The 140434-nt window shown below is 49.1% G+C and overlaps 7 protein-coding genes, 1 non-coding gene and 5 pseudogenes across 14 annotated transcripts in view; 7 read left to right on the plus strand and 6 right to left on the minus strand.

The window, feature by feature from the left end:
- Nucleotides 1-13559: 13559 nt before the first annotated feature.
- LOC147341193 (heat shock transcription factor, X-linked member 3 pseudogene) lies at nt 13560-14386 on the minus strand (annotated as a pseudogene).
- Nucleotides 14387-19204: 4818 nt separating this feature from the next.
- Nucleotides 19205-36964, minus strand: LOC147341194 (melanoma-associated antigen 10-like; annotated as a pseudogene). Its single transcript, XR_015159026.1, has 3 exons — nt 36891-36964; nt 20455-20547; nt 19205-20104 (listed from the first exon to the last, which is right to left on the minus strand). The product of XR_015159026.1 is annotated as a melanoma-associated antigen 10-like (transcript).
- Nucleotides 20930-21500, plus strand: LOC147341195 (melanoma-associated antigen 10-like). The gene has a single exon (XM_086387962.1). The coding sequence runs from the start codon at nt 20952-20954 to the stop codon at nt 21498-21500; it is 549 nt and encodes a 182-aa protein (XP_086244088.1). The 5' UTR covers nt 20930-20951.
- Nucleotides 36397-78246, plus strand: TMEM185A (transmembrane protein 185A). 5 transcript variants are annotated; one of them, XM_086387957.1, is made up of 8 exons: nt 36397-36644; nt 64500-64676; nt 67262-67469; nt 71509-71592; nt 74737-74913; nt 75387-75510; nt 76677-76875; nt 77625-78246. In XM_086387957.1, the coding sequence occupies exons 1-8, from the start codon at nt 36412-36414 to the stop codon at nt 77638-77640; spliced, it is 1218 nt and encodes a 405-aa protein (XP_086244083.1). In that variant the 5' UTR covers nt 36397-36411; the 3' UTR covers nt 77641-78246. The 5 variants fall into 5 exon arrangements, with proteins under 5 accessions (XP_086244083.1, XP_086244081.1, XP_086244085.1 ...); XM_086387959.1 differs by having other exon boundaries at nt 36452-36644; nt 67267-67469; XM_086387955.1 differs by lacking the exon at nt 77625-78246 and having other exon boundaries at nt 76677-77009.
- TRNAY-AUA (transfer RNA tyrosine (anticodon AUA)) lies at nt 44373-44444 on the minus strand. The gene has a single exon. It is a non-coding gene; the product is annotated as a tRNA-Tyr (tRNA).
- A 1823-nt stretch (nt 78247-80069) lies between the features above and the next one.
- LOC147341198 (heat shock transcription factor, X-linked-like) lies at nt 80070-82231 on the plus strand. Its single transcript, XM_086387160.1, has 4 exons — nt 80070-80173; nt 80285-80525; nt 81619-81936; nt 82022-82231. Exons 1-4 carry the CDS (start codon nt 80070-80072, stop codon nt 82229-82231), a joined length of 873 nt encoding a protein of 290 aa, XP_086243286.1.
- Nucleotides 82232-87140: 4909 nt separating this feature from the next.
- On the plus strand, nt 87141-88584 carry LOC147341199 (melanoma-associated antigen 8-like; annotated as a pseudogene). The gene has a single exon (XR_015159449.1). The product of XR_015159449.1 is annotated as a melanoma-associated antigen 8-like (transcript).
- A 3240-nt stretch (nt 88585-91824) lies between these two features.
- On the plus strand, nt 91825-94281 carry LOC147341200 (melanoma-associated antigen 9-like). The gene is made up of 2 exons (XM_086388820.1): nt 91825-92719; nt 93037-94281. The coding sequence occupies exon 2, from the start codon at nt 93057-93059 to the stop codon at nt 93846-93848; it is 792 nt and encodes a 263-aa protein (XP_086244946.1). The 5' UTR covers nt 91825-92719; nt 93037-93056; the 3' UTR covers nt 93849-94281.
- A 9760-nt stretch (nt 94282-104041) lies between these two features.
- On the minus strand, nt 104042-105023 carry LOC147341201 (melanoma-associated antigen 11-like; annotated as a pseudogene).
- Nucleotides 105024-117568: 12545 nt separating this feature from the next.
- LOC147341202 (melanoma-associated antigen 10-like) lies at nt 117569-119837 on the minus strand. The gene has a single exon (XM_086387963.1). It carries the CDS (start codon nt 118837-118839, stop codon nt 118051-118053), a length of 789 nt encoding a protein of 262 aa, XP_086244089.1. The 5' UTR covers nt 118840-119837; the 3' UTR covers nt 117569-118050.
- A 9899-nt stretch (nt 119838-129736) lies between these two features.
- LOC147341203 (melanoma-associated antigen 1-like) lies at nt 129737-136732 on the plus strand (annotated as a pseudogene).
- Nucleotides 136733-137244: 512 nt separating this feature from the next.
- Nucleotides 137245-137706, plus strand: LOC147341204 (heat shock transcription factor, X-linked member 3-like). The gene has a single exon (XM_086387161.1). The coding sequence runs from the start codon at nt 137245-137247 to the stop codon at nt 137704-137706; it is 462 nt and encodes a 153-aa protein (XP_086243287.1).
- An 849-nt stretch (nt 137707-138555) lies between these two features.
- EOLA1 (endothelium and lymphocyte associated ASCH domain 1) overlaps nt 138556-140434 on the minus strand; it is a 1935-nt gene continuing 56 nt past the window's right edge. The window contains exons 1-2 of the mRNA XM_086389400.1: nt 139797-140434; nt 138556-139054 (exon numbers count right to left, since the gene is read on the minus strand). The exon at nt 139797-140434 is cut by the window's right edge and continues 56 nt beyond it. Of these exons, the coding sequence (XP_086245526.1) occupies nt 138789-139054; nt 139797-140073 (543 nt within the window). The 5' untranslated portion in view covers nt 140074-140434 and the 3' untranslated portion in view covers nt 138556-138788. The remainder of the gene's footprint in view (nt 139055-139796) is intronic.

A 140434-nucleotide genomic window follows, 5' to 3' on the forward strand; every position in this document is an offset into this window, starting at 1 on the left:
TCAGTGTCTCCTCTGGCAGAAGCATCTCTGGGGACAGTACCAAAGTAAACTGGGTGGGGTCTTTATCCTCAGAGGGATTGCCGTCTAGCTGGGGTAACAGTGCATGCGTGCACATGTGCACACGCACACACACAGAAACAGAAACAGAAACCACCCCAGGTAACCTTGCACAAAAGGAGTACTATACAGAGGGTTCTGGAAGGTTTCACACACATGCACACACACACACAAACACATACACACAGAAACCGCCCAAGGTATCCTTTCACAAAACGAGTACTATGGAGAGGGTTCTGGAAGTTGTGGGGAGGAAGGAACAGTCCTGAAGTCAGCCTCGGAGGCTTCAGAAGGACATGGGAAGTGAGGAGGGAGGAATCGCTGTGAGCAGCAGTGTGGAGGGCTGGGCACACTGGGAGCAGGCTGCGGGAGTGGAGGCGAGTCCATGACCATCGGGGAGACAGGGGGAAGTGCTGCTGCGAGGAAGGGAGGAAGGCCTGTGGTAGGGGTCAGAGCCCCAAGAAGCATGGAGAGCGACGGCTGATCCTGGGCCCAGAACTGTTTTCATTGACCTCATTTGACAGACGGGCAAGATGAGGCCAGAGAGCTGCAGGCACTCGAACACCAAGTTGTGGGAGTCAGGGGTTGCCTGGGGGAAAGCTGTGTTTTAGGATTCGTGGTTATGCTACCAGGGTGACCTGGGTGGGAGGGGCTGGAGAAGGATTAGTAAACTGCCTGTGTCGTGTCAGCACAGGCCCCAGGTTAAGAGAGCTCAGGAAGCACTGGACAGACAGGGTATTCTTCCAGAAACTTCTTCTTAAGGATTCTATCTGAGACTCCTCTACTCCTAACTGCTGATTTTATGCCAGGGGGAACTGAGTTGGAGAGAGGTGGCTGGAAAAAAAGACTCTCATGCTTCATCAAAGGTGTGCAAGGAAGGCTCAGGCACAGGCCCTCCACATGTACCTGCGGTGACCCAAACGCTCTGGGGATGTGACGGGAAGGCAATGCACTCTGGATCGGTACCCCAGACACACACTGAGCTCTATGAACCCCAGCAACCATCCCTGGCATCCCTCCTCAGAGATTCCAGATTCTAGGAGCTGCGCCTTTCTGTCCACCTGTCTGGGGCTTGTCAGCAAGTTCCCCATCTTCTCCACCCTTGTAGACCCAATGCCAGGCACCAAGGAGGTGCTCACACACCAGACAAGGAGGTGCTCACACACCCAGTCGCCATACTGTCAGCGTCTGGAGGAGGGGGCGGTTGGGCACACTCTGTCTGGGCTTCCCAGGTGCCTGATGCTAAAGAAGCCCATTGACAAGTCCTGGGAACACACATCCCCAGGACTGTTCTTTTCACTGACTGACCACCAAAGGAACACCTCTGTGTTTGGATCCAGCCCCCCTGGTGTTCAGTCTCAATTGCTTCCTCAGATGGTGCACATGCCACCTCCACCCCATGGGAAAGTGGTCATCCTTCTTAATGAAGGGCTCTGGCAATGCCACCGAGCACACACTGTTCTCCTGCCATATTCCACAAAGGATACCTGACATTTCAACACACTGGCTACTCTAGCAACTGCGCTTTTGTCTCCTTGCTAAAGTGGGTTCTTCACCTTAGCCATGATGTTACTGAATTGAAACAGACAAAGATTGACAAGCAAAGCCCTATGGTCTGTCAAAGCAGCCGGTCTTCTGGACACACACCAGAGGAGTCCCAACAGAGTGCCGAAGACAGAACACTCTACCAACTCTGAACCTGGAGCACTCAACTCAGCAATGGACAGAAAGGGTGGAGGCCACTTACATGAAGGTATCTTCCTAGATGCCATGTCATTAAGATTATCAAAAAAGCACATGGATGCCAGACACACCAACAGCTGTCCACAATTCTGAACCTTCATTTAGACATACAGTGTGGAGACAGGCCTCAGCCAGGGTCTGAAAGCAGGTCACTTGTTTCTGTCAGAAATTCCCTTAGAAAAGTGTCCATTAGCTTACCTTGTGGCTCAGATGGTAAAGAATCTGCCTGCAATGCAGAAGACCCAGGTGCAATCCCTAGGTCGGGAAGATCCCCTGGAGAAAGGAATGGCTACCCACTCCAGTATTCTTGCCTGGAAAATTCCATGGACAGAGAAGCCTGGCAGATTACACTCAGTGGGGTCGCACAGAGTTGGACACAAGTCATCGACTAACACTTTCTGTATGATCCAGACTACAACCAAACCAAAGTGCAACTCTTCTTAACAAAGTGCAACAGCTTCTTAACCCAAATTGTGTTCTTCAGAAAATATTTTACAGATGTTTCAGACACTCACAGTTGAGAAACAAATACTTTCTGTCTCCTTCATATCCCAGGTCAGTTTCCAGATTTGTATAGTTGAAGATGTTGCCCTTAATAGAAACATTCATTCAACAATTTTATGACACAATCAAAGTAACAGTAAGAAGTCTGAACCAAAGGATGTGAAAGGTCAAAGGCAGTCTATGATCATACCCTTGCTTTTCAAAATGCTATCCATGGACCAGACACTTAGGCATCAATTGGGATCTGTTCAGAAGCACAGAATCTCAGGTCCACCTCAGAACATGTGAATCAGAAGCCACATTTGACAAGATCACTGAGGGATCTGAATGTACACCGAAATCTCAGATCTAGTTTTCAAACTGTGTTCTCTGGCACCTTTTGGGGGCCTCTATGAGGAGTGGGCCAGGAAGAGATTAGGAAGAAGGGGGCTGGGGAGCAGGCCTCGCTTCAGCTGAGCAGCCTGCCTCTGATCTGTTTGGGAGGCTGAACCCCACACCACCTGCCAGCCAGATATCCCATGGACACAAAGGTTGGAGAATCCCTGTTCTGGACCAACCATCTCATTTTCTACATGCACAACTGACAACTTCCAGATAGCATAAGGGAATGTCACCAAGGTCACATTAGAGTCCCTTGAACACTGTTAGAGGATTCTGAAATTTACCAAGTCTGGGAATCAAGAAAAGTCTTCATAGGCAGTGTGGCTGGAATAACCTCCCAACTGCAGAAGTAGAAGCAAAGACAGACCCTCAGCCCCAGTGGGAGACATCATGACGTCCAAGGCTGTGCCCTGGAAAAGCCCTGTGTCACGAGCATCATCTTGTGCTACCTGGTTTTCAACAGAGGAGAGACACCCAGAGATAGCAAGTGCCAAGGCTATACAGCAGGAGAAGAGCTGATGTCCAAACCCAGGTCCCTGGATCCAAAAGCCCAGGCTCTGGATTATGTCATTCACATCATGAGCACAAATAGGCAGCCCTTCTGTGTGCCCTATGCACTGGCCCAGCCTATGAGCTACATGGACACACATCCACTCAAAAAAGGAGCCATCCACCCTCACGGACCCATGGGATACAAACAATGGGCTTCTGTGCCAATGCCTGGGCTCCTGCTATAGGCTCAAGGCACGGAACATGCAAATTCAGTTGCTATATCTTTGTGGTAATGAGAGTTAAGAATCCATTTTAATATCCATTGCTATGTATCTGACATCTCCATGCCTTGGGAAAGTTAAAAGGATTAAGAAGGCAGAAATGGTCAGAGGAGGAAAAGGAAATGAAATACTTTACTATGTATTACATATTAGGTTTAGCACCTCATTTTTACATTCACACCCTCCAAGCACTGCCTGGAGCTTTCTGCCATGGAAGCTCTTATTGCTAACCACTTTTAACTAAAACTGAAGCTGCAAAAAAAAAAAAAGACCATCCAATCAAAAAATGGTCAGTAGACCTGAATAGACATTTCTCCAAAGACACAAATGGCCAAAAGGCACATGAAAAGATGCTCAATGTTCTTAATTATCAGACAAATGCAAATAAAAACTCCAATGAAGTATCATCTTACACTGGAAAGAATGGCCTTCATCAAAAAACCTACAAAGACTAAATGCTGGAGAGGGTGCATAGAAAAGGGAACCCTTGTACACTGTTGGTGGAAAAGTAAATTGGTATACTCAATGTGAAGAACAGTATGGAGGTTCCTCAAACAACTACAAACAGAACTACCATATGATCCAGAAATCCCACTCCTGAATATATACGTGGAAAGTACAAAAACTCTAGTTTGAGAAGATACATGCATCCCAATGTTCATTGCAGCACTATTTATAATAGCCAAGATATGGCAGCAAGGTAAATGTCCATCAACAGATAAACGGACAAAGAAGACATGGTATACACACACACACACACACACACACACACACACACAGGAATACTACTCAGCCATGAAAAATATTGAAGTAATACCTTTTGCAGAAACATGAGTGGACCTAGAGATTATCATACCGAGTGGAGTATCAGAAAGAGAAAGACAAATGTCCTATGATATTAATTATATGTGGAATCCAAAAAGATGATACAAATGAAATTATTTGCGAAGCAGAAACAGACTCAGAGAATAAACTTTTGGTTACCAAAACAGAAAAATGAGGGAAGGGATTAATTAGGAGTTTGGGATTAACAGATACACTCTACTATGTATAAAACAGTAGTACTGTGGTGCTGGAGAAGAGTCTTGAGAGTCCCTTGGACAGCAAGGAGACCAAGTCAGTCAATTCTAAAGAAATCAACCCTGAATATCCATTGGAAGGACTGATGCTAAAGTTGAAGCTCCAATATTTTGGCCACCTGATGTGAAGAGCCAACTTACTGGAAAAGACCTTGATGCTGGAAAATACTGAAGACAGAAGGAGAAGAGGGTGCTAGAGGATGAGGTAATTGGATGGCATCACCGACTCAGTGAACATGAGTTTGAGCAAACTCTTGGGGAGAATGAAAGACAGGGAAGCCTGGTGTGCTGCAGTCCATGGGGTCACAAAGTCATATACAACTGAGAAACAGAACAACAATGTATAAAATACATGATTAAGGTCCTACTGTATAGAACAGGGAACTATATTCAATATCTGCAATAACTTATAATGGAAAAGAATCTGGAAGTGTTTTATATATATGTATGTATGTATATATATATATATATATATATATATATATATATATATATATATGTAAAGTGAATCACCTTGCTGTACACCAGAAATGGACACAACATTGTTAATCAACTATGTGAAAGTGAGGGAGAGTCACTCAGTGGTGTCCAACTCTTTGTGACGCCATGAACTCTACAGTATACAGTTCATGGAACTCTCCAGTCCAGAATATTGGAGTGGGTAGCTTTTCCCTTCTCCAGGGCGTCTTTCCAACCCAGGAATTGAACTGGGGTCTCCTGTGTTGAGGGTGGATTCTTTACTAACTGAGCTATGAGGAAAGCCCTATATATACTTCAGTTTAAAAAAAAAAAAAAAGTGAAGCTGGACGAGCTGGCCAGCAGATGGCACAACGAGCAAGCAGCACATTACTGTCAAACTCTAGTTTCATTTCAGACGCGAAGCTGGCCCCTTTCCTAAAGCCTCCTCCAAGTGCCATTTGGGAACACTAGGTGGGCAATACAACAGGCCAAGGCCAGCCTCCCATATCATCTTGTCTTCACTGCCTGCAATACTCCTTCAAAGGCAGTAAGCGAGGGGCCCACACTGCCAAACTCCTCCTGGCGCTTGAAGCTGCCACAGTTCAGGCCACTGGGGAGCTGGTCTGGGCAAACCTGCACCACGTCTTCCTTCTCTGCACAATGCATCAGCAGCAGCCACTCTGCTCAGCCTGGGGGACACTGGTGCCACAGGGGGCAAATCAACCTTCTGCCGGGAGCCAGGAGAACCTGGGCCCAACGCCCTCACCTCTGTGTGTGTTCGGTCGCTAAATCGTGTCCGACTTTTTGTGGCCCCATGGACGCCAGGCTTCCCTGTCCTTCACCATCTCCCAGAGTTTGGTAAAATTCACGTCCATTGAGTTGGTGATGCTATCTAACCATTTCATCCAGTATCCAGGCAATAACTCTCAAGACATCTCTCCAAACCTCTTTCTGGAGTCAGTAACAACCATTGGAAACCTGCACACAAGCCAGGAGAAGTCAGCCTGCAGAAGACAGTGCCCATGTCCAGTTCAGCGAAGACAGGCAGCAGCTGCCAGAGCCACTCATCCTGGAAAGAGCCATGCTGGTTATTGCCTGACTCACCTGTGTGCCCCTCTTGTCTACCTGCAGCCTGACCCTGTCTATGGGAGGCACACAAAGTTTTGTCCAATCATTGACTAACCAAATGACTGAATCAATGAATTCTTCTCAGGGAGAGAAGCAATGGCTTTCCTTTTAAACTGCAAGTGAGGGCACTGATCAGCTGTACGCAGGGTATAGGGCAGATGCCTTAGAGTCGCCTCTGAGTCGGACCCAGTCTAGTATCCTAGACCCTTTCCCATGACCTTGATCCAGCTACAGAGCTGAGCTCAGTTCCCTCCATGGGTCTGATCCTTCTGGGGGCCCTTCCCCCATTTCCCATCCAAGGAGACCCTCTCTCCTACAAGTCCCAGTCCAGACGGCCCTCCCAACTAAAAAGCCTTCCATGGTCTCTTGATGTGAGTCAGTATTTGGTTCCCCACTGTACACACTCCCAAACTTCTGCCTCGTTTCAGGCTCTGCACTTCACAGGTCTGCCTGGAAGATGCACTCCAGTCTCCGAACACCTCAGCCCTGAGTGATACAGGGGTAAGTGGAGACCTGATGCCCTGCACAGTGGAGAAGCCTCTTGCAGGACAGGTGTCCGTGGACTTGAATGCACTTTGCCTTGTGAGGTCTGGCACCCAGACCTGCCCTCTCCCATCAGGCTGGGCTTACACCGGGGCTAGCAGATGACCAGGTGGCCAGCACACTGGAAGCAGTTGTCCTGCCCAACCCAGCAGTTGTCTGATGCGAAAGACACCAAGAGCCCCTCCCACCAGCCTGCGTGCAGGGCAGAGCATGGAGCCACCCAGGCAAAGCACTTGGCGTCCTGTGTGTACACACGGCCACCGCTCAGGCACCAATTCCTTTCGTCAGTTCTCCTGCTCGGTCAGTAGTGATCGTGAGCCTCAGGCACTGTGAGGGCCCAGGCACTAGGGCCCACTGTGGACGTCTCCAATGACTGTCTGTGCTCTGCACCTCCTGACAGGCTGGCAGGAACTGTCAGGTCAACACTACAGGTGAGGGGATGCCCTGCCCACCCCTTCCTGCTCCCTGTCCCCTTGGTGGTGAGTCCCCAGCCAGACTCTGGCACCAACTACCTCCCCCACCACTCGTGGGAACAGCCTCAAGGACCCATCCCAAGAAGGCTGGCCCAGAAGTGGTCCAAGGAGAGGTGGAGAGATGGAGCCTTTGTACGGGGTTGACATCCCCTGTCCCACTGGTTATGAGGAGCCATCCTGTGCACTCAGCCCTGGGCTCAAGGCCACAGCCCAGCTGCTAGAACTTTTGCTGGTCTGGCAGGGGGAGAGGAATTTCCTGGCAGGTGAGAAGATCCAGGCATGTGGATCATGGGAGGAATAGAGGGAAGTGACTTCTTTCCTTTGCTGTCTGCTGGGGGATGACCAGCCTAGGGTGAAAAACAGTGAATACCAAGGCGGGGTTGGGCGGGATGCCAGGGTCTTCCTGGTAGCTGACAAAGCTTCAGGAAGTGGACAAACGTTGGCCCAGGATTCAACAGGAGTGGCTGAACCAAAAAGGCACTGAACATTCCACCAAGGCAGGCCTGACCCACTGGTATCGGAGGTCTTCTTGGGAAAACCTGCATCCCTGACACAAGGGCCAGGGAGACCAGGAGGCAGGCCCCTGACGACCAAGATTCCCCAGAGGTCTCTGAACTTCTAAGCCTGCGGCAGCAGCCCATCCCCTGCCCCCTCACCCTATAAAGAGTTGGTGCCCCCCCACCCACAAGGGAGCACATGGGACTGGATTCGTTCATCACAGGTACCTTCCATCCCAGGAAGCAGGGGAGCTGGCCGCCCCTGATCTGCTGCACAACCCAAATCACTACCAGCATGACCCTCCAGGAACCACGGGAAGAGGTGGTCACCTACTGCCTTGCCACCAAGGAGAGCAAAGTCATTGTGTAACACAGGCTGGGCTCGCCGGGGCTGGTGATGGAGGAGACGACACTCCCCTCCCTCCGTCTCCGCTGCCCAGGGACTGCAGCAGAGCTCGTGGTGTTGCACTGAGTGGCCAGGAGCCAGGGGCCAAGACAAGGGCTGCTGCCACCCAGGAGGCTGGACCTACAGAGAAGACAGGTGGTCAATACAACATGCCCTCCTGGGGGCTCGATGGATAGGCAACCAACCAAGGTACAGTCCAAAACGACACTGAAGCCAAGGGCAACTGCCCCAGTAAAAAGGTCAAGGTCCCTCATCCAGGTTTGGCACCAAAGCCAGTTCTAGATCTGGAACCAAGGAACGGGGATGGGCAGGTCCCCGGGGGAAGGACCACAGCAGACAGACACCAGAATGACCCAGGCCCCTCCCAAAGGGACCTTGGGCTCTGCGATGGTGAACCCACGCAGGGAGGTGGGACCACCAGAGGGATACAGGTTGCCAGACCTAGGGTCAACTTGACACCTACGTGAGAGACCCAGTTTACTCTGACTTTGTAGCCACTTCAGGAGGACCCCATGGGCTAGGGTTTCTGGGCACAGGGGGTCAAGGGGCAAGAGACATGGTGCCAGTCCCGAGGATTTGTCAGTCAGTCTTGAGCTGGGAGAGCCTAGAATGCACGAGAGTCCACTTGCTGAAGTCCTTCACCATGGGTATGGGATGGCAATGTGCACTCCAGACTGTCCTCCCTGCTCCTCAGTCTCACAAACTAAATAGCTGGACCCATTCAGTGGGCCTCAGCAGGGTGTCTGGACGCCCCCTCCAGTGGTGGGCTGCTGTGATACGCTCCAACCTGGGCCTCACCGTGCAGGCTCAGTTGCTTGTCCATGGTTCCCCTCCTGGTGGGGCCCAACCACGAGTCCATGGAGGGCAGCCCACTGACTGTGGTGGCCCCTGGATCCTTCCAGAGTGGCAGTGTGAGAGGAGGAGTCATTTTCTCTTGTTCCTTGTGGAGTCTCCTGGGCTGTAAATCTCCATCACTCCTGGGGGATGGGTTTCTATGCTTCGGGCTGAGGCATCGTGGGGTCCCTGTCCCAGCCATGTGAGGACAGGCCAGCTGCTGTGATGAGCAGAACCCACCCTGAGGGAACATGCACGTGTGTTTCTCATCAGTTGGGCCCTCCTGGGTCCCCGTGGTCTCAGGCGCCTGCCGAGGAGAAGACCATGGTGGCTTGTTGTCCAACACTGCTGTCTTGTCACAGGTGATTTTCTCCCTGTCCCTCTGGTCCTCGTGCAGGTGAAGATGCCCAGACAAGCAGGTGGAAGAGGGTTTTCTCCTCTGGCCACCAAGCAGGCACCCTATGCTTCAGGCCATAGGAGTGCTTGTAGCCATTTCTTGCTCAGGGATTCCACCCACAGGTGAGCTTCGGTGGTACCCAGGAGGAAGGGGGTTGGGTTGGCTGAAACACTGAGTGGTGGAAACTGGGCAAGCCTGGGATCCAGTCACATACCCCAGTAGAAGACAGCAATGGCCATGCCCCAGGGATCATCCAGGCTCTATGGTAATTAACACAGACCCAGTGAAGAGAGTGACCCTTTCTCACCCAGCAGGTGGGCAAAGGTTCAGTGGGATAATGATGTTCAGGGCAAGCCAGTGCGGAGGACATGGCACACTTGACTGTGGTTGGGGGAGTGGACACTGGGGAGCCTTTGCAGAAGGCCATTAGCTGGCATGTGTCAGCACCTCGGGTATATGCCCTGTGCCCCGGGCCTCTTCCTCTGTGGTTCTTCAGTCAGTGAATGTGTGGTCATGTCAAGTGGTTGTATTGGCACAATGAGTTTTCCCTTCCCTTCCATCAGGAAGGAAGAGTCAGTAACTTGTGGGACCCCCGACACTGGGAGGTGAAAACAGACACATGAAGATGTGCAGACATGGAGGAGTGTGCCTGAGATGCTGGGAGTGGAGAAGTCATCCCCCAACTCCCCGTCTGCCCCTGCGGAGAGATGTACAGACAGGGCTGACCTTCTGTCTTCATTTGCCAGCAGTCACGTCAGGATTGCATTGGGTGGCTCACACTACAACTGTATTGGTTCAGGAGGCCGGCAGCCGAGGTCGAGGTGTCGGCTGATGTTGGTGCTCATGAGGGCTGTGGAGAGAGTCTGTCCCATCTCTCCCCCATCACTTCCGGGGCATTGTTGGCTATGGTGATCGTGTCTGGGCTTGGAGATCTCGGCCTTCCTCTTCACCCCAATTCTCCTGTGTGCCTGTCTGTCTCTAAATGTGTCCTTTGTATGGGGACAGCTGTCCTGTTAGAGGAGGGTCCATCCTAATGAGCTCACTTGACCTCCATAAGCTCTGTGAAGACCTTTCCTTTGTCTGTAAGGTCACACCGAGGTACTCGGGATTGAGGCTCCAGCACCTGAACTTGAGGGGACACAATGTGACTCCTCATACCCTACAAAGGTTCTGAGGTAGGAACACACTGGAATGTTCCAATGATGGAAGGATGGCCTTAATGGCTACTAGGGGTGAATCCAAGGGCGAGGAGAGCAGGCCTCCAGGGCAGGAGCCAGATCACCTGGGGCCTCGTGGGCCTGTGAAAACTGTGGCTCTGCTGTGTGTGGGGAAGGAAAGGCCCAGGAGGCCCTAGGATGGGTTCCTCTGGGACCTTGTCCCCATCCTCACATAGATGTGGAAACAGAGGCTCCCTTGCAGGTGCTAAGACCGTGCTGAGGTTCAAGCCTGCTGCTCTGATCTTCTGCCTTCACCCTCCTCCAGTGAACAGGGATCACCCCCCCTCCAGGTACAAGGAAAGAAGTGAGAATGGAGGTGTGTGTGGTCAGCTCCTCTGCTTCATGGGTTATCTCTCTATCTCTTAGCACTTCCTCAGTTGCAGAACAGAGTGACAGTAACCTAGCAGGTTATTTGAGGTTTGAATTCTGTGATCCCTGTGTGGTGCTGTCCCAGGCCCTGGCAAGGACACAGAGAGTGCCCGTCCCAGTAGTTTCTGCTCTCCTCTGTTCTTTCTCTAGCTCTGGGCAGGGGCCAGGGCATCTGCTGACAGTGGAGGCCATGGTGCACGAAGAGCTGAGAGGAAGGTGGCTCCCAAAGGCAAGGGGAAGACTCCTGGCAGGGCCATCTGAGGTCCAGGGTGGCCCCAGGGCCAAGGCCAGACAGGTTAGCATGGGTCTGCCCTCAGCAGCCCTTGACTCAGATGTGGGATCTACAGAGCATGGGCAGAGATGGGACCCAGGAGCTGAGGAGTCTTTGTCAGCCGTGGCTTGGGACAGCGAGGGTCCCTGGGCTGGGAGATGGCAGCCAAGGTGCCTGACCACACTCTGGGCCTCAGTCCCGGTTATGCTCTGAGGCAAAGGTGGGTCCAGGTCTGCATGTGGCACTTGTCTGTGGATGTGTGTGTGTGTCCGTGTGTGTGTGTGTGTGTGTGTGCCCAGCAGAGAGCATGAAGGCCGCACAGCACCCAGCCTGGGTTGCACACCCCTGTTGCCTGCAGCCGGGCCTGAGCAAGTCCCCTGACTCCCCAGGGGTGAGGCCCCACAGCAGCATGTCTCTGCTGGTGAGTCACTTGGGGACCTGATGCCCACAGGCTCCCCACTGGGGCCCTCCTACTCTGTCCCTGCAGCCTGCAGTGGGCAGAGTGAGAGCTGCCCGTGGCCTGGTGGGTTCGTGGAGCACCAGGCCTCTCCCTTTCATTTCGCTCCCTCCCTCGGTTGGCCTCGTCCCAAATTCCCTTTGCTGAGGTGAGCCCATCTGAAAGGCTCAGACAGAGGACCCAGTTCGCCTCGGGTCCCCTCTGTGATACGGTCTTAGTCTCTAGCAGGAATGACTTTGAATCACCTTGCTCTCCTTCTGTGTCCTGTCTTTGCACACAGGTCTTATGGACGCTGGGGACACTTTGCTGTGCCCATAAAACCTAGGACCCATTGAGGTGGAGGAGCTGGAGAATCAAGCCCTGCTACCCAACCTGCAACAGAAGTACCTGACTGTGCTCGCCGACCCCCGCTGGCTGCTGCAGCCTGTCCCGGGGAGGGCCGGGAAAGACATCTTCCAGGTAGATACCCTCAAGCACTGATCCCCTTTGGGCGGGAGGCCTGCCAGAATGAGCACTCCAGAGTAAGGTGACGGAGAGATCAGCTCATGGTGACACTGCCCAGTCACCGCCACGCCCTAGGCATGTCCATCTGGTTGGGTCTGAATCGGTCCTGCCCTGGGGTGGGCTGGCCACTTGGTGTGAGGCCAGGGGCGGGGACTCCCCTCATGCAGTGCTGCTCTGGACTCAGTGAGAGTCTCTAGGACTTTGACCTTTATGAAAAGATGGCATCGCCACTCGTTTTGGCCCTGCTGGGTCTGGGTGCTTGAGAAAAATGTGTTGTTAGGAAACCGGTTAGTGTTTTTCCCTCTGTGTTCTGGTCCAAACTCCCTGTTTTGGAACAGTGTCCAGAGGGTGATGGGGGAGCCCGGGGGCTGGGCTGAGCATCGGCAGGCAGAGAGGCCCGCAGGCCCAGAAACAGGCAGCAGTCTGTCCTTGCAGGCGGCCCTTGTCCTGCTGTAAAGTGTCCCTTGGCTCACAAAGCATGTGTGTTGGACATGGTGCCTGGTGGCCGCACGTCCAAAGACAGGCTCCTAAATACAGTTGTGAGGGCAGAGCGACAAGGGCTGGTGTTCACCTTGTGGAAACTTTGTACCTGTCTTTGGGTTTGGGGTCATGTGTTTTCAAGGCCTTTGGCAGTGGCGTGACTGTGTTTTCCGGTGAACCTCTTGGGAAGGCCCCTGGATCAGGAGCTGGAGACACTCAGCTGCTGATCAGAAACTTGTGGCATCATTTGGGGACCCATAAGGAGCCCTTTTTGCTTTAGGGTGAATGATTCATGGGAGGTGACACCCTCAAGATCAGGAGCCCAGCTGAGCTGTCTGTTGAGTGGCAGGCAAGGCCCAGGGACCAGCCCATCCTGGGCTCGCCTTAATGCTTGGCTTATGAACCAGATCCTTGGCCGGGCGTGTGAAATGCTGCTTCAGGTGAAAAAGGACCACAGGGACCAGACCGAAGCCTGCCTGGGCTGTGGGCTTCCAGCTTCATCTGGCTCACCCAGTGCCGTGTGTGAGTAGCATGGACAGATAGAAAGAACACAGACTTGCAGTTCTTGTTCGATGCTTTATTTAGTCCGGTGGAGTTTTGCTTTACTTTATTAGAGCCAGAAATCAATTTTTGATTACAAGATAGTGCTCTTGAGTCTCCCTAGGAATCTGGGGGCTCAGGGATTGGGCTTGTCCTTGACCTGCTCACAGAGGACACACATAATCTGAGGACTCTCTCTGCTCCTCCTCCACCTCAGGGGCCTTGTTTGGGGCCATGACGGAAAGGGCTGCTGTCAGGATGGAGTAACAGGTGTTGTACAAAGCCATCACTGATTCATAACCTGGGTACTCTGGGGGGCTCTCAGGCAGTTCCCCTGGGCTGTCCCTTCCAGCTGTAGCTGGGTGTACAGACATGGCATTGCTGGATGTACCCTCTCCACTGGGGCGCCCTGCTCACTGGGGAGGTGGTTTCCCCCGGCCCACCGGGCTACGCTGCCGGTAGACCAAAGGTGAGAGCTGGGGTTCTGTGAGCGGCTGGGCTTCTCTTCTGGACTTTCTTGCCCGCCTCTTGGGCACACTGGTTGTGGTGGAGTTGAGGAGAGTGTCTGGTTGCCACTGCTCGCTTCTTTCTCTTTGGGGTCACTATTGAACCAGTGGTGGGCTGAGCAGTTGTTCTGGAGTCATCTTTCCTCTGGATGTTCTGCAGGAGGACAGGCTTGTCTCTCTGAAAATTGGAGTGCGATAGATCTGAAAGGAAATGAATCATTTTCGCCATGGTGGGGGAGAGGAGCCCTTGCTCCCCACTCTCCTCCCCACCACTGTCCTGGCCTTGCCTAAGTATAGAGATAAGGTCTCTTCATTCCTGGCATGTTATGAGGCCCTAGCATGTAGCTCCTCACTTGAGGTGTTACTGGACCTCCATGACATTAAGTGGCCCCTGAAGGTCCTGTCTAAGGGGGTTCATGGAACCCGACAGGCCCTGCTTTCTCCTCTTTCATTAGCCACCCTCTCACAAGAAAAATGTTCTCCTGGAAAATGAAACCCATCCAGCACTTGGCTTGCCTAGCCTACTCTCCCTGGAATGGCTTTCTACGTTACCATCATCCTCTTCTTCCCTGCAGAGCAACCCGGAGGGCAGATTTTACTGAACCCATAGAGGTTCAGTTCATGGATGAAACTCTTCACACTGTTTGTCTCGAAGATTCTGTCTGTGCCTCTGTGCTGGAGGACCTCCATCTGGAAGAGATCTGCCTTGATGACCACCATGTCTCCCTCGTTGTTCCAGTGCACAGAGGTGAAGGCCACATCCTCCATGATCCTCTAGAGCTTCCTGGGAAAGCCCTAGGACAGCGTTGTTCTCTTCCTCATTGGCCATTTCTGGGTTCTGGCCCTGTGGGGGCAGATTGTCATGGAGGCCTGGATTGGGGCTCTCGGGTTGGTCACCCTGCTTCTCCAGAGCCTCCTTTGAATCCACGTTTGGATCTGGGGAGGAATCACAGGGATCCCCTGCTGCAGGCTCCCCATCAGTTGATGGGGCCAGCAGGGCTGCACGTGCCTCATGGGAACTCTCACTAACCATGGAGCCAGTCTAGCTCAGGAGCATTCTCCACCCAAGCAGTGAATGCTCAGGGCAGAAGGGCCTCAGACCACGGTCGGGGTGCCCCATAAATAATCTCTGGAGATTCTAGAATCTGTGTCTTGGGCCAGGCAGCCAATTAAGTGGTCAGCTCCCTTAATTGTTTCATGATGTCACAGAGGTGATGTGGAGAGGCAGCCCTGGCCCAGTGTGGGGGAGTGGGGGATGGGGACAGAGATGTGATCCCCAGCTTGTCTCTTGTCTGAAAGTACAGAAAAGTACATTTCAGATTGCCTGCAAAGGCTCCCATCTGTGGCCAGGCCCCTTGTTTCAGGGAGCCAGGCCCTGGATGGGTTGACAAACGTGCCCCTGGCTCCACTCCCTCCCTACCAATGGGCAGGCTTCTGCTGAAGGGCCAGATCCTGGCGAGTCCTGGCTTGGCTGCCACGGAGAGAGACCCCAGGGGTCCGATGGGCCCCTGGCAAGTGCCCCTCCCAGAAAATGGGGTCTGTAACGGGCTGTTTTGGCCTAGCCTGAGTTGGTGGTCCCACGTCTCCACCCTCGGCCCCAGCCTTGCCCCTCTTCTGGCTTGGTCTCTTCTGGCTGGTGCTGCCGGTTGCTAGGTCCCTCTGAGATGGCCCAAAAGTCAGAGTCCTGTTGTCCTGCTCCGCTGCCCCCCAGGTTGAGCTCTCCCCAGAGTATGGCTGTGCTCGAGCACAGTGGGAGCAACCTCACATTCCACTTGACTGTTCCCCAAACACCTGAGACACAGACTACTCATGACACAGTATGGGAGGGCGCAGCCAGGTGCTCTGCTGAGCTTGCAGCCTCACCGAGCTCTGCCCACACCATACGTCATCCTGCTGGAGATCACAGGCTGCTGTCTTCAGTTTCCATTTCTTCCCATAAAGACCACTCTCGTGGCCCTAGAGTGCTCACTTGGGAACACCTGTGTGTGTGTGCTTTTCTCGTCCCCCTCCCAGAGCCTTGGATTCAGCCTCCCTGAGGCTACCTCAAAATTCCTGTTTCCTTTTGTCAATGGGTTGGATGGGCTTCTGCTACCCCTGTTCCTGGCCTGCCATGTCCAACTTGGGTCTCCGTGGGTACCTGCCCTTTGAAGGACTTGATTGGGGGCTCAAGGTACAGGTTGTTCTGTTGAAAACAAGCATTTCACTGGTCCTCTTCTCTGCCCCTGCCCCTGTCCCCACCACCACTGTGGACAAGCTCTCCCTTACTCAGATGGCAGGTACATAGAATGATTTAGTTGGCTCACAGGTTACGTGCTTTTCAGGGGGCCTCCTTTACACACACTCACTCCCAGGGACATGTCTAACTTGTTGAGCTAGATGTGACCAAAGGAAGTCCCCGTTTCCCTGTATTTGAAAATGGATGAGAGTTGGGGTGTGGGACTGGACGAAGCCCCAGTGAAAGTCACCTGTCTTCACCACACATGGGCAATAGGGCAGTGGGTTTGGAGATGCATGTTCTCTGACCTTGGGGGCCACTGTTCTTCAACATCACCATATAGGGGACAGACTGGCACCTTAGAAAGGCCCATGTGTGAGGACCCTAGAACACTGTACCCCTAGGGAGAGTGTCCCCCTAATTTTGCCACTCAGCAGGGTCTTTGCCCTGTGTGAGGGGCACAGCCTAGTGTCTGAAAGGGGAGAGCTAAGAGGGTGTGGAAAAGGCTCTCCCAGGGGCCTTTCAGTCTGAGGTCTGGCGGCTAGAATGGAGCTCGCAGGCCTTGACCTGTGCTTGCTCCCTTGCCTTTGTGCTCCTAAACAGGTTGACAGAGCATTCCTTCAGGTCAGTTCATCTGACTGGGACATGAACCTGGAGGCTATGATCGTTGATGGGGGCCCCTGGTGGCTCCTCCGAAGGGGACCAAAGACTGTGGTACCTGTGGTAGCCTGGCTAGGTGGCCTTTCCTGCTCCCATCCTCTCCCCATTCGGGGTCCCTCCTTGCCCCCTGGGTCCTGAGGGAGCTGCCTTTTCTGGCCCCCCTCCTCCAGGCACCACCCGGGCCCTGGCACTGGGTTTGCGTGGCACCAAGGAGTCTTTGTCAGCTCTGGCTCAGGACACTTGCACTGTGCACACACAAGCTCTCATGACGTTCAATACCTGCCTTTCTCAACCTCGCTCTCCTGCCCCTGCACTTGGCGTCCCCGCCCCAGTGTTCCCAGCCCAGAGGCCCTCCAGCTGCCCCCTACACTCAATGCAGCTGGGGAGACCTGGAGCCTCGGGGTTCTGCCTGTGTTACCTTCCCTCCCATATTGAAGGAGGCTCCTGTAGGGGCCTTATCCCAGTGGGCACTGGGACCATACAGTCAGGCCCTCCTCCCTCCCGCTCAGTGAGGAGCTGGTCAGCCTGGCAGGTTCAGTTGGGCAGGAGGCCCCATGGCAGCAGCAGGGACAGGGCACCACCCTCACGTGGGAGGCGCTGGGACTGGACAGAGACACAGGCCCCCAGCAGAGCCAGTTCTCAGCAAAACACAGAGCAGCCCCACAGTGCTTCTGATTCTCCTTGTCCACTTCCTTCCCTGGGCCAGCTTTTGTCACCTCAGAGGCACCGTATAGCACTGAGAAGAGGAAGGCAGGAGAAGTCAGAAGGTCGGGCCGTGAACTGGGGTGGGTGGGAAGGGCGGGGGCTCCAGAGGAATTGAGACCAGGGCTCAGAGCCCACCCCAGCCCTCACTAGCATGTGGTTCTGCAAAGATGCCCAAGGCCCATGGCCTCAGTTCTTCATCTGGGAGGCAAGTGGGTGTGAAGAGCCCCGTGTGTTGGGCTGCATGATGGGACAGAGCTCGCAGGGCCTGGCAGCTATTTGCACTGTGACGGCAGGGCAGGAATCTCTCACATTGTTGCCCCCAGACACTATTCCACTCTCCACTGAGGGATGGGGTTGGCTGCTTTGTGATCCAGACATGTCAGAGAATATGACCCTCAATAGGATGTGGAAAAGCTAATCAACCAAACAGGATATTTCATAAATAAAACTAAGAAACTTTTTTCCTTAGACCATGGTGGACCATAGTATTTGTTGCTCAGTTGTGTCCAACTCTTTGCAACTCCATGGACTGTGGCCTGCCAGTCTCCTCTGTCCTTGGAATTCTCCAGGCAGGAATACTGGAGTGGGTTGCCATGCCCTTCTCCAGGTGAACTTCCTGACCCAGGAATCGAACCCAGGACTCCCACAATGTAAGCAGAGTCTTCATTATTTGAGCTACCCAATAAGCCCCATTTCCAGTTAGAGGGCCTGTTAAATTTGGGAGTGGAGGACTGTTCCAGCAGGACCCAAGCTGCTGTAGGAAATAGAATTAAGAACCACTCTTTGCCTCTGCCTCAGCTGGTCTTCCATCCAAACCATTATTTTCCTTCATGGCAACCCCAGCGAAGGTCGAGTCCTTGATTATGATGGCCAGTTACAATCAAGATAATTTAAAGCTAATTAACACCTTGGGTTCCAGATCTCATGGACCAGGAAAAAGAGGGTACTTCCATGGATTTCTTGGGCACCACTTCAAGGGAGTGCGAAGGAATTCTGCAGGATTCCTAGCAGATATGGGGTATGAAAACACCTCCTTTGCCCCTGTGATCAACAGCAATGCAACAAGAGCCAGGACTCCTTCTTTCCTGTCCAAGAAAGAGATCTCTCTGGGCTTTGCTGCTGCTGCTGCTAAGTCACTTCAGTCGTGTCCGACTCTGTGCGACCCCATAGACGGCAGCCTGGTTGGATACCTCACAGCAATGATCCATTTCAGAATTTCCCATCACCCCCCAGACACACTGTCTGCAAGTCTGAGGGCTGCCACCACCCAGCCTCATCACAATCACCTCCCACAGAAGGAACCCAGCTTCTCAAAGCCCCAAACTGCCCTGGCTTAGGCACTGGCACTCCAGTGCTCCTCCTGAAGCCCCACCACCCTGCCCTGTGTTGCCTTGTTCAGTGTGACTTAGGGAACATGTCTCTCCACTTTCCTTGTGTGACTGTGGCTCCTAGACCATCACTCAAGGTGTGGGGTGTCCTGCTTCTCCTAGTGTCCCCACTGCTAACACAGGGTCTTCCACAGAGCAGAGGCTCCGTAAAGGTTTTCAGAATACATGAGCCAGTGAGCAGGGGGCTTAATTAATTATCTGCTACTTCCTTAAATAACCCAAGCAAACCCAAAAAAACAGAGACAATTTAGTTTTTGAAAATGACTCACAAGAAGGACAGAAGCAGGGATTCACTATGATTACTTTTATCATCTAATTCTTACCCATCAATATTACTGCTAAGTAAGCTCATGTTTCCAAAACAGTTCTAATTCCAATTCCATTGCATCGTGTTCAGGACCACAAAACACAATGGAAGAGTTTCCAATCTCTTTTACAAAACAGCAAAACTCTTGTTCTTGAACTGGGTAAGTACAAGCACACTGTGATCAACATCACTCACAAAGCTAAGACACTGAAGTTTATTTAGCCTTCTGTGACAACAATGAAAGCTTTAAAATTTTCTAAGGAAAACAGAGATGAATCTCCATGTCATCATAGAGAAGAGGAACCCAAAATTGCTATACACTGGTTTCCCCAATTGGCCTGGGTCCTCACTTCTGAGAAGGCTGACTGCTCCCTCTTCAATCACAGAGGAAAAGATCAGACTAGCTGCTGCTCTGGTTCAGGCTGCCAAGTCCTCCTCCCTCGCAGCCTCTACAGACAATGGTGGGAAGGCCCTCAAAACCCTTTGTTTGACTCTGAGCAGAAATGCCACTTGCTGGTCTCTGCATAGTCCTGGGGACCCCACAGGAACTTGTAGTGGGCAGGGTGGCTGTCAGGCACCTTCCGGTACTCCAGGTACCCCTCCTGCACCCACACTTGGGTCAGCAGCTCCCTGGGCTCCCCAAAGACGCAGTGCTCACTCCCAACACACAGCCCTATCTTGCTGAGTGCTCCCCAGAACACTTCCTCAGGGGCCCAGTCTCCATTCCACATGATCAGGATGAGGAGGCCAGCCTTAGGCAGGCCCTGCCCACCGCTCTGCATTGCATCGCAGGTGAGGCCCAGGGTGGGGACCATGATGTAGGTGTGCTCCCTGGGGTCTACCTCCTTCACCTCCACACCACAGACCAGCTGCAGGCTCTCGGAGGCTTGGCTGAAGACCTCCAAGAAGTGCTCCTGGTTATCCCTGAGGACCTTCTTCAGCATTTCCGCCTGGGAGGTCAGCTCCTTGGCTTGATACTTGAGGAACAGGAACTTCACCAGTTTCCTGCCACCATCTCATTAAGAGCTTCCTGGGGCAAGGCTTCCACAAGGGCAGAGAAGGAGACTGAGGGGACAAGGCTGAGGGGGATGCAGCCTCTCCTGCCTCAGCCCCCAAAAGCTGCACCCCTACTGGGCCCTGGGCCTCACCTGGATCCTGAAGGTCTTCCTCGGGCTTGCTCATCTCACTCATCTCGACCATGAGCACGATGCCTGGGATCAAACCACAGAAGTGAGGCAGGGGAACAGATGGGGACAACTGGCCTGGCTGAGGGAGAGAGGGACTGTGAATGGCCTTGACTGAGAACTGCACCCTGTGTGGTCTGACACAGGCCCCTTACAGGTCTCCTCTTGAGGGGTGCTCTCATACCTCATAGGAGTGTGCCTACAGGGCAGTTAGTCCCCTGGCTACCTAAAGGAGGGAGTGAGGTGGCTCTCCAGGGTGCAGTAAGCACAGCCTGAGATTTCCGGGGCTGACTTAATCGGGGGGATTAGGCCCTTGTGGGGTCCCTTCTGTTCTGGGTTGGGAAGTCCCTGGTGCACACTTAGGGCGCACTCCTCACCTTGACTCCTGGTACTGCCTGGACCTCCTCTGCTCTCTGACCTTAGGCCATGGACCTCAGACCTCTGCTTTCGCCTCCTGGTTCCTGGAGCTCCTGTGAGAGAAATGGAGGGGGTACCTTGGGGGTATCTCATGCATTTCTCAGCCGAGGCTGCTCACACCCCCTCTCACCCTGAGGTGGGTGGTCTCCATCTGTACCCCTGCCTCACTTCCGTGTCTTGTTCAACCCCAGGAATCATGCTCGTGGTCAAGATGAGTGAGCTGAGCAAGCCCAAGAAAGACCTTCAGGACCCAGGCAAGGCTCAGGGCTAGGTGGAGGCATAGCTCTTGGGGGCTGAGCGGGGGGAGGCCCAATCTGACTTGGCCTCCTACACCCCAGCATCCTCCTCCTCCCCTGGGGAGGCCTTGCCCCAGGAAGCTCTGAATGAGATGATGGCTAATCTGATGAAGTTCCTGCTCCTCAAGTATTGAGCCAAGAAGCTGACCTCCCAGGCAGAAATGTTGAATAAAGTCATCAGGGATAACCAGGAGCACTTCCCGGTGGTCTTCAGCCAAGTCTCAGAGTGCCTGCAGCTGGTCTTTGGTGTGGAGGTGAGAGAAGTAGACGCCAGGGAGTACATCTACTTCATGGTCTCCACCCTGGGCCTCACCTGTGATGAGATGCTGAGCAGTGGGCAGGGCCTGCCCAAGGCCAGCCTCCTGGTGCTGGTCCTCAGCCTGAATGTGCGGAATGGAGACTGGGCCCCTGAGGAAGCATTCTGGGGAGCACTCAGCAGGATAGGGCTGTGTGTTGGGAGTGAGCACTGCATCTTTGGCGAGTCCAGGGAGCTGCTGACCCAAGTGTGGGTGCAGGAGGGGATCCTGGAGTACCGGAAGGTGCCTGACAGCCACTCTGCCCACAATGAGTTCCTATGGGGTTCCCGGGCCTATGCGGAGACCAGCAAGTGGCAAGTCATGGTGTTTCTTCTCAGGGTCAACCAAAGGGCTTTTAGGTCCTTCCCACTCCCTTCTGCAGAGGCTGCGAGGGAGGAGGACTCGGCAGCCTGAGCCAGAGCAGCAGCCAGTCTGATCCTTCTCTCTGTTATTGAAGAGGGATCAGTCAGCTTCTCAGAAATGAGGACCTGGGCCAGTTGGGGGAACTGGTGTATAGCAATTTTGGGTTCCTGTTGTCTACAGTGACATGGAGATTCATCTCTGTTTTCTTTAGAAATTTTTCAGACTTTGATTTCATAGAAGGGTAAATACAGTTCAGTGTCTTAGCTTTGTGAATGATGTTGATCCCAGTGTGTTTATGGTTACCCAGTTCACGAACAAGAGTTTTGCTGTTTTTTAAAATTGGGATTTAAGATTGGGAACACTTTCATTGTGTTTTGCAGTCCTGAACAGGATACAATGGAATAGGAATTAGAATTGTTTTGAAAATGCGAACTTATTTAGAAATAATATTGAATGGAGAATTATATAATAAAAGTAATAGTAGTGAATTCATGCTTCTGTCCTTCTTGTCTGTCATTCACAGTAACTAAATTATCTCTGTTTATTGAATTTTACTGGGCTATTAAAGAAAGTATCAGACAATCTGAGTCCCCTGCTCACTAGCTCATTTATTCCGAAGACCTTTATGGAGCCTCTGCTCCATGAAAGGCTGTGTTAGCAGTGGGGACACGAGGAGAAACAGGACACCCCCACACTTTGAGCGATGATCTAGAAGCCACAGTCACATGAGGTTTGTGTTGGGGGTGAGGGGAATCTCTGAAATGGATCGTTGTTGTGAGGTGTCCTTTTGCTTCTTGGATAAACCCCAGGGAGATCTCTTTCTAGGGCAGGAAGTAAGGGGTCCTGGCTATTGTTGCATAGCTGTTGACCACAGGGATGAAATAGGTGTTTTCTACCCACCATCTGCTAGGTTTCCTAGAGAAATATAAATCTTGCTCTTTTATGTATGGCCCAGTATTCCCTCTTCTGTCTGCCCTGGGAAGCTGATTACCAAGTACATTGAAATGACAGTTTATTTGGTCATCTGGACTTTATTATTTTCACTTGTGAGCATGGTCTAGATTTCATTTGGATGAAATGAGTGAAGAGAAGCTGCAAAAGTGGACAGGACCTGCTGCGTGACTAGAATCCTGGGATCTTTGAGTGAGCTGTGCCCAGCTGGGAAAGATACTGCTCCCCATCCTCAAACCCTCACAAACACCCAAATTGAATAATATATCCCCGGGGAGGAAAACACACAGAACAGCAATTTTGAGTGGTTTTCTATTCCATTTCCTATTGAGCTGCCACTTCTCTGAGGTGTCTTAAAAAGAAAACAATTTTCAGAGGAGAGAGGGACAGAGTCTGAGATCCAAATAACACTAGAAATAAGTACTAGCCAGGAAAGATGCAACATCCGCCAGCGTTCCCGGGTTCAGGCAGGTTCAGAAGTGTGGGTTCTGAGACACAGGTTAAGGTTGTGCCTGGCATCAAAAGGCAGGAGCGACTTCCGGGCCTAAGGAGGTGGTAAGGTCACTGCAGTGGGGGCTGCGAATGGGTGCAGGGGGCTGAGGGGCAGCTCTCCGTGCTGAGTGCCAGAGAACAACAGGCACAGGAGATGTGATTCTGGCCACGTATATGGCAGCTGCCAGATAGTCAGTGGACACTTGGAAAAGGTGGAGAATTTTAAGACCCATGTGACCTGCTCAGACTCTCCTCCCCAAAACAAAGGAGATTTTTAACTGCTGCTCTTTGTTGAGCATCTGCTAGGCAGTGTGCAATTGGAGAGATGTCAGGTGCTCGGCCACCTCTTGTCTTCCTCTCTCCCTGCACACATGGGGACACGACCCTGCCAGGCCTCTTCACTTAGGAAGGGTCATGTGATGACCTGTGACCAGTGAATTTTGAGCAGAAGCAATTTTGTCACGACCATTTGTTTTTAAGGGACACAGGCGCCTGGGGTTGATCCTCAAGTCAGGACAACACACAGACACAGACCGCTCCGAGTGTGGTTCCTCTCCCAGAGACTAAAGTCCTGCACCTCTGACCCTTGACAGAGGCTGCCCCACAGGGAGCTGGCTTCAGGAATTCCTCTCACCCCTCACGCAGACACACACCCCTGCTGCCCACCCTGAACCACGCTGTCAGCCCCCTCGGGGCTGTGCTCAGTCTCCATCAGGAGGACAGCAGCTAGCTCCCAAAGTTCCCTGTTGGGGTTGGGGGCATCCTCCTTGTGGGGCCCAGCCCCGAGGCCATCCACCCCTGCTGCCCATAGCACCCCCTCTCCCCCAGAACCTGGGCTTGGGATTTGTCCTGCCTGCCCCCCTGAGAGCAGCTTAGGCCCTGGTCCTGATGACCTCATGTGTGTATCTTTATCTGGAAGTCCCAGGGCGGCATCCCCTTCCACAGTGCTTCAGGTGGAGCCGTCAGGACTTGATGCAGCCTGTGGGTGAGTGTCCTGGTGGTGGGTCAGTAGTATTCATTGCCATGGAAGTGTGGGGCACATCTCTAAGATCCTGAGGTATATCAGACCATTCCCTGTGGAATCCCACGTGTTGGAGTAAACTCAGGGTCTTGTGAATGTGACTGTGAGGTCCTGGCTTTTGAGCCTGAGTGTAAGATGCAGAGGGGTGCCTGGTCAGCCACCTGTGCATCCAGCTAGGACTTTGGTGTCCCCATTCCGGCTGTTTGAGCAGAGGATAGGCTCTAGCAGTTGGCAGGGTTGGTCCCCAGGACACTCTCCCAGGCACCAGAGGCCCCAGACTCCAATGAGGATTCAGAAAGGAGCCAGGCAGGAGACTGTGGGGTCCCGGGGGTACAGACTACAAAGAGGGTTGGCCGCCCCAGAGAGGTGGAAGCAGTAAGCCCCTGTAGATCCCATCAGACCTGCCCGGGGCTGGCCGGGAGATGGAGAGGGGCACAGATGCCCCTGCAGGTGAGCTGCCGCCCCGACCTCCATGAGGACATCTGTGCTCTGGGGCCAAGGCCGGGACCACAGCTCCAGGGGGCAGTCCAGGATGGATACATGACAGCTCTCAAAGCATGTACTTGTCATGCCCCTCACTGGATATGACTGCTAGGTGTGGTTGGGTTCTTGCTCTGGGTACATAAGAACCTCAGGCCTTTGGCTGCTAGGAGGTGCAAACTGCCCCCCGTCCCCACTGACTTATCTGGGGGTCATTTCCAGGATCCAGCATCTTCTGCAGCAGCCTCTGTGTGGACACAGACCACCCTGTTCCCAAGCTGATCTTGCCCAGGGCATCACAGATTGGGCAGGTGCTATCCCTGGGTTAAGGATTCTCAGTGAAAGTTTTACTCCTCTGAGAAGTCCCTGTGTTTCCTCATGGCTTCCCTGGAGGCTCAGTGTTAAATAATCTGCCTGCAATGTGGGAGATGCAAGTTCTATCCCTGAGTGGGGAGATACCCTGGAGGAAGAAATGGCAGCTCACTCCAGTATTCTTGCCTGGGAATTCCCATGGACAGAGGAGCCCCAGGGGGTTACATTCCCGGGGTCGAAAAGAGTTGGACATGACTGAGCGACTGAACACTCAAACGTATGCACACCTAAAGTTTTGCTCTGGACCCTTGATATCCTTTCCAACAATTTGAGTCCTGCCTGGATCTTGACAGACTTCTGTGGCAAATAACACTGGCAGATGTCTTAAAGCAGTTTTTGAGCAAATACAGGGTTCCAGGTCTATACCTGGCCTCAGTTGGGGGCTCTTGCTGTAGATCACAGCCCCAGGGGGCTCTCCCAGAAAAAACAGGTATTCTTTGTGTCTATTCATGAAATGAACTGACTGATGGGTGACAGTACTAGCCCAGGGGAAGTCCAGCAAGCATGACAATAGCAGCCACGACATATCAAGAGCAACCCAGGGCATTCCGGGGGAGGGGCATTTCCCAGGGGCACCATCCGCTCCAGTAGACACTGCATAAGCACAAACCACCCAGGCACCCAGGTCATTCTCACCAAGGTGGGGCCAAGCACAAGGAGCTCCCTGCCCATCAGAGAGAAGCTCTCGCATTCTCTAAGTGCCCTGAGCCTGCCCCTTTAGGTGCTGGTGGGAGTTGTCTCAGCCACCGTTCTTCTCCGGAGAAGCCCCCATTCCCCACCCACAGTTGATGTCTGCTCTGACCTCTAGCCTCCTTGGCAAAGGACTGACCTCCTGTCTGGCTCTCACCTACCCTCCTCTGTGGCAAATATCACTGGCTACTGCTTTAGGGACCTTTGTGAGCAAGGAAGGAATCCCAGGCCTTTGCTTGTCCTGGTTCCTTGAGCTAGGCCTGGGTACAGGGATAGGGCTGGGATGGTGTTGGGATGCAGGATTTGAAGCCAAGGGATACTCACAGGATTACATCTGGGTGGAAAGCCACATGTGCTCAAGCATCCAGAAGGAGGGGCATCCCAAAGACCCACAGTCTCAAGGGCTCACCCTGCCCTGCAATCACTGTCCTTTAAAGGACAGGCTTCCCCTTGCCTGACAATCAGTCTGCCCGGAGCAGTGAGCCTGCAGGAGAACATGGAACTCTGCAGCAGCTGGGAGAGAAGTGAGGAGAGTGGGCATGGAATGAGAGAGCAGGACTGTAGCCTGAACATAAGAGCAGCCTTCAGTGGGCTGTGCCTCCAACCCTCCATGTCCAGGAGCCTTCTCCATCCTCACACTCTCTATGCTAGATCTCACCCCTCATCCAGGATCTAATATTCATTCCAGGGGAGATGGTGTCTTGAGGGGTTTAGGAGAGTTGCTGTGGGCAGTGTCCAATGTCAGGCTCTCTGTAGAATGGAGACTGTAACAGTACAACTTCTGAGCCTTGATATGAGTTATATTATTATATTAGGTTCCTAGAGCTGCCCAACAAAGTACCACAAATTGGCGGGCGGGGGCGGGGCGTGGGGCGGGTTGTGACTTCTCTCTCTTTCCTCAAGGCTCAAGTGATTTTCTGAAAGTCACAGTGGTGGTAGGGCCATGCTCCCTCTGATGGCTCTGGAGGAGGCTTTTTCTTGTTTCTTCCATCTTGTGATGTCTCCAAGTGTTTCCTGGTTTTTGGCTGATTATTCCAGGCTCTGCTTTTATGCTCTCATGGCTGTCTCCCCTCTGGACATGCCTATGTTCAATTTGCCCTCTTCCTATACAGATAACAATCCTATGGGATAGAGTTCAGTTCAGTTGCTCAGTCATGTCCGACTCTGTGACCCCATGGATTGCAGCATGCCAGGCCTCCCTGTCCATCACCAACTTCCAGAGTTTACTCAAACTCATGTCCATTGAGTCGGTGATGGTATCAAGCCATCTCATCCTTTGTCGTCTCCTTCTCCTCCCGCCTTCAATCTTTCCCAGCATCAGGGTCTTTTTAAATGAGTCAGTTCTTTGCATCAGGTAGACAAATTATTGGAGTTTCAGCTTCAACATCAGTCCTTCCAATAAATATTCAGAACTGACTTCCTTTAGGATTGACTGGTTGGATCTCCTTGCAGTCCAAGTCTTCTCCAACACCACAGTTCAAAAGCATCCATTCTTTGGCGCTCAGCTTTCTTTATAGTCCAACTCTCACATCCGTACATGACCACTAGAAAAACCATAGCCTTGACTAGATGGACCTTTGTTGGCAAAGTAATGTCTGTGCTTTTTAATATGCTGTCTAGGTTGCTCATAACTTTTCTTCCAAGGAGTAAGCGTCTTTTAATTTCATGGCTGCAGTCACCATCTGCAGCAATTTTGGAGCCCCCCAAAATAAAGTCTGCCACCATTTCCATTGTTTCCCCATCTATTTGCCATGAAGTGATGGGACCAGATGCCATGATCTTAGTTTTCTGAATGTTGAGCTTTAAGCCAACTTTTTCACTTTCATCAAGAGGCTCTTTAGTTCTTCTTCACTTTCTGCCATAAGGGTGGTGTCATCTGCATATCTGAGGTTATTGATATTTCTCCCAGCAATCTTGATTCCAGCTTGTGCTTTATCTAGCCCAGCATTTCTCATGAAGTACTCTGCATATAAGTTAAATAAACAGGGTGACAGTATACAGCCTTGACATACTCCTTTCCCTATTTGGAACCAGTCTGTTGTTCCATGTCCAGTTCTAACTGGTGCTTCCTGACCTGCATACAGATTTCTCAAGAGACAGGTCAGGTGGTCTAGTATTCCCATCTCTTTCAGAATTTTCCACAGTTTGTTGTGATCCACACAGTCAAAGGCATTGGCATAGTCAATAAAGCAGAAACAGATGTTTTTCTGGCACTCTCTTGCTTTTTCAATGATCCAGAGGATGTTGGCAATTTGATCTCTGGTTCCTCTGCCTTTTCCAAATCCAGCTTGAACATCTGGAAGTTCACGGTTCACGTACTGTTGAAGCCTTGCTTGGAGAATTTTGAGCATTACTTTACCAGTGTGTGAGATAAGTGCAATTGTGCAGTAGTTTGAGAATTCTTTGGCATTGCCTTTCTTTGGGATTGGAATGAAAACTATGGGATTAGGCCCAGTCTAACGACCTCATCTTAATGTGACTATATCTACACAGGCCCTATTTCCCCTTCAGTTCCCCTGGTAGCTATGGGCATGAAGATTTCAGCATACCTTTTGCGGATATAATTCAAACCCTAACAAATACGATACAAGGTGTTACCTGCATATGAAGTGGCTGACCCAGAGTTGCTGCTCAGTGACAAGGGGCTATTTTTACTGAGTATTCAAGATGTACCTTCCCCCACATTTTAATATTCCCACGTCTATGTATGTCTAAGGATCCATTTATGCATTGCTTGATGCATATTTTTCTCTTTTCAGTTAAAATGTTATCAAATGGATGACCTATCTCATGTCTGTGCAAACATGGTTTAACTTGTTCTATAATAAGATTCAAAAAGCTTCAGCATGTCCATGCCCTGGGAGAATGAGAGGGCAGCTGCCCACAGATAATGCCTGTAGCTACTGGAAACTTAGAAAGCAGAGATCATGGTTCTGACAGAGGTGGGGGACCCAGGGTGAGGTCTAGGGTGTGGGGAAACTGCTTGCTAGCGTGGCTCTTGTGTAGCTTGGACTCCCAAATTCATTTCCTGAGCATCTATAACCTAAGGGGCTGCAGGGAGGCTGAGCTGTCAGGACACAGAATTTGGTGAGAGCACCACCCCCTTAGAATGCAGAGAGGTCAGGGCAGGGTGGAGCACCATGCATGGGGCTGGAGAAAACATTTTAGGAGGTGGCAGGATCCCACTGTAGATGGGAGACTGTGACAGAGCAATCTATCCATCTGACAAATGTCTACAGCTGCTTGACTGTTCCAAGTGGTGCTTGTCAGAGGCCCAGAAGCCTCCCTCCCTACCTGGAATACTTTCCTGGAGTCTCTGGTGGCAAGAGAGGTCCACAGCAGAAGCCACAGGGACATACTGGTGGCCCTAGAGGCCCAGACACAGCCTCCCTACTTGACCTTACAACAGGAAATGGTCCCTGCTTGCTTTAGTGGGTAGCTTGCTCCAGGAGAGGTGTTCATCCACTGGCTCCCAGGGACAAGTGACAAGAGGGCCAGAGAGGCCTGGACACACCCCTCCCTCTTGTCCCAGCAGCAGCAGTATGCTAATCCTAAGGGACTCCTCCCAGCAAGGGGTGGCCCTTCTGATCTCTGAAGGAAGATGTAGTGGGGGAGGGGGGCAAAGTTCAAGCAGAATGGAAGCCCCTCCCTGAGCTCCTCAAGCCCCCAAACCCAGCCTCTGCCAGGGAGCTCTCAGGGCACAAGAGACTAGGCACTTACGGAGTCTAGCTAAAGGAACCAGAAACAAAGGGTCCTCTCTGGAAGTGGGCATGGATGTGGGGGGTGCATCATATAAGTGAAGTCTTGGGGACTCCAGGGATTTTCTCATTGGTGGCATTCAGGATGAGCCCTTTCAGGAACTCAAGAGTGCAGAATTTCAGGTCGAGAGGGCCAGTACAGTAATACAATTCACGCCCCAACCACTCAAGCTAAAGAAGCTGAAGTCAACAGTTCTGTGAAGACCTACAAGACCTTCCAGAACTAATACCAAAGAAAGATGTCCTTTTCATCATAAGGAATTGGAATGCAAAAGTAGGAAGTCAAGAGATGCCTGGAGTAACAGGCAAGTTTGGCCTTGGAGTACAAAATGAAGCAGGACAAACGTGAACAGAGATTTGTCAGGAGAAAGCACGTCATATGGATACCCTCTTTCAACAACACAAGATATGATTCTACACCTGAACATAACCAGATGATCAATATCGAAATCAGATTGATTATATTATTTGCAGCTGAAGATGGAGCAGCTCTATACAGTCAGCAAAAGCAAAACATGGAGCTGACTGTGGCTCAGATCATGGACTCCTTATTGCCAAATTCAGACTTAAACTGAAGAAAGTAGGCAAAACCACTAGGCAATTCAGGTATGACCTAAATCAAATCCCTTATGATTATACAGTGAAGGTGACAAATAGATTCAAGTGACTAGGTCTGGTAGCCAGTGCCTGAAGAATTATTGACAAAGGTTTGTTTCCATTATTGTACAGGAAGTGATGACTAAAATAATCCCAAAGAAAAAGAAATGTAAGAAGGCAGAGTGGTTGTTTGAGGAGGCTTTACAAATAGCTGATAAAAGAAGACAAGTGAAAGGCAGAGGAGAAAGGGAAAGATATACCCAACTGAATGCAGAGTTCTCAAGAGTAGCAAGAAGAGATAAGAAAGACTTCTTAAGTGAACAGTGCAAAGAAATAGAGGAAAACAGTAGAATGGGAAAGACTAGAGATCTCTTCAAGAAAACTGGAGATATCAAGGGAAAATTTCATGCAAAGATGGACACAACAAAGGACAGAAACAGAAAGGACCTAACAGAAACAAAAGAGATTAAGAAGAGGTGGCAAGAATACACAGACCTGTACAAAAAAAGGTCTTAATGACCCAGATAACCAGGATGGTGTGACCACTCAGCTGGAGAAAGACATCTGGGATGTAAAGTCAAGTGAACTTTAAGAAGCATTGCCATGGACAAAGCTAGTAAGGGTGATGGAATTCCCACTGTTGTTGTTCAGTCGATCAGTCGTATCCGACTCTTTGCCACCCCATGGACTGCAGCGTGACAGACTTTCCTGTCCTTCACTATCACCTGGAGCTTGCTCAAACTCATGTCCATTGAGTCGGTGATGCCATCCAACCATCTCCTCCTCTGTCATCACCTTCTCCTCCTGCCTTCAATCTTGCCAAGCATCAGGGTCTTTTCCAATGAGTTAGCTCTTCACATCAGGTGGCCAAAGTATTGGAGCTTCAGTCTCAGTATCAGTCTTCACAATAAAAATTCAGGACTGATTTCCTTTAGGATTGACTGGTTTGATCTCTTTACAGTCCCAGGGACTTTCAAGAGTCTTCTCCAACCCACAGTTCAAAAGCATAAATTTTTTGCCATTCAGCCTTCTTTATGGTTCAACTCTCACATCCATATATGACTACTGGAAAAATCATATATTTGACTATATGGATCTTTGTCAGCAAAGTAATATCTCTGCTATTTTAATATGCTATCTAGGTTTATCATAGCTTTTCTTCAAAGGAACAAGTGTCTTTTAATTTCATGACTGAAGTCACAATCTGCCCCCCAAATTAAAAGTCTGTCATTGTTTCCATTGTTTTCCCATCTATTTGCCATGAAGTTATGGGACCAGATGTCATGATCTTAGTTTTCTGTTGAGTTTTAAGCCAGCTTTTTCACTCTCCTCTTTCACCTTCATCAAGAGGGTTTTTAGTTCCTCTTCACCTTCTGACATAAGCATGGTGGCATCTGCATATCTGAGGTTATTGATATTTCTCCCAGCAGTCTTGATTCCAGCTTGTGATTCATCCAGCCTGGCATTTACCATGATGTACTCTGCATATAAGTTAAATAAGCAGGGTGACAATATACAGCCTTGAAACATTTCTCTCCCAATTTGGAACCAGTCCATTGTTCCATATTCAGATCTAACTGTTGCTTCTTGACCTGCATACAGGTTTCTCAGGAGGCAGGTAAGGTGGTCTGGTATTCCCATCTCTTTAAGAATTTTCCACAGTTTGTTGTGATCCACACAGTCAAAGTCTTTAGTGTAGTCAATGAAGCAGAAGTACATATTTTTCTGTAATTCTCTTGCTTTTTCTATGACCCAATGGATGTTGGTAATTTGATATCTCATTCCTCTGCCTTTTCTAAATCCAGCTTGTACATCTGGAAGTTCTCAGCTCACATATTGTTGAAGCCAGCTTAGAAAATTTTGAACATTACTTTGCTGGTAGGTGAAATGAGTGCAATTGTGTGGTAGTGTGAACATGCTTTGCCATTGCCCTTCTTTGAGATTGGAATAAAAACTGATCTTTTCCAATCCTGTGGCCACTGATGAGTTTTCAAATTTGCTGGCATATTGAGTGAAGCACTTTTAGAGCATTATCTTTTAGGATTTAAAGTAGCTCAGCTGGAATCCCATCACATCTGTTAGCTTTGTTTGTAGTAATTCTCCCTAAGGCCCACTTGACTTTGCACTTCAGGATGTCTGGCTCTAAGTGAGTGATCACACCCTAGTGATTATCTGGGTCATTAAGATCTTTTTTTTTTTTTTTTTTTTATAGATCTTCTGTGTATTCTTGCTACCTCTTAATCTCTTCTGCTTCTATTAGGTCCATACTGTTTCTGTCCTTTATTGTGCCTGTCTTTGCATGAAAAATCTCTAATTTTCTTGAAGAGATCTCTTATTTTTCCCATTCCAGCTGAGCTATTTCAAATCCGAAAAGATGATGCTGTGAAAGTCCTGGACTCAATATGGCAGCCAATTGGGAAAACTCAGCAGTGACCACAGGACTGGAAAAGATCAGTTTTCGTTCCAATCCCAAAGAAGGGCAATGTCAAAGCATGTTCAAACTACCACACAATTGTACTCACTTCACGTGCTAGCAATGCAACGCTCAAAATCCTTCAAGCTAGGCTTCAACAGTACGTGAACCAAGAACTTCCAGATGTTCAAGATGGACTGAGGAAAGGCAGAGAAATGAGAGACAAAATTGCCAACTTCTGTTGGATTATGGAGAAAGCAAGAAAATTCCAGAAAAACATGTACTTCTGGTTCATTGACTACACTAAAGACTTTGACTGTGTGGATCACAACAAACTGTGGAAAATTCTTAAAGAGATGGGAATACCAGACCACCTTACCTGCCTCCTGAGAAACCTGTATGCAGGTCAAGAAGTAACAGTTAGATCTGAATATGGAACAATTGACTGGTTCCAAATTGGGAAAGGAGTATGTCAAGGCTGTGTATTGTCACCCTACTTATTTAACCTGTATGCAGAGTACATCATGGGAAATGCCAGGCTGGATGAAGCACAAGCTGGAATCAAGATTTCTGGGAGAAATAACAACCTCGGATAAGCAGATGATACCACTCTAATAGCAGAAAATGAAGAGGAACTAAAGAGCCTCTGGATGAAGGTAGAGGAGAGTGAAAAAGCTGGCTTAAATCTCAACAGAAAACTAAGATCATGGCATCTGTTCCCATCACTTCATGGCAAATAGATGGGGAAACCATGGAAACAGTGACAGACTTTATTTTTCTGGGTTCCAAAATCACTGCAAATGGTGACCTCAGGCATGAAATTAAGACACTTGTTCCTTCGAAAGAAAAGCTATGTCAAACCTAGACAGCATATTAAAAAGCAGAGCCGTCACTGTGCCTAAAAAGGTCTGTCTAGTCAAATATGTGATTTTTCCAGTACTCATGTATGGATGTGAGAGTTGGACCATATAAAAGGCTGAATGCCAAAAAAAGAGATGCTTTTGAACTGTGATGCTGGAGAAGACTCTTGAGAGTCGCCTGGACAGCAAGGAGATCAAACCAGTCAATCCTAAAGGAGATCAACCCTGAATATTCCTTGGAAGGACTGATGCTGAAGCGCCAATACTTTGGCCACCTGATGCGAAGGGCCAATTCATTGGAAAAGACCCTGATGCTGGGAAAGATTGAGGGCAGGAGTAGAAGAGGGTGGTAGAGGATGAGATGGTTTGATGGCATCATCAACTCAATGGACATTAATTTGAGCAGACTCCAGGACATGAAGAACAGGGAAGTCTGGCATACTGCAGTCCGTGGGTCACAAAGAGTCAGACACAACTGAAGGACTGAACAACAACAACAAGGGCCAGCCTCGCTGAAGAAGCTCTCAAGTAGGTCCCCCAGGAACCCTGGGGCAGGTGCTGTTCCCCAGCAGGCCTGGCATTGGTTCCTAGCTATCCCTCTCTGCACTGGAGGGACAGTGACACCAGTCTAAGTCCTCTGTGTTCCCTTCATTCTGCCACTGTGGTGGCCTGGGGGAGCAGCCCTGGTGGCACGGACAGCTGGGCAACAACTATTTTGTTCCCTGACCCAGGTCTTCCATGACCAGAGTGTCTGAAGGCAGCATTGGCTCCTTTTAGGGCCCTGCTCTTCAGAAGCCCACCTTCCACTCACCACATTGGAGTCAACGTGAATGTTGAATTGGAAAAGTCACCTACTTATCCGAAGGGTAGCATAAATCCAAGGTGGTCTTTAAAACTATGGTCCATATATACACTGAAGTTTCTTGAACCCAGTAACACGTGTCCACTCCAAAGCCACATGGATATGCTTTCTGGTTTACTTGGGGTTCATGCCTTTTCAACCCAGAACCATTTCAGGCCTTTGTATGAATATTATTGGCAGCCTCTAAGTAAGGTGGCCCTAAAATGTGGTAGACAGTCCAGGCTGGCTAGAGATGATGAAGGTGTCATCCTTCGCATGGCTCAGGGGCTTTGCTCAATGCTCGGGTCACTCATGGATTTGTCCACACAGGCCACTGAAGCTTTGGGCTGCTGCACAGGGTCAGACACTGAGTGAGGGGTCTGAGGTGAGCAGCAGATTGGCAGCAGAGTCTTTTGTGCTTGTTGGAAAGAGACAAGAGGGTCACCTGGATGCTCTGAATCTTATTTCCATGGGAGCTCCAGGAAAATACATGGCAGGGCCACCAGTGAAGTTGAGGCAGTGCAGGCACCTCCACTTCTCAAAGGTTCAGGATGGGAGGCTTGGATAGTCGAATTTTTCCTATATGTCCTCACGGACAGGCCTTTATGCTCCCTTGGTAATTTGGCTTGTCAGGACAAAAGAATACAGTGACAGTTGTTTGTGCATTGGCATCCTGTTCCCCCAGGCTAGGCAGCCCCCACAGGCTGATCATCTTGGATGTGGGGGGGTACTGCCGGCCTACAGAGCAGTGGCTCAGCTCTGAGATTCTCTGGGACCTCACTAAAGTAGTGCCTGCTCTCAAGTCTCTGGAGTCTGAGCAGCCTGTTTGGTCTCTGTCCATGAATCTCTTGAAAGGGCAACAGTACCTGGTACTCAAGTGTCTTAACTGACCAACAATCTCACTCTTAATGCCTGTTTGGAGTGAGGCCACTAGTAAGGAAGTGGTGCTGGCCAATCTGGTCACTGGCAAGTATCTCTTTTTTTTTTTTTTTTTGCAGAGTGTGGGCTTCAGGTTTGTCAGGAACTCCAAGTCCTACATCCTTCATTGCTGGGCAGCTCAGGGCATATTATACAAGCTTTTCTGTGCCTCAGCTTTCCCTTCTGTATTTCTATGCCCATTGAGAACCTCCTCAGGGATAGACAAAGGACTCCACTGGAAGGATGGGCTGGTGAGATAGACTCAAACTCTAGGACAGTCCTCTGGTGCTTCGGCAGCTAACAAACTTGATTCAGGTTACTCATCCTTAAAAACAGGTCATATAATAATACCCACTCCCTAATGGGTTTGGGAAGCCTAATTACCACTTGTGAAATGTTTTGCAAGTTCTCAAAAGAAAGGTAATACATCATAGCAAAGTATGACTCTCATAATTGTGATATTCTCAAGCTGCCTCCAGGGCTAAGTCCTATAAAACTGCCATTTGAGAAACTGCAATTGTAACAAAGTATAACTATTACCCATAATGATAGGAGACTAATGTCTAAGGTATTCCTGTGCCCATGGAAAACTCGTATCAGCGGGGAAGTGAAGAAGGTAGACTAGGCCACCTGCTTGAGCTTGTTCTGCTAATTCCAAAAGTTAACAGACTCCTTGAAGAGAGGCCCCTGCAGAAGCACCAGATAGCAACAGTGTTCTCAGAGCACCGAGTGTGCACCAGGCAGTGTGTTATGCATGCTATCTCACCGAGTCTTGCCAAGTTTAGGAAGTAGGTTTTATTATCTCCATTTTGCAGAGGAGAAAAAAATGAGGCTCAAAGATGTTGACTTGCCCAAGGAAAATGAACCCGGCAGTTATAAATAGGATGGCTCATAGTGCAGGAAGAGCTGGGCCAGGTGGGACGTGACCACAGAGTCTAGGCAGGAGCCAAGGAGACTTTGAACTAGGTTAGCAAAGCCAGGATAACTTCCAGATTTCCAGTTTGGGCACCCCACCTTGCAACCAAGCCGGTGATTAGGTCTACTGCCAACGCAGAGAGGCAACTGAGGAGGGGAAGGCCGTAGGGAGGGCGGATGACTTTGGAGCGGGGTAGCCTGAGTTTGGGACGGCCAGCATATCTCCTTGCGCTGACGTGGGCCTTGGGAGGGAAGTTGAGAAGCGGTCATTGACACGTTTGACAGGTGAAGCCTGGGAGGAGATCGCCAAAATGCAATGTGATTCCTGGAGTCACTACCCTCAAGGCTCAGTTCTCGCTGAGGGAAACCTCCAGAAGGCAGCGCGGGCCAAGGTGTCAGGGGTCCGCGAAGACCACCCCGAGGGACTCCCGGGCGGACCGCTCCCTCCCCGTGGGCCTGCGCAGAGTCAGCACCCTGTTTGGTTCTCCGCGCCCTCCCCCGGGTCCCCTGTCCCTCCGGCCTCCGTTGTCCCCGCCGTCTCTTTAGCCCGGTGCGGGGCCGAGGGCCGGGACCTTCGCGCGCCGGGAGCGGGGACACCGGCGTCGCGCATTGCCCACCGCGCTCCTCGGGCCGGCGGGGCGGGGCTCAGGGCGCATGCGCAGCGGCCTTACGGAAGCCCGGAAGGAGGGGAGGGAGGTGCAACTCAGGTTTCTCCGGGAGGCGGCGGCGGCGACAACGGCTACGCGGCCAGTGCTGGCACCATGTACCCGCTGTAACGCGCAGACCGTGCTGCTCGGGGGGGCGGGGGGAGGAGGAGGAGGAGGAGGACGCCGCCGTGAGTTCTCCGCCATGAACCTGAGGGGCCTTTTCCAGGACTTCAACCCGAGGTGAGGCGCCGCCCGCACGGCTTGGGGAGGCGCGGCGGCCGTGATGCCGCGGTGGGCGACGGGGCCTGCCCGAGCCTCGGAAAACCGATCGGCCTCGGCGCCGACCCGCTGCTCCTCCTGCGTCCGCTACATTCAACCTCCGGCCCACCGTCCCTTCTAGAACCTCCCGGCCGCGGCCCCAGCCCTGCCGGAACCCCGCGCCCCTCCGCTCGCCCTCCCTTGTCGATGTCCCGACTTCCCTCTCACCACTCCATCTTCTGGCACCCACTGCCTGCCTCCGTTCGCCGGGCCAGGGCCGCTTCTCTTGACCCGACACCCCTACCCCCCACCCCAGCTGTTTCCTCCAGTTCCTCCCAGCCCTTGAGGTTTGCCTTGGACGTTTGCCCAAACCTCGCTTGTTTGCTTCTTTGTGGAACTGATATCTGAAATACTGTTGAATCCTTGGAGTCCGTGTCAGGGTATGGCGGGACCTTACATAATGCTTTCTGGGGGGTAAACCTGACAATTTTCCATGCGTGTTGTCTCATCAGTCTTGATTATATGTTTATTTGCAGGAAGTAGATATTGCTGTTCTGTTTCCCAGATGGGGACTAGCGAGTGGACAGGATGGAAGGCACTCAGGCTAAGGAATCGAGCGTCTCTCCTTGCACTACTTGCCCAAGTGTTCTGTAACTCTTTTACGTCCTCAGACTGTGAACTCCCTAAAGCAGAGATGGTCTCCTACTCAATTCTCTATTCCCAACAGGCCCCTGCTGTGTCTGACACACACAGGAGCCACTTGTAAAATGTGGAACTAAACTGAGCCCAAAGACCAGGCCATATGTAACTGGGGGATTTTCTGCTCATGTGAAAAATAAGGAGTTGGTCTAGCTGATCTCTTAAGTCCATTGCCCTGTGAAGAGAGTGCCCTGTCTCTCATATTTGCTGGTTGGAAGCCACGCATTTGATGAACCTTTCCTATGCTGGGTCCTGGGCTGGGAGCTTCAGATACTGGGAGGGCCCATGGGAATGGAGAAGGGCAGGGAAATAGACGATTTATGGCAGTGTGCAGTGTTGTACGGAGAAGGCAATGGCACCCCACTCCAGTACTCTTGCCTGGCAAATCCCATGGACGGAGGAGCCTGGTAGGCTGCAGTCCATGGGGTCGCGAAGAGTCGAACACGACTGAGCGACTTCACTTTGACTTTTCACTTTCATGCATTGGAGAAGGAAATGGCAACCCACTCCAGTATTCTTCCTGGAGAATCCCAAGGACGGGGGAGCCTGGTGGGCTGCCATCTGTGGGGTCGCACAGAGTCGGACACGACTGAAGCGACTTAGAAGCAGCAGCAGCAGTGTTGTACTGTGGCAGCCCAGGAGAGACCACTGTCCAGGCTGCTTGTGGGGGATGCAGGGAAGTCTTGGGGGAGAGATAGAGGATGAGTGTGTGTGTGTTGGGAGTGCCATCTCCTTAGGGATGGTGATGTTTTAAGCTGCAAGCCACTGTGACTTCCTGAGTGCTCTTACTCCTCTTTGAGCACTGTCCTGTTCATCTTCTGTCTAGTCTGAAGTGCCAGTGTGCCCATCCCAGTGCAGTCATTATCACTGTTGGCCTTCAAGATGCTCTGCATAGAGGAGCTTGTTGAGAGCAAGTAGCAGAAAACTGACTACATGCACCGCCTTCCTCTGCTGCTCCTAGGTAGGGGTTAGGGTTGATCTCCGGGATAGCAGAGTTGAATAGGCCTTGTGTAGCTACAGTGTTTGGTGATGGTGATGAGAACGATAAGATCTGAATTGTTTTGTGTCCTTGGGCCACTCACTTATCTGTTTTATTGGTAGCAGAATAGGGAGGCCAATTTAATGATTGATTGCAAAGCGCTTTACAAATAGAAAGCTCCAGGACAATTTTGCAAGGTGACAAGAGCATTCTAAAGCTACAAAGAGCTGCCTGGAGTGATGGAACTAACAGCTGGCGAAGCAAAACCATGCTGCACAGATAACGTCCTTAACCACTTTTTTCGGTAGCTTCTCCCCTTGCCCCCCAAAATTTGCACATGAAAATTATAATCAAATACCAGCTATCTAAAGGCTTCCCAGGTGGCACTAGTGGTAAAGAACATGCCTGCCAAGGCAGGAGACCTAAGAGACGTAGGTGCGAGCCCTGGGTTTGAAAGATCCCCTGGAGGAGGAAATAGCCACCTAGTTCAGTGTTCTTGCCTGGACAATCCCCATGGACAGAGGAGTCTGGCGGGCTACAGTCCATGGGGTCACAAAGAGTCAGACACAACTAAAGCGACTTAGCACACACACATGCACCAGCTATCTAAACAGGTTTATAGTAAACATCACCATATTTGTCAGCCCTTTAGTTCTCCCAGGATTGAGATGCACAACTCCCTGGGAAGTGTAAAGGTGTGGTGGGTCAGTGGAAGTGAGCAGTGTTTCCTCACGGTGGAGACTGCTGAGACAGTGGCCAGCTCACGTTGGCAGCTGCCAGTTTTCAGCTGGCGGTGTGTTATGTCTCACGGGCATACCTTGTTTTTGACACTGTTCTGTCATTTTTAGTCTTGCTTCATGCCAAGGAGGACCTGCCGGAGAGCTCAAAGCAAGCTGAGGGCTGTGCCAGGGCCTCCAGCTTTGCCCCCTGCCTGGGATTCAGAGCCCATTCCACACCTGCCTCCTAGCCCAGCACCTTGGCACACACTGTTCTCTTTGTTGGGAATGTTCCCCTCTCCTCCTGACCTAGTGAACTGTTTCTCTTTGAGGTCTCAGCTCACTTGTTGCTTGCTGAGGGCAGCTTTTCTGCCTTCCCCAACCAGCCCACTGAGCCCTGTTTGTACCCCTGTGCATAGAGTGCTGTGCTCCTCCTCCATGCACTCCTCTGGACCCTTGTGTTTGTCTGTGTGCTTGTGTGATTAATGCCTGTCTGCCCCGTGAAAAGACAAATGTAGCTCTGTCAGGGCAGGGACTTGACTCTGTGCATTATGGTAGCCTGCCTACCTGACTCAGAAAGTGTTTGTGGGAGGGATGGATGAATGAATGAACAACTCACTCTGTAGAGTCACTGTCTTCCTCATGGTCTGCGGCCTGGTTCTCTTTCTTCTCACCCCCTTCCCTCCTTCAGAATGCAGCCCTTCCATCAGAGAGCTGGGAACACCGTGACACCAAGCAGACTGTGGCTGCCTTGACTTTGCATATTGTGTGTGTCACAGGAATAGTCACTGTCAATAGTCAAGGCAGGGGCCATGACTCCAAATCTCCTTTCCAGCCTTTTGATCTTGGTGAGTCTGAATCTGCTGCTGTATTGCCAACGCTCTGGGAAGTGGCACAGACAGAATGATTCACAGCTGTCAACACTCAGATGTGCAGGACTGCCAGCTGACCTTCTGCCTAGTTGCATCTGGCTCAGAACTGGTTGATCATGAGCTTCTTTTTAGTTACAGAGGTTAAGGCTTGCTGGTAATTAACAAAAGGGAGCTGCCTGGCCTTTAAGAGGTGTTTGTAAAGTACATGTAAAGCATTCCTTCATCAAACATCTCCCTGGTTCCTGCTGCATGCCAGAGATGTGCTGGGTGCTCAGAGTACAGTTGTGAATGGGATGTGGTCCCTCACCACGCTCCTCAAGCCCAGCAAAAGAAGCAGAAATGGAAACAGATTAAAATTCACACAGGATGAAGCATTCCAGGGACAGGAACCTAAGAACCATATGCTGTGGGAACATGAGGGGCAGAGCCACGAATTCTGTCTAGCTCAATAGGGAGGGTTCCACAGCCTGGTGCTGAAGAATAGAATTATAGGCTTTTGTCAGACCAGAGGGCAGGGAGGGTATCTTAGGAGGGATGAAGTATGCAGAGGTGCAGGGTCATGGGAAGGCCTGGTGTGTTAAGACAGTGGTGAAAGGTCAGTGTGGTAGGGACATTGCAGACAACGCCCATCATGTGATTTTAAAATACTCTATCTACATAGTGCTCACAATTCCTGTAAATATTTTTGGCACATTACTGTTTTTTTTTTTTTTTTTTTTAATGATGCATCAGTGGTGAGTGTATGTTGGTACTGTTAATGAACTCCTAACCTCCCAAATGTCTGTTTATCTGTCGCTCTGTCATCTCAAATTACCTATAGTAAGAAAACCCTGTTGATTATAGTGAGGTTATTATTAATAATAGCTATGACTTATGCGACACCTACCACGTGCCAGGCACAAGGTCAGTGCTCTGTACCCATTATCTTGAATCTTTATAGCAGCCCTGTGAGTTTGATATCAGCCTTGTTTTGTAGAGTCTTAGCTTGTGACTTCCCTAAAGCCACACAGGCAACAAGGGGCCAAGTCAGGATTCTAAGAGGTTGGTCTCCTTCTGAAGCCTTTGCTTTTGGGTAGACCATGCATGCCCCCCTCTCTAATTTAGTGACATGCCCCCCACCCCAATCATGGCACAGTAGGTCCAATATACTAAGGAGTCTTCTATTTATGAGTGGTAATTAAACAAAGCAAACCTTGTGTTTGAGCTGACACATCCAAATGAGTGTTATCTTTCAAAGAAGTTACTTAGGGAAAAGGTAAATATATACCTGTTGCATTGCTCATACCCCTTGTTACTCATCTGAAATTTTCCTTTGAAGCAAATCATCTAAGAAAATCTATCTCACTGCTTTATAATCATATACAATTGTTTAACCAAAATAGTGCCACCTAGTTTGATCACATTTCCTATTCACCAAACAGCTCTGACTGACTTTTGGCCATTTCCAAAAATCCACTGTCAATGAAGATTTGGCACCATTGAGGGTATTCAAAAGAACAGACTGTGGGTTCTCAAGGCAAGTCCAGGAGGAAAGGTCCAAAGATGACTTGAGCAGTCAAGTGGGATTAATGCCCTGCCTCCCAGGGGGACTGTTTAAATGAGAACAGTCTCACTTGAATGCAGAATTTCTGGTTTCGAAAATATCATTCCCATTACTTGCTAATTACACACACATTTTTCTTGGGTACTAGTTCTTTGAAGAGCAGGATGGTGAGGGGCTCGATAAATGTGCAGATTGTTGGGTACAGAGAGAGATGAGCCATTGGGAACTCTGTTATAGGGGAGAGACAGTGGATTGGAGCCGTTTTAGATAGTTTCCTATGACTTTGGAAGTGAAGCTTCCCAATATTGAGCTTGGGGTTTCCAATTGCGTTGCTAGATCATAGGTCATGCCTGTACAAGGAGACTAGAATTTAAGATGAAATCCCTGAACTCTGGAGATAGGCTCTTTATAACTGACGATTTGTACTTTGTCACCTATTACCTAATAGTGAGTAAAATGATTGCTAAGTGAGCTTGTTACAACTGGTTTCTTTGGCCATACTAGAGGTAAAATTCATCATTTACAGGCACTTTCTTATCCCCTTATCTTAATGAGTGGATATATGAGCAACCTAGTGTGGAGAGAGTGACCCCCACCCCACAACCACAAAGCTGGGAAACAGTTCCCACAGTCCTGGGTTCTATCTAGTCCTCCTCAAAAGTCATTTGCTTTTATTTGGCTTTTGTGTGTTGCCAGTAAATGACTAAATTTTGTAAGGTTCTGCTCAGTGTAAGAGGTGCAGTTCCTTTAAAATGTTGGGAGAGTGTCAGCAGCTTGTCAATTGGAGCCATTCTCTGAAGTTACAGACAGATGCTCACAGGGATGTGTCACCCAGAGCATGTATGTGTGCCTGCTTCAGGTAAAGCCAGCGGCTTTCACTGGAGAAAACTATGAGTTCAGTTGCATTCTTTTGACTTGTAGAAAACAAAATACTAGAACTTTATACTCACAGTGTCATCTCTTTATTTGGTATATTCCCTCTGTCCCTAAATCCTTTTCCCCTCGCTCCAAGGTGGAGAGAGGGGATTTGAGCCTTAAGCAGAGAGCTCCGTGTACATTTCAGAGAGGATGCTAGCTTTGTAGTTTGACTCATGTGACTCTACTTAGTGATCTTGTATTGACATTACAGATTCAGATGAGAGTGTAGTAAATCCATTTTTAGGGTGTAATTGGAAGAGTGAAATTGAGGAAGTGGTGGTTCGATATCAGAATATCCACTGGAACCTCCATTTGCTGATTGGTGGAGAATTGAGCAGTCTGTTTTTATACTTGGATTCTGGTCTGAAAGTTTCTTGAAAAGTAACTCATACTAGTTTAGGCTTTTTTTTATTTTTAATGATTTTTTTTTTTATCGTGGTAAAAGTCACAGGATATAAAACATACTGTTTTAACAGTATTTATCTGTTCAGGTCAGTGGCATTAAGTCTGTTTACATTGTTGTGCAACTGTCACCATCATCCATCTCCTGAATCTTTCACCTTCCAAAGTTTAGACTTTTTTAAAAAAGTAAACTTTCTTATCACTGTGTTACTGCTGTGTCATAATCTCTTCCTGCCAATCAGCTTTGAAATTTCCTATTTAATAGGCAGTCGTATTTTTCACATGGGTTTAAATGTATTGGTATTGTTGAGATACTATTCTTTTTCTTCCCAGTTAAAAACGTGTATAAATTCAACATTTTATAATTTCTGATGGTATTAATTTGTTTTATTTGATTGACTCTGGAGTTGTTTGTTTTTTCAAAGAGCCAGCTATTCATGTTACTTATTGATTTCATTTTGGTTCCACATTTCTACTTCTACTTTTATTATTTCCATATTTTGGCTTCTTTGCTTTTTTCCCTTAAAATTATTGATCTTTCTTATTTTAGGCCTGTGATAGCAGAATGATGACACCTGTCCCCCAAATATGCCCACATCCTAATCCTTGGAACTTCAAAACACATTCCATTACACAGTAAAGGGAAATTAAGGTAACAGCTGGAATTATGGTTGCTAATCAGCTGACCTGAAAATAGGGGAGATTATTCAGGATTTTCTGGCTGGGCCCATTATCCGAGGTCTTAAATGTAGAAGAGGGAGGCAGAAGAGGAAGTCAGAGTGAGTCAGTGTGGGGAAGAGTGCTGGATCTTTGAAACTGGAGCTGGGGGTTACTAGCCAGGTCTGAAACAGCTTCTGTGTGTGCATGTGCTAAGTCGCTTCAGTCATGTCTAACTCTGCAACCCTATGGGCTGTAGCCCATCAGGCTCCTCTGTCCATGGGATTCTCCAGGCAAAACACTAGAGTGGGTTGCCATGCCCTTCTCCAGGGGATCTTCCTGACCCAGGGATCGAACCTGCATCTTTTATGTCTCCCACATTGGCAGGCAGGTTGTTTTCACTAGAGCCACCTGGGAAGCAGCCTCTTGAAGCTGGTAAGACAGGGAAACATTCTCTCATAGAGCCTCCAGGAGGCTCAGAACCCTGGTAACACCTTGATTTTCATCCAGTCAGACCATTTCAGACTTTTGACATTCAAAACTGTAAAGATACTGTTTGTGCTTTTTAAACCACTAAGTTGGTGCTAATTTTGTATGGCTACAATAGAAAACCGATACCACAACACTTCATCCTCTTTAGATTTTTCTAACAACAGTATTTGAAGAAGTTATATTTTGTTATTATTTGTTATTATAAATTATTATTTGTCCTCTTGTAAGGTCACCTTTTTTCCTTGATATTTTTAATTTTTCATGTAATAGACCCAGAGCTCTTAATATCCCTTTGAAAAGTAAAAGTGAAGTCCCTCAGTCGTGTCCGACTCTTTGCAACCCCATGGACTGTAGCTCGCCAGGCTCCTCTGTCCATGCAATTTTCCAGGCAAGAGTGCGGGAGTGGGTTGCCATTTCCTTCTCCAGAGGATCTTCCCGACCCAGGGATCGAACCCGGGTCTCCTGCATTATAGGCAGACGCTTTACCATCTGAGCCACCAGGGAAGTCTAATATCCCTTAAATTATGTCAAAAATTATTAAATACTTTTCCAACATTTTAATTTTCATTATTTCCAATACTCTTTTTTTTTTTTTTTTTTGCCTTACAGCTACTGAATTTATTTATTTTTTTCTAATTTTATTTTATTTTTAAACTTTACATAATTGTATTAGTTTTGCCAAATATCAAAATGAATCTGCCACAGGTATACATGTGTTCCCCATCCCGAACCCTCCTCCCTCCTCCCTCCCCATACCATCCCTCTGGGCCGTCCCAGTGCACCAGCCCCAAGCATCCAGCATTGTGCATCGAACCTGGACTGGCAACTCGTTTCCTACATGATATTTTACATGTTTCATTGCCATTCTCCCAAATCTTCCCACCCTCTCCCTCTCCCACAGAGTCCATAAGACTGTTCTATACATCAGTGTCTCTTTTGCTGTCTCGTACACCAGGTTATTGTTACCATCTTCCTAAATTCCATATATATGCATTAGTATATTAAGTAATAGAACTCTTTTAGGGAAGATAATGTATTTAGCTTACAGGGTTTACTCTCCCCCACCTCATTTATTTTTTTGTTTGTAGTCTGAAACTCCTTTGGAAAATTTTTGCCTCCACGTATTATCTAATTTACCTAAGAACCTTGTGTTTGTCATTGTCCTTGCATTTGTTAATGTTCTAATCCACTTTTTTCTTTTAAAAATCCTTTCTGTTTTCCAGTCCATTGTTTCTGGTACTGATATATGTAGCTGAGGGCTTTGGTTGACAAATTGGTTCTGATTTTCTAGATTGTGTGATATCCCCCTGTGCTATCAGAGAGAAAAAGTTCTCTCACCTGCTAACTTTGTGTTTCTACTAGCTCTTGAATCTCCCTCAAACCCTTTTCTTTTCTGAAGTCTAGGAACATCATTCTTCTCTTGGCATCTTGCACTTGCAGCGCTCTCCCTGGGTGGCGGCTTGTAAAGGCCTCTCTCCTTGTTTCTGAGCATGAATAATCATAACTAACATATATTTAGTGCAGGAGTTATCAAACTGTTTTTCACAGACCCCCTTGGGGCCTTGAGAAACTTGCCAGGGATCTGCGAGGTCAGAACTATTTTCATAATAATATGAAGACAGCTTTCGCTGGGTTGCCATTTCACTCTGGTGAGTAAACTGCTGGCACCTGAGCACAAATCAAGCTGGTGCCAGGAAAAGTGAAAGTGAAAGTTGCTCAGTCGTGTCCAACTCTTTGTGACCCCATGGACTATAGTCCATGGAATTCTCTAGGCAAGAATACTGGAGTGGGTTGCCATTTCCTTCTCCAGGGGATCTTCCCTACCCTGGGATCGAACCCCAGTCTCCTGCATTGCAGGCAGATTCTTCACCATCTGAGCCACCAGGGAAGCCCTTCTGATAAAATAGGTTGTGATAACAACTAATGTGCTTTTTTTGTTGCTATAATATAGTGAAATGTGTCAGCATTTAAAGATCTTCATTACTCAGTGCACTAATATTTTCTGGTTGACCTATATGGAGTTAAAATCATGCAAGGATAAAAGATTCATTCAAAGTGCAAGAGAGACCAGTGTATTTTAATGTAGCAGACTATAAAAAGTTCACTGAAGAAATTCCCTTGTGGTTAGGACTCTGTGTTTCATTGCTAAGGGCACAGGTTCAGATCCTACTTGGGGAACTAAGATCTTGTAAGCCTTGCAGCATGGTCAAGAAAAAAAGTTTATTGATGGTGTTTCAGACTCCACTTCAAGGAACCACCACTTATTGAGTTTTGGTGTCCTACTGAAGAAAAAAATCCACCATTGTCTCAAAGACCAATTAAAATACTCAGTTTTTTTCTGATGACATATCTGTGACATCAGCTCTTCTTCACATGCTTGAACCCAGACAACGTCAACAGAATGAATGCAGACATAAATATTATAATCTAGGTATCTGCTATGAAGCCAAACATTTTATTTTTTCTGATTTTTAAAAAAATTTTATTTGAAGGATAATTGCTTTACAGTATTGCATTGGTTTTTACCAAAGAGAAACATGAATCAGCCATAGGCTTACCCATGTCCACTCCCACTTGAACATCCTTCCCACCTCCCTCCCCATCCCACTGCTCTAGGTTGTTATCCAGCCCTGGTTGGAGTTCCCTGAGTCACACAGCAAATTCCCATTGGCTATCTATTTACATATGATAATATATGTTTCCATGTTACTCTCTCCATACCTCCCACTCTCCTTCCCCAACCCAGGTGTGTCCATAAGTCTGTTCTCAATGTCTGTGTCTCCATAGCTGATCTGCAAATAGGTTCATCAATACCATCTTTCTAGATTCCATATATATGTGTTGCTGCTGCTGCTGCTAAGTCGCTTCAGTCGTGTCCGACTCTGCGCTACCCCATAGACGGCAGCCCACTAGGCTCCCCCCGTCCCTGGGATTCTCCAGGCAAAAACACTGGAGTGGGTTGCCATTTCCTCCTCCAATACATGAAAGTGAAAAGTCAAAGTGAAGTCGCTCAGTCGTGTCCGACTCCTGGCGACCCCATGGACTGCAGCCTACCAGGCTCCTCCGTCCATGGGATTTTCCAGGCAAGAGTACTGGAGTGGGGTGCCATGGTATATGTGTTTCTCTTTCTGACTTACTTCACTCTGTATGATAGGCTCTAGATTCATCCACCTCATTAGGACTGACTCAAATGTGGTCCTTTTTATGGCTGAATAAATATTCCATTCTATATATGTACAACAACTTCTTTATCCTTTCATCTGTTGATGGACGTCTAGGTTGCTTCCATGTCCTAGCTATTGTAACTAGAGCTGCAATGAACATTGGGTTACGCGTGTCTTTTTCAGTTTTGGTTTCCTCAGGGTATATGCCTAGTAGTGGGATTACTGAGTCATGGTGGTTTTATTCCTAGTTTTTTAAGGAATCTCCATACTATTCTCCATAGTGGCTGTATCTATTTGCATTTCCACCAATAGTGCAAGAGGGTTCCCTTTTCTCCACACCCTCTCCAGCATGTATTGTTTGTAGATTTTTTTGATGATGGTCATTCTGACCAGTGTGAGGTAATGTCTCATTGTAGTTTTTACTTGCATTTCTCTAACAATGAGCAATGTGGAGCAGCATTTCATGTGTTTATTAGCCATCTGTATGTCTTCTTTGGAGAAATGTCTGTTTAGGTTTTTTTGCCCATTTTTTTGATTGGGTTTTTTTTTTTTTTTCCTGGTGTTGACTTGTATGAACTACTTATATATTTTAAAATTAATCCTTTGTTAGTTGTTTCATTTGCTATTATTTTTTCCCACTCTGAGGGTTGACTTTTCACCTTGTTTATAGTTTGCTTTGCAAAAGCTTTTAAGTTTAATGAGGTCCCACTTGTTTGTTTTTGTTTTATTTCCATTATTCTAGGAGGTGGGTCATAGAGGATCTTGTTGTGATTTATGTCATAGAGTTTTCTGCCTATGTTTCCTTTAGGAGTTTTATAGTTTCTGGTCTTACATTTAGGTCTTTAATTAATTTTGAGGCTATCTTTGTGGATGGTGTTAGGAAGGGTTATAATTTCATTCTTTTACATGTAGCTGTCCAATTTTACCAGCACCACTTATTGAAGAGACTATCTTTGCTCCATTGTATATTCCTGCCTTCTTTGTCAAAACTAAGGTACCCATAGATGTGTGGGTTTATCTCTGAGCTATCTATCTTATTCCCTTGGTCTTCTTGTTCAGTTGCTCAATCATAGCTGACTCTTTGCCACCCCGTAGACTGCAACATGCCAGGCTTCCCTGTCCTTCACCATCTCCCTGAGCTTGCTCAAATTCATGTCCATTGAGTCAGTGATGCCATCCAACTATCTCGTCCTGTCATTGCCTTCTTCTCCTGCCTTCAATCTTTCCCAGCATCAGGGTCTTTTCCAATGAGTCAGCTCTTTGCATCAGGTGGTCAAAGTATTGGAGCTTCAGAATCAGTACTTCCAAGAATATTCAGGATTGATTTCCTTTGGATTGACTGGTTTGATCTCTTTGCAGTCTCAACAGTCTTCTCCAACACCACAGTTCAAAAGCATCAATTCTTCAACACTCATCCTTCTTTATGGTCCAACTCTAACATCCATACATAACTACTGGAAAAACCATAGATTTGACTATATGGATCATTGTCGGCAAAGTAATGTCTCTGCTTTTTAATATGCTGTCTAGGTTTGTCATAGCTTTTCTTCCAAGGCGCAAGTGTCTTTTAATTTCATGGCTGCAGTCACCATCTGCAGTGATTCTGGAGCCCAAGAAAATAGTCTGTCACTGTTTCCATTGTTTCCCCATCTATTTGCCATGAAGTAATGGGACTGGATGCCATAATCTTAGTTTTTTAAATGTTGAATTTTAAGCCAACTTTTTCACTCTCCTCTTTCACTTCATCAAGAGGCTCTTTAGTTCTTCTTCATTTTCTGCCATAAGGGTGGTGTCATCTGCATATCTCAGGTTATTGATATTTCTCCCGGCAATCTTGATTCCAGCTTGTGCTTCACCCAGCCCGGCATTTCTCACAATGTACTCTGCATATAAGTTAAATAAGCAGGGTGACAGTATACATCCTTGACACACTCCTTTCCCAATTTGGAACCAGTCCATTTTTCCATGTTTGGATGTAACTGTTGTTTCTTGACCTGCATACAGGTTTCTCAGGAGGCAAGTAAGGTGGTCTGGTATTCCCATCTGTTTGAGAATTTTCCACAGTTTGTTGTGATCCACACAAAGGCTTTAGTTTAGTCAATGAAGCAGATGGGTTTTTTTTGGAATTCTTTTGCTTTTTCTATGAGCCAATGGATGTTGGCAAGTTGATCTCTGCTTCCTCTGCCTTTTCTAAATCCAGCTTGTATGTCTAGAAGTTCTCAGTTCACATACTGTTGAAGCCTAGGTTGGAGAATTTTGAGCATTACCTTGTGAGCATGTTAGATGAGTGCAATTGTGTAGTAGTTTGAACATTCTTTGGCATTGCCTTTCTTTGGGATTGGAATGAAACTGACTTTTTTGCACTCCTGTGGCCACTGCTGAGTTTTCCAAATTTGCTGACATATTGAGTGCAGCACTTTCACAGCATCATCTTTTAGGATTTGAAATAGCTCAGCTGGAATTCCATCACCTGCACTAGCTTTGTTAGTAGTGATGCTTCTCTAAGGCCCACTTGACTGTTGAAAGTTCTTGCATTTAATGTTGTCCCAGAGAACTCTGAGGCTATCCTCAATTCTTTTCATTCTTTTTCCATTATTGTGTTCTTCAGCAGTTATTTCCATCATTCTATGTTCTAGCTCACTTATCCATTCTTCTGCTTCCATTAATGTATTGGTTCCGTCCAGAGTATTTTTAATTTCAATAATTGAGTTATTCATCACTGTTTGCTTAATCTTTATTTCTTCTGTGTCCTTGGCAATTGTTTATTCGTGTTGATCACTTCTTGCATTTTCTCCATTCTATTTTCAAGGTTTTGAAATATCTTTGCTATCATTATTCTGAATTCTTTTTCAGGTAGTTTGCCTATTTACTCTTTGTTTAGTTAGTCTTGTCTGTTTCTAGTTTGTTCCTTCGTTTGCACCATACTTCTCCGCCTTTTCTTTTTTCTTTTTTTTAATGTATTGTGTTTGAGATCTCCTTTTCTCAGATTTTGAGGTTGAATTCCTCCTTCCTCTTGGTTTCTGTCCTTGGTGGGTAAGGTTGATTCAGTGGTTTGTGTAGGCTTCTGTTGGGTGTGACTTGTGCTTGTGCTCTGGTGGGAGAAGGTAAGTTTTTTTTTTCCTCTGGTGGTCAGGGCTGTATGAGGTGCTAATCCTGTTTGCTGGTGATCGGGTTTGTGTTTTTGTCTTTGTTGTTTGGATGAGTCGTCCTGTATTGCGTTCTGCCAGTAGTTGGGTACTGCCAGGTCTTGTATACAGGTGGAGGCCTTTGTGGGAGTTCTCACTAATTAATACTCCCTGGGTTAGAAATTTTCTGGTAGTCTAGAGTCTTGTCAGTGCTCACACTCCAAAAGCTCAGGGCCTGATCTCTGGCCAGTGAACAGAGATTCCACAGGTGGTTTGTTATGGCATTAAAGGGGATTAAAACAAGAAACAAAATGCAAACCCCAGACAATTGGCAAATACAAAATCAGACAAATACTAACAAAAATAATGGAATATATATACACACACATATACAGATATAAACAAAACCAAAACAGTCCAAAAAAAACAAAAGAAAGAAAGAAAGAAAGTAGAAGAGATTGACCTGGTGAGCAAAGGAAAGTAAAAATGATATCCAACAGGTGAAAACAAAACTAATTAGAGCATAAGCTGGAAAACAAAGCCAAAGCAATATGCCAACTGGGGAATAAAGCAATGAAAGCAAAACAGACTGATAAACATGGTGAGAAAAAGAAAAGAAAGAAAGAATAGAAAAGCGAAGTTAGAGGTAGATAAAGGAGATTTGTATATATTAAAGAATAAATATGACAGGAAAAGAATTAGAAAAGCAACAAAAGAATATATGTAGAAAAATAATAAATTTTAAAAAATTAAAAAAGAAAAAAACCCTCAAAATCGTAAGAGACCATCATAGATGCAGATGTATTTAAAGGAAATAAAAGGTGTGATTAGCAAAAATATTCTCAAAAGTGTAAATAGATTTAATAGTACTATTAAAATCAACAACTACAGCAACAGAGGGGAAAAAAAGGAAAAAAGAAAAAATCCAGAAGCAACTACAGAACAAGTAAAAATATAAGAATAATGTTTTTCTTTGATCTCAGTTGTCAGTGTCTTTTACCTCACTGTGAGTCACCGTCCACCCCAGGATGCCCTCCAGTACTGGGCTGGTCTCTTCACCTGTTGCAGGGGAAGCTCAGACTCTAATCTGGTCCTACTCCTGTGTGTTCTTGACTCTCATGTCCACATCTGCCTGTGCTAGTGTGTTTCTTTTGAGGGACTTCTCATTATGCTTTTATATATTCCATAGACACACAGTCAAGTCAGGCATTTTAAAACATTGCAAAACTCTACACTCTTGAAAAAGATTTCATTAAAATTATGTTGTTTATGTTAATATGTTTATTATTTTTAATTTTATGAAGTAATATTTTGAATAATGTTTTAAAATCTGATATAGTAAATAGCAATAGCAAACATATAACCTATATAAACAAAGCTCTTTAGAGTCCTCAGTCACTTTTAAGAGTGTAAAAGATTCTTGATACAAAAAATTTTGAGAACCATCAGTTTAATGCTTTACACAAAGCACTTTTCATATTAATTATATTATATTCACAGCCACCTTATGAGGTACATATTACCCTGGTTTTGTAGCAGAGAATGCTATGAAAGTATTAGTAATATTCTAAGAAAAGGCTGTATAGACACTCTAGTTAGAAACCTGTCCAAATTTGATTGTCCTCCCACTGTTGTTTATACTCTTGGAGGTTAGCTTCTGAGCTAAATTTTGTGGGTCCTTGTTGTTGTTATTCAGTCGCTTAGTCATGTCTGACTCTTTGCCACCTCATGGACTGCAGCATGCCAGGCTTCCCTGTCCTTCAGTATCTCCCAGAGCTTACTCAAAGTCATGTCCATTGAGTCGGTGTTGCCATCCAACCATCTCATCCTCTGTTGTCCCCTTCTTCTCCTGCCTTCAATCGTTCCCAGCATCAGGGTCTTTTCCAAGGAGTCCGTTCTTCACATCATGTGCCCAAAGTATTGGAGCTTCAGCTTCAGTATCAATCCTTACAAGGAGTATTCAGGGTTGATTTCCTTTACGATTGACTGGTTTGATCTCCTTGCAGTCCAAGGGACTCTCAAGAGTCTTCTCAAACACCACAGTTCAAAAGTATGAATTCTTCAGTGTTCAGCCTTCTTTATGGTCCAACTGTCACATCCATACATGACTACTTAAAAAACCATAGCTTTGATTATATAGACCTTTATCAATAATGTCTCTGCTGTTTAATACACTTTTGAGGTTGGTCATAGCTTTCTTTCAAGGAGCAAGCATCTTTTAATTTCATATCTGTAGTCACTGTCTATAGTGATTTTGCCATGAAGTGATGGGACCAGATGCTATGATACTAGTTTTTTGAATGTTGAGTTTTAAGCCAGCTTTTTCACTCTCCTTTTTCACCTTCATCAAGAGGCTCTTTTGCTCCTCTTTGCTTTCTGCCATTGGGGTGGTGTCATCTGCATATCTGAGGTTATTGATATTTCTCCTGGCAATCTTGAATACACCTTGTGCTTCAACCAGACCGGCATTTCCCATGATGTACTCGGCATATAAGTTAAATAACCAGGGTGACAGTATACAGCCTTGACATACTCCTTTCCCTATTTGGAACCAGTCCATTGATCCATGTCCAGATCTAACTGTTGCTTCTTGACCTGCATACGGGTTTCTCAGGAGGCAGGTAGGGTGGTTTGGTATTCCCATCTCTTTAAGAATTTTCCACAGTTTGTCATGATCCACACAGTCAAAGGCTTTATCATAGTCAATGGAGCAGAAGTAGATGTTTTTCTGGAATTCTCTTGCTTTTTCTATGATCCAACGAATATTACCAATTTGATCTCTGGTTCCTCTGCCTTTTCTAAATCCAGCTTGTACGTCTGGAAGATCTCAGTTCACATACTGTCAAAGCCAAGGCTGGAGGATTTTGAGCATGACCTTGCTAGCGTGTGAAATGAGTGCAACTGTGTGGCATTTTGAATATTCTTTGGCATTCCATATTTTGCGATTGGAATGAAAACTGACCTTTTCCAGTCCTGTGACCACTGCTGAGTTTTCCAAATTTGCTGGCATATTGAGTGCAGCACTTTCACAGCATCATCTTTTGGGATTTGAAATAGCTCAGATTGAATTCCATCACCTCCACTAGCTTTGTTCATAGTGAGGTTTCCTAAGGCCCTCTTGACTTTGCAGTCCAGGATGTCTGACTCTAGGTGAGTGATCACACCATTGTGGTTATCCGGGTCATTAAGATCTTTTTTGTATAGTTCTTCTGTGTATTCTTGCCACCTCTTCTTAATCTCTTCTGCTTCTGTTAGACCCATACTGTTTCTGTCCTTTGTTGTACCCATCTTTGCATGAAATGTTTCCTTGGTATCTCTAATTTTCTTGAAGAGCTCTCTAGTCTTTCCCATTCTATTATTTTCCTCTAGTTGTGGGTCATATCATCTTGAAATCTCCCCCTTTTTTCCAATTGAAATTTCTTATGTTGTTTCTCATAATACAAGAGTAGTGCATGTATGTATCAGTCAGTTCAGTTCAGTCGCTCAGTCGTGTCCAACTCTGTGTGACCCCATGGACTGTAGCACACCAGGCTTCCCTGTCCATCACCAACTCCTAGAGCCTACTCAAACTCGTGTCCATTGCATTGGTGATCCTGTGCAACTATCTCATCCTCTGTCGTCCTCTTCTCCTCCTGCCCCCAATATCTCCCAGCATCAGGGTCTTTTCCAATGAGTCGACTCTTCGCATGAGGTGGCCAAAGTACTGGAGTTTCAGCTTTAGCGTCATTCCTTCCAAAGAACACCCAGGACTGATCTCCTTTAGAATGGACTAGTTGGATCTCCTTGCAGTCCAAGGGACTCTCAAGAGTCTTCTCCAACACCACAGTTCAAAAGCATCAATTCTTCGGCGCTCAACCTTCTTCACAGTTCAACTCTCACATCCATACGTGATCACAGGAAAAACCATAGCCTTGACTAGACGAACCTTTGTTGGTAATGTCTCTGCTTTTGAATATGCTATCTAGGTTGGTCATAACTTTCCTTCCAAGGAGTAAGCATCTTTTAATTTCATGGCTGCAGTCACCATCTGCAGTGATTTTGGAGCCCAGAAAAATAAAGTCTGACAGTGTTTCCACTATTTCCCCATCTATTTCCCATGAAGTGATGGGACCAGATGCCATGATCTTTGTTTTCTGAATGTTGAGCTTTAAGCCAACTTTTTCACTCTCCACTTTTCACTTTCATCAAGAGGCTTTTGAGTTCCTCTTCACTTTCTGCCATAAGGGTGGTGTCATCTGCATATCTGAGGTTATTGATATTTCTCCTGGCAATCTTGATTCCAGTTTGTGTTTCTTCCAGTCCAGCGTTTCTCATGATGTACCCTGCATATAAGTTAAATAAACAGGGTGCCGATATACAGCCTTGACGAACTCCTTTTCCTGTTTGGAACCACTCTCTTGTTCCATGTCCAGTTCTAACTGTTGCTTTCTGACTTGCATACAAATTTCTCAAGAGGCAGATCAGGTGGTCTGGTATTCCCATCTCTTTCAGAATTTTCCATAGTTTGTTATGATCCACATGGTCAAAGGCTTTGGCATAGTCAATAATGCAGAAATAGATGTGTTTATGGAACTCTCTTGCTTTTTTGATGATCCAGTGGATGTTGGCAATTTGATCTCTGGTTCCTCTGCCTTTTCTAAAACAAGCTTGAACATAAGGAAGTTCACGGTTCACGTATTGCTGAAGCCTTGCTTGGAGAATTTTGAGCATTACTTTCCTAGCATGTGAGATGAGTGCAATTGTGCGGTAGTTTGAGCATTCTTTGGCATTACCTTTCTTTGGGATTGGAATGAAAACTGACCTTTTTAATTCCTGTGGCCACTTCTGAGTTTTCCAAATTTGCTGGCATATTGAGTGCAGCACTTTTACAGCATCATCTTTTAGGATTTGAAAGAGCTCAACTAGAATTCCATCACCTCCACTACTTTGTTTATAGTGATGCTTCCTGAGGCCCACTTGACTTCCCATTCCAGGATGTCTGGCCCTAGGTGACTGATCACACCATCATGATTATCTTAGTCATGAAGATCTTTTTTGTACAGTTCTTCTGTGTATTCTTGCCACCTCTTCTTAATATCTTCTGCTTCTGTTAGGTCCATACCATTTCTGTCCTTTATGGAGCCCATCTTTGCATGAAATATTTCCTTGGCGTCTCTAATTTTCTTGAAGAGATCTCTAGTCTTTCCCATTCTGTTGGTTTCCTCTATTTCTTTGCATTGATCGCTGAGGAAGGCTTTCTTATCTCTCCTTGCTATTCTTTGGAACTGCATTCAGATGCTTATATCTTTCCTTTTTTCCTTTGCTTTTCACTTTTCTTCTTTTCACAGCTATTCATAAGGCCTCCTCAGACAGCCATTTTGCTTATTTGCATTTCTTTTCCATGGGGATGGTCTTGATCCCTGTCTCCTGTACAATGTCACGAACCTCTCTCCATAGTTCATCAGGCACTCTATCTATCAGATCTAGTCTCTTAAATCAATTTCTCGCTTCCAATGTATAATCATAAGGGATTTGATTTAGGTCATACCTGAATGGTCTAGTGCTTTTCCCTACTTTATTCAATTTAAGTCTGAATTTGGCAGTAAGGAGTTCATGATCTGAGCCACAGTCAGCTCCTGGTCTTGTTTTTGCTGACTGTATAGAGCTTCTCCATCTTTGGCTGCAAAGAGTATAATCAGTCTGATTTTGGTGCTGACCATCTGGTGATGTCCATGTGCAGAGTCTCCTCTTGTGTTGTTGGAAGAGGGTGTTTGCTATGACCAGTGCGTTCTCTTGGCAAAACTCAATTAGCCTTTGCCTTGCTTCATTCCGTATTCCAAGGCCAAATTTGCCTATTACTCCAGGTGTTTCTTGACTTCCTACTTTTGCATTTCAGTCCCCTATAATGAAAAGGACATCTTTTTTGGGTGTTAGTTCTAAAAGGTCTTGTAGGTCTTCATAGAACCGTTCATCTTCAGCTTCTTCAGCGTTTCTGGTTGGGGCATAGACTTGGATTGCTGTGGTATTAAATGGTTTGCCTTGGAAACGAACAGAGATCATTCTGTTGTTTTTGAGATTGTATCCAAGTACTGCATTTTGGACTCTTTTGTTGACCATGATGGCTACTCCATTTCTTCTGAGGGATTCCTGCCCGCAGTAGTAGATACAATGGTCATCTGAGTTAAATTCAGCCATTCTAGTCCATTTTAGTTCGCTGATTCCTAGAATGTTGACGTTCACTCTTGCCATCTTCTGTTTGACCACTTCCAATTTGCCTTAATTCATGGACCTGCCATTCCAGGTTCCTATGCAATATTGGTCTTTACAGCATCGGACCTTGCTTCTATCACCAGTCACATCCACAACTGTGTATTGTTTTTGCTTTGGCTCCATCCCTTCATTCTTTTGGAGTTATTTCTCCACTGATCTCCAGTAGCATATTGGGCACCTACCGACCGGGGGAGTTCCTCTTTCTGTATCCTATCATTTTGCCTTTTCATACTGTTCATGGGGTTCTCAAGGCAAGAAAACTGAAGTGGTTTGCCATTCCCTTCTCCAGTGAACCACATTCTGTCAGACCTCTCCACCATGACCCGCCCATCTTGGGTGGCCCCACAGGGCATGGCTTAGTTTCATTGAGTTAGACAAGGCTGTGGTCCACGTGATTAGATTGACTAGTTTTCTGTGATTATGGTTTCAGTGTGTCTTCCCTCTGATGCCCTCTTGCAACACCTACCATCTTACCTGGGTTTCTCTTACCTTGGACGAGGGGTATCTCCTCACCGCCACCCCTCCTGACCTTGAATGTGGAGTAGCTCCTCTGGGCCCTCCTGCGCCTGCGCAGCTGCCACTCCTTGGAAATGGGATAGCTCCTCCCAGCCGCCGCCCCTGGCCTCAGGCGTGGGGTAGCTGCTCTGGGCTATGCTTCTGCGAGGTCTGTTCTGTATTAGCATGCATTTATCTTGATGCTTTTCCAAGAGTGTTGAATAATTAGTGTGAAGTGAGTATTGAATAGTACTCCATTAGAAGAACTTTGGAGTCAAATAGTTCTTCATTTGAATCTCAGCCCTGTGAGCTACTATCTGCTTGGACAAGTTAAATTTAACATCTAAGCCTTCATTTCCAATCTGTACAATGGGAATAGTGAAAATGCCTCCTTCACAGCGTTGCTGTGAGGCTTAAGTGAGATTGCCTGACTTTTCATAAATAGGCATTGATGTGTAGATAGATCAATATTATTGTAGCTAGGCCAACATTAATGAAGTGTATTTTGCATGCAGTAAGTTTTATCATTTTTAGTGCTCAATCCTATGAGTTTTAATAAACCCATTCATTTGTGTAAGCATCACCTAAAGACAGAAATATAGAAAAGTTCCATTACTGCAGAAACTTCCCTTGTGTTCTTTTGTAGTCACCCTTTCCCCCAGCACAGCCGCAGGTAAATACACGGATCTATTTTCTGTCGCTATACTTTTGCTTTTTCTACAATGTCAAATAAATGGAGTCATACAGTGTGTTGTGTTTTCAGTCTGAGTTATTTTACTTAGCATAGTGCATTTGAGGTTATCCGTGTTGTTTGTTTGTTCCTTTTTACTGATTAGTAGTATTCCATTTGAATAGACATATCACAGGTGGTTTAGCCATTCACCAGTTTTTGGACATTTGGATTGTTTCCAGTGGCTATGATAAATAAAGGTGCTTTGAGCAGTTGAATACGAGTCTTTTTGTGGACATATATTTTCCTTTTTCTTAAGTAAATACCTAGGTATGGGATTGCTGGGCTGTAGAGTAACTGTATACTTAACTTTATGAGAAACTACCAAAGTGTTTTCTAAAGTGCCTGCACTGTTTTGCACTCCTGCTAGCAATATATGAGGGTTCCATTTGCTCCATGTCCTTAGCAACAGTTGTCATATGCTGTGAGGTTGAGTCTAGGTTCATTATTCCTATCTATCCAGTTGTTTCAACACCATTTATGGAAGCCCGGTTCTTTCTCTACTGAATTGCCTTGGCATCTTTGACCATGTATGTATGGGTATGTTTTTGGACTCTATTCTATTCTCTGTGTCTCTCCTGATGCTAATACTGCATTTTCTTGATTACTGTAGCTCTATAGTTAAGTCATGAAAGCATGCAGTATAAGCACATAGTATAGTTTCTCCAACTTTGTTCTCTCTCATAATTGTTCTGCCCCTTTGAAGTCTTTTGCATTTTCATATAATTTTTAGAATTAGTATGTTAATTTCTCCAGAAGAGGCTGCTTGGATTTTCATTGGGATTGCATTGAATCTTTTTTTTTCCCTGTATATTTATAGCAGCTTTAATCATAATTGCCAAAACTTGGAAGCAACCAAGATGTCCCTTGATGGGTGTATGTATAAATAAACTGGTGCATCCAATGGAATATTGTTTAGCACTAAAAAGAAATGAGCTATCAAGCCTTGAAAAGACATGGTGGAACCTTAAATGCATACAGGCATACCTTGTTTTATTGTGCTTTGCTTTATTGCCCTTTTCAGATATTGCATGTATTCTTTTCTTGCAGTTTTATTGAAACATAGGTGACATACAGCACTGTGTAAGTTTAGGGTGTACGGCATAATCATTTGACTTACATACCTCATGAAATTATTACCACAGTAAGTTTAGTGAACATTAATCATCTCATATACAAAAATAAAAGAAAAAAAATATTTTTCGTTGTGATGAGAACTCTCAGGGTTTACTCTCAACAACTTTCATATATAACATACCACAGTGTTAATTACATTTATCATGTTGTAAAATTCCTCTCTAATACTTATAAAGGAATTTTCTATGTTTTGACTACCTTCATCCAACTCCCCCTTGCCCCACCCTAACCTCCAGTAACCACGCATCTAACATCTTTTTCTATAGGTTTGTTTGTTTTTGAGATATAATTCACCCACAACACTACGTTATTAAATAGTTCCTGTTGTACAACATAGTGATTTGGTATTTCTATACATTTTTAAATGGTCACCACAGTGTCTAGTTACCATCTGTCACTATTTAAAGATACTATATTACTTTTGTTTAGCACTAAAAGGGGACTGTATTCCCCACACTGTATATTTCATACCCATAGCTTCTTTATTTTGTGGCTGGAGGTTCTAATCCTGAATCTCCCTTACCTAGTTCTCTCCTCCCCTCCTCCCACCACCTCTGGCAACCACCTGTTTATTCTCTGTACCCATTACTCTGTTTCTGTTTTGTTTATTTCTTTTTCTAGAGTCTACATATAAATGCAGTCATATTTGTCTTTCTCTAACTTATTTTACTAGTATAATGCCCTGTAGGTTCATCCAAGTTGTCACGAATGACAAGATTTCATTATTTTTTGTGGCTGAGTAATGTTCCATTACACACACATACACACACACACTCCCCACATGTTCTTTAAACAGTCATCTCTTCATGGCACTTAGGTTGCCACTTAGGTATATTTTAGCTATTGTAAATAAGGTTGCAGTAAACATAGGGCTACATATATCTTTTCGAATTAGTGTTTTTTTCTTCAGATAAATCCCCAGGAGTCGAATTGCTGGAGCACATGATAGTTCTATTTTTAAGTTTTTAAGGAACCTCCATACCATTTTTCATAGTGGCTGCATCAGTTTACATTCTTGCCAACATTGCATATTAATTCCTTTTTCTCTACATCCTCACCAACACTTGTTATCTGTTGTCCTTTTGACAATAGTCTTTCTGACAGATGTCAGATATTATCAAACTAGACTACTTCCTAATACCATATACAGAAATGAACTCAATTTGGATTAACAACTTAAATATAAGACCCAAAACCATAAAACTCCTCAGAGAAAACATAGGCAGTATGCTCTTTGATGTCAGTCTTAGCAATATTTTTTTAATATGTCTCCTCAGGCAGAAGAAACAAAATCATAAATAGCAAATGGGACTACTTGCATTGACTCTTCAGAATAATGTGATGAGTATGGTAGGCTAAATAATGTCCCTCAAAGATATCTACTTACTAATCCATGGAACCTGTGTATATTACCTTCTCTGGCAAAAAGGTGAATATTACCTTATATGGCAAAAGATATGATTAAATTACAGATCTTGAGATGGGAGAATATCCTGGTTTATCCAGGTGGGCTCTAAATACATTCATGGGTTGCCATATAAGAAGGAGGCAGAGGAGATACTATAAAGAGAAGACAATGTGATTGAAGCAGAGAAAGAGATTTGAAGATGCTGCCCTTCTGATATTAATAATGGAGGAAGGAGCTCAAAGGAGTACAGGGAATGCAGCTCTAGAAACTTGAAAAGGCAAGGAATGGATTCTCTCCTAGTCTCTGGAGGGAACATGGCTCTGCTGACTCCTTAGTTTTAACCTAGTGAACCCCATTTTGGACCTTTAGCCTGCAGAACTATAAGAGAATAAATGTGTGTTGTTTTAAACCATCATGTTCATGGCAATTTGTTATAGCAACCATAGGAAATCGAATAGAGGATGTAAATTTTAATAGTATTGAATTTTTTAATCTGTAAAAATGGTGGATTTCTCCATTTGTTTAGATCTTTAATTTTAAGACTTCTCAGGTAGCGCTAGTGGTAAAGAACTCTCCTGCCAGTGCAGGAGATGTGAAAGACACGTGAGGGTTCAATCCCTGGGTGGGGAAGATCCCCTGGAGAAGGAAATGGCAACCCACTCCAGTATTCTTGCCTGGGAAATCCCATGGACAGAGGAGCCTGGCAGGCTGCAGTCCATGGGGTCACAAAGAGTCAGATATGACTGAAGCAACTTAGCAAAGCTACAAAATTTTTTTGGCAATGTTTGTTAGATTTCAGAATCTTTAAGTCTTGCAGATATTTTGTTAAATTTGTCTCTAGGTATTTCATACTTTGATACTGTTGTAAATGGTAGTTTTTTCATAAACTTCTGATTTTAAATATTATTGTTTATAGGAAAGTTGCAGTAAATTATAGTTTTTTTAAAAAAATCTGTGTCCATTTTCTCATTGCTAGCATATAGAAATGCAGTAAATGTTTTCATTTATTTACCTTGTATCCTGCAACTTTACAAAATTCACTAATTAGGTTTAGTAGCTTTTTTGGTCAAGTACTTAGGATTTTCTACATAGACAGTCACATTGTCTGCAAATATTAGATTTACTCCTTCCTTTCCAAACCTGTATCCTTTTTATTTCTTTTCTTGTATTATATTTGTGGCTAGGGCTTCTAGTACAATGTTGAATAGTTGTATTGAAGTGGACAAACTTCTTGTTTACCATCTTTGTGGAAAGCATTTAGTCTTTCACCATTAAGCATTTTTAACTATTTTTTTTCTAGACATGAAAGTTGTTCAGGCATGTCCAACTCTTTGCAACCAATGGACTATACAGTCCACGGAATTCTCCAGGTCAGAATACTGGAGTGGGTAGCTGTTCCCTTCTCCAGGGGATCTTACCAACCCAGGGATCAAACCCAGGTCTTCTGCATTGCAGGCAGATTCTGTACCAGCTGAGCCACCAGGGAAGTCCAAGTCCAAAGGCCCAGAGCCCTTGGCAGCAGACACTGAAGGCGACTGTCAGGTTTTTTCTAGATACCCCTCTATTCTTAATTTGCTTAGAGATTTTTATCTTGAATGAGTAGTGAGTTATATCTAATGTTTCTCCTGAAACTATTGAAATAATCATATGGCTTCTCTTTTTCATTCTATTAATACAGTGAATTACATTGATTTCAAATGTTAAGCCAAACTTGCAGTCCTGGCTAAACCACACTTAGTCATAATGAAGTATTCTTTCTATATATTGTTGGATACAATTTCCTGTTTTTTAGGGGTTTTGCATCTGTCTTTCATGAAGGAAACTGGTTTGTAGTTTTCTTTCTTGGTCAGGTTTGAGTATCAGGGTAATGCTACTAGCTTCATAAAATAAATTGGGAAATGTTCCTCTCTCATCTTTTTCTGCAAAAGTTTGTGAAAAATTGGTACTAGTTCTTCCTTATGTATTTGGTAGATTTTGTCTGGGCTTAACAGTTTTTTGTGAGACTGATTCTAACTACAGTTTCTGTCATTCTTTAAATAGATGTAGGAATATGAAAGTATTTCTTCTTGTGTGAACTTTAATAATATATTTATTTCAAGAAATTTGCTTGCTTGAAGCTGTTCATAATATCCACTTCTAATACCTGTAGGATTTGTCATGATGTCCCTGCTTTCATTCCTGGTATTAGTAATTCTTGTCTACTGTTTTTTTTTTTTTTCCTGATCACTCTAGCTATCAGCTCAGTTCAGTCACTCAGTCATGTCCGACTCTTTGCAACCCCATGGACTGCAGCACACCAGGCTTCCCTGTCCATCACCAACCCCCGGAGCCTGCACAGATTCATGTACATTGAGTTGGTGATGCCATCCAACCATCTCATCCTCTGTCGTCCCCTTCTCCTCCTGCCTTCAATCCCTCCCAGCATCAGGGTCTTTTCTAGTGAGTCAGTTCTTCGCATCAGGTGGCCAAAGTATTGGAGTTTCAGCTTCAGCATCAGTCCTTCCAAAGAATATTTAGGACTGATTTCCTATAGGATTGACTGGTTGGATCTCCTTGCAGTCCAAGGGACTCTCAAGAGTCTTCTCCAACACCACAGTTCAAAAGCATCAATTCTTTGGCGCTCAGCTGTCTTTATGGTCCAACTCTCACATCCATACATGACTACTGGAAAAACCATAGTTTTGACTAGATGGACCTTTGTCAGCAAAATAATGTCTCTGCTCTTTTTTATCTTTTCAAAGAACCAGCTTTTAATTTCTTTGATTTTTCTCTAACATCTTTCTTTTTTTTTTTTAATGGATAAACAGAATGTAGTATAAACATACAACTGAATAATATTCATCCTTAAAAGGAAGGAATCTGTCACTTGTTATAACATGAATGAACCTTGAGGACATTGTGCTAAGTGAAATTTCATTTCGATATTTGGCAAAACTAATACAATATTGTAAAGTTTAAAAATAAAATAAAATTTAAAAAAAAAAGAGCAATTCCCCATAGCCCTCTCCCCTAGTTCTAGGTAACATCTTTCTTATGTAGTTCATTTATATTTGTGTATGTATTTATTATTGACTTCCATTCATTTTTTAAAAATGTCCTTCCCTTCCTAGGTTCTTAAGATGGATCATAAGTTGTTGACTTGAGATCGTTTCTACTAAGCATTGGGTCGGGAAGATCTCCTGAAGTAGGAAATGGCCACCAGCTCCAGTATTCTTGCCTGGAGAATTCCATGGTCAGAGGAGCCTGGTGGGCTACAGTTCATGGGGTCGCAAAGAGTTGGACATGACTGCGACTTTCACACAAACAGAGAACATTTACATTTGATGTAATTGGCAATAGGGTTAGATTTTAACTGCCTTCTTACTGCAGTCTGGAATTTAGCTCCAGGCAGTAAGCTGGGGCATTGATAGAGTTTATTTCCTTTTTTTTTTTTTCCAAATTTCTTTCTGCCATCATGGTCCTTCACTGCCTGTTGCCCTGTGTTTGAAAACTGTTATTTCATATATTTCATCCAGTTTCTTTTTAAGGTGGGAGGGAAGACTGCATTCCTCATATTCTACCAAAGTTGTAAGTAGAAGTCCTTAACAATGTAATTTCTAATTAATATTTTTAAAACATCCTCTTCATGAAGTCTGTTTTATATAAAATATGAGTGTATGTATGTGTATAATTCAGTCACCAAAAGACTAACACATGGATTAAAATATTACTGTAAATGATTATGGCAGGTGGCTACTTTTTTAAAAATAGAATCAAATAATTAGTGACACAAGTTGACCATATCTTGAACTGTCAACTTTTTTCAGTCTCCATGTCTGGATGGCTAGTTCCTTCTGCTTGGAATGCTTCCTCATCTCATATCCTTTCCTGTGTGGTAGCTTTCTGTGTGTCCTTCAGACTAGCTTCAGGCTTATCACTTCTCTGCTTCCCAGTCCCCCCCAGACAGAATCCATGTTTCCTCTGTGGGCTGGCATCACATTCTACCCATAGAATCATTCTGACATATGCCTGTTATATATGTTTCTGTATGGACTTCTCTTACCAGGAAGCCCTGGAAAGTAGGGAACTTGTTTTAGTCTTCTTTATATTTCTTTTATCCTCTAACAAGAGTATGTCTTCTACATAGAATTTTCAATATATGATTATTGAATTGGTGATTCTTTTCACATGCTAAAAAGTTAATGCTGTTATCACACCTCATTTTATCGCCTATTTGTAATGTGAATCTTCTTTGTTTTGTTTTTCTCCTAGTAAATTCCTCATCTATGCCTGTCTACTGCTGTTCTCTGTGTTGCTGGCCCTTCGTCTAGATGGCATCATTCAGTGGAGTTACTGGGCTGTTTTTGCTCCAATATGGCTGTGGAAGTTAATGGTCATTGTTGGAGCCTCAGTTGGAACTGGAGTCTGGGCACGGAATCCCCAATATCGGTAATACTGCTTTATAAAACCTGTTGGTCTCTACCCTGGGCAGGTGCAGGGGGGAGTATCTTGTTTTTCACTTCTCATAAAGTAAGGAGTATTTTCTTTTCTACCTGTCAGAGGTTTTAGAAGAGCTATAATATAAGCAAGCTTATATCTATTCTAAGTTTTTAAAAATTAAGTGTTTGATAGCCACTGTTACTTAAGTCCCTGGCCAGCCCACAAAATTTTATGTAATCTAAAATGCATCCAAAATATAGAACTGTTACACCATGCTAGACAAGGAAGTTATGAAACCATCATGTTTGTAGGAGAAATTCTACAAATCAAAGTTCTAGTTTTGGCCATCAGGGACATACCCTTCTCCATTAATTTCTGGAACTGGGTCTCCCCTTACCCCAATCTCCTAGTCCTGGGATTTTAGGCCTATTAGTGGTGTGGGGGAAGCAGCTTGCCCAGGACACAGTGAGGCCCTGAGACTGGAAAAGATGAGACCCAGATGCTGTGAAGGAGAATAGAGCCCTGGGGGCCAGGAAGAGGTGCACTCTTTACCTTCACCCCTCCCCTCACACCTTTCTTGGACGCCTCAGTTGGTCCAAGTCCCTGTCATGGGCTTAACTCCAGTGCACATCCTGCTGCTGCTGGGGCCCACCAGAGTCTCTCTGCTCTCCCTTGCAAAGTCTGCCACTTTGGAAAGAAAAAGGGGCGACTTGTTGCGGGGAGCTATTCTAAACCATCACCAGGCAGATAAGGAGTGACAGAATGCCCAGTAGGCAGGTGGGGAGAGAAGAGGGGAATACATGCAGCTGCTCATATGAGAAAAGTATATAAGTTGGGGCCATCTCAACTTGTTTAAATCTTCACTATGAACTTTAAAAATAAGATTTAGATCATCTAAAATATGTTACCACATATGTAGCTAAGAACTTGAAAATAGCCACACACAGAGCCTTAGCAGATGGGGGACATTAGTGTGTAACTTAGATTTTTTTAAATTCTTAGATTTTTTTTTAAGATTACCTGTGTGGCCACAAATCTTTTTTTTTTTATGAGATATTTTCACATATCTAATGTTTGCTCTACTTTGGCCACCTCATGCGAAGAGTTGACTCACTGGAAAAGACCCTGATGCTGGGAGGGATTGGGGGCAGGAGGAGAAGGGGACAACAGAGGATGAGATGGCTGGATGGCATCACCGACTTGATGGACGTGAGTCTGAGTGAACTCCGGGAGTTGGTGATGGACAGGGAGGCCTGGCGTGCTGCGATTCATGGGGTTGCAAAGAGTTGGACATGACTGAGCGACTGAACTGAACTGAACTGAATGTTTGCTCATTCTCTGCTGCCCCCTTCTCCTTTTGCCTTTAATCTTTCCTAGCATCAGGGTCTTTTCTAATGAGAAAGTTAAATAGCATCACCGACTCAATGAACACAAGTTTGAGCAAACTCCAAGAGATAGTAAGGGGTAGAGGAGCCTGGCATGCTGCAGTCCATAGGGTTACAAAGAGTCAGACACGACTTAGTGACTGAACAAGAACCTTTGCTACTTAAAGAATGAAAAGTGAAATTGCTAAACAGTTTAAGCTCCACTAGTTGTTTAGAAACTGTTTGAGTTTTTTTCTTTTGGTTTAAGATACCTTTCAAGATTCCCTTAAGAAAAGGAATTGTATGTGTGTAGTTCAGTGTCCTGAATGTACAGACATGGTCATTCTAGCGTCAACATTGTCCAGTGGAACATTGTTGGGTCTTACAGATTATAACTTCTGATTTCATTTTCTCTGTGTTCTAAAGTCACACCAACATGATGCATCACAGATGTTCACCTATATATTGAATTAAGTGCATTGTTGGCCTTGCAGACGCATTTTTAACCATTTTCCTGATTAGTGGCCTTATTATTTTTTTAATTGTTAACCTATTAAGTCCATGCATGATCCATAAGCAGCTTAAACTGATTTAAAGAACAGTTTTAATGGCTCTTCTTTAGCATCTGCAGGTGTTAGTTTATCCTAATGGAATAGGATAGGAAGGAAAATAACATTAATAATTTGATTTGCATTTTAAAATAGCACCTAACAACAGTTGCTATATTTTCTTGAAATATAACAGACACTTATGCAGTAAAACTAGGGTTTTTTTTATTGTATTGCATGAAATGTGATTTACATGGTTTTTAATTCATTGAGAGAAGGGGATCATGAGATTTAAGGGATATGTGTCAGCTGTTAGCATTAGAAGTAATAGCTTAAATAATTTTGGAAGTAGTTGAATTTAAATTTATGAACAAAAGTGTTAATGTACACTGTCAGGAAATAAAAACTGTGGTATTGCCTCTGAGAATATTCAGTTAAAACTCTTAAGTCCGGTTTGGTTGTAAATATTCATTGCTTGTCATGTGGTAGTTCTTTGATGTTTGAAAGATTGCCCCTTAAAGAGGAATGTTAACTTAGCTTTCCACCTGATTTCCCTTTGCCTTTTGTCAGATTTACAAATACAATCCAGAGTATCCGTGTAAGTTGGTGTGCTGGGCTGCTTGCTCGCTATGGAGATTTTGAACTGAGGATGTTTTTTTCTTCTTCTTCTGTCCCTCTTTAGAGCAGAAGGGGAAACATGTGTGGAGTTCAAGGCCATGCTAATTGCAGTGGGCATCCACTTGCTGTTGCTGATGTTTGAAGTGCTGGTGTGCGACAGGATTGAGAGAGGCAGCCACTTCTGGCTCCTGGTCTTCATGCCACTCTTCTTCGTTTCCCCCGTGTCTGTGGCAGCTTGTGTTTGGGGCTTTCGCCATGACAGGTCACTGGAGGTGAGATTTCATATTTTTAGGAAGGTTTCAAAAATCAGAATCTTTTGATGAGTTACTGTGATAGAAGAGATTGATCACTAATGCTGGATCATGGTATATAAGGAAATGAAAGACAATGGAAATAATCATGTTTCTCTTTCTTGACTTAAACACTGGTTTTTCTCTCAGGCCATCAGGCTTCTTCCTGCTTCATGTCTTTCCCTGTCCACCTGGATCAGCCAGCTTCTCCTGAGAAAGAGACCCAGTAGTATAGATGCAGATGGAGATATAGTTGCAGATATGTAGATAGGTGTTCACATAGGAGGCTTATTGGAAGGTGCTGGCTCACGTGCTTATGGGCGCTGGAGATTCAGCAGGATTTCTCCCTCTCCAGGAAACCATGGTCTTTGCTCCTAAGGCCCTTTAGCTGATTGGATGAGATGTAACCATACCATCGAGGGGAATCTCCTTTAGTTAAAGTCAGTACCCTCACAGCAATACCTAGACTATTTTTTGATTAAATGACCAAGTACTACAGCCACGCTGCCTGCTTTGGCACTGCACCACCGCCCCCCCCCCACCTCCGTGTCCTGCTGCCTCATCTGGAGGCCTTTGGAGCCCTTGTCTCACTGACCACTCTGCAGGTCCTGACACTCTGGGTCCCTCCACCAAGCTGGCTACCTCAGCCTGTATTCAGCTTCTTCACTGAATTCTTTCATCTATTCCTCACAAGTCACTGTTTCTTAGGATCCTCAGTTTAGTCACTCAGTCGTATCTGACTCTTGCGACCCCATGGACTGCAGCACGCCATGACCAACTCCCAGAGCTTGCTCAAATTCATGTCCATCAAGTCGGTGATGTCATCCAACCATCTCATGCTCTGTCATCCACTTCTCCTCCTGCCTTCAATCTTTCCCAGCATCAGGATCCTAACCTTGGGCATTTTCTGTCCTCACTGTTCACACTTCCTCTGAATGATCTCGTTCACACTTCCTGCCTCCACTGCCACTTCTGTGCTCTCACTTCCTGAATCTGCATTTCTCAACTCTGATTTCCACACGAGCTCCAGGCTCCTACCTCACTTGCCCCAAATCTGTATTCCCCGTATTTGTTGAAGGTGCCATTTCCAGCCCATCACACTTACCTTTCCACCTTATGCGTCTTTTGCTTTGCATTCTTTTCTATTATCTGAGCAAATGAAGTAACAATACCATGGTTTAAAAATCATTTGTATATTAAACAAAATCACTGACATTAAACTTTCTAGATTTTGCCTATTTGGGGCAGTGTTCCTCAGTGGGGGCTGGATATGCTGTTGTCCTTTGGGATAGGAAATGTCTTCTTGAGCAGGACTGTCCCCTGCATTTCAGATCACTTACTGCTGATGTCTGCCTAGTAAACAGTAGTGGATGTGCTCCCGCAGGTTATTTTCACATCCAGCAGGGTCTGTGCACATTTCCTAGCTCCTCCCCAGCCAAGCAGCATTACCCAGGTTGAAAAGCACTGAGAAAGTTACGTAAATACTGTTGGATGGGAGCTGAGGAAGAGATTAAAGAAAACTAAAAAATTGGAACTATATGTCTTAGAAAATGAAAGCATATACCAGGGCTACAACTATACTAGGCATAAAAATGTATTTTCCTAATGCAGAGTTCTAGAAAATATGTCACTCATAGGGTCACACTCTTGGCAATCTACCTGCGAGAAGAAACCATATGCCAAGACTTGAGCCCCCCTCTTGGTTTTTGTGTCTCAGGAGGAGGAGTACTCCTTGGTTAGAGGTTAGTGGGCCTAGGCTTCCCCATGGCCATGCAGGAGGAGTCAGGGTGTGGCAGGGTGCCCTGTGCAGGAAGGAAAGGGGATGGTATTTTTCAGGCAGAGGAAATAACACATAAGAAGCCATAGACATAGAAGAAAGTCTGTCATGTCAAGTGAACAGTGGCTCAGATATGACTGGAGCACAGTTTTGCAAGATGCAGAGAGTCCTGGAGATGGAAAGTGGTGATGGTTTCACAGTCATACTCATATGGTAGTAATATGAATATACTTAATACAGTTAAACTGTACCCTTAAAGAGACTCAAGATGGTAAGTTTTACATTATTTGTATTTTTCCACAGAAAAAATGCATGGAGCATAAAGTGTAAATGAAGGAACTAGGGAGAAGTGGGGAGGCTGTAGAGAGGGATTGGGCTGACTAAGGGCCAGTCCTTGGTCTTCAAGGCAGTGCCCAGCTGCCCAAGGCACCACAGGGTGCTCACAGGGTACCATGGGATATTGGGCATTTTTGAGGGAGAACCAATGATCCCTGACATCTGTGGGGATACACAGTGAACTACTAGCTCCACATAGTTTGGGTCTTATTGTTAGGGCACACTGCATTGATTTCAGTGGTGTCATAGAAGAGTCTAGGTTGTTGGCTTTCTCTGTCATGAGAAGGCAGTGCTGTGCAAAAATCCATAGAGTGCTACTTAGGATGTCAGTATTCCTTTTAGATCTAATGACTTAAGTCAGTGGAACCATTAGATGTTTCTTTTGGCCCATAGGCCTCGGAAGGAATGGCTGAATCACTAACTGCCCAGGGAACTGGGAGCTTTGGGGCAGCCGTGGGCCAGGTTGGGTAGTGTCCTGTGATTTTCATTCTGTGGGTGGTGGTGAGCTGTTGAAGAGCAGCAAGTGCTGGAGCCAGCAGGAGGGCCACCTGTGGGGCACTGGGACAGAGACTGGGCTAGGGACCCTAGAGAAGTCTGCATGGTAGAGGACATAGGCAGTGCCTGAGCCTAGAGCATGGGGAAGGGAGTGCAGCTGTGCACCCATGTCCTGATTTGGGGAATCCAGGCTGTAGTGGCTCCCAGTGAGACAGGAGGCTATGGGAAGCTATGGCACAGGGTGAAGGAGGCCAGGTATGGGAGATGATCGACTCTCTAGGGGATGGCTTCAACTGAAGTGCCTCAGGGAGAGCCGACTCTGGGCCCTGGCAGGAAGGCTGCAGTGGAGACGGAAGTTGCAGAAGCGAGCAGGAGGAGGGCGTGCCTGCCAGAGGTGTGGAGGCCGAATAGAACAGAGTAACGGAGTCAAGAAAGCACGCATGTTTGTGTTTGTGTCTCTCCAGTGGGTAGAGAAGGCAGACTTTGGGGGCCATCACCATTTAAAGAGAGAAAAAGGTACCTGATAGGGAAGTATCAGAGACCAGGAGGCTGGCGAGACAACACACTGGGTTCCTCAACAAAGGAAGAATGGTGGGCAGTGTCACTTGGTGTGGCAGCGCCCAGTCGGGTGCAAGTGGCAGTGTCCCCAGTGCTGCAGAAGTGACTGGGGACCTGGAGGAAAGCAATTTCCAGGTAGTTGTTGTGGGGACAGAGGCCAGTGCACAGTGGACCCCAGAGCTTGGAGTGGCAGGGGAGGCCATGGAGACTCCAGTGTCCACGGTGTCTCACAAAGCTCTGTGGTGATGGAAAGAGAGAACTAGGGCTGGTAGGGGCATTAGATCAAGAGAAGTGTGGGTTCATTTGGTCTTGGGGTTATTTCGTGTCTAATGGAGATGAGTTGAACATGTGCTTGCAGGAAGGATCCATGGCATGGTGTGATTCAAGATGCAGTAAAGCATCCATGAGTGACATCTTGATGTGACAAGGTCCTCCAGGATCAAGAAAGGAAAGTGTGGGGTGTAGGCGGAGTCCCAACACAAGAAGGCAGGACAGTGATGGTTAGGAACCATCCTAATATAGATACGTATGGGAAGGGGCAGGAGGGGAGCTGGGGACTCCAGCAAAGACTGCCTCTACAGATTGCAAGCTTGGAAACAGGTCACTGCATGGATGAGCTTAAAGGGCCAAGCAGCCACCAAGCAGAGAGCACAGGACACAAGGCCAGAGCCAGGCTTCTCCTTGGCACAGCACTGCTTTGCTCCTCTCTGCTGAAAATCAGGAGGTTCCAAGTATGATGTAATAAAACTTTTGCTGCATTATAATTTGAATTGCCTTTTTAAAATGTTAACCAAACAACTGTGGTATTGAATACAACTATTACTTTGTTTAACTGATTCTTCTCTTCATTTTTAGTTAGAAATCCTGTGTTCTGTCAACATTCTCCAGTTTATATTCATTGCCTTAAGACTGGACAAGATCATTCACTGGCCCTGGCTTGTATGTAACTTTTTAAATCTTTAAAAAAACTTTTTTTGATTATAAAACTCATGTTCATCATAGAAATCTTGGAAAAGACAGATAAACATAAGTGGTAGGATAATAATCACCCATAATCCCCTAGGAGATAACATGGTTAGTGGTTTTTGTTTCCTTGTTTGGGGGTTTATTGTTTCATAAGGATAATTGAGATCATACTGCATTTATAATTTAGTATCCTGCTTTGTTGTTCTAATGTTGTGTCATAAGCAGTTTTCCATGTCAATAAATGCTCTTTATATATATAACTTTGAAAGTTTAATTGATAACAAAATATTCTTCAAATACATTTACCAGACTGTCCTCTAATTTCTGAATATTGAACTTGTTACCAGTGTTTTTACAACTATAAATCATGCTGCAGCATATAATTTTGTGTAGATAAATCTTTGCCTGTTTTTTTTTTCATTGCTTTTTTTTAGGAAAGACTCCAAAAGCAGTATTACTGGCCCAGAGAGTAAGAGCTTTTTGAGATTTTGAAATATAAACTGCACTGCCAGCTCCCTTTTTCAAAAAAAAAAAAAAAAAAACTGTGCCTCTTTATACTTTTGCCAGGGATGAAGTCTAAGTCACGCTAGTGACCTCTGACTTCCATGAAAGGCTGTGTGGTTAAAACTGATTGTGCTTACATAGGTAGGAGAATGGATGGAGCTACACATACACACACACACACACACACACACACACACACGTAAATGGCTCCATCCATTCTCGGCAAGCTGCAAATTAGAGAATACAGTACAATTTCAACTAGTAACACATAGAAAGAAGATGAGAGAAAAGATAGAAGACTTACATTGCCTATGTGAGATGAGGTCTTGCCAGGGTTTGGGATCCCGTCCCCCACTGCTTGTTGTGTACTTTTGTACACAAGACATTTTCTGTGATAAACATGGTTTACCTTTAAAAAAAAAAATTACAAAGGTAAAAAAATATACTGAAAAAAAGAAAATACTCATTTGGAGACAAGGAAGAAAATAAGGGAATAAAAGATGCCTTTATAATGAATAAAGATAAGATCAATCACTTCTTCCTAAAGTCTTTGATAATTGTTCAGTCATCCATCTTAAAGCTTCAGGGTTCTGTATCTGCAGAATGGTAATTGGGCTCAGAGCTTTCTCTTGTACCATGGTGGAAACAAATGTGAGTTAAGACCACAATTTGAGTATAAGATACAATCAGAAAAAAAAAATGATTAGGAAAAACTATGCATGTTTTCTATAGATAAACAAAGGAATTTTTCCTGCCCCAGTGCTGTGCAAATCCTAGCAGATGAAACAGCCTGACTGCAGGTTTCCCACAGTGTTCAAGAGAAGCCCAGTGAGGCTACTCACTGACTTTCTACCCACGAGGGCCAGGCCACTGTGCCTGACCCCAGATGTGCTTTAGGAGGAAGACCACAGCAAACCTCCATGCAGAAGGTCCAGCCTCTTCAGGAGTCCAGCTTAAGTCCTACGTCTAAAAATGAAATGTGAAAACCAAAGAACTGTTAGGAGGAGACAGTCTTTGGGATCTGAAGTTAGGTGAAGAGTTCCTGGAAATGATACCAACAACATGGTCCATAAAAGAAGCTTAAAATTAAAGTAATATTAATGAAAAGACAGGTTGCAGACTAGGAGGAAATACTCATAAAACACATGTGTAACCAAGGACATATATCTAAAGCATCTAAAGAAGTCTCAAAACTAAAAACCTCAGCAACCAAATTTTAAAATTGACGGAAGACTGAACCAACTATTCACAAAGAAGATAGACATATGGTGAATATGCACATGTAAAGGACATCATTACCTACTAGGGAAAAGCAAATAAAAACCAGAATGAGGTGCCACAATACCTTCATCAAAATGGCTAAGATAGCCACAGTACCAGGTGTGCTAGGGCGGAACCAAGGGACGAGGACATTTGCCCATTGCTAGTAGAAAGGCCAAACTGGATAGACGCTCTGGAAAATGTCTTGGCAATTTCTAATAAGGTTAAATAAACATAGAGTTGCCATGTGACCTAGCAGTGCCAATTCTGGGTGTTTCCCTTGGAGAAATGAAAACATACCACACAAAAACCTGGGCACAAGTGTTTACAGCAACTTCATTTGCAACAGCCCAAAGCGGGAAAGCACCCACATTTCCTTCCCAGGGTAAGCAGATAAACAGGGTTGGGTGCATCCATCCAGTGGAACACCACTCAGCAGTGACTGGTAGATAGACACAACAGCCTGGAAGCATCTCAGAGATGTCCTGCTGAGTGGGAGAAGGCAGCCTTGGAAGGTGACATGCTCTATGAGTCCATCTCTGTCACATTCTTGAAGAGACAAAAGTATTGTGTTAGAGGACAGAGCAGTGGCTTCTGGGGGTTGGGGTTGGGGTAAGGTGGTGACACAGCAAAGACAGAGCATGAGTGAGTGTGGCACGGTGACGGAGTTATCCTCTGTCTCGCCCAAGGCCCCACAGATCTACACATACATGTATGAACCATCATGGAACTGGCCACCAATGGAAAACAGTCAATTTTACTGTTTCACAACAGAAAACAAAGGGACAACAGATGTACCCAAGGGGCCATTGAGAAGGGGTAAAAGGTCAAACAGAGGGAGCTTGGTGAGGCCCCTGGGACTCATCTTCTGGGCTTATATGGGGGGTGAAACGAAGTCTTTCTGGTGTGACAGCAACAGACACAGAACCCGTCTGAGCGAGGCAGCGGAAAAGCCTCCTGGCCTCAATGTGCAAGTTCATGGAGGTCATGGGTCCCCTGGGCAGCCTGAGTTGCCAGGGGGCACGATCCCCAGCCTCTAGCTACAGAACCCCTGGCAGGATGGGCAGTGCCTGGGAAGAGGGGACATGCTCGTGAGCTGGGGTGGCCTCACTACCCTTGGCAGGTAGAGGGGAGGTGGGCAGAGCGCAGGCCAGCTGAGTGAGCTCAAGATTCAGGGAAATGGCTGCTCTCCACCCCGAGGGTGGCCCTGGCTGCGGGGGATCCCACCAGGAGCAGCAGGTCCTCTTTACACGCTGGCCACATCCAGGCCTGGCACCCACTTACATGCAGAGATCCAGGATGAAGTCAGTCGTGCCTCCCCTAAAGACCTTTCTTCTCTCCTCCCGCCCTCAGGTCGTGTGTGTCCCCTTGTGGATTCTCATGTCGTTTCTGTGTCTGGTAGTCCTCTACTACATCGTGTGGTCCGTCCTGTTCCTGCGTTCCATGGATGTGATCGCAGAGCAGAGGAGGACACACATCACCATGGCGCTAAGCTGGATGACCATCGTTGTGCCACTCCTTACTTTTGAGGTAAGCTCTCTGGCAGACTGTGCGCCCCTGGGGCTTGAAAGGAGCTCAGGACAGTAGAGCTGCCTTTCTTTGGAGGCCTGGGAGCTGGCAGTGGGAAGTGGACCTTTCCAGCTACCATGCATCTGAATGTTGTCTTCTAGAAAGAGAAAGTTGGATGTGGTGTTTTGGTATTTGAGCCCTATAGAGAATTAGAGAGTGGGCACTGTTATTCCTCCAAAAAAAAAACACCAGGAAGAGTTTCCCATAACAAGCCAGATGTTGGAAATTTTCTAGGTGGATGGATTCTGCTTTGTCCTGAAGAGCCATGTGAAAGCTCTTCTCATCCTTTCCCCCAGAATTGAGGCTTTCTGTTATCTCCTGTGGGGTGACCTTTCCCCCTTAGGAGGCCTGACGAGGGTGGGCAGCCTGGCTTCAGACAGGGTCCATTTTCAGACACTCCATTGACAGAACATTGACCATTTCTCTTTCCTTAGATCCTGCTGGTTCATAAGCTGGACGGCCACAATGCGTTCTCCTGTATCCCCATATTTGTCCCCCTTTGGCTTTCCTTGATCACTCTGATGGCAACCACCTTCGGACAGAAAGGCGGAAACCACTGTATGTACTTAGCATTTCAGAAGTCCTTGAATGGTGGGTGTGCACATCTCTGTCTGGTGTGTGGCTATATGGGTGTGTGTGTGTGGCCCTGCTCTATGAAAAAATGAACCTGAGGACCCCAATCAAGGAGTTTCCCTGGGGAAGGTGGGACTGGAGAAGACCTGGAGTCTTCCAGGAAAGGGAGCACTGTTAATCCTGTGACTGGAGAACTGAGCATGGCAGGCGGCCTCTCTGAGTCCATTCACTGTGACAAGGGAAACATTATCCCTTCTAGCCAGGGGCTCCTGAAGATTCAGTGAAAATCCGCATCATCTCCCAAACTCTAGACATCCTCCGGGATCTGTTTCCTCACTCTTGGCAGCATCATTCTTGATATCACTGACTCTCAGCAGTGGTGCCTGGCTCGCTCGCTCTCCCTCTCCATTGTGATGATACCTGTTTAGAAGTGCTCTTTGATGAGAGCCTCTCCTCACTAGTCCTTGAGCTCCTTTGCATGTAACCCTGAAGCACACCCTTCTGGAAGCTAATGTGACAAGATGTTGTACCTAAGGAAAGCCAGCACTGACCTGATGGTTTAGTGGTACCCAGACAGGAAGAGCGGGCCTTGGAGAAGGAGCTTTGAAGTGGCTCTGTGAGCTCAGGCCACCTGCTGGCTTGGACCAACACATACCTATTGTCTTCCCAGACTCCAGGGGTAACAGAAACCTTTTTCTTGGATAACATTCCTTGTTGCACATGGCTTTCTCCTGGGCCAGGAAGATTGAGTGGTTGACATTATCTAGGTGCCATAGGCATTTGAGATTCACTAGGGCAGTAGTTCTCAAACTGGAGGACCCATCAGAGCCCCAAGACCCCACCCTACCCCCCACCCCACCCCCCACACAGAGTTTCTGATTCAGGAGGTTTGGACCAGGGCCCAAGATTGCATCCCTGACAGGCCCCAGGGAGACATCCTGGGGGCTGCCAGTCCAGGAGCCCCAGCTACGGAGCCACAGAGCTGCAGGACGTCCTTCTGGTCCTTGTTGGTATTGAGGCCTAGCTTAGGCTTCATTCTAAGATGTCAGGATAAAGCAGTACATTATACAAGAAAAACTCTTCAGGAAAGAAAAGCAACCTGAGATTCAGTAGAGGCTAGTGTTTGAGAAAGTACATTTCTTCTGTTTCAGGGTGGTTTGGGATTCGCAAGGATTTCTGTCAGTTTCTGCTTGAAATCTGCCCGTTTTTGAGAGAATATGGAAACATCTCCTACGACCTCCACCATGAAGGTAGCGAGGAAACTGAAGAAACGCCAGTTCCAGAACCTCCTAAGATCGCTCCTATGTTTCGAAAGAAGACCCGGGTGGTTATCACCCAGAGCCCTGGGAAGTACGTCCTCCCACCTCCCAAATTAAATATCGAAATGCCAGATTAGACCGTGTTCCCAGGGCAGATCAAGAGTGCACCTGGCCCGCCCTCTTTTCCACCTTCTTCTGCCTCCATTCACCCCCTCCCTCCCACCCTGAACTGGAGCTGGAGCTGGGTCTCCAGGGACTTCCATCTCATGCCTTGTTTGCACTCAATGCCTACCCAGTGACTCACCGCCACGGGACATGCGGCTGGCAGGTGCCTGGAACATGCAGCGTGGTGTAGGGTGCACATCAGCGGATTTGGACCTGATGGAGGGAGCATATGGAGACAGAGGAAACAACTCCCAGTGGGCAGGTGCCTTCAGAGCTGACTTGGGCCCAAGAAGGAATGGCCACCCAGCTGGTTTTCTAAGTGTGAAAATTCCCGTCAAAAGTGTTATTGAAAAATGTATTATTGAACCAAGCCAGCCTGGCCACTTAGCTCAGAAACTCCTGTTGTGGTGTGGTCAGGGGCCCTGACTAAGCCTCAGGCCTCACATGCACCCACGCCACTGTGACTGGCCATGCTCCTGCCATACACATCATTTCTGGGTTTTTACTGACCCCATTGGTGAGCCCTTTCTAATGGAGTGACTCCGTGCCTGTATAGTATTTATACAAATATTTTAGCGTTGTAATATACCGTGTTAAATCCTAGTTCTGTACAGTATATTCTGTTAAAGTATTTTTTTACAAGCTTGTACTGGAGACATACATGTTCTGTTGCAGAAGTAGAAGCCAGTAGCACCGCACCCCTGTCCTGACCACTGGAGTGCTACCCCCTTCATGGGACATTGCCATCTCCTCTTCAGTTTCTCCATATACATACTAGCTGCTGCTGCCAGAACTGCCACAGTAAGCAAGAAATGGTTTGTACTTTTTCTCCCACACTGGGAACACTGACTTGCAGAAAACCGTAAAGCACGCCTGGGAGCTGGAGTGCTGGACAAGGTGCCAAGACTGGGAATGTCCAGCAGCGTGCACAGGTTGAGATGTGGGGCTTGTTGTCCATCACACACTGCAGGAGCTTGGGGTAGAGCCGAGAGTCAGAAGGAAAAAAGCAGATGCGATGCAAACAAGATGGCCATGAGTAAAAGAGGGTAAAAGGAGCCCTGGCTTTGTCACCCAGGAGCAGGGGGGAGAGGGCAGCTACTGCCTTGTGTGAACCAGGCTCTGCTGATGTACACTGCACCACCACTCCATCCTGACACCAGCCTGGAACAAGCCCGTGCTCTCTTCAGGGGCACACTTGGAATGGTGTTGCCTTTCCTGCTTGGTATGTAACAAATGTAGCCCAGTCTACTCTTCTTCTCCCCTTTAGCTGTTCAATAAACTAGTTCTTCATTTTCCATGTGCACTGTGCAGGTCTTGCTTTAGATGTGGACCAGGATGCTGGGAGTTCTCTTGGCCAGCACAAAAGGGAATCTCGAGTTGCCACGGCCAGCTGAGGGGAGCAGGGGTGGGTGAATATGTCTCAGGAGTATGCAGGGGCAGCCAGGACATACATAGAGGAAAGGGTGGGCCTGGGGATTCAGCCATTGGCAGGGAGTGCCCTGCCACAATCCTGATGGTGAGGAGGTAGCCGAGAGTGTTTGTGGGGTCCCAGACAGTCTAAAATGGAACTCGCCTTTTCAGGGGTTTGAGGCATTCCTGGGTCATGTGGGAGGGCACTGAGTAGGGTTTCTGTCTAAGGGAAACACTGGGAAATTCTATCTAGCTCACTCGAGCTGTGTCTAGAAACATTTAATTCAAGTGGTGTTTCAGCCCCCAGTTTGCAAGAATCGACAAGGAAGCCCACCCCTCGCTGGTGACCAGAGGCTTCAAGCATGGAGCCAATGTCCACCGGGAGATCAGTGCTTATGCACCTTGGATGCAGACTTGCTGTCAGACACAGCACACTTCCCCATAACCACGTGGCAGACTTACGTGTCAGGAACCTCGCCACCTCCTGTACCTCCCCCAAGTCCTCAGGACCCCGTGAGGCAGGTGCCCCTAGGGTTACCTGTGTGGGGAAGCAGAGGCTCAGAGTGGGCAAGCCAGGCATCTGGGGATCAGCAGGGCAGCCGTGTCCACCTTGGCATCTCCTCACACAAGCCCTCTCTCTCACCCACTGGGCCGGGCTCCTGGGCTGGATGGCTGACACCTCAAGGTCAGAGGCATTTCTGATTCTGGAAATCTCGGGAAGATCTTCAACCCCAAGAGCAGAGTTGGGGTGAGGGGCATTAGTGGGGTGGGCCGCCCATGTGGGCTGCCCTGCATGGCAGCCTCTTTGATGTTAGAGCACTAGGCCCCAGAGCAGGATGGCAGCTCTCATAGCCTGGACACAGCCTGATGGAATTCCCGTGGATGGTGGTCAAAGGAAAGAGCCACACTGTGTGTGAAGGCCCAGGGCAACCACCCCCTCACACGTGCCTGGGACCACAGTATGCAGAGCAAGGCCAGCCTGGGGTAGACATGGGCAGGCTGCAGAAGCCAGAGGACGGCAACCTGCCCTGTGTCCCTGGGACCTCGTCCATAGCCTCTACAGCCCCCACCCTTGGGCTCCTGCAGACCAATGGCAGGACCTGGAGAGGGTCTGTGTGGAGGACTGGATGCCCAGCCAGCGACAGTGCACAGGGGGCCGGGTGGCTGTACCCTTGACTGTGGACCCCCAGCCTGGACGTGGCTGTGCTTGAGCACAAGGGTGCCATCCAGAACCCTCAAGGCACCTGTGAACACAGAGGATGGGCTGACTTTGAGGGTCACATGTCTGTTGGTGTGTTTCTGCCCAGACTTGGGACTCTAGGACCAGAAGGCCATGCCCGATTCGCACAAGTGCTCGGCCTGAGACTTCATGCCCATGCACGAGTGTCATGGGGCCCACTGCCATGACGAGCGTGGACCAGGAAGCTGACACGTTGAGCAACCTGGGTACAACAGCCCTTTATTAGGTCACTTAATGACTGCCTTGTAATGTTAGCCCCAAGCAAGCAGAGGCCTTTGGTGAGGGGCCAAGCACCCTTGTGAGCCTGGACTGCTCCTGGCCACTGCACTGTCCCATTTCCAGGAAGGAGGGACACACCACTCTCCACGTGGCTGCAGACAAGGAGGGCCCTGCGATGGACGGGGTGCCCGGCTTCAGGGGGGCTCCCTTTCTTCCAAACACAGGGCCTCTGGCCCTCAGCTCAGGGAGCTATGACCCTCCCTGCGGACCTTTCGGTAGCCCTGGCTCAGCCTGTGCCCGTGGGCCACCGCAGCTTCAGGCTGCTGCTGGAAGAGAGCGCTTTCCAGGCTTTGAGGTAAGAGCCTTTGTTGAAGAGGCCACACACCGTGCCTCTTCACGTGCAGTGTCGTGCCCTGCCTGGGGGAGAGGGCAGCCTCCTCTCCCTCCCCTTTCCCATCATCAACAGTCACTGCTTTATGTCCTTCTGGTGGGAGGAAGATGGCACTTGCTTACGCATCAATGAGGAGCTCTTCAAGGACATTTTGGAGAGGGTGGGCTCAGGCAAGTTATTTGAGACAGACTGCTTGAAGAGCTTCGTCTGCCAGCTTAGTCTGTATGGATTCAGCAAAGCGTGCCAGGATGTGCTCACCTCCCTCTGCCTGACCAGTCTGCTCATGGAGGAGCCGCCTGTCTGTGTCCTGAGCAAGGTAAGGGCCGGGCAGTACCTGCTGGGTCCTAGGAGCGGGGTGGGTGCCAACCTCAGGGCCGCCAGGGACAGTGGCCGGCCTGCAGGGAAAGATGAGTGTAAAGACAGGACTGGGGACCGGCGTGACTGCTGGAGCTGCCAGTGCTGCGTGCTGCATTGGGGAGTTGTGAGGGGGAGAGCCTGAGCGTTCTCAGCACAAAGAAGTCACTGCCCCTCCTCTCTTTCTCCAGTGGGGATGTCTGTGTGAGATAACGGAGGTGAGCTGAATGCACAGTAGGGATCAGGTCAGGCTACCCGGGGGCCAGGTGTCACTCGGTACCGCTGATCCGTGGGCCCTTAGATCGCAGTCACACCGGGGAAAGAAATGACACTGCTCAAATGCTGGACCTTCCTCTCCTCCAGCCAGGGAACAAATGGGCCCAGGGTGGAGGCAGGCAGGGAGAGGGGTTTGTGTACCCCCATGACTCCCTCACGGCTCAGACCAGAAAGAATCTGCCTGCAAGGCGGGAGACCTGGGGAGGGAAGATCCCTGGGTTGGGAAGATCTGGAGGAGGGCAGAGCAACCCACTCCAGTATTCTTGCTGGGAGAATCCCCATGGACAGGAGCCTGGTGGGCTATTGTCCATGGGGTCGCAAAGAGTCAGACACAACTGACTAAGCACATGCCTCCCATAGCTGTGGAGCAGAAGTTTAGTGCAGGGAAGCACAGGTCCTTTCCTGGGAAATGTCCTGCTCAGCCGAGGAAGTGCAGGCCAAGGGTCAACACCTGCATAGAAAGCAGGGAAGCTTCTGCAGTCTGCCTGCTGCAAATGCCAAGTGCCCTCTGAGGACCTTGTACGGATATCCTTGGGCCACTCTGAGTCATTTTCCAAGGGCAAGAGGCCATGGTGAGTTAGTGAGTCAAGCTAGATGTTAGATGGGCAAGCTGGGGCACTGCCTCTTGTGGGACAGGGTCCTGCTTTCTCCATGAGGCCTGGGGATGGCTGGGTTAGGGCACCCAGGGGCCTAGCCAGGAGGGTGCTGGTTTCAGTAAGCCTCCTTTTGACACTAGGACTTTGCTATTCTCTCTCTCTCTCAGTGAACCCCGGTTACAGTTCTGCTACAGTCCCCTGTTTAAGAGAGACAGCCCACACCTCCTGAAGAAGATGAAGAGGAGAGTGGGCGTTAAGTCTGCGTCTTGGCAGGTGAAGGGCAGGCTAGCAGACCTGGGTGTCCCTCCTGCACCCAGCACCGTGCAGCCACAGGATGGCCTGTCACCCTGCCCTGAGGTTGCCCAGGGGACCACGAGCCACGTGGAACTTGTCCCCACCACTGGCCTGGCCGGGACCTATGTCGTCCCTGCTGCTGGTCTGGGGACAGCAGCCCTGCTTCCCTTGATGGGTCCTGAGACCTGGCAGCCCAAGGGCACGCAGGTTCCTTTCTCTCTAGTCCCTGTCCTGACAGGCGGCCCTGCCCATTCAGAGCCAGTGGCTCTGCTTCACCTGGCCCCCTGCCCAGATGGTTCCTCCCGTGGTGGTGGTGGGCCCCACCACTGTGCCCACCCAGATCTTCAACCTGTCCCCTGGCCAGCTCCCAGTGTCCATGCTGGTACCTCTGTGCTCCATCTGGATGCCTGTCATGGCTGCCGGGCCAGACCCCAACCTGATCTTGACTGCTCAGGCCCTGAACCCCTTCTACTATTGCTCAGGCAGCCCCTCTTTCCCATAATCTCCAGCCATTCTTTCCCGTAATCCCCACCCCCTTAAGGTGTGCCCCCAGAGGACCCCAAACATGCACCCTATTCAGACAGAGAGAGGTTGCCCTGTGGTCAGAACACTTCAGGGCAATAAAGAGGCTGAAAACATGAGGGATTTCCCACCCAGCACATGTCTTCAGTGCCTCCATCCTGGGCCTGGCTGAGCATTTGAGTCCCCTCAGGTAGCTGCTTGCTTGGGAAGGCAAGACAGATGGCCACTCACCCCTGGCACAACACAGGCACCTCTTACACACACCTGGGGAAGTCCCACAGACACTGCACCCACTCACTGAAAAGACCCATCAAAGGCTGGACAAGAGCCTGACTGAATGGCTTCATGGGCACAGGGACACTGTCCAGCAGGCTCCTCACTTGACAGATGAGGATAAATTAGGCCTCCCCTTGTTGGGGGTCCCAAAAGAGCCCTTCCTGTCCTGAGATGCACAGGGCTGGAGCCTGTGGTCCCTGCCCAAGGCCTGCGAGTGTTCAGTCTCGGGGTTTGCTGTTGTCTGGACAGCAGGCCTGAGGTTTGGCTTCATTGCAGGGCCTGCATCTGGTGACATTTTCTTGTTTCTCTTTTCCTTTTTCAGCTGAGCACTCCGAGGGTGTCACAACTCAGCACCCTCTGCTCGCTGGGGTGTCCAGTTTATAATGTGCTTTCTCTTAAAAGAGAGTTTGTCCTGAGGATCAGAGCAAATAGCCCTCCAGGGTTACACTGCAGACACAAGAGCTCCGAGGTCAGGAGAGGGGAGAGCACACACACCAGTCCACTGGAAGCAGAAGGCTGTGTCTCCTTTGTTGGCAGTCTGGTGCAGGCACAGGAGGCCCCTGAGAAAGGACTTGGGGCGGTGAAGGCCAGGGCTCTGTCAGCCCCAGCACTGAGCTGCTGTGACACCCGACCAGGCTGCTCACTTCCAAGACAAAACACAGCCCATTACGAAGGTTCACTGCCTGGGGCACACCTTAACTTTTCAGAAGGTTTCATTCTTTTTTTGTCTTGACTTCTGTATGCCTCCTGACCTGGAATCACATGCAGATGCTGCTATTTAAAAACCACATTCCTAGAAACTTCAGCATGTGTGGCACCTGCTTACTTGTAAACCTATAGAGAAAACAAAGATAGGCAGATTGTAATCTCAAGTCATCTGCTTGTCACAAAAGGCACCTTTTATTTACAAACTCAAGGCTGCCTGACATCAAGAGACCCATGTGGTACTTCACTCCCACCACTCAGTCCTTGGTAGATTTTGACGGATATCTGCAGAATGAAGTGGCTAAGCATGGGTCTTCCTGGGCTGGGCAGAGGCGGCAGCCTAAGGTGACACAGGAGTGTCGGGAGGGAGCATGGACTTGATGGGCTGGCCCTGGACAGTCAAACTGTCTCGAGCCCCACACATGCCCTGGTCACCAGAGGAGAGGCCAGGTGGCTCAAGTGGCACAGGGTTAGTTCTGTTCCTGGGGCCACACAGGCGACAGTGTCTAGGAGAGTGGAAATGCAATTCAACCAGACAGGGTGTCTCAGAGAGGGGGCCTGCCTCACAAGTGCTCCAACTAGGCAAGGGTGACCCTGGAGGCCCAACTGGGCAGACCCTGGGGAGCCGGTGATCCATGGCCAACTCACTTCCCACCAGCTCTGCCCCAGCTTCAGTGGCTCTTTTGTCCCCTGGGCTCCCTTGCTCTGTCCCTTCACAAAGGGAGGTGCCATGGCCAAACAGGGATGAGGTGGGGAGGCTGAAAAAGGCTGATTTCTGGATGACAGAAACAAGGCTTAGCCTGCGGTGAGCAAAGCTGGTGGTGCTCTCGAGTGCTAGCTCTTTGCAAGAGGAACCGCCTGGAACTCCGTGGCAACTGTCATGAGGAAAGGCCTTGGGATGAATTGAGCTACAAACCAGCAGGGGAGGCTGATGAGACACCACAGCCTGGGTCTTGTCCATGCCTGACCCCACAAGCAAGGCCTATGACCAGGCAGCAAGGTTCTCAACCATCCTCTGAGCCTCTGGAAAGGGAGGGAAGGTCCCCATCTCCAAGGTCTGAGGTCTCGGCCAGGGAGCTCCCCAAGGCCCCATGCAAACCCCCCCAGATGATGAGCTCTGCACATCCCTGCAGACAGAAAATCTGGGGACACCCAAGCCTCCCTCAGGCAGCACCTCCGGCCTCTGAGGGGGGCTGGGGCAGCCAGGCCATCATGGGGGCTGGGCTGGACTGCAGTGAGGCAGAGTCCTTGGCCCTCAGGGGCCCCAGGAGCAGGGAGGCCAGCCACCCACCCTCCTCCCAAATGTCTCTCCTTTCTGCGGAAAAAGTCAGGCCAATGGGGACTTAGAACCCACAAGTCACAAGTTCTTGGCCCCTGAGAGCCCCTCTGGCCACTCTGCACAAGAAGGGCCCATGGGGGGTGGGCATCAGTGCAGACCAGTGGGGAGAGAGCCACCAAGGAGATGACCCTGGCGATACTGCAGACAGGAGAATGAAGTCACTGTGAGTGGCCAAAGGCCATCTCCAGGCTGCTGAGTTCTTGCTAACTCACCTGCCACTCCTCACAGTCTTCAGCTAAAACAACATCATTTAAACAAAAATTTCCAAAGTCTGGTGATACTGAGGGGCCCCCATGGGAAGGTGAGTGGTTCCCTGTGCTCCCCCAAGGTCATGGGTGCAGCAGGCCCTCATTTAGCATCTGTGCTAGGACTGTAGCCTTCTCTCAAGGGTTAAGGAGGCCCCCTCCTGAGTGAGGACATGGGCGTGCAGTCACCCTGGAACAGAGAGTCTCAGAACACAACTCCACACCTACTGGGACTCCTGGGGGCCCTGGTGCAGGCTGTCAGGCTGAGACACCACCCCCCCCCCACTTCCTCAGTGAACTTGGGGATTCAGGGGTTGGTCTTTGGGGCACAGTCTCAGGTGGGCAGAGGGAGGTGCCCATGTTCTGCTAATACTCAAGGTGAGGACCAGAGGAGACTGAGGGTCCCCAGGGGATGCATGTGTGGCCCTCCTGACAGCCCTGGGGGACCATGGGGAACAGCATCCAGAGGTTATGTCACTGATCCTGATGGGAGTAAAGTGAGGGCCTGGGTCAGGTGCCCGGGTTCAGGTCAGCAGAGTGAAGGAACCCAGCTGTGCTAGGAGTCAAGGTAGAACCCTGAGGGGGGCTCTGGGGCCCCAGGACATCCAGGTCATCACTGCTCTCAGCCCTGGGAGACCCCGGCATGGTCGTAGGAGTGAGCCCCCTACTCCTGCTTGCCTCTCGGGGTCCTGGCTGGGGAGGGCCTGGTTCTAAGGGGAGCAAGGTCAGGGACAGAGGGTGGTGCTCAGACCTGCTGAGAGTCAAAGTGAAGAGCAGGAGGAGGGTTGAGGAATTCCAGGGCATCATCTCAGCTTCGGAAGCCCTGGGCATGGAGCCCTGATGTCGTGTCTGCAGACTCCCCCTGGAGGATCCCAGTGAAGTGATGGCCTTGGTGTGAGGGCCCTGCCTCCGGTCAACACAAGGGGCATCCCCGGACCTGCCAGGGCTCAAGATGAGGACCTTGAGGGAGGACACAGGGAATCCCACAGGTCCCGGCACCTGCTGTCAGTCGGGGGCGACTCTCATGGGGGCATGAGCTCGGGGTCTCAGAGATATTGGAGACTTGTTATAAGGGGTGGGGCCTCAGAGATTGGAGGGGAGATTCTTGGGCTTTGAAGGAGTTTAGGTGAGGACCCTGAGGAGGGACTAGAGGACCGTGAACCCCAATCAGAGGAGACCTCAGAGAGCCCATCTCCATTGTCAGTCCAGGGCGACAGTGGAGTAGAATGAGTGCAGCAGGCATGGTCTGACTTCCTGACACCCGTGTCTTCCAGAGAGTGGGGCCCTGGTATAAGGGGGGGGCTTCAGCTGGGTGGAGGCGAGAATCCAGGTCCTGCCCGGGGGCAAGGTGAGGTGCCTGAGGAGAACTAAGGGGACCCCAGGGATTAAAAGACCCCACAGATCCCCACCCCTGGAGTCGGCCGTGGGAGCCCTTGGGGTGAGAAGCGCACACTAGGTCTGACTGGGGACCTCCTGAGAGCGGCAGGGCCTCAAAATGGAGGACGGGATAAGCCCGGGTCCTGCCTGGAGTCCAGGCTTCATGAGAGGAAGGAATCAGGCAGTTAGACCCGAACATAGGGAGGAATCCTTGCCTTTGATGGGGGTCTTGGAGGCTGCAGAGTGGGGTGAACAGGGTGAGCAGTTTCTTGACCTCTGGCTTAGGGACCTCAAGACCTGAGGTGATCAGGTAGGGGGCTGAGGCTTCAGGTCCACAGACGGTGGACTTCCCGGACACCTAGGGAGGACCGAGCAGACCCCTGCCCCTGTGCTCAGTGCTGGGAGGCCAGGCAGGACGTGAGGAGGAGCTGAGGACCTGCAGGAGGCCCTGGGCAGTGTGGCCACATGTGGGGACCCTTAGTGCTTTCTGTTCAGGCTCGCATCTTGTTCTGAGTTTCCATGCAGGCCCCCAGAGGGGTTGGACCAGGTCGTGCCAGGATAAAGGTGAACACTACAAGGGAACTCTAAGGGGACCTCCCACCGCACAACTGGGGGGACCTCACAGAGTCCACTCCTTGTACCATCCCAGAAGGCTCAGGGCTGTGCCACAGGATACCCCCAAGGTGCCCCCTCCATTTCTCTCACAGGAACTCCAGGAACCAGGAGGCAAAGGCAGAGGTCTGAGGACCATGTCCAGAGGTTAGAGAATAGAGGAGGTCCAGGCAGTGCCAGGAGTCAAGGTGAGGAGGGTGGCCTGAGTGTGCACCAGGGGCTCCCCATCCCAGAACAGAAGGGACCTCACAAGGGCCTAATCCCCACACCTTGTCAGCCCTGGAAATCTCGGGCTGTGCTGACTGCACTCTGGGGAGCCACCTCACTTCCTCCTTCAGGTAGCCAGGGGACTGAAAGCACCTATGAAGAGGAGACTTGTACATGGTCTGTGTCAGACCGCCCAGGATGCAGTTCTTAGCAGAGGCCACTCTCATCCTCTCCCTCCCCCCAAGCCCATGGTCCCCATCTGTCCCCCTGCCTTATTCCTGTCTGTGCTTCGATCCCAGGCATTGCACTTGGATTCGAGATGAGTGAGCTGAGCAAGCCCAAGGAAGACCTTTAGGACCCAGGCGAGGCCCAGGACCTGGAGGAGGAGCAACTCTTGGGGGCTGAAGCAGGGGAAGCTGCACCCGCCTCGGCCTCCTCCCCGTCAGTCTCCCTTGCAGTGGCCTTGTCCCAGGAAGCTCTGAATGAGATGCCGGTTAACCTGATGAAGTTCCTTGCTCTCCAAGTATCAGGCCAAGGAGCTGGTCTGTGGCGTTGAGGTGAAGGAGGTGGACCCCATGGAGCACATTTACATCATGGTCTCCACCCTGGGATTCACCTGCAATGCAATGCTGAGCAGTGGGCAGGGCTTCCCCAAGGCCGGTCTCCTGGTGCTCGTCCTCAGCCTGATCATGCGGAATGGAGACCGAGCCCCTGTGGAGGAGGTCTAGGGAACACTCAGCAGGTTGAGTGTGTGTCAGGAGTGAGCAATGCGTCTTTCGGGAGCACAGGGCACTGCTGACCCACATGTGGGTGCAGGAAGGGTACCTGGAGTACCAGCAGATGCCTGACAACGACCCTCATCGATACAAGTTCCTGTGGGGTCCCTGGGCCTATGCGGAGACCAACAAGTAGGAAGTCACGGAGTATCTGCTCAGAGTCAGCCAAAGGTTTTCCAGAACCTTCCCACCCCCATCTGCAGAGGCTGTGAGGGAAAAGAGGAGCCCTGACCCAGAGAAGCCGCCAAACATCCTTCTCTCTCTGACTGAAGAGGGACCAGTCAGCTTTCTCAGTAGTGATGGCCTGGGCCACTGGGGAACCCGGTGTATAACATCTTTGTGTTCCTTTTCTCTGCGATGACGTGGAAATAAATCTGTTTTTTTTTATGAATTTTTCAAATGTGTTTTCTCACCTTAAGCCTTAGTAAACTTCAGTATCTAACTTTGTGAATGACATTGATCACACATGTACACTTAACCAGTTAAAGGACCAGAGTTTTGCTGTTTTGTAAAAGAGATTGGGAACTCTCCCATTTTATTTTGTGACCCTGAGCAAGATAACATGGAATTGGAATTACAACTATTTTGGATATGTGAACTTACTAGCATATATAGTTGGTGGAAGAATTGGAAAACAAAAAATGATTGTAGTGAATTCTTAGTTCACTAACTATAGAACTTAGTTCTATAGTTTTTGTCTGTCATTCTCTAGAGCTAATCCATATCTGTTTACTCGGATTTTGCTAGGTTATTCTTTAAGAAAGTAGGAGAAAATTGATGAGATAAATAGCCCCCCTTCTCACTGGTTCATTTAGTCCACAAAACTTCACAGAGCCTCTGCTCTGTGGAAGGCCCTGTGTTAGCAGTGGGGACACTAGGAGAAGCGGGAAACCCCATACCCAGAGCGATGGTCTAGGAGCCACAGTCACACGAGGAAGGTGGAGAGACGTTCCATAGTCCCACAGAACAGGCAATACGGGGCATGGAGGTGGGGATCCAGGAGGAGCACTCGAGTGTTGGTGCCTGAGCCAGGGCAGTTTAGGGCTTTGGGAAGCTGGGTTCCTTCTGTGGGAGATGATGGTAATCAACCTGAGTGGTGTCAACAGCCAGACTGTAGATAGTGTCTTACGAGTGAGAGGAAAGTCTGGAATCAGACATGCGTGTTAGAAGTTCATCTTCTCTCCAATAAATCTCCTGGGTCTGAAAAATAATGTGCACTTTGGTCAGAACAGGTAGACACCTGGTTTTTCTGCCTGAGTCTAAATATACTCGAAAGTTTCCAAATGGGAAATGAGCACATTTTATTTGGTGCAGTCTATTCAGTCTCGGGGTATATAGTTGAAGACATTGCAATTACCACCCTCAGTCTTCTGGTAAGATATTAATGGGGTTCTTCTTTGAAACTGGCAGTTGGACACTTCAACTGTTGGGTCAGCTTTGCCAGGTGGTCAGACCCCAAAGCCATAAAAACTGCACTGAACCTGAATTCACATACCTCAGAATCCTCCTTGCAGGTGAAGGGTGGTGCATTGTGCCTATCCTTGGTGGATTTTGTAAAGAAAACTCCCACTGTCCTTTTCCTCCCACTGTCTCTTGTCTGATACCTGCCCCTCATGAAGGTCACAGCTGTTGGGGAGCCCACGGGCAACTGTGTAGGTGCTCAGGCAAGTTCTATCCTGTGGAGGCAGCTGAGTCTCCCAGGCTACACTCCCTGGCATCAAGAGGTAGGGGCACATATTCACTCTGCTGAGACTGTGGGTGGGTGTCACTGCAGAGGGTAGGGCAGAAAGAGCACTGGAGGGAGAAGAGGGGGGACCCCCCTCCCTGACATCCACAAGAGCCTTGGAAACTAAATCAGATCTTGCATTTAAAAGTGCTGATACAGAGTAGTTACTAGAAAGAGTTGGGGATTCAAGGCATCTTTGGCTTTCTCAGAAACTCCTCAACACACGAAGGGCATTGTCTTCATCGCAGGCTACACCTACCAGTTGCTGTCTGTTGAGCATCAAGCACACTGCAGGGCAGGGGAGAGACTCCAGGTCCTTGCCCACATCTCTTCTCCCTCTGCTTCCTGGAAGCTGCCTGTAGGGAACATGGGATCTTTATGTAAACCTACAAAAATTTAGAAATAAATACATGATTAATTCACCGATTTTAATACAAAGACAGAAAAAACGGTTCATCTAAATAACAATAGCATGTTGTTTGAGGGGAAAGCATCCCCTTTGTGTTGATGCCTGGGGTGGGATGGAAAGGTATTTTGGATGCAGGTGGTGCCACATCCATGGGGCTGAGCTCCCAAGAGCTTCCATCTGACTGGCTGATGGGAGCTCTGTCCAGGCGCCATCCATTCAGGGCCAAGGTGAGGACCTGGGCTCCTCCCGGTGGCACAGTCAGAAGGTGGGTGTTTTTAGGCAGGTGGAAGACGACGGTGCATTTTGGATTCTGGGCACTGCAGAGGGTATCCTGGAGGTGGTACAGCCAGAGGGACTGAGGAGGGTGGAGAGCCCTGGGAGCAAGGGGCAGGGATCCAGCCTAGGAGTCTGGAGCTGAGCTTCAAGCCAGAGTCACATGAGGACCACACAGTCCTCGCCCTCTGGCCTCCTTCTGGGGTCCATCCTTCTCTCCCTTTCCCTTCGTCACATGGCAGGGCTGGGTCAGGAGAAGAAGAGACATGTAGATGGGGAACTGGTGCCCGAACCTCTACGGAGAGGAGCGCAAAGTGCCAGGTGGGAACCATGGCTCACAGGTCAGTAGGACTGTTATGATATCTCCCGTGGGAACCATCTTCCTTTGGGAAGAGCATGTCCTGTCACCACCATTAATAGAGTAACCAGTAGCCACATGAGGCTGGGTATTGTGAACTCAAATGTGCTTAGTGTGTCCCACGGCCTGGCCGTCTGCCTTATAAAATGTGGAATCAAATGTAAATAGCTAGAAGTGGGTAACGGCTAGATAGCTCCGTTGAGGAACTGCAGAAGCTACATGGAGGACCAGAAGCACAACTTTCCTTGTGGGTCACCGGGAGTGGTGGTAGGTGGGGTCACTGTTCCCTCTGGTTCCAGGGCCATGTATCTTACTTAGTGGGGGAACTAATGACGACAGATGTGGAGTTTGCCCAGTCCCTGGAGGGTGAAACCCCAGCACCACGGGCTCTCATATTCCAGTGTGCACCTCACATGTGCTTCGTAGAGGCCATTCCACCGCCCCAGGAGACCAGCAGCTCTGGAAGCTGTGGTCTCAGGGCAGTGAGGGCTTTGGTGTAACGGTCCAGCCTTGGGTAAACTCAGGGACATCTTGTACCTTCCAGAGCTCAAGATGAGGACCCTGAGGAGGACATAGGGCCCCTCAGATCCCACCCCTGCTGTCAGCCCTAGGCATCCCTGGTGGCGGCATGAGCACTTGGCAGCGGGTCCTACCTTTGGCATCCCTGTCTCTGACAGGTTGGGGCCCTGCTTTAAGGGACGGGCCTTAGAAGGAGAAGGGGAGGATCTTAGGTTCTGAAGAAGTCTGGGTGAGGACCCTGAGAAAAGACTGAGGGGAACCTGGATCCCATCACAGTGGGCTCAGGGAGCACATAGGGTGGGATGAGCGCATGCCGCATTTCCTGACATCCAGGTCTCAGAGAGACTGGGGACCCGCTATAGGCGGCGGGGCCTCAGGCGGGCAGAGAGGAGAATTCCAGGTCCTGTGCGGTAACCAGTTGAGGTCCCTGAGGGGGGACTAGGAGACCCTTGACCTCAAAGAAAGCTGTCTCTGTTGTCGGTCCTTGGAGACCGTGAGGTAGGATGAGAACAACAGGCATGGTCTGACTTCCTGACATCCGGGTCTCAGAGAGACGGGGCACGTGATATAAGGGGCGGGGCCTCAGTTGGGGAGAGACGAGGATCTCTACTCCGAGACAAGGTAAGGCCCTGAGGCAGGACTAAGGGGACCCCCAAGGAGGACTGATGGAGCCCCACAGATCCCTGCCCCTGTCATCTGCCCTGCGAGACCCTGGGGTGAGAAAAGCACACTACCCCTGTCCTGACTTTCTGACATCCGGGTCTCAAGAGGGACTGGGGCCCTGGTGTGAGGAGCCGGGCCTCAAACTGGGGGAGGACAGAGCCCCGGTCCTACCGGGAGTCAAGGTGAGGATCCTGATGGGGGAGTGAGGGGAGCGGGACCCCAGAACAGAGGGGACCCTAGTAGTCCCCAGGCAGGACGACCTCGTGCCGCATTTCCTGACATGGGGTCTCAGAGAGACGGGACCGGGTGAGAGCGGCGGGCCTCAAAATGGAGGACGGGCCAATTCCAGGTCCTGCCTGGAATCCAGGCTCCAGGCGGGGAAGGACTGAGGCAGTTAGACCCCAACACAGGGTGGGATCCTTGCCTTTGATGGGGGTCTTAGATGTCCCAGAGCGGGTTGAGCAGGATGAGCAGTTTGTCGACCTCTGGCTTAGGGGCTTCAGGAGATGAGGTGCTCGGGCGGAGGGTGGAGGCTTCAGATCCACAGAGGGTGGACTCCTCGGACAGAGCCGAACCCACCCTTGTGGTCAGTGCTGGGAGTCCAGGCTGGACGTGAGGTGGGGACCGAGCATCTCCCCAGCCTAGGACCCGCGGAAGGCCCTGGGCAGGTGCGACCACATGTGGGGCCCCTTAGCGCTTTCCCTTCAAACTCGGGTCTTGTTCTGAGTTACTCTGCAGGCCCCCAAAGGGCAGGGTCCAGGCTGTGGCAGGGGAAAGGTGGGCACTACAAGGGAGCTACAAGGGGACCACTTCCCCCACAGTTTGTTGGGGGGAGCCTCAGAGTCCAGGGCTGTGCCACAATCTACCCCCAAGGGGCCCCCTCCATTTTTCTCACAGGGGTTCCAGGAACCAGGAGCAGAGGTCTGAGGCCTGTGTCCAGACATCAGAGAAAAGAGGAGGTCCAGGCAGTACCAGGAGTCAAGGTGAGGAGGGTGTCATGAATGAGCACCAGGGGCTCCCCATCCCAGAACAGAGGGGACCCCACAAATCCCTAATCCCCCCACCGTGTCAGCCCCAGAACCTCTGGCTGTGTTGGCTGCACCCAGGAGAGCCACTGCCCTTCCTCCTTTGGGTAGCAGGGGGTCAGACTGCCCAGGAGGAGGGCCCGTGTGAGGCCGAGAGCACCCCTCAAGAGGAGACCTATAAGTGGCCTGTGTTGACCACCCAGGGTGTGTTTCTTAGCTGAGGCCCATGGTCCACAATGTCCCCTGCCTCACTCCTGTCTGTGCTTTGATCCCAGGCATCGTGCTCGTGGTCGAGATGAGTGAGCAGAGGAAGCCCAAGAAAGACCTTCAGGACCTAGGTGACACCCAGGGCCCAGAGGAAGCACAGCTCTTGGGGGCTGAGGGAGGGGAGGCTGCAACCCCTTCGGCCTCCTCCCGCCCAGTCTCTTCGTGCTCTGCTGAGGAGGCCTTGACCCAGGAAGCTCTGAATAAAATGGTGGCTAACATGGTGAAGTTCCTGCTCTGCAAGTATCGAGCCAAGGAGCCAACCACCGATGCCGAATTGATGAATACGGTCCTCGGGGATAACCAGAAGTACTACCCAGTGGTCTTCCGCCAAGCGGTTGAGTGCGTTCTGCTGGTCTTTGGTGTAGATGTGAGGCAGGTAGACACTGCACCCATCTACATCATGGTTCCCTCCCTGGGCCTCACCTGTGATACGATACAGGGAAGTGGGCAGGGGCTGCCCAAGGCCGGCCTCCTGGTGGTGGTCCTCAGCCTGATCCTCCAGAATAGGGATCGCAGCCCTGAGGAGGAGATCTGGCGAGCACTCAGCAAGATGGGGGTGTGTGTTTTGAGGGAGCACCCCATCTTTGGGGAGCCCAGGGAGCTGCTGACCCAAGTGTGGGTGCGCGAGGGGTACCTGGAGTACCGGCAGGTGCCTGACAGCGACCCTGCTCGCTTCGAGTTCCTGTGGGGTCCCCGGGCCTTCGCAGAGACCAGCAAGGAGAAATTCACAGAGTATCTGCTCAGGGTCAACCGAAGGGCTTTTAGGTCCTTCCCACTCCCTTCTGCAGAGGCTGTGAGGGAGGAGGAAGAGGGGTCCTGAGCCAGAGCAGCAGCCAGGCTGATCCTTCCCTCTGTAATTGAAAAGGGAGTGGTCAGCCTTCTCAGGAGTGATGGCCTGGGCCACTTGGGGAACCCAGTGTGCAGCATTTTTAGGTTCCTGTTCTCTGCGATGACATGGAGACTGATCTCTGTTTTCCTTAGGAATTTTTCAAATGTGCCTTTCAGCATAAGGCTTAATAAACTTCAGTATCCAACTTTGTGAATGACATTGATCACACATGTATTTGTACTTACCCAATTTAAGGACAAGAGTTTTGCTAGTTTTTAAAAGTTTGGGAACTCTCCAATTTTATTTTGTGACCCTGAACATGGTAACATGAGATATGACTTATAACTATTTTGGAAATATGAACTTACCTAGCAGTAATGTATTTGGTGAAAGAATTAGAAAATAAAATGTGATTATAGCGAAATCTTGCTTCTCATACTTTTTGTCTATCATTTTATACAGCTCAGCTATCTCAGTTTATTTGGGTTTTCCCAGGTTATTATTTAATAAAGTAGGAGAAAACTAATCCAACTAAATAAGCCCCTGCTCCTGGCTCATTTATTCCACAGAACTTCAGGGAGCTTGTGCGCTGTGACAGGCCGTGTTAGCAGTGGGGACACTAGGAAAAGCAGGACACCCCCACACCGGGAGTGATAGCCTAAGAGCTGCAGCCACATGAGGAAGGTGGAGAGGCGTCCCCTAGTCCCACAGAACAAGGCAACATGGGCCAGAGCGGTGGGGTTCCAGGAGGATCCCTCAAGTGTCAGTGCCTGAGCCAGGGCAGTTTGGGCTTCGGGAAGCTAGGTTCCTTCTGTGGGAGGTGATCGTGATGAGGCTGGGTGGTGGCAGTACCAGACCTCGACGATGTCTTATGGGTGAGAAGAAAATTTGAGATAGGACATATACATTAGAAGTTCCTCCTAACTCGGAGATGAATCTCCTGGGTCCAAAAGAGAAAGTGCACTTTGATCAGGATCAAGTAGATGCCTGGTTTTTCTGCCTGAGTGTAAATACACTCGAAAGGTTCCAAATGAGACATGAGTGAATTTGGGTTGGTACACAATCTTCTCAGTCTCCGGGTTTATAGCTGAAGACATTTCAGTTACCATGTTGCAGAAACCGGTACTCGAGAATCCAAGCACAACACTCAGAGGGTTGGAGAACTCAGGTTTATTATGCTGGTGGGGCCAGAGGAGTCAACACTCCAAGCTCTGAGCCCCGATCAAAGGGATTGCAGAGTTTTTATAGACAGACTGTAGTGGGCAACACTAGCTGTTAATAGGCTGTTTTAAACTAAGGGGTTTCTCACACGTGGGAACAGTGGTCAAGATGGGGAGGGGGATGCCTGACCTGGACAGGCATGATTAAGCAGGTTTGCAGGGGCAAAGAGCAGGACAAGGGTGAGTGAGATAAACTCCAGTTTCTAGCATTGCAAGTTCCCGTTTTCTGAGACTACAGGACCTAGGTCATCTAGACTTTGCAAGGGGTAAGCTGAGTTACAGAGGCAGAAGGAGAAGGAGGTCATGTAAAATTTTAACTTTTCCTCTTCATTCCCCACTCTTGATGCGTCTATCACTCGTTGTAGAAAGCATCATCCCATGTTTTTGGTAGGACATTCCGGGCTCCCCATCATTTAGGGGGGTGTATTGAACTATTGCCGTTTGTAACTTTGTGGCTTCAATCCAAGAGTTTATGAACTGGATTGAGAATACAAGGGCCAAACAAGATTGCTGCAAAGAGCATGAAGAGAGGACCTGTTAAAGGGAGAAGCCATGATGCCCAGCTCCAGATATTGCTCCAATTACCCCAAGAATTAGCTAGTTTTTCTCTCTTTTTATGATTTGTTCTCTTTGATGCTGGGCCATGTTCCTGACTATTTCTGACTGGTGTATATAAAAGCAGCATTCTTCATTCAAGAAGAGGCAGTAAAAGAAGAGGCAGCTGAAAAGGCAGACACTTTTCAACTGTCAGTAGGTCTGCTGCTGCTGCTGCTAAGTCACTTCAGTCGTGTCCAACTCTGTGCGCCCCCATGGACTGCAGCCTGCCAGGCTCCTCCGTCCATGGGATTTTCCAGGCAAGAGTACTCGAGTGGGTTGTCATTGCCTTCTCTGGTCAGTAGGTCTAGACCTCTCTTATTATGCAAAACCACCTCAGCCAGGGAGTCTAGTTGGTCCTGTAAGGCCACTAAAGATTTGGCCACTCTCTCAATGTCGTCTGTGAAGTCTTTGGACAGTGTATGATAAGAGGTGGTTGATGAAGCAATTCCTCCTATTCCCATACCTATCCCAGCCGTGATTCCCAGACTAGCTAGTAGGGGTATAAACTGGATGACTCTTTTTGACCGCATATGTGCTGCCAGAGGTACGGTGAGAGTCTGGTTGTTAGGGACAATATACATCTGGGGAGTGAGGAAAGCTAAGGTGCAGATACCCACCTAATTGACAGGTAGACATAAGTAAGTATCTGTCCCCCAAACAAAGAAAAGGCCTTGATGGGGGCGGCACCATCTATAATAGCAAGGGACACCAAACGACTGCAAAGCAGCCTGCACATAACAGATAACTGAAGACTTGCAGAAGGTTTTCTCCCCATCTTTGTGTTGTCATGGCTATAGCAACTGAGCCTATCATGAAGGGGCATCAGTTATACTGTGGAGCAATTCAGTTAGTAGGGAGAATCGATCATAAGAGACTTCTAGTAAGAATGAGGCTTCCCATTACAGTGAGATAACAGACAGTAAACTGTAGATTCTGACCCAAATCCTAGTCCTGGGGTGGGACAGAAGCTAGTCCTGTGGCGAAGGGCACAGAAATAATAGCAATCAGGGGTAGAGTCCAGGGTTGACAATGAAAATCCATTGATATTTTGATAGCCGGATCCTCAAGCTCCCGCCATGTGTTGAGCAGCCAGCTGCCGGAGTGTGGCTGGAGCAAGGCTGAAGAATCCTCAAGCTTCTGCTGTGCATGTACTTAGTCAGCTTCCGGAGTGACTAGAGCAGAGCTCAGCATCCTTTATGGGTGGCGGTCCTTGTTTCTGAGATAGACCTTGAGGAGCTTTTTGGGGTCCTGAACTGCTTTCCAGGTGTCCTCATTACAGGAAGCCACTGCCTTCTTGACTCTGGTGTGGTGGATCCAAGGGATGATACCTATAACTTTAACAGTAGTAGGGGTTGCCAGAATGACCATGTGAGGGCCTGTGCAAACTGGCTGAAGTGGTTCTTTTTTCCAGTCTTTAACCCATACCTCATCTCCTGGCTGACAGGGGTGAACCCAATTGCCCCGTGAAATGCGTGTCCTTTCTCAAGTTTCTTAGGCAATATGGCGGAAGACTTTCCAGGCCCTGGAGGTGTTGGGACATCTCCAGGTCAGCTGGTTGTTGGTGGTCTCCTTTGAGCTTTCTTATCACTGGGGGTGGTCTCCCGTATAAGATATCAAAAGGAGAATAGCCTGAGGTCCTCAGGGTGCATTTACAGAGGGCAATGAGAATCCACAGGCTAAGGCAGCTTGTTCTAGTGTTGTCTGAGCATTGGCCAGGGGATATTTTTGTCATACTACTACTTGGAGAAACAAACTTAACGAGAAAGTTAAAGATATATGGCCCAAAGTTTAATAGAAGTAGGAAAGCTGCTGAGGTGCAACTAGGAGAACCAGGTCCAGACATTGGTTCGTGACATTAGTGTTTCTCTATGTGTGAGAAGATGCAAGAAGTTGGACACATAAAAATCTTTACCTGAAAATATCTGACTATCTTAAGGCCTGTTTTCCTGGGTTTTTCCCAGAGCACAGAGTGCCTTATTTTTTGTCTCCACCCTGAACTCCTTTCAAGGGGGTGTTGAAGGTCAGCATCTTGTAGTGGTCATGATTCAGTCTTTGTAGAGGCAGCTGGCAAGGGCCAACTTCCAGTCAGCAGGGCCCCTTCATAGTCATATTTGACCATGTTTGGGGGGCATTTTACAGTTATTGTGTCCCGCAGTGCTGGGAAGGCTCATTCCCAGGTCTAACAAAGATTCCATTGACAGGCCACTCAATGTGTTGTCACTAGATCAGGCCTTGTAAGTAGCAAAAGTTTCTGGACCATACCTGTCTTACTAGCTTCTTGGTCCAGGAAAATGTTTCCTCTTGTTGCTTCTTCCCATATCTAAATTTACATTATTACAGTTACTGATCTCATATGGAACTGCATATTAGCATTTTATCACAGGCTCTATCACATATTTGGTAATATAAAAAATAATCTTCTGAAACAAGCTACATAGAAAATAAGATAGCTAGCGGTTATTAGTAAGGTCACAAGCAGAAATTTAAGTCAAGAACTTTCACTGGGGATAGCCCGGTATACCCCAGGTCACCTGTCTCAGTTAAATGATTATAGCCAAGTGTTAATCTCCTGGTTGTACATCATGGAACACCTGACCTTTATCCAAAGACTGGCTGCTGAGGTAAGCTTTAGAAATAATCTTAAGAGTGTCCTTTTTAATAATTGAATTAAAACTTTTAGCAATACAACATAACAAGGAACTATCACAGAAGTGAGTGTTAGTAGCACAGACCTTAATTAACAAAACTAGAACTTAATATTTAATGAAACATGATTTTTTTTGGAGAATTCATGTGAGGGCATTAACACTGTAGCCAGGTAAGGCTTTAACCCATCAAATAAAAATGAGGTCTGTCAGGGAGCCGGGGAAAGCTAAGCAGCCATCTTGGATTTCCCATAGCCCTAGATCTTTGATTTTTAGCTACTGTTTATTTATTTTTAATTTCCTGATATAAAATCAGACTGTCACCATGTTTTAAGGACATCAAGATAGCAAAAGTCTAACCTTGAAGGGTTATTTTTTGTTGAAGCAGAATGAGCTTTGTCTACATGTACCATAATCTTAAATAATGTTTATTTACATTACCAAAGTAACAAAAAGATTTTTAAAACAAATAAGAATCACTTAAAGGCAAATAAATTTATAATCTGTTATCGAAAGCTGAATTTTTAAGAAAACTTTGTTCTCTAAACAGAGAGAAGACTAAATTCCAGTCTGGTACCAGCTTACTGTTAATAACAAAATTTGTTTATCTGTTTAATCTTAGAAAGTCTTTTACACAAATCTTGAAGAACTAGCAGTATTCTTCTAAATGCATGAGAATAAATTCATAGAAGACATGATTAAAATCTGATTCTTTTGTGATTGACAAGGAAACCTGGTCATAACACTTTAATATGGACATGGAACAATAGACTGGTTCCAAATAGGAAAAGGAGTACGTCAAGGCTGTATATTGTCACCCTGCTTATTTAACTTATGTGCAGAGTACATCATGAGAAACGCTGGGCTGGAAGAAGAACAAGCTGGAACCAAGATTGCCAGGAGAAAGATCAATAACCTCAGAAATGCAGATGACACCACCCTTATGGCAGAAAGTGACGAGGAACTAAAAAGCCTCTTGATGAAAGTGAAAGAGGAGAGTGAAAAAGTTGGCTTAAAGCTCAACATTCAGAAAACTAAGATTATGGCATCTGGTCCCATCACTTCATGGGAAATAGATGGGGAAACAGTGGAAATAGTGTCAGACTTTATTTTTGGGGGGATCCAAAATCACTGCAGATGGTGACTGCAGCCATGAAATTAAAAGACGCTTACTCCTTGGAAGGAAAGTCATGACCAATCTAGATAGCATATTGAAAAGCAGAGACATTATTTTGCCAACAAAGGTCCATCTAGTCAAGGCTATGGTTTTTCCAGTGGTCATGTATGGATGTGAGAGTTGGACTGTGAAGAAAGCTGAGCACTGAAGAATTAATGCTTTTGAACTGTGGTGTTGGAGAAGACTCTTGGGAGTCCTTTGGACTGCAAGGAAATCCAACCTGTCCATCCTAAAGGAAATCAGTCCTGAATATTCATTGGAAGGACTGATGTTGAAGCTGAAACTCCAATACATTGGCCACCTGATGCCAAAATATGACTCATTGGAAAAGACCCTGATGCTGGGAGGGATTGGGGGCAGGAGGAGAAGGGGAGGACAGAGGATGAGATGGCTGGATGGCATCACTGACTCAATGGACATGAGTTTGAGTGAACTCCAGGAGTTGGTGATGGACAGGGAGGCCTGGCGTGCTGCAATTCATGGGGTCGCAAAGAGTTGGACATGACTGAGTGACTGAACTGAACTTAACTGAATTGTTGCTTCTTGACATGCATACAGGTTTCTCAGGAGATAGGTAAGATGGTCAGAGATTCCTATCTCCTTAAGAATTTTCCAAAGTTTCTTATGATCCATACATTTGGGATTCCCTGGTAACTCAGTTGGTAAAGAATGTGCCTGCAATGCAGGAGACCCCGGTTTGATTCCTGGGTTAGGTAGATCCCCTAGAGAAGGGCTAGGCTACCCACCCCAGTGTTCTTGGGCTTCCCTGGTGGCTCACCTGTTAAAGAGTCCACCTGCAGTTCTGGAGACCTGGGTTCGATCCCTGGGTTGGGAAGATCCCCTGGAGAAGGGAAAGGCTACCCACTTCAGTATTCTGGCCTGGAGAATTCCATGTACTGTATAGTCCATGGGTTCGCAAAGAGTCGGACATGACTGAGCAACTTTCACTTCACACAGTCAAAGGCTTTAGCGTTGTCAATGAAACAGAGGTAGATGTCCCTCTGAAATTCCCTTGCTGTCTCTATGATCAAAAGAATGTTAGCAATTTGATCTCTGGTTCCTCTGCAAAGACACTCTAGGATGTCTGGCTCTATGTGAGTGATTCTACCACTGTTGATATCCAGGTCATTAAGATCTTTTTTGTACAGTTCTGCGTATTTTTGCCATCTCTTCTTAATTTTCCAGGGGAAAAATGAGCACTACAAGTGAGCCCTGAGAGGACAACACACCCCAGAACTGGGGGGACCTCACAGAGTTCACCCCACTTTCCAGCACAGAAGGCCTAGGGCTGTGCTACAGTCGACACTGGATATGAGCCTTTGTTACTTCTCACAAGGACTTCAGGAACCTCGAGGTGAAGACCTAGGTCTGAGAATGTGTCCTGAGGTCACAGAGTACAAGGTCCAGGCAGTGTGAGGAGTCAAGGTAAGGCGGATGCCCTTGGTGTGCACCAAGGGCTCCCCATCCCAGATTAGATGGGACCTAACACGCCGCAAGTCACTTCCCCTGTCATCCCATGAAGTAGATGTAGAGCTCAAAGGGACAGAATTGAGAGTTCATAAATAAGCTCATTTATTTATGGTTCATGGATTAGTTTTTCAAGGTGCTAAATCCACATGGAAAGGATAAATTCACTTTTCAACAAGTGGGAGATCCACCTGCAAAAAATGTGAGTTTACACCACTTCCTCAGAACATACACAAAAACTAAGTCATCCAAGATAATGTTCATGACTTTACCTTTCGACGATATTTTCCCAAATATAACACTAAAGCCCAAACTGTGAAGGGAAAACAAAAATCAATACAGTGTAATTAATCGAAAATTAAAACTGTTTTCACATATCCTTGCAATAGAATTCTGGTTAGGAGTAAACAGAAAAGAACGACAAATCTGTGGTATAGTATGGATCAAGGAAATAAGTCATGTGACTCCTTTTCTATGCAATTTCCAGGAAAGGCAAATCAATAGAGATGGGAAGAAGAGCAATGACTGCATGGGAGTGGGCTGGGCAATCAGGGATTAACTGTAGGTGGGCAGAGGTAATCTTCCTGAGTGATGGAAATGTCCCAAAACTGGACTGTGATGAAGGCTACATGACTTAGGAAACTGACTAGCAATCACTGAATTGTACCTTTTCCATGGGTGAATTCCATGGTATGCAAATTACACTTCAATGAAGTTGAACACGGCTTCTTTCCACTCAGATTTTTTTAATCAACTTCCCTCTTTGGCAGCTCCTCTTCCATCCAAATAACTATTTTCACTATTTTCAAGTAACACGCAAGGTAACAACTATCTGGTCAATTTCCTGGAGTCGACCCTGGGCTCTCTGAGACATGGAAGAAGACCTTCTTCCAGCAGGTTCTGGGCCTCACATCAGGGGAGAGTCACTCTTCCTCTGAGGAAACACTTGGAGATGTGGGTATAGAACACCTAGCTCCCTACCCCACTCAAATGCAATGCGACAGGCACCCACGATGACTTCCTTTCTTTCCCCAGGAAGAGAACTCTCTAGCTTTACCCAGGATCCAAAAGGATGCTGCTCAGCAATGTCCCCTTTCAGATTCTCCCTCATCCCTGAGACACACCGTCTGCAGGTGTGAGGGCTGCCACTGTAGCTGGCCAAAACCTTGGCTTTCTCTGTCCACTGAAGACAAATAAAAAACATGGAGACAAAGTGTGGAGGCAACAGACAGGTGGCTTTAATTCTCAGCCAGCAGAGAGGGGAACAAAGTAGGCTCATGCCTCAAAAACTGAGCCCCCTGTCCATGAGGAATCTAGGGGCTGATATAAGATGAGGGCTCCCAGTCAGGAGTCAGTGATGAGGAACAAAGGTGTTAGGATCTTGATTTCTTCGTCTTGCATTGTTTCAAAGTCAGTCATAGACTGGTGCCAATAACCCAGTAATTGATCCTGGCAGTTTGGTGACTCTCTGGCCTATTTTCTGATATGTAACTACAAGGGGAAGGGTGTTGTAAGGGGTAAACACCTGATACACGATGTATTTAGCATAGAGTCAAAGAAAAACAGATGTGAAGTATAGCTCCTGTGGGCTTCCCTGGTAGCTCTGCTGGTAAAGAATCCACATGCAATGCAGGAGACTGCACTTCAATTCCTGGGTTGGGAAGACCCACTGGAGAAGGGATAGGCTACCCACTCCAGTATTCTTGGGCTTCCCTTGTGGCTCAGCTGGTTAAGAATCCACCTGCAACGCGGGAGACCCTGAAGCTCCCCTGGAGAAGGGAACGGCTAGCCTCTCCAGTACTCTGGCCTGGAGAATTCCATGGACTTTACCATCTATGACTTTAACACTTTCATAGCTCCTGTACAGTTAGGGTGCAGAAAGGCAAACCTTAGTTACAGATATGCAGAGTTAGGAGCAGTTAAATTTAAAAAACAAAAACAAAAAACCAACGAATGTTCAGGCGGGCTCACTGTTCTTTTTACATTCTTTCTTCTCAGGAAAGGGGGAAAACAACAACAACAACAACTCATTCTTCTTGTTTTCATCTTCACTGCAACACTACCACCCAGCCTCATCACAATCATCTCCCACAGAAGGAACCCAGCTTCCCAAAGCCCCAAACCACCCAGCCTCAGGCACCGAGTGCTCCTTCTGGAGCCCCACCACCTTACACTGTGTTGCCTTGTTGTGTGGGACTAGGGTACGTCTCTCCACCGTCCTCATGTGACTGCAGCTCCTACACCATCGCTCTAGGCGTGGGGGTGTTCTGCTTCTTCTACTGAACCCTCTGCTAACACGGCCTTCGCAGAGCAGAGGCTCCGTGAGACTCTGGCTGAGAATAAGCCAGTGAACAAGGTACATATTAACTCTGACCAATTTTACCCTACTGTCTTTAATAACTAATGCAAATCCAAATAAACATAGATCTTTTAGTTTTATAGATTAACAGATGACAAAAGGTTTTAGAACTTTTATTTTTTATTCTCTATTTCCTTTTATTTTTTTCCCCATGCCCAGCAATTTTGGGGATCTTAGTTCCCCAACCAGGGATTGAACCTGGGCCCCAGCAATGAAAGTACTGAGTCCTAACCACTGCACTGTCAGAGAATTCCCAATTTCTCTATTTCTTGACTCCATAAATTATATTGTTCTTTCCCATTTCCAAGAAAATTCCTATTCCAATGAAATGTTAGCTTCCTCAGGGTCACAAAATAAAATAGGAGAGTTCCCAGGCTCTTTTACGGAACAGCAAAACTCCTGTCCTTAAACTTGGTAAGTACCTATACGTGTGTGACCATTGTCATTCACAAAGTTAGATACTGAAGTTTATTAAGCCTTCAGCTGAAAAAAACATTTGAAAAATTCGTAAAGAAAGCAGAGATGAATCTCCAAGTCACTGTGGAAAGAAGGAACCCAAAGATGCTACACACCGTGTCCCCGCTACTGGCCCAGGCCCTCAAGACTGAGAAGGCTGACCGCTCCCTCTTCAGTCACGGAGGGAAGGATCAGCCCCCCTTCCTGCCCCCAGGACACGCTGTTGGACGTGGGCCTGGAAGGAGTCTGGCTGCTGCTCTGGCTCAGGGCCCCTCTTCCTCCTCCCTCTCAGCCTCTGCAGGTGGGAGTGGGAAGGACCTGGAAGCCCCTGGATTGATTTTGAGCAGATGCTCTAGGACGTGCCTCTTGCTGCTCTCCACATAGGCCTGGGGACCCCACAGGAACTGGTAGCAAGCAGGGTCACTGCGGGGCACCTACTGATATTCCAGGTACCCCTCCTGAACCCACTTGGGTCAGCACTCCCTGGGGTCCCTATAGATGTAGTGCTCCCTCCAGGTGTATACGCCCATGTTGTTCAGGGTTTCCCAGATCTCCTCCTCGTGGGCGCAGTTGCCCTCCAGGAGGGTCATGCCTAGAAGCACCACCAGGAGGCCGGCCTTGGGCATGCTGTGCCCATCGCTCACTAGCATGTAGGTGTGCTTCGTGTGGTCCACCTCCCTCACATCCACGCCAAAAACCAGCTGCAGGCACTCCGAGGCTTGGCGGAGGGCCTCAGGGAAGTGGTGCCCGTCCTCTCTGAGGACCATGTTCAGGATTTCTTCCTTCGTGGTTGGCTCCTTGCTGTGACACTTGAGGAGCAGGAAGTGCATGAGCTCCACCACCAGCAGTGCAGTGGGTCTGGGTGCGTGGACGTGGCACCTTCCCACTGGGTGCTCTCGGCCCCACCTAGTCTTGGCTGCTGGAGGCCTCATCTTTGGATTGGCTCCATGGAGTGGCAGCCATGGCACTGGGGAGAGAAAGGCACCTTGAGGGCTCGAGGTCAGGGGGGATGGGGGCTTCAGCATCAGCCAGCTCCAGCTCCTGCCGGGTGCCCAGGAACAGGACAGAGGAGGAGGAGGAAAGCGAGGAGGAGGGAGAAACGTATGCAGCCTCCTCCTCCTCCTCCTCCTCCTCCTCCTTCACCTCCTCCCCCTAAATAAACAGTCCCTCCACTGGGCTCTCAGCCTCCCTTGGGTCCTGAAGGTTGGCCTCACTCTCCTCATGGAGCTCGCTCATCCCAGGCATGATGACTGGGATCAAACCACAGACTGAAGTCAGGCAGGAGGACAGATGGGGACCACGGGCCTGTGGGAGAGAGGGGGTATGAACCGCCTTGGCTGAGAAACCCACCCTGGGTGGACTGACACAGGCCACTGACAGGTCTCCTCTTGAGGGGTGCTCTCGGGCCTCACAGGGACGCTCCTCCTGGGCAGGCTGTCTTCTGCTAACCCAAAGGAGGAAGTGAGGTGGCACCCAGGGGTGCAGTCAGCACAGACTGAGGTTCTGGGGCTGATATGGTGGGGGGAATTGGGCCTTGTGAGGTCCCGTCTGTTCTAGGATAGGGAACCTCTGATGCACACTCAGGGCACCCACCTCACCTAGACTCCTGGCACTGCCTGGACCGCCTCTGCTCTGCAACCTGTGGACACGAGCTTCAGACCTGTGCTTTCACCTCTGGGTTCCTGGAGCCCCTGTGAGAGGAAACAAGGGGGCACCTCGGCCGTAGACTGTGGCATGGCACTGGGGCCCTTGGTGCTGACGGAGGCCTGGGCTGTACTTGGTGAGGTTCCCCTTGTCCTGAGGTGAGTGGTTCCCCCTGTGCTCACAGAGGGCCCTCCACTTCCTCCTGGCAGTGTCTGGGCCCTCCTGTCTGTGGTCCTGAGGCAACATTCTCAAGACAAATTCCCTGTACTGAAAGGAAATTTCAGTATGAGATGAGAGAGGGGCCCTGAATACTGGTCACGCCTGCCCAGGGCTAACAGGGCTCACAAGGGACAACAAGGGGCGGCCAAACTCTATGGAGTCCCTCTGCTGGGATGACGGGCATGTGGCTCAGTCTCCTCCTTGACACCCTGGAAGGACGGGGGCAGTGCCCTCTGTTGACTGTGACCCATCTCCATAAGCAAAGGCCTTAACATGCATGACACTGGAAGTGAGAGCACCAATGCACCCACCTATTCTGGGCGACCCCAGTGTCACCAAAGGGGCACGGCAGGCTGGGCTCCAAGTACTGTGTGTGAGGAGGGGGTCTCCCCAGTGCTCCCCCTGACCTCTGCGAGGGCCGGAGTCCAGACCCTCAGAGGAAGGCCCCCTGGCCTTGACCAACCATCTGGCTGAGAAGGTGGGCCTCAGGGTTCTGATGGTTTCTAGGGCAGGCAGGAGGGATTTCTGTGGCCCCCTCTTTGTGCTGGGAGTTGGGGTTCCCCACTTCTCCTCAGGGTCCTCACCTTGACTCCTGGTGACTCTGGGACTCCTCCTGCTGCCAAGCAGACATGCTCCGCAGATGGCTGCCCCAACACAGTCTTCCCCCTCTGGGTCCGCCTCCACCATAGACGCTCCCCCACCCCCACCACACAGGGTCCCTACTGTTCTTGGGGAAGCTGATCCTCAGTCCATCCTCAGGACCTTTGCTCTGATTGCCGTGCAGCTTGGCCTGACCCATGCTGACCGATTCCCCCCGAAGCCTGAGCCCTCCAGAGCCCCCCCACCCCGCCGCCCACCACCAAGCTCCACCTCAAGCACCTTGGCAGGAAGAGTGCATCACCCTGGCCTCCGTGCTGGGCTCCCGCGGGGGTACAGAGGACCGCCCTGCAGGTGGATTCCCTTCTTTCTGAGCAGGGGACCCGGCAGTCCTCCCCAAGGGCAGCCTCAGGCCTTTCCTGCCCAGGCTCACCCTGGGGCCCCTCAAATTCAGCTGCATCCCACTGAACCCCAAGGTGCTACAGTTGGGAGGGGGATGTTTCCTAAGGACCTTCCTAGGTGACCTCCTCTGGGTCCTCCCTCACTGTCTGATGGAGCCTGGGCCCCTCCCTCTGCCCACCTGCAGCCTCCTGACCCCTCAACCCAGACCTGCAGCTGGTCCAAATGGAGAGGCTGCCCTCAGGGGGCAGCACCTACAGGCTCCAGGGTGACAGCAGAGGCGGAGAGGGGGATGCTGGGTTCTGGGGTCCAGGGCCGACTCTCCCTCAGGGTCTCCACCTAGTGTCCCTGCAGGTCCTGGGTGGCCCATCTTCATGCAGACAGCCCACTCCTCACACCAGGACCCCAGCCTCTCTAAGACCCAGATGCGGAAGTTGGGACACACCACATTTGCTCCTCTCACCTGGGGGTCTCCCATGCCTGGAGGCAGGGGCGGGTTTTGCTGGGGTTGCCTCTGTTCTGGGGCCCAGGGCCCCCTAAATCCCCCCTCAGCATCCTCACTTTCACTTGGGTCCCATGTAACCCTCCCCTCTGCCCACCTGAGTGCCCACCCCTATCCCAGGCTCCCAGTTTCTCTGGGACCCAGATGAAGAAGTCAGCACAGGCTGCTTATCTCGTGCTGGGCCTCCCACAGCTGAGCGCAGGGCCAGTTTCTCTGGGATACTCCACCCTCACCCATATTCTGGAGTCCAGGGTCCTCTCAGTGCACCCTCAGGGTCCTCACTTTCTGTCCCAGTAGTCCCTAGGCTTCTCACCTGCCCACCTGAGCCCCCACTCCCACCCCCATTGCAACAAGTGCCAGTCTGGCTGAGACCTGATGCGAATGTCAGGACACCCTGCCACGTGCCCATCCGCCTGGGGCCTCCCAGGCCTGACGGCAGGGGTGGGCTTCCCTGGACACCCCACTTTCCTACTGCCCCACTTTTCAGGGCTCCAAGAGCCCTTCACTCCTGCCTCTGCTCCTCATCTTGGCTCCCTTCAGGACCTGGGCTCCTCCCTCTGCCCACTTGAATTTTCTGCCCTGAGACCAGGTCCTCCCCATCTGGTCTGAATTCTGAAGCACCTGCTCAGGGTCTCCCAGGGAGGACACGGATCCTGTGGGGTCTTAGTCCTCTCTCAGGCTCTTCCCGTGACCCCCCCCCCATAGGGCTGGCTTCCTCTTTGCCAGACTGGACCCTCCTCCCAGACCCAGGCCTGCACTTTCTCAGACCTCTGAGGCGGACAGAAGTTGGGTGACATCACATTGGGACCCGTGGCTCAGGGACTGCCAGGGCTGAGCTGGGAGTGGAGCTGGATTCTCTGGACCCCCTGGGCAGATGCCCCCCTCCCCAGAACTCACTCCTGAGGGTCGTCACTTGGGAGACCTTGAGGAAATGCTGGCTGCAACGGGCTCCCTCCCATTCGGGTCTGTGACTCTGTCCAGCTGCACCCCAAGCACAGAGTGACTCTGCATCCCAGACTGGAAGCTAGGTGGAGGCTGCAGCGCCCCTGACTGCAGAGGAGGGTCCCCGAGAAAGCACACCTTCCAGTGTTGCCTCCCTGCCCGCAGCCAGACTTCGTTTGTTCTAAGAGTCCTTCTCTGCACGGAAGAGGCTGAGCAGCACCGTCTGGGGGGTCTTTTGAATCAAGTTTTCTAGCTTTTCACAGTTCAGAGCACTGACAGACCCTGAGCCCCAGTGGGAGACAACATGACGTCCAAGGCTGTGCCCTGGAAAAGCCCTGTGATATGAGCAGAGTTTTGTGCTACCTGGTTTTTAAAAGAGGAGAGAGACACCCAGATATGGTAAGTGCCAAAGCTTCACAGCAAAAGAAGAGCTGATGTCCAAACCCAGGGCCCCTCTGTGTGCCCCTGATAGCTCAGTTGGTAAAGAATCTGCCTGCAACGTGGGAGACGTGTTGGGAAGATCTCCTGGAGAAGGAAAAGACTACCCACTCCAATATTCTGGCCTGGAAAATTCCATGGACTGTACTGTCCATGGGGTCACAAAGAGTCGTACATGACTGAGTGACTTTCACTTTCTGTGTGCCCCATGCATTGGCCCTGCCTATGAGCTACATGGACATACAATCACTCAAAAAGGGAGCCATTCACCTTCATGGACCTGTAGGATACAAATAATGGGCTTCTGTGCCAATGCCTGGGCTCCTGGTATAAGCTCAAGGCACAGAAAATGCAAAATCGGTTGCTATACATGTGATATAGTTTAGTCAGTCATTTGTGTCTGACACTTTGGAACCCCATGGACTGCAGCACGCCAGGCTTCCCTGTCCATCACCAACTCCCAGAGCTTGCTCAAACTCATGTCCATCGAGTCAGTGATGCCATCCAACCATCCCATCCTCTGTCGTCCCCTTCTCCTCCCACCTTCAGTCTTTCCCAGCATCAGGGTCTTTTCCAATGAGTCAATTCTTCACATCAGGTGGCCAAAGTATTGGAGCTTTAGCTTCAGCATCAGTCCTTCCAATGAATATTCAGGAGAGATTTCCTTTAGGAATGACTGGTTGGAGCTCCTTGCAGTCCAAGGGACTCCCAAGAGTCTTCTCCAACATCACAGTTCAAAAGCATCAATTCTTCGGTGCTCAGCTTTCTTTATACTCCAACTCTCACATCCATACATGACTACTGGAAAAACATTAGCTTTGAATAGATGTATCTTTGTGTGCAAAGTAATGTCTCTGCTTTTTAATATGCTGTAGAGGTTATGCTCAGGTAGCACCTAGAGGTTGATCATAGCTTTCCTTCCACAGAGCAAGCATCTTTTAATTTCATGGCTGCAGTCACCATCTGCAGTGATTTTTGAGCTCAAGAAAATAAAATATGTCACTGTTTCCATTGTTTTACCATCTATTTGCCATGAAGTGATGTGACCAGATGCCATGATCTTAGTTTTCTGAAAGTTGAGTCTTAAACTATTTCACTCTCCTCTTTCATTTTCATCAAGAGGCTCTTTAGTTCTTCGCTTTCTGCCATAAGGATGGTGTCATCTGCATATCTGAAATTATTGATATTTCTCCCAGCAATCTTGATTCCAGCTTGTGCTTCATTCAGCCTGGCATTTCTCATGATGTACTCTGCATATAATTTAAATACACAGGGTGGAATATACAGCCTTGAGTACTCCTTTTCCAATTTGGAACCAGTCTGTTGTTCCATGTCCAGTTCTAACTGTTGCTTCTTGACTTGCATACAGATTGCTCAGGAGGCAGGTCAGGTGGTCTGGTATTCCAATCTCTTTAAAAATTTTCCACTTCAAGAGACTGTGTTGTGATCCACACGGTCAACGGCTTTAGTGTAGTCAACAAAGCAGAAGTAGATGTTTTTCTGGAATTCTGCTTTTTCGATGATTCAACGGATGTTAGCAATTTGATCTCTGGTTCTCTGCCTTTTCTAAATCCAGATTGAACATCTGGAAGTTCACAGTTCACATACTATTGGAGCCTGGCTTGGAGAATTTTGAGCATTACTTTGCTGGCCTGTGAGATGAGTGCAATTGTGTGGTAGTTTGAACATTCTTTGGTATTGCCTTTCTTTGGGATTGGAATGAAAACTGACTTTTTCCAGTCCTGTGGCCACTGCTGAGTTTTCCAAATTTGCTGGCATATTGAGTGCAGCACTTTCATAGCATCATCTTTTAGGATTTGAAATAACTCAACTAGAATCCCATTACCTGCACTAGCTTTGTTCATAGTGATGCTTCCTAAGGCCCACTTGACTTCCCATTCCAAGATGTCTGGCTCTAGGTGAGTGATCACACCATTGTGCTTATCTGGGTCATAAAGATCTTTTTTGTGTAGTTATTCTGTGTTTTCTTGACACCTCTTCTTAATATCTTCTGCTTCTGTTAGGTCCATTCTGTTGCTGTCCTTTATTGTGCCCATCTTTGCATGAAATATTCCCTTAGTATCTCTAATTTTCTTGAAGAGATCTCTAGTCTTTCCCATTCTATTGTTTTCCTCTATTTCTTGGCATTGATCACTGAGGAGGCTTTCTTATCTCTCCTTGCTATTCTTTGGAACTCTGCATTCAGATGGGTATATCTTTTCTTTTCTCCTTTGCCTTTTGCTTCTTTTCTCAGCTATTTGTAAGGCCTCCTCAGACAACCATTTTGCCCATTAGCATTTCTTTTTTCTTGGGGATGGTCTTGATCACTGCCTCCTTTACAATGTCACAAACCTCTGTCCATAGTTCTTCAGGCACTCTGTCTATCAGATCTAATCCCTTGAATCTATTTGTCACTTCCACTGTATAATTGTAAGGGATTAGATTTAGGTCATACCTCAGTGGTCTGGTGGTTTTCCCTACTTTCACTATGTAACTTCTCACTATGTACATCTGTTCTTCTCTCAAATTCTTTCAGCATCTTTATGATCATTACCGTGAATTCTTTATTTGTTAAATTGTTTTCTCCATCTCACTTAGTTTTTCTCCTGGGGTTTTATCTCATTCCTTCAATTGGAACATATTCTTCTGTTCCCTCATTTTTCCTCATTGGCTATTTTTATTTCTGTATCTTTGGCAGGTTGGTTTTATTTCTTGATCTTGGAGTAGTGGTCTTTAGAAGGAGACAGCCTATGTATCCCAGCAGTCCCCTGCCCTCTTGTCACCAGAGATATATGCTCTAGTGTTGCCCCTGTGAGGACTACATGGTCGCCTCTCTTGAGGCAGGCTGACTGGTTTGGGCAGCCTGGTAGGCATGGCTGACCCCTGGTCTGCTTGGTTGCCAGGCCTTGCCTTGTGCAGAGGCTGATGATCACTGGTGGGTGCGGTTGGCTCATGAGGTGTCTGGCTGCTGAGACCTGGGTGGTGCCAGGCCTAGTGCCAGCCCACTGGTGGGTGGAGCAGTGTTCTGGGGTGGAGGGTTACACAGCCAAGGGTTCCCAGATCTAGTGCTAGCCTGCTGTTGTGTGGGGCTCATTCCTGACACAGCTGGTTTCAGGGTGCAGGGTGTCCTGAATCAAGTATCCTCCTTCTCATCTAGAAATCCAGCTCCTATGGGGTCCCATAGGAGCTGCTGCTGGCCTGCTAGCGGGTGGGCTTGGACCTGATATGGCAGGCTGTAGGGCTACAGTGGACCTGGGGCTGCTGCTTTTTCACTGTTGGGTGCAGCCCAACCCTGGGGACCCCGGCTACAGAGCATGTGTTCCTGGAATGGGTGCCAGCCATCTGGTAGGCAGAGCTGGTCCCAGGGTTTCTGACTGCCCGCCTTGGTTTGCTGAAGTTGGTGCCAGCCCACTGGTGGATGGGGCAGGGCTTGGGCCTCTGGCTGCAGAGCGGAGGGTCCCTGGGCTTGTGTGGGCACACTGGTGGGTGGAGCACCATCCTGGGCACCCTGGTGGCAGGGCCAGGTCCTGTGTGGGCAGGGGACTCCAAGGATCCTAATGCAACTGGCGTGCTGATGGGTGGAGCTGTGGCCATGCTCACCTATCTGTTTGGTCTGAGTCTTCCCAGTACTGATGCCAACAAGCTGCCTGGTGGGGCTGAGACGTCTTGCTAATAAGTGAGAGGGAGGACTTCAAAATGGCACTTGCCAGCACCCGTGTCCTTTGGTACAACGAGCGCCCTCAAGTGGCTGCCACCAATAGCTCTGCCCCAGGGTGAGCTCCATTTACCTACTGCCTCTCCAGGAGCTCTCAGAGATGAGCAGGTAGGTCTCACACAGGCTTTTTCAAATTTCTGCATCCACACAGAGTCTAGGAGTGGGTGAGATTTTCTGCATGTACTTGAAGAGCGGAGTCTCTAGCTGCTAAAGCTGCCTAGCTCTCCTTAGAGTAAGACGCGCTTCCCTTCAAACCAATGTTTTGTGGGCCTATTGTTCTGGTGCCTGACCTACAGGCTAGGTGGCCAGCGTGGGGCTCGGACCCCTCACTTCCTGGGAAGAACATCTGCAGTGGTGATTATTCTACTGTGTGTGCATTGCCCACTTAGGGTATGGCTCTTGACTATACCATGAGTCTGCCCAGCTTACCCATTCTGATGTGGTTGCCTTTCTATAGTATATATATAAATATGTGTATGTGTATAAATATATAATTCTAGACATATTAAATTATATATTTATATTTCTATATAAATTTCATCACAGACTACTGCTGAATCCTCAGTGTCATACTGTCCCTCAAGAAGACCATTGAGCTATTAATGGTGAGTTGATCACAATATCTCACTTCCATCCTTGAAGGAGGAGAGGACTATCTTTGCTGAAATTTATAGGTACACATTCTCAATGTGGATTTCGCTTTCCTGCTTGCATCGCATTGTCTGGTGCCACTATTTGATGACTCACAGAATGCAGGACTGAGTGACACAGAATATTTCACAAAACCATCCAGGACCAAGTAATCCCCTAATAGCACACCAGGGGCTGAGAGGGCAAGTGGCCATGAGATCCAAAGTCACCATCTCAGCCTCTACCTTCTGGAAGCTGCTGGTCTTCTGGAGCAATGGAATGACCTCTACAAAGCACACGTGATGTGCTCACTGAGATATGAGAGCCCATGGTGCTGGGGTGTCACCCTCCAGGGACCGGACATGCTCCACACCTGTCATCCTTAGTTCCCCCGTGAGGTAACATACATGGTCCTTGAACCAGAGGGTAGAGTGACCCCACTGATCACCACTCCCACTGACCCATGATGCCACATACAATGATTCCCAGTGACCCACAGAGAGCTTGTACTTCCGGTCTCCCAAGAGTAGGTTCTATATTTCCAGAGCAGGACGGTCCACATTAGCCACATCTAGCTATTTACATTTGACTTCACATTATGTTAAGGTAGAAGGCTGGGCCCTGGGACACACTAAGCACATTTGAGTTCACAATACCCAGCCTCATGTGGCTACTGGTTATCCTATTGATGGTGGTGACACACGACAGGCTATTCCCAAAGCAAGAAGGTTCCCCCAGGAGACACGATAGCAGTCCTACTGACCCATGAGCTGTGGTTTCCACTTGGGCTCCTCCTGCTAGGGGACCAGCACACGCAGAGAATTGTCCCCATCCTGGCAGGCAGTGGTGACCATGATCCTAAGGAGTGTGCGGGTTACTCTGGCACAGGGGGAACAGTGAGGAGACATCTCTAATAGCCAGGTGATGTGTCTTGGTTCCCGCTCCAGTTCAGTGCTGAACTGACAAGTCCAAGAGCAAGGGTCTGAGAAGGGCATCGGGCCCAGGGCTTCAGAACCCTGAGGGACAAAATCTGTATTACCTCACCAGGGAAGCCACTGGAAATGGCCGAGGTCCTGGCTGAGAGTACAGGGGATTTAGAACGGATCTCGGGCAAGAGAGAGTGACCATCAGTTGTGGTGCAGCAGCTGCTGCATCTGTGAGGGCCCAGCATTTGTCCAGTCTCTCTCTCTGAGCTTCTTTAGGAGGAGAGGAAACCAACCAGAATCCTCAAGGAGCTGTCCTCAGATGAGGTGATCTCTCCAGATGAAGGGAGTGTATGTCAGTGTTGGGAGGGGTGGATTATAGTGGATGCTGTGGTACCACCCAGATCTCCTCCTTGTGACTAGCCCACTCATTTGCCCAGGGCCACCGGAGTTGGTGGATGAGGACTCAAAGCAAAATTCTTTTCCAGAATTGCCCTCCACCGAAGGGGCTGCCTCCCTGGGGGCAGCTCATTGTGAGAGACTACTCACAGGATAAGTGTGGGGAGGATACAGCGGCCTGACCCCCTCGCCTGGATTAAGCTGATCTCTGCAGGGTCTTCCCTTTTAATGTCTGCTTTCTGAAAATTAGTATGACCACCATGCTCTGAAATGGAACCAGAAGTGAACAACAGAATGAAATGCAAGTTAGACACAGAGACTTAGCCTTTGGAGGTTGAAGTCACGGGCAGGGGCAATCTCTGTGCCCTGTCAGAAAATTCCAGGAGTATGACTCCCATGTATTTGTGTTGGACTCAATCACAAAGCTATATCTCAAGGCTTCTGTGCCCTGACGGTTATTTTGGCAAGTCAGATCATCTTCTTGTCCCAGCGAATAAATGGAACAGAATTAGTAACCATTTACCACTGCTATTGGAGAAGGCAATGGCACCCCACTCCAGTGTTCTTGCCTGGAGAATCCCAGGGACGGGGGAGCCTGGTGGGCTGCCATCCACGGAGTTGCACAGAGTTGGACACGACTGAAGTGACTTAGCAGCAGCAGCAGCAGCAACCACTACTATTATGGTTAAAGTATTTATACAACACAGTAAGGCAGAGGAGTATGGATGGATGGACTCCAAATTAGATGTTTTCAACGGTCCTCCTGTTTGCATTTAATGGGGTACAAGGAAGGGGCTCCAGGCTGGGTACTTACAAATGTTAGTATCCCCTGTGACAAGGGATAGGTCAGCTACAGTTGAGGCACATACAATCAGCCTCCTGTTTGCTCTCTGAAATGAGTAAAACAATACAGACAGCATAAATAGCCAGTGTTTGTCTCTTATAAATACCTAAATGCAACAGTCATGGCAAGGACAAAGAGGGGCAAAACTTTGTTTGAGTAAAGGACAAAGGGATCTCCACTCCCCCATCTTTTGGGACAAGGGAAACACCAGACATGTGAAGCAAGGCTCCTTGTGGCTCAAAAGTCAAGGGATAATGCCAGACCATAATGAATCTTGCTCCTCATGGAAACCTTCACTTCGAGGTTCATCTTGGCTGAGGGGTGTGTACGAATGCAGGGGAGTGTCCCAGGGAGGTCAGGTGTAGAGAAAGAAACCAGATGATAGGCCTGAAGGGAGACAAAAATCCAGGACTGCCTCATATAAATGGTTTTACCGCCTCTTGACTGTGCTCCTGCTCACCAGGTGTGACATCCACACTCTTTCTCTCCAGGATTGCATCTCTGCCTTGCTTCTGTCTCAACTAAGCCATTTCTTTATGTGCTCTCCCACTTGTCGTGCTATGTTTCTAATAATAAACTTTGTGCCTGCATTTACAGTTTCTGCCTCTGTGATAAATGCATTTTTCACTGGAGGCAATGATCCATGAAACAATAGCTTTTGGCCTCTAGCTCTTGCTAGTCTGGTGGCTAGGATTCCGGGCTCTCATCCAGGCTACCCAGGTTCAATTCCTGGGCAGGGAATTAAGACGTCACTTCACTCAACCTCTCACTGCTGCCTCACGAGATCAGTGCCACTGGGAGGAACCCAAGTCCTCACCTTGGCCCTGAATGGACGGCTCCTGGACAGAGCTTCCATCAGTCACTCAGGAAGGACCCTTTCCTGCTTCTTGGGACCTCAGCCCCATGGATGTGGCACCACCTTCCTCCAGAATATCTTTCCACTGCACCCCAGATATCAGCACAAATGGGATGCTTTTCCCCCCAAAACGTACTATTGTTATTTATATGAAAAGTTTTTTTTTTTTCTCTTTGTATTTAAATTGGTGAGTTGATCATGTATTTATTCCCAAACTGTTGGAGGTTTACCTAGGATCCCATGTTCCCTGCAGGCAGCTTCCAGGAAGCAGAGGGAGAAGAGACGTGAACAAGGACCTGGAGTCTCTCGCCTGCCCTGCATTGTGCTCGGTGCTCAACAGACAGCAGCCGGTAGGTGTAGCTTGTGATGAAAATGATTCCCTTCGTGTGTTGAGGAGTTTTTGAGAAAGCCAAAGGTGCCTTGAACCTCCAACTGTTTCTAGTCACCCCTCTGTGCTGGCACTTTCAAATGCAAGATCTGATTTAGTTTCCAAGACTCTTGTGAACGTCAGGGAAGGGTCCCCCCAGCTCCCTCCAGTGCTCTTTCTGCCCTTCCCTCTGCAGTGATGCTGCCCACAGTCTCAGCGAGCTGAGGATGTGCCCCTGCCTCCTGATGCCAGACACAATCTCCCCCAGGAGGCCCGGCTGCCTCCACACGATGGGACTTGCCTGAGCACCTGCAAGGTGCCCTTAGGCTCCGAGACAGCCATGAGCTTCATGAGGGCAGGTATCAGGCAAGTGACAGTGAGAGAACAAGGGCAGTGGGAGTTTTATTCATAAAATCTAGCTAGGATACACACAATGCCACACTTTCCACCTCCAAGGAGAATTCTGAGGTGTGTGAATTCAAGTTCAGTGCAGATTTTGCCACTGTGGTTTCCATAACCCCTCCTCATCTATGGCTTTAGGGCCTGACCACCTGGATAAGTTCATCCATTAGGTTAAGTGCACAGCCACCAGTTTCAAAGAAGACACTCCATTAAAAGCCTACCAAAAGTTTGTGGGTGCTTAGCAGGACGTCTTCAACTATATTCTCCAAGACTGAGTAGATTGTGCAGCAAACCAAAGTCCACTCACCCCTCCCCACTTTGAACAATTTTGGTGTACTTAGATCAAGTAGCATAAATACGTGTCTAACTGTTCCTGACCATAGTGTAACTTCCCCTCCTGCCCCAGGAAATTTATCTAGGACAGAAGAGGATCTTCTAGTGTGTATGTCCCATTTCAGATTTTCTTCTCACCCATAAGACACTGTGTATAACTCTGGCTGCTGCCGCCATCCACCCTCATCACAATCACCTCCCACAGAATGAACCCAGCTTCCCAAAGCCCCAAACCACCCTGGCCCAGGCACTGACACTCAAATGATCCTCCTGGACCCTGCCCCTGGTTGCCCTGTTCTGTGGAACTAGGGGATGTCTGTCCACCGTCCTCATGTGACTGCAGCTCTTAGATCATCGCTCTAGGTGTTGGGGTGTCCTGCTTCTAGTGTCCCCACTGCTAACACAGGGCCTTCCACAGAGCACAGGCTCCATGAAGGTCTGTGAAATAAATGAGCCTGAGCGGGGCACTTATTAAGTCAAATCAGGCTTTTTGTGCTTTCTTATATAATTACTTGAAAAACTCCAATCGAACAGAGATAGTTTAGCTGTATAAAATGACAGACAAGAAGTACAGAGGAACTCACCTCAAATACATTTTATTTCTTAATTCTTACTAAGTAGTATCATATTTCCAAAATGTTATATTCCAAGTCCATGTAATCTTGTTCTGGATCACAAAATAAAATAAAGAGTTCACAATCACTTTTGCAAAACTCATGTTCTTGAACTGTGAGCACAAACACACTGTGATCAACGCTACTGACATAGTTGGACACTGAAGCTCGTTAGGCCTTCTATTACAAGGAATAACATTTGAAAAATTTCTAAAGGAAACAGAAGTGGATCTCCATGTCATTGTAGCGAACAGGAACCAAAGATGCTACACACCAGTTCCCCCAACTCTCCCAGCCATCACGACTGAGAAGGCTGAATGCTCCCTCTTCAAACACAGAGGGAAGGATCAGCCTCCCTTCCTATCCCCAGGACAAGCTGCTGGATGTGGGCCTGAAAGGAGCCTGGCTGCTGCTCTGGCTCAGGGCCCCTCTTCCTCCTCCCTCACACCTATGCCCACCGGGGTGGGAAGAACCTGGGACCCCTTCCATTGATCTTGCGCAGATAGTCCTTGACTTTCTGCTTGCTGGTCTCTGCATAGGCCCGGGGACCCCACAGGAACTCGTAACGAGCAGGGTGGCTGTAACGCACCTGCCGGTACTTCAGGTACCCCGCCCGCACCCACACTTGGGTCAGCAGCTCCTTGGGCTCCCCATAGATGCAGTGCTGTATCCCAGGAAATACCTCCATCTTGCTAAGTGCTCCCCAGACCTTCCCCTCACTGATCCGGTCCCCTGCTAGGAGAATCAGGCTCAGGGCTGCCACCAGGAGGCCAGCCTTTGGTATGCTCTGCTCATCCCTATGCATCTCATTGAGGGTGAGGCCCAGGACGGGGACCATGACATAGATGTGCTCTCTGTGGTCCACCTCTTTCATATCCAGGCCAAAGGAGAGCTGCAGGCACTGTGTGGCTTTACGGAAGACCACTGGGAAGTGGGCCTGGTTATCCCTGAGGACTGTATTCAGCATTTCAGCCTGGAAAATCGGCTCCTTGGTGCCATACTTGAGGATCAGGAACTCCAGTAGTTGAGTCGTCATCCCATTCAGAGCCTGCATAAACAAGATCTCCGCATCTCCAATGGCAGAGGAAGATGAGACTGGAGGGAAGGAGGCCAGAGGGGTTGAGGCATCCTCCGCCTCAGCCCCCAGGAGCTGCGCCTCCACTGGGCCCTCGGCCTGGATTTGGCCCTGAAGGTCTTCCTCAGAAGTGCAGAGCTCATTCGTCGGGACCACAGGCATGATGACTGGGGTCTTGTGCCCAGTGTGGGTGTGGCAGGGGGAAAATGGAGACCACTGACCTGGGAAAGAGAGAGAGTGTAAATGGTCACTGTTTTGAAATGCGCCACGGGTGGCTCTGACTGAATCCACTTACTGGTCTTCCTTGAGGGCTGCTCTTGAGCGTTACAGGGGCGCTCCTCCTTGGTGATCAGTCCTCTGTTAAGTGAGGAAGAGAAATTCTGGCTCAGGATTCAGCCAGTACAGCCTGAGCTTCTGGGGCTGACAAGGTGGGGGAATTAGGGCCTTTTGAGGTCCCCTCTGTTCTGGGATGGGGAGCCCCTGTGCACACTCAGGACACCCACCTCACCTTGACTGCTGGCACTCCTGTGACCTCAGAACACAGACCTCAGACCTCAGTCTTCTCCTCCTGGTTCCTGGAGCCCCTGTGAGACAAACGGAGGTGGCACCTCGGGGGTAGATTGTGGCACAGACCTAGGCCTTCTGTGCTGGTAGGAGGGGTTGACTCTGTGAGGTCCCCCCAGAACTGGGGTGGCTATTCCCATTGGGGCTCACGTGTAGTGCTCACTTTTCCACTGGAATGGCCTGGACCTTCCCCCTTTGGCGGCCTGCAAAGAAACTCAGAACAAGAGCCACATCTGGACAAAGTTTCGGGGGGCCTCATATGTGGCCACACCTGCCTAGGGCCTCCTGCGGGTCCTAGGCTGGGAAGATGCTGGGTCACCGCTCTTCACGTCCTACCTGGCCTCCCAGCACTGAACAGAGGGGTGGGCATCTGCTGAGTCCTCCCTCGGTATCCAGGGAGTCCAGCCTCTGAATACCTGAAGGCTCCGCCCTCCGCCCTCCACCAGAACACCTCACCTTAAGGCCCCTAAGAAAGAGGTGAATAAGCTGCTCACCCTGCTCTGGGGCCTCTAAGCCCAGCCCCCGCACCACCGCCTCCACACACCCCGGGCAAGAGCAAGGATCCTCTCTACCTTAGGTGCTAACAGCCTCAGTCCTTCCCCGCATGGAGCCTAGACTCCAGACAGAACCCGCGATTGTCCCGTCCGCCATGTTGGAACCCTGCCACATTCACCAGGTCGCCAGGCTCTCTGAGACCCGGATGTCAGGAAATCCTGCACATGGTCACCCTGCCCGGGGACTACCAGGGTCCCCTCTGTTCTGGGGTCGGGCTCCCCTCCTCCCTCAGTGTCCTCACCTTGACTCCCGGTAGGACCTGGGCTCTGTCCTCTCCCTACCTGAGGCCCGGCTCCTCACACCAAGTCCCCAGTTTCTCTGAGACTTACATGTGTGACAGGCTTAGTGTGCTCTTCTCACCACAAGGGCTCCCAGGGCCAACTACCGGGGTGGGATTCTGTGGGTTTCCGTCGGTCCTCACGCAGGGACCCCTCAGTCCTCCTTCAGGCACCTCACCTTGCGTCCAATCAGGACCTGGGATTCTCGCCTCTCCCCAACGGAAGCCCCGGCCCCTTATACCAGGGCCCGTCTCTCCAAGACCCGGATGTCAGGAAGTCAGACCATGCCTGTTTCGCTCATTCTATCCCACGGACACCCTGGACTGATAATAAAGACGGACTACTCTGAGGTCTCCTCTGATTGTGGTCCACGATACCCTATTCCTCCCTCAGTGTCCTCACCTTGACTCCCGGTAGGACCTGGGCTCTGTCCTCTCCCTACCTGAGGCCCGGCTCCTCACACCAAGTCCCCAGTTTCTCTGAGACCTGCATGTGTGACAGGCTTAGTGTGCTCTTCTCACCACAAGGGCTCCCAGGGCCAACTACCAGGGCGGGATTCTGTGGGTTTCCGTCGGTCCTCACGCAGGGACCCCCTCAGTCCTCCTTCAGGCACCTCACCTTGCGTCCAGTCAGGACCTGGGATTCTCGCCTCTCCCCAACGGAAGCCCCAGCCCCTTATACCAGGGCCCGCCTCTCCAAGACCCGGATGTCAGGAAGTCAGACCATGCCTGTTTCGCTCATTCTATCCCACAGACACCCTGGACTGATAACAGAGACGGGCTACTCTGAGGTCTCCTCTGATTGTGGTCCACGATACCCTATTCTCCCTCAGTGTCCTCAACTTGACACACCACAGGACCTGGGAATTGGCTCACCTGAGTCTCGGCCCCATATGCGAAGTCCCCCGTCTGAGACCCAGATGTCAGGAAGTCTGCCCCCCCCTTTTTTTTTTCCCTAATTTTATTTTATTTTTAAACTTTACATAATTGTATTAGTTTTGCCAAATATCAAAATGAATCCACCACAGGTATACATGTGTTCCCCATCCTGAACCCTCCTCCCTCCTCCCTCCCCATACCATCCCTCTGGGTCGTCCCAGTGCACCAGCCCCAAGCATCCAGTATCGCGCATCGAACCTGGACTGGCAACTCGTTTCATACATGATATTTTACATGCTTCAATGCCATTCTCCCAAATCTTCCCACCCTCTCCCTCTCCCACAGAGTCCATAAGACTGTTCTATACATCAGTGTCTCTTTTGCTGTCTCGTACACCAGGTTATTGTTACCATCTTTCTAAATTCCATATATATGCATTAGTATACTGTATTTATGTTTTTCCTTCTGGCTTACTTCACTCTGTATAATAGGCTCCAGTTTCATCCACCTCATTAGAACTGATTCAAATGTATTCTTTTTAATGGCCGAGTAATACTCCATTGTGTATATGTACCACAGCTTTCTTATCCATTCATCTGCTGATGGACATCTAGGTTGCTTCCATGTCCTGGCTATTATAAACAGTGCTGCGATGAACATTGGGGTACACGTGTCTCTTTCCCTTCTGGTTTCCTCAGTGTGTATGCCTAGCAGTGGGATTGCTGGATCATAAGGCAGTTCTATTTCCAGTTTTTTAAGGAATCTCCACACTGTTCTCCATAGTGGCTGTACTAGTTTGCATTCCCACCAACAGTGTAAGAGGGTTCCCTTTTCTCCACACCCTCTCCAGCATTATTTGTAGACTTTTGGATCGCAGCCATTCTGACTGGTGTGAAATGGTACCTCATAGTGGTTTTGATTTGCATTTCTCTGATAATGAGTGATGTTGAGCATCTTTTCATGTGTTTGTTAGCCATCTGTATGTCTTCTTTGGAGAAATGTCTATTTAGTTCTTTGGCCCATTTTTTGATTGGGTCATTTATTTTTCTGGAGTTGAGCTGTAGGAGTTGCTTGTATATCACTTTCTAACACCATACACAAAAATAAACTCAAAATGGATTAAAGATCTAAACGTAAGACCAGAAACTATAAAACTCCTAGAGGAGAACATAGGCAAAACACTCTCCGACATACATCACAGTAGGATCCTCTATGACCCACCTCCCAGCATATTGGAAATAAAAGCAAAAATAAACAAATGGGACCTAATTAACCTTAAAAGCTTCTGCACATCAAAGGAAACTATCAGCAAGGTGAAAAGACAGCCTTCAGAATGGGAGAAAATAATAGCAAATGAAACAACCGACAAACAACTAATCTCAAAAATATACAAGCAACTCCTACAGCTCAACTCCAGAAGTCTGCCCCTTGTTTCAGGACCCCAGGCTGAGACCCGGATATCAGGAAGTGAGACCGAGCATGTTGGGCTCAACCTATCCCAGGGCCATGGTCCCCACAGACCTCCCTCAGGGTCCTCACCCAGACTCTTTCAGAACTTAAGATCCTCCCCTTCACCCTCTGAGGCCCCTCCCGTATATCAAGTCTCCAGTGTCTCTGCGACCCTATGCTCATGCCACCACCAGGGTCTCCCAGGGCTGACAGCAGGTGCCAGGACCTGTGGGGTTACCTGTGTCCTCCCTCAAGGCCCTCATCTTGAGCCCTGGCAGGTCCAGGGATGTCCCTATGTTGACCCGAAGCAGGACCCTCACATCAAGGCCTTCACTGCCCTGAAACCCTGGGAGGAGACTGTGGACATGATATCACGGCTCCAAGCCCAGGGCTTCCCAAAGCTGAGATGATCCCACAGGGGTTCCTCAACCCTCTTTCTCTTTGTCACCTTGACTCCCAGCTCACCTAGGCACCACCCTCAGCTGCCAACTTTGCTCGCCTTAGAGCCAGCATCCCCCCAAGCCAGGACCCCTGAAAGGCAAGCAGGAGAGGGGGCTCGTTCCCACAAGCCTGTGGAGGTCTCCCAGGGCTAAAAGCAGTGACGACCTGTATGTCCTGTGCTCCCAGGGCCCCCCTCATAGTTCTACCTTGACTCCTATCACAGCTGGGCTCCTTCACTCTGCTGACCTAAACCAAAGCTCTGTGACCCAGGCCCTCATTTCTCTCCTCCCAGCGGGGTCGGTGACATCACATCTGGATGCCACACCCTATGGTCCTCCACGGCTGTCAGGAGGGCCAAACATGCATCCCTTGGGGACCCTCTGTCCTCACCTTGAGTCTCTCCAGGACGTGGGCCCCTCCCTCTGTCCACATGAGACTGTGCCCTCAGACCAACTCTGACTCCCTGAGTCACTGAGGAAGTGGTGGGAGAGGGGTGGCTTGGCCTGACAGCCCAGACTGGGGTCTCCAGGAGTCCCAGTAGGAGTGGAATTGTATTCTATGAGAACCTTTGTTCCGGGGTGACTGGACCCCTTCATCCTCATTCAGGAGGGGGACTCCTTAATACTTGAGAGAAGGCTGCAGTCCCAGGACAGATGCTGGATGGGGGGTTCCTGTGCCTGTGACAATGGGGGAGCACAGGAAACCACACATCTTCCCATGGGGGCCCCTCAGCTGTCACCATACTTCAAAAACATTTTGCATAAAATATTTGATTTTAGGTGAATAGGCTGAGTAGTGGCAGGTGATTTAGCATAACCCTTGGTTTGATGATTAGATAATATTACCTGTTGGTTGTTGTTCATTCACTCAATCGTGTCCGACTCTTTGCGATCCCATGGATTACAGCATGCCAGGCTTCCCTGTCCTTCACTATTTCCCAGAGCTTGATCAAACTCATGTCCATTGAATTGGTGATGCCATCCAACCATCTCATCCTCTGTCATCCCCTTCTCCTCCTGCCTTCAATCGTTCCCAGCATCAGAGTCTTTTCCAATGAGTTGGCTCTTCGCATCAAGTGGCCAACGTATTGGAGCTTCAACTTCAGCATCAGTCCTTCCAATGAATATTCAGGGTTGATTTCCTTTAGGATTGACTGATTTTATCTCCTTGCTGTCCAAGGGCCTCTCAAGAGTCTTCTCCAACACCACAGTTAGAAAGCATCAATTCATCAGTGCTCAGCTTTCTTTATACTCCAACTCTCACATCCATACACGAGTGCTGGAAAAGCCATAGCTTTGACTAGACGGACCTTTGTTGGCAAAGTGATGTCTCTGCTCTCAGTTGCTTCAATTAATCTGCCTTTGTGGCTGTCCTGGTGTTACCCCAGGGTATTTATACCTATGGTTTGGGGCCACCTCAACTTTGTGCAATGAAATGGATCCAAAGTTTAAAATCTTGTCTTCTTAGCCATCCCACTCTCTGCACCTATGCAGCCCAGAGCTTCTCCCTAACTTCCCCTCTGCTTCCCATCCCCTCCCCAAACACAAGAACCAGCTCTGCACAGTCTTCACTGTTCCCCAGAGCTTTCTCATGTTATGTTGTTTAGATATTGTTTATGACTATGTTTTACAAAATACTTTTAAAATGTAATTTTATTTTTATTTATTTTTGGCTATTCTGGGTCTTTGTTGCTGCCCGGGCTTTCCTCTAGTTGTGGAGAGCAGGTGCTACTGTCTTGTTGCGGTGCGAGAGCTTCTTATTGCAGTGGCTTCTCTTGTTGCGGAACTTGGGCTCTAGGCACTTGTGCTTCAGTAGCTGAGGCTCATGGGCTCTATAAAAGTTGCTCAGTCTTGTCTGACTCTTTGTGACCCCATCAGTTATACAGCCCATGGAATTCTCCAGCCAGAATACTGGAATAGGTAACCTTGCCCTTCTCCAGGGGATCTTCTCAACCCAGGAATCAAACCCAGATTCTTTACCAGCTGAGCCACAAGGGAAGCCCGAGAATACTGGAGTGGTTAGCCTATCCATTTTCCCATGGGATCTAAGGCACAGGCTCAATAGTTGCAGCACACTGGCTTAGTAACTCCACAGCATGTGAAATTGTCCCGGATCAGGGATCAAACCCGTATCTCCTGCATTGGCAGGCAGATTCTTTACCATTGAGCCACAAGGAAAGCCCAAGACTTTTTTTAGAACACTTTTCTATGAACACAAAAATAGAGAGATGGTACAGCAATTTTCCATTTACTTCCTGGCTCCAAACAAACATAGCCTCCTCTGTTATTAAGAACCCCACCAGACTGGTACATTCATTATAACTGAGGAACTTACACTGATATGTCATAATCATCCAGAGATTATAGTTTACACAAGGATTCCCTCTTGGCATTGTATATTCTATTGGTTTGGACAATTGTAAATGAAATTCCACTTTCTAGATGTACTAAAGTGTATCCTTTCACTGACTCAAGGATGTCTGGTTTGCATCCATGTTTTGACAATAATAAGTAAAGTTGCTAAAAACATTCATGTGTAGGTTTCTGTGTGGACATAAGTTCTCAAGTCTTTTGGGTAAAGACACATATGGTTGCTGGATCATACAGTAAGAGCATGTTTAGTTTTATAAGAAACTGCCAAGCTGTCTTCCAATGTGCCTGTGCCATTTTGTATTCCCACCAACAGTGAATTTGAGTTCTTGATGGTCCAAATCCTCAACAGTGTGATATTGTCCCAGGAGCAGAGTTTGGCTGTTCTAATAGGTGTGTGGATGCTCTGTGTGTTTCTGGGTGTGTGACATCATCAAGCGATATCTCAGGCCAACTGATCACTAGGGATCAAGCTGGGAAAGGCACAGCCAGAGTAAAGCATTTTAGAGTCCTACCCAAACCATCAGGAGACAGCTTTGGGCACATTATGTGAGCAGCTTCACATTCTCTGGACATAATTTCTATTCTGACTGCTTTCTAGAAGGAAAAACAGAAAACGAAATTGAAAATATTACAGAAAACAGCACGTTAGGATCAGAAATTGGTAACTCAGAGTATTTTACACATTGAAAGACTTTGTGTGAGGAAGAATGGTTTCGAAGTAACAGGGTGGAGAGGAGACCCTGCTTTTCCAGGCTGTGCAGAGGAGATTTTGAACGAGGTTCCACACCCAAGGAAACTAGCACTTGGGAGAAGAGGCAGTAGGTCCAAGGCAGAAATGTTCTCTAGACATCCAGTGGGTCCCCCAGGAGGACCCTCTTTCTCAGAGCCTTGTGGAGGGGGTTTGGATCAGGATGGTCCACCTGGAGTAGGTCTTTATGCTCCTCCCCCTGACCATTTCCCACAGCCCAGAGTGTTTGCCCTGCCCTGTGCCAGGACCATAACCATCACCCTTGCTTGATCTAGACAGGTTATGCAATATTTAACAGTTCTGCCATGTGAGATGTACCATTCTCCATAAAAGATTTTCAGGGAGAAAAGGAAAACTACATCAATCAATGTGCATGAGGTTCAAAAGATATGTACTGGTTCAGAACCTTCACAATGTTGGGGAAGGTACATTTCAGACCTTCAGTTACAATAGCTACATCCACTGACCAAGCTTTTTACAGACAGGTCACATCAAATGGGAACTCACACCAGTGCATTCACCATGTACTGTTATGAGGCCCATTTTATAGCTGGAGAAATCCAAACTTTGAGTGCCCATGATTTCATTGGGTTATCAGTAGCAGGATACGTATTCAAACTGAGCTTCATGTGGGTGCAAAGCCCCGTCTCCCTAGGGGCCTGAATTGTCTCCTTGACAGTCAAGGGGGATCCAGCTGTCCTCCCACCTGATGCCTCAGATCACATAATGGAGAAAACACAGGGAAGCCAGGCATCATTGCCCATGAGAGATTGATACAGGATTCTGCCCACGTGGCCTCCCCAGCACCATCAGGTCACCATCCCACCTGAAATGGACACAAGGGCCATGGAGGAGGGATAGGGTGTAGGACTGAGAGTGTGAGGATAGAGAAGGCTCCTGGATGTGGGGGTCGGAGGCACAGCCCACTGAAGACGGCTCTTATGTTCAGGCTACAGCTCTGCTCTCTCATTCCACTGCCCCCTCTCCTCCCTTCTCTCCAAGCTCCTGGGGATTCCAACTTCTCCTGCAGACTGGATGTCAGGCAGGGGGAAGCACAGTGATCATGGGTCTGGTGGACTCACTGCATCCACAGGGGAGTGAGTATCTATGCCCTTCAGGGCCGTGTGGACACACCTCCATCTAGGTACTGGAGCACACAGGACATGTTCTGTACATATACCTGGTATGTCCATATATAAGCTCATGTAATCTCCAGACATTTTACATATATGTCAGAAACACACCATACAGACATGTGAAATGTATTTCTCTCTATGAATGAGGATTAAACAGTGAAAATCATGGTACTCCAGTTGGTAATATTATCTAATCATCAAACCAAGGGTTCCCCTAACTCACCTGCTGTTGTTCACCCTCTCTTCTGCTAAAACATCTTTTCTACAAAAGGTTTCCTGAAATATGGTGACTGTTGAGGGGACCCCCATGAGAAGATGTGTGGTTCCCTGTGCTCCCCCATGGTCATGGGTGCCACAGCCCCCCATCAATCATCTTTGTTGGGACCACAGCCTTCTGTAAAGGGTCAAGGGGGACCCTCCAGTGAGGACAAGGGGGTCCAGTCACCCCAGAACAGAGGGTCCAATAGAATACAACTTCACATCTACTGGGACTCCTGGGGACCCGGGGCCAGCCTGTCAGACTGAGTCCCCCTGCCTGGCTTCCTCAGTGAACTCAGGGAGTCAGAATCTTGGTCTGTTGACAAGTCTCATGTGGATAGAGGGAGCGGCCCACATCCTGCAGAGACTCCAAGTGAGGACCAGAGGAGACTGAGGGTTCCCAGGGGATGCATGAGTGGCCCTCCTGACAGCCCTGGGGGACCAGGAGGCATAGGATCCAGATGTGACATCACTGATACCACTGGGAGTTGGGGAAGTGAGGGGCTGGGTCAAAGAGCTCGGGTCAGGTCAGCAGAGTGAAGGAGCCCAGCTGTGCTAGGAGTCAATGTAGAACCCTGAGCAGGGCTCTGGGGCCCCAAGACATCCAGGTCGTCACTGCTTTTAGCCCTGGGAGACCCTGGTAGGGTTGTGGGAATGAGCCCCTAACTCTGGTTTCCCTCTCAGGTGTCCTGGCTCAAGATGGCCTGGGTCTCTAAGGGAAGCAAAATCAGGTGGGTAGAGGGCAGTGCCCAGACTAGCTGAGAGTCAAGGCGAAGAGCACAGGGAAAGCTGAGGGACTCCCAGGACATCACCTCAGCCCATGGCATCCTCAGCCACTAAGAAGCCATGGGCTTGGAGCCTTGATGTAATGTCCACAGACTCCTCCTGGGGCCTTAGGTCAATGAGTACCTTGGTGTGGGGGTCTGGTCTCTGCTGAGGACTTCGGCATCCCAGGACCTGCTGGGGCTCAGGATGAGGACCCAGAGGGAGAACACAGGTGACCCCACAGTTCCACGCCTCTACTGCCAGCCCTGGGCGTCCCTGGTGGTGGGATGAGCACTTCACAGGGTGTCCTGACTTCCACATCAGGGTCTCAAAGAGACTGGGGACCTAGGATAGGGGTGGAATCACATGTGGGCAGAGGGGAGGGTCCAGGTCCTCCAAGAAGTCAAAGGGAATACATTGACGGAGGGCTCAGGGGACCCTAGACCCCAATCTGAGGGGACCCCACAGATCCTCACTCCTGCATTCAGCCCTGGGAGGTCTCGGTGTGGAATTAGCACTCTAGGCCTGTCCTCACTTTCTGACATCCGGGTCTCAGAGAGGGGACCTTGTGAGAACAGTGGGGCCTCAAAAGGGCGGATAGGCCAATCTCGGGTCCTGCCTGTAGTCCAGGCTCCATGTGAGGAAGGACTGAGGCTGTTAGACCCCAGGGCAGGGAGGGATCCTGGCCCTTGTAGTGGGTCTTGGAGGCCCCAGAGCAGGGTGTGCAGTCTATTCACCTCTGGCTTAGGGGCCTCGGGAGGTGAGGTGTTAGGGTGGAGGGTGGAGGCTTCAGATCCTCCAGGATGAACTCCAGAGATCCCAAGACAGGACTGAGCAGATCCCCACCTCTGTGGTCAGTGTTAGCAGGCCAGGCGGGAGGTGAGGACCGAGCATCTCCCCAGCCTAGGACCCTCGGGCAGGTGACACCACATGTGGGGCCCCTCAGCACTTTCTGTCCAGGCTTGGGTCTTGTTCTGAGTTTCCCTGCAGGCCCCCAAAGGGGAGGCACCAGGCCGTGCCAGGAGAAAAGTGAGCACTATACGTGAGCCCCAATGGGGCGACCCACCCGAGATCTGGAGGGACCTCACAGAGTCCACCCCTCCTACCAGCACAGAAGGCGCAAGTCTGTGCCACAGTCTACCCTTGAGGTGCTCCCTCCATTTCTGTCACAGGAACTCCAGGAACCAGGAGGTGAAGGCTGAGGTCTATGGCCCATGTCCACAGGTCAGAGAAAAGAGGAGGTCCAGGCAGTGCCAGGAGTCAAGGTGAGGAGGGTGCCCTGAGTGTGCACCAGGGGCTCCCCATCCCAGCACAGAGGGGAGCCCACAAGGCCCTAATCCCCCCACCGTGTCAGCTCTGGAACCTCAAGCTTGGCTGGCTGCACCCTGGGGAGACACCTCACATCCTCCTTTGGGTAGCCATGGGTCAGGCCACTCAGGAGGCGCTCCTCTATGAGGCCCGAGAGCACCCCTTAAGAGGAGACCTGTAAGTGGCCTGAGTCAGGCCACCCAGGGGGCGTTTCTCAGCCGAGGCTGCTCACAACCAGCCTCTCCTGCAGTCTCGTGGTCTGCCTCTGTCCCCCTGCCTCACTCCTGTCTGTGGTTTGACTCCAGTCATCATGCCTAGAATGCATGAACTCCGCCAGCCTGAGAGAGATTTTCAGGATCCAAGAGAGAATGAGGGTCTGATGGAGGCACAGTGCATTTGGGGTGAGGAGGAAGAGGAGATGAAGGTGGAGCAGATGGAGGAGCAGGGGAAGAAAGGAGATGCAGCTTACTCCTCCTCCTGTCTCCCAGTCTGGGGAACCCTGGAGGAGGTGGCTGCTGCTGCCACAGTCAGTTTCCCGCAGAGCCCTCTGGGTGTCTGCCCCTCTCCCACTGCAATGGCTGCCACTCTGGGGAGCCAATCTGAAGACCATGGCCTCAGCAGGCAAGAAGAAATACCAAGCACCTTGCATGACCACGAAGATGCCAAGTCCTTGCTCCCAGATGCACTACAGGTGAAGAAGAATGAGTTGGTGAAATTCCTGCCTAGCAGGTATCTCATGAAGGAGCCAATCACAAAGGGCAGAAGTGCTGAGTAGTGTCCTCAGAGATTACCAAGACCCCTTCCTGGTGGTCCTTGGTCAAGCTGCAGAGTACTTGCAGCTGGTCTTTGGTTTGGAGGTGAAGGAGGTGGACCCCAGTGAGCACACCTATATCCTGGTCCCCACCCTGAGCCTCACCCTCAATGCGATGCCGAGGGATGGGCAGGGGTTGCCCAAACCCGGCCTTCTGGTGGCGATCCTGTGCTTGATCGCTGTGGAGGACGACCATGCCCCTGAGGAGATATGGAGAACACTCAGGAGGATGGGGGTGTGTCCCCGGAGGGAGCACTACATCTTTGGGGACCCTAGGGAACTGCTGACACAAGTGTGGGTGCGGGAGGGGTACCTGGAGTACCAGGAGGTGCCTGATGGCAACCCTGGTTGCTATGAGTTCCTGTGGGGTCCCTGGGCCTACTCAGAGATCAGTAAGTTTAAAGTCCTGTAGTATCTGGATAAAGTCTGTTGAAGGGGTCCCAGCTCCTTTCACCCTCTCTTCAGAGGCTACAAGGGAGGAAGAAAGGGGACTCTGAGCCAGAGGGGCAACCAGGCTCCTCCGGGCCCACGTCCAACACCTTGTCCTAGGGGGCAGGAAAGGAGGCTGATCCTTCCCTCTGTGATTGAAGAGGGAGCGGTCAGCCTTCTCAGCAGTGAGAGCCGGGCCCTTTGGGAGAACCCAGTATGTGGCATCTTTGTGTTCCTGTTCTCTACAATGACATGGAGACTCATCTCTCTTTTCTTTAGGAATTTTTCAAATGTTATTCCTTTTTAATAGAAGACAATGCATCCCAGTATCTAACTGTGTCAGTGATGTAGATCACAGTGTGCTTGTACTTAGCCAGTTCAAGAACAAAAGTTTTGCTGTTTTGTAAAAGAGATTGGGAACGCTTCCATTTTATTTCATAGTCCTGTGCAAGATGATATGGAATTAGAATGATTTTGGAAATCTGAACTTATTTAGCAGTGATATAGTTAGTGGAAGATTTAGAAAATAAAAAAGGATAGTAGTGAATTCTTGCTGCTTATACTTTTTGTGTGTCATTTTGTACAGCTAAGGGATCTCTGTTTATTTGGATTTACCTGGGTTATCTAGATCAGATCAGATCAGATCAGTCGCTCAGTCGTGTCCGACTCTTTGTGACCCCATGAATCACAGCACGCCAGACCTCCCTGTCTATCACCAACTCCCGGAGTTCACTGAGACTCACGTCCATCGATTCAGTGATGCCATCCAGCCATCTCATCCTCTGTCGTCCCCTTCTCCTCTTGTCCCCAATCCCTCCAAGCTTCAGTATCCTATCATTTTGCCTTTTCATGCTGTTCATGGGGTTCTCAAGGCAAGAATACTGAAGTGGTTTGCCATTCCCTTCTCCAGTGGACCACATTCTGTCAGATCTCTCCACCATGACCGGCCCATCTTGGGTTGCCCCACGGGCATGGCTTAGTTTCATTGAGTTAGACAAGGCTGTGGTCCTAGTGTGATTATATTGACTAGTTTTCTGTGAGTATGGTTTCAGTGTGTCTGCCCTCTGATGCCCTCTTGCAACACCTACTGTCTTACTTGGGTTTCTCTTACCTTGGGTGTGGGGTATCTCTTCACTGCTGCTCCAGCAAAGCGCAGCCATTGCTTCTTACCTTGGACGAGGGGTATCTCCTTACCGCCGCCCTTCCTGACCTTCAACGTGGGATAGCTCCTCTAGGCCCTCCTGTGCCCACGCAGCCACGGCCTTGGACGTGGGGTTGGTCCTCCTGGCCACTGCCCCTGGCCACAGGCGTAGGGTTGCTCCTCCTGGCCGCTGCCCCTGGCCTCAAGCTTAGGGCCGTGGGGTATCTCCTCCTGGCCGCCGCCCCTGACCTCGGATGCAGGGTAACTCCTCTTGGCCGCCACCCTTCTGGCATGGGGTCCTCCCAGCTTCTGCCCCTGATCTCGGTTAGCGCGCCTGTCGCAGCCGCCTGCGCTTTAGCGTGCCCGTCGCAGCCGCCTGCGCTTTAGGAAGTAGCAATTAATCTGAGTTAAGCAGCCCCCTCCTCATTGGTTCATTTATTCTGAAGACCTTTATGGAGTCTCTGCTCCGTGAAAGGCCCTATGTTAGCAGTGGGGACACTGGGAGAAGCAGGACAGCCCCACACCTGGAGCGATGGTCTAGGAGCCACAGTCACATGAAGTATGTCGTGGGGGTGAGGGGAAACTCTGAAATGGGACATTACTGTGAGGTGTCCTTTTGGATCTTGGATTAACCCCAGAGAGATCTCTTTCTGAGGCAGGATGAAAGGGGTCTGGCTCTTGTTGCACTGCTGTTGACCACAGGGACGGAGTAGTAGTAGTACCCCCTATATCTGCTAGGAATCATACAGAACTCCGGTCACACTCCCTTGAAGTGATGCCCAGAAATCCATGGGCTGACCCTTTCTTTCCTGGTCCTGGGGATCCAGAACTCAAGGTGTTAATTAGCTTTTAATTATCTTGATTGTAATTGGCCATCATAATAAAGGATTCTACCATTGTTGGGGCTGCAGTGATGGAAAGTAGGGGTTTGGGTTAAGACCAGCTGGGACACAGGCAAAGAGTGGTTCTTGCTTCCATTTCCTGGAGCAGCTTGTATCATGCTGGAACACTCCTCCACACCCAAATTTAACAGGTCCTCCAACTGGAAATGGGACTTGCTCAAATGATGAAGAATCTTCTTGCATTGTCAGAGACCTGGGTTCGATCCCTGGGTAGGAAAGATCCCCCTGGAGAAGGGCATGGCAACTCACTCCAGTATTCTTGTCTGGAGAATCCCCATAGACAGAGGAGCCTGGAAACCTACAGTCAGTGGAGTTGCAGAGTCAGACAGAGCTGAGCAACTAACACTATGGTCCATTATGGTCTAGCTGGAAAAATTACTGTGTTTTATTTATAAATCATACTGTTTGGCTGATTAGCTATTCCACATCCTATTGAGGTACCTATCCTCTGACATGCCCTGGACCACAAAGCAGTCAACCACATCCCACAGTGGAGAGTGGAAGAGTGTCTGGGGGCAACAATGTGAGAGATTCCTGCCCTGCCATCATAGTGCAAACAGCTGCCAGGCCCTGCGAGCTCTGTCCTGTCTCTCAGGCCCATGCTGCAGCCCAACACACAGGGCTCTTCACACCCACTCGCCTCCCAGATGAAGAACTGAGGCCACGGGCCTTGGGCATCTTCCCAGGACCACATGCTAGTGAGGGTTGGGATGGGCTCAGAGCCCTAGTCTCAATTCCTCTGGAGCCCCTGCCCTTCCCGTCCACCCCAGTCCACGGCCCGACCTTCCCACTTCTCCTGCCTTCCTCTTCTCAGTGCTACATGATGCCTCTGAGGTGACAAAAAGCAGCCTGTGGAAGGAAGGGGATGAGGCGAATCAGAAGCACTGTGGGGCTGCTCTGGGGTTTGCTGAGAACTGACTCTGCCAGGGGCCTGTGTCTCTGTCCAGTCCCAGCACCTCCCACGTGAGGGCAGCGCCCTGTCCCTGCTGCTGCCATGGGGCCTCCTGCCCAACTGAACCTGCCAGGGTGACCAGCTCCTCACTGAGCAGGAGGGAGGAGGGCCTGACTGTATGGTCCCAGTGCCCAATGGGATAAGGCCCCTACAAGAGCGTCCTCTGATATGGGAAGGAAGGTAACACAGGCAGACCCCTGAGGCTCCAGGTCTCCCCAGCCGCAGTGAGGGAGGGGAACATCTGGAGGGCCTTTGGGCTGGGGACGCCAAGCACAGGGGCAGGAAAGCCAGGCTGAGAAAGGCAGGCCTTAGACGTCATGAGGGCTTGTGTGTGCATAACACAAGTGTCCTGAGCCACAGCTGACAAAGGCGCCTTGGTGCCATGCAAACCCACTGCCAGGGCCTGGGTGGTGCCTGGAGGAGGGGAACCAGAAAAGGGAGCTTCCTCAGGACCCAGGGGGTGAGGAGGGACCCTGAATTGGGGTAGTGGGGTCAGGAAAGGCCACCTAGCCAGGCTGCCCACAGATGCCACGGCCTTCGGTCCCCTTTCAGAGGAGCCACCAGTGGGCCCCACCAATGTTCACAGGCTCCAGGGTTGTGTCCTAATCCGAGGAATCAACCTGAAGGAATGCTTTGTCAACCTATTTAGAAGAAGAAAGGCCATGGAGAAGCCCGAGTTGAGGCCTGAAGCTCATCCAGGCCACCAGTCCTTAGGCAGAAAGGCCCCTGGGAGAGCTTCTTTCACACTCTCTTAGCTCTCCCCTTTCAGACACCAGGCAGTGGCCCTGCTAGTGGCAGAACTGGGAGATAGTGCCCTATGGTCCTTGCACATGGGCCTTTCCAAGGTGCTGGTCTGATCCCTACATGGTGATTTTGAAGAACAGTGGCCCACAAAGGCCAGAGAGCATGCACCTCTAAACCCACTGCTCTACTGTCCATGTGCAGTGAAGACCGGTGACTCTTATTCAGGTTTCATCCAGTCCCACACCCCGACTCTCATCCATTTTCAAATACAGGTAATTGGGGGTTTCCTTTGGTCACATCTAGCTCAACAAGTCAGACTTGTCCCTGGGAGTGAGTATGGATAAAGGAGGCCCCTTCAAAAGTGCCTAACCTGTCAGCCAACAAAATCATTCATTGTACCTGCCATCTGGGTAAGGGAGAACGGGTCCATAGTGGTGGTGGGGACAGGGGCAGGGGTGGAGAAGATCAGAGCTGGCCTCGAAGAAGACCAGTGAAGTTCTTGTTTACAACAGAACAGGCTATATGTTGAGCCCCCAATCAAGTCCTTCAAAGGGCAAGTACCCACAGATACCCAAGTTGGACGTGGGAGGCCAGGACCAGGGGTAGCAGAAGCCCAACTACCCCACTGACAAAAGAAAACATGACTTTTGAGGAAGTCTCCAGGGAGGCTGAATCTGAGGCTCTGGGAAGGGGATGGGAGAAGCACATACAGGCGTTCCCAAAGTGAGCACTCTAAGGCTACGAGAGTGGTCTTTATGGGAAGAAATGGAAACTGAAGACAACAGCCTGTGATCTGCAGTGGGATGAGGTCTGGGGTTGGGCAGAACTCAGAAGGGTGCAAGCTCAGCAGAGCGCCAGAGTACCCTCCCACACGGCGTCCTGAAAAGTCTGTGACTCAGGTGCTTGGGGGAAAGTCAAGTGGAACATGAGGTCGTTTCCACTGTGCTTGGGCACAGCCCTGCACTGGGGAGAGCGCTACCTGGGTGGCAGTGGGGGCAGGACAATAGAACTCTGACTTTGGGGCCATCTGAGTGGGGCCTACCAACCAGCAGCACCAGCCAGAAGAGACCAAAGCCAGAAAAGGGGGAAGGATGGGGGGCCACCAACTCAGGCTAGGCCAATCAGCCCACTATGGACCCCATCTTCTGGGAGGGACAGTCGCCAGGGGCCCATCTGACCCCTGGGGTCTCTTTTGGTGGAAGCTGACCTAGAACTCGCCAGAACTTTAGCAGAAGCCATCCACAGGCCTGTACCTTGCTAGTGAGGGGAATGGAGCCAAGAGCACGTTTGCCAACCCATCCAGGGCCTGGACACAGATGGGAGCCTTTGTAGGCAACCTGAAACATACTTTTCCGTACTTTCAGACAAGAGACAAGCTGGGAATCACATCTCCATCCCCGTCCCCCCCTCCCCCACACTGGGCCAGGGCTGCCTCTCCACATCACCTCTGTGACATCATGAAAAATTAAGAATGGAGCCAAGAGCACGTTTGCCAACCCATCCAGGGCCTGGCCACAGATGGGAGCCTTTGTAGGCAACCTGAAACATACTTTTCCGTACTTTCAGACAAGAGACAAGCTGGGAATCACATCTCCATCCCCGTCCCCCCCTCCCCCACACTGGGCCAGGGCTGCCTCTCCACATCACCTCTGTGACATCATGAAAAATTAAGGAAGCCGACCATTTAATTGGCTGCCTGGCCCACGATACAGATTCTAGAATCTCCAAACAGTATTTATTGGGCACTGCAACCCTGGTCTGAGGCCCTTCTGCCCTGAGCGTTCACTGCTTTGGTATTGCAGTGAATGTTCCTGAGCTAGACTGTCTCCGTGGCTCTTCAGAGTTCAGACGAGGCACGTGCAGCTCCAGTGGCCCCATCAACTGATGGGGAGCCCACAGCAGGGGACCTCCCTGATTCCTCCCTGGATGCAAATGTGGAGTCAGGGGAGGTCTTGGTGAAGCAGGGTGACCAAACTGAGAGCCCAAATCCGGGCTCCCAAGACAACCTGACCCCACAGGGCCCGAACCCAGAAACAGCCAATGAGGAAGAGAACAACACCGTCCTTGGGCTGTCCTCCCCCAGGAAGCTCTGGAGGATCATGGGGGATGCGGCCTTCACCTCTGGGCGCTGGAATGATGAGGGAGACATGGTGGTCATCGAGACAGATCTCTTCCACACGGAGGTTCTCCAGTACAGAGGCACAGACAGGATCTTCAACACAGACAGCATCAAGAGTTTCATCTGTGAACTGAACCTGTATGGGTTCAGTAAAATCCACCTTTTGGGTCACTCTGCAGGGAAGAACAGGATGATCATGATGTAGAAAGCCCTTCTGGGGAGACTAGACTAGACGAGCTGAGCGCTGGATGGGTTTCACTTCCCAGGAGAAGGTTTTTCTAGTGAGAGGGTGGTTAAACAAAGAGGAGAAAGCAGGGCCTGTCTTATTCCATTATCCACTTAGACAGGATCCACAGGTGTGACACCAGGTCCCGAGGGGCCACTTGATGTCAGGGAGGGCCAGTAACACCTCAAGCGAGGCCAGCCCCAAGGAAGCTGTAGAGAGCACACATGCTAGGGCCTCATAACCTGCCAGGAATGAAGAGACTTTGTCTCTATAGTTAGGCAAGGCTGGGATGCAGGTAGAGTGGAGGGCGGCGAGGAAGGGCTCTTCTCCCACACGATGGCTAAAATCTTTCCTTTCAGATTCATTGCAACCCCAACTTTCAAAGTGACAAGCCTCTCCTCCTGTAGAACATCCAGAAGAAAGTTGACCCCAGAACAACTGCTCAGCCCGCCAGTGGAGCAACAACCACCCCAAAGAGAAAGAAGTGAGCGATGGTGACCAGACGCTCCCCTCCATTCCATCACAATGAGTCCACACAAGAGGCTGATAAGAAAGTTCAGAATGGAACCCCAACTGCTCATGGAAGCCCCAGCCAGCACTCACATGTGTTCTCTGGCCTTTGGTCTATGGGCAGTGTAGCCGGGTGGGCTGAGGCAAACCATCTCCCCAGTGAACAGGGTGGCCCCAGTGGAGAGGGTACATCCAGCAATGGCACGTCTGTACTCCTGGCTACTGCTGGAAGGGACAGCATAGGGGAACTGCCCAAGAGCTCCCCAGAGTATCCAGGTTATGGTTCGGTGATGACTCTGTACAACACCTGTTACCCCATCCTGATGGCGGCCCTTTTAGTCATGGCCCCAAATGAGGCCCTTGAGGTGGCGGAGAAGCAGGAAGAGTCCTCAGATTACAAGTGTGCCATCTGTGAGCAGTTCAAGGACAATCCCAATCCCTGAGCTGCCAGGTCCCTAGGGACACACAAAAGCACTCTCGTAATAAAAAATCTATTTCTGGCTCTAATAAGGTACAGCAAAACTTCACGGGAGTAAATAAAGAATTGAAAGAGAGCTGCAAGTCTGTGTTCTTTCAGTTTGTCCATGCTATTCCACACGGCACTGGATGAGCCACATGAGGCTGAAAGCCCACTCCCCAGGCAGGCTTTGGTCCAGTCCACGTGGTCCCTTTTCATCTGGAGCAGCAGCATTTCACACATGGCCAAGGGTGCATGCAGCTCATGAGCGATGAGGCCAGCCCAGCTCAGGCTTGTCCTTGGGCCTTGGCTGCCCCTCAGCAGACGGCTCAACCAGGCTCCTGACCTTGGGGGTGTCACCTTCTATGAGTCATGCACCTGAAGAAGGGGCTCCTCCTGGGTTCCCCGATGATGCCACAAGTTTCTGATCAGCAGCTGAGCATCTCCAGCTCCCGATCCAAGGGTGGCTCACTGGAAAGCAGGGTCACCTCACCTGCCAAGGGCCTTGCAAACACATGACCCCAAAGACAAGTACAAGGTTTCCCCAAGGTGAACACCAGCCCTTATCGCTCTGCCCTCACAGGTGTATTTAGGAGCCTATCTTTGGACACAGAGCGGCCAGGCACTGTGTTCAACACATACACTTTGTTAGCCAAGGGACACTTTACAGCAGGGCAAGGGTCACCTGCAAGGACAAACCACGGCTTGTTTCTGGGCCTCTCTGCCTGCCAGAGGCCTCGCCAGCTGTTGATGCTCAGCCCAGCCCCCAGCCTTCCCCCATCACCCCTGGACACTGTTTGAAACAAAACAGAGAGGGAAAAACACTAACCGGTTTCCTAACAACACATTTCTCTCAAATGCCCAGACCCAGCAGGGCCAAAACGAGTGGCAACGTCATCTTTTCGTAAAGCTCAAAGCCCTGGAGACTCTCACTGAGTCCAGAGTAGCACAGCATGAGGGAAGTCCTGGCCCCAGACCCCACACCAAGTGGGCAGTGCAACCCAGGGTGGGGCTGATTCAGACTGAACCAGATGGGCACGTCTAGGGCCTGGTGGCGACTGGATGGTGTCACCATGAGCTGGTCTCCTTCCTCTCAAGAGCCCAGTCTGGACAGGCCTCCTGACCAAAGGGGATCAGGTGCTTGGGGATGTACACCTGGAAGATGTCCTTTCCGGCCCACCCCGGGATGGGCTGCAGCAGCCAGTGGGGGTTGGTGAGCACAGTCAGGTACTTCTGTCCCAGGGCTGGTAGCAGGGCTTGATTCTCCAGCTCCTTCACCTCGTCATGACCTATGTTTTCTGGGCACAGCAAAGTGTCCCTAATGTCCACCAGAACTGTGTGCAAAGACAGGACACAGAAAGACAACAAGGTGATTCAAAGTCATGCCTGCTAGAGAGTAAGACCATATCACAGAGAGGAACCAGGGTGAACTGGGTCCTCTGGCTAAGCATTTCAGATGGGATCAGCTCAGCAAAGGGAATTTGGGGTGAGGCCAAGTGAGAGAGAGAGCCAAATGAAATGGAGAGTGCTCCACGAACCCACCAGGACATGGGCAACTCTCAGTCTGCCCACTGCAGGCTGCAGGGACAGAGCAGAAGGGCCCCGGTGGGGAGCCTGTGGACATCAGGTCCCCAAGCGATTCACCAACAGACAGGTGTTGCTGTGCGGCCTCACCCCTGGGGAGTCAGGGGACCTGCTCAGGCCTGGCTGCAGGCAGTGGGGTTGGGGAACCCAGGTTGGGTGCTATGGTGCCTCTTATGGTCTCTGCTGGGCACACAGATACACATGGGGACACACACAGACATACGTATATTCACAGAGACAAGTGCCATGTGCAGACCTGGACCCACCTCTGCCTCTCAGAGCACAAACGGAGATTGAGGACCAGAGTGGTGGTCAGGCACCTGGGGCCACTATTTCCCAGCCCAGGAACCCTTGCTGCCCCTCTGAAGAAACCCCAGCCCCATCCCCCCCCCCAACCAAATGGTTCAACAGAAAACAAACAAGCATAACCCAGCTGAGATCCAGGGCAGCACCAGAGGCCATGCAGGCACCACGGGACAGGGAATCAGTTGCCCATGATCACTCTGTGGCCGAACTTGTCCCTGTCCAGCAGCAAAGCCTGGATCTGGGTGGGGCTCATCCCCAGCCTCTGCTCCAGCAGCTCCCGCCAGGATGCATCCTCCCAGTCCCGGTGTGCGATGTGGACTGCCAGGGTACAGTGCCGGTGGCCGCATAGCGTGGGCTGCCAACACATCTCCAGGATCTTGACACTGTTTAAGATGAAACCCGTGGAAGGCTGTCGGAAGGACAGACAGCTGAACTTCATCTCCCCAGGCTCCCACAGCCTCATGTGGCTGTGGAAACATAGAACCACAAAGGCCAGGAGCCTGACACACAGGCCTCCAAGCTCAGAGCCCTGGGCCAGACATCAGCCTCATGTGTCCGAGCATCCTCCAAGCCTGCTGACACAGAGGAGAGGGTCACAGAGGGCTGGCTCCTTCGATCCATCTCCACATGGTCTGCTGACAGTGGGTGGTGACCCAGAGGACCCATCCATCACATGCAGTCTGTTGGGAGGTCAGAAAGGAGGGCAGGACAGTGGGAGAGAGGCACAAGGTGAGTTCCAAGACAGAGGGACTCAAAACCCTGGGAGCACTGAGGAGGGAGGGTGGGCCCCCTGGCTTCACAGCCCAGTGGCCAGGCTCTGGTCC

This window comes from Bos grunniens, chromosome X, assembly GCF_055505025.1.
Source record: "Bos grunniens cultivar Pamir isolate PY7600 chromosome X, Bosgru_T2T1.0, whole genome shotgun sequence".
NCBI lineage: Eukaryota > Metazoa > Chordata > Mammalia > Artiodactyla > Bovidae > Bos > Bos grunniens.

Coding starts and splice junctions, on each gene's coding strand:
- LOC147341195 (XM_086387962.1), top strand. CDS start 20,952: ATGTTGAATAAAGTCATCAGGGATAACCAGGAGCACTTCCCGGTGGTC.
- TMEM185A (XM_086387955.1), top strand. CDS start 36,412: ATGCGCAGCGGCCTTACGGAAGCCCGGAAGGAGGGGAGGGAGGTGCAA. Junction 36,645..64,499: donor TTCCAGGACTTCAACCCGAG/GTGAGGCGCCGC, acceptor TTTTTCTCCTAG/TAAATTCCTCATCTATGCCT. Junction 64,677..67,261: donor GCACGGAATCCCCAATATCG/GTAATACTGCTT, acceptor GTCCCTCTTTAG/AGCAGAAGGGGAAACATGTG.
- LOC147341198 (XM_086387160.1), top strand. CDS start 80,070: ATGACCCTCCCTGCGGACCTTTCGGTAGCCCTGGCTCAGCCTGTGCCC. Junction 80,174..80,284: donor AGCGCTTTCCAGGCTTTGAG/GTAAGAGCCTTT, acceptor CATCATCAACAG/TCACTGCTTTATGTCCTTCT. Junction 81,937..82,021: donor GGCAGCCCAAGGGCACGCAG/GTTCCTTTCTCT, acceptor CCCCCTGCCCAG/ATGGTTCCTCCCGTGGTGGT.
- LOC147341200 (XM_086388820.1), top strand. CDS start 93,057: ATGAGTGAGCAGAGGAAGCCCAAGAAAGACCTTCAGGACCTAGGTGAC.
- LOC147341202 (XM_086387963.1), bottom strand. CDS start 118,839: ATGCCTGTGGTCCCGACGAATGAGCTCTGCACTTCTGAGGAAGACCTT.
- LOC147341204 (XM_086387161.1), top strand. CDS start 137,245: ATGGTGACCAGACGCTCCCCTCCATTCCATCACAATGAGTCCACACAA.